This window comes from Cololabis saira, chromosome 9, assembly GCF_033807715.1.
Source record: "Cololabis saira isolate AMF1-May2022 chromosome 9, fColSai1.1, whole genome shotgun sequence".
In the NCBI taxonomy this organism is placed as follows: domain Eukaryota; kingdom Metazoa; phylum Chordata; class Actinopteri; order Beloniformes; family Belonidae; genus Cololabis; species Cololabis saira.
In genome coordinates, this window is record NC_084595.1 from 1,405,719 (window position 1) to 1,549,897 (window position 144,179).

A 144,179-nucleotide genomic window follows, 5' to 3' on the forward strand; every position below is an offset into this window, starting at 1 on the left:
ACATGAAGTTACTGAGTTTGAATAATGCAGATATGTTTTATTTCATATATCTCTTTCACTACCTTGATTAAACCCGGACTTCCACCGTAATATTTATACACTTTTACTATAAAAGAAAAGGATGAAACACCTTTTTCTTTTTTTTTTACTTCAGGTTCAGTGTTGCAGAAACGATAAAAACTAATTCTGCCTTAATTTCACCTGAAACCTCACATACCTCTCTACAGGAATCACTACAAGAAACTGAATTTAAAAGAATTTAACTGTACAAATATTGAAATATTTAGATCTAAACTTCAAGAACGCAACCAGACGGAAACACGAATATTTATTCAATTACTTTATTTATCAAGAACTATGACAAACTCAGATGTAAACACAAGAACATCAGATTGAGAGAACAATCAAACTGAGATTACATAAAGGGAATGGAATAAAATAAATACATGAATATAAAAATAAATACATAAGAAAAGAATGAGGACAAAAATAAATAAAGGAATGAATGAAAAATGAGTACTCTAATAAATACGGAAGAAAAGTAAAAGGGGTTCAGGATAAACTGACTGTTTGCATTAATGGGCGTGGCCTAACGGCTCAACAGCGCCCCCTAGAATACTTTGTGCCTCAAGCCCCACAATACGGTTTGACGTACATGCACAAAAATCAGTACACACCTGTATCATGTCACAACTTAAAGAAAAGTGTCTTGGCGCCATGGCCCAAACCCAACAGGAAGTCGGACATTGGCCACAGGCCTGGCTTTGTGCAAAATTTGGTGACTTTTGGGGCACGTTTAGGGGGAAAAAAGACCCTAAAAAAATAAAATAAAAACCAGAACAATTCCTACAGATACAATAGGGCCCCAACACTGTCAGTGCTCGGGCCCTAATAAGAAGAAAAGGGAAACCTTTTCTGTATACTATTATATCGCCTTCATTTTCATGTTTTTTTCTCGTTTTTCTGGCCCTGTTTTATTTTTTGGGGATTTTTCTTCCTCATCAGATCAGGTCATCCTGTTCACCCGCTGGTCCCAGTGGGACTTGTGCAACTTTAGCTTGTTAGCAAAATGCTAGCAACATTGCCCTTTGGGCCATTCTGGACGATTGAAATATGGACATGCCACTACTTGGTATCCCATAATAATAAAATACTTCCTTTCTTTATTCTTTCTGCTTGAAGGAGGAAAAGGAGGCCAAACCTGGAGACGTGATGTGTTTCTGTTTTTCGTGTAAGTGGATCCGGTGTTGTTGTGTTGGTGATGGAAACGACACTCAAGTCGTGACAGTCGGTGAGTTTCCTCGTTCCTCCAACATGTCAGACTGAAAAAAACCAAACAGCAATTCAGGTTGTTTTCGGCTGCTCAACGGTGTGAATCAGCAACAGAGCAGACATAGAACCATGTCAGCATCTTTAGGTGTCAGCATCATCTCAGTGAGCTGCAGCTGAATAAGAGACCGAAAAATTAGATGCGGACTACTAAATATACGATCATTAAGCTCCAAGTCTCTGTTAGTAAATTATATAATTACAGAGAGCAGGAGTGATATTTTCTGCTTAACAGAAACATGGTTACAGAAGGGAGAGTATGTTAGTTTGAATGAATCAACTCCGCCCGGCTACTTTAATCATCACATTCCTAGAAGCACGGGCCGAGGCGGAGGAGTCGCAGCAATTTATAACTCCAGTCTCCAAACAAAACCTGAACCTAAGTGCAACTATAATACATTTGAAAGCCTCACGCTTGGTCTGAAATTTCCGAGCTGGAAATCAGAGAAGCCAGTTGTGTTAGTGGTAGTGTACCGGCCCCCTGCTGGCGCTTATCTAGAGTTTCTGTCTGAATTTTTAGATTTCCTTTCTGGATTATTGATCAGGACAGATAAATTCATTATAGTGGGTGATTTTAATATTCATATGGATGTTGAAAGCGGTAATCTTAAATTAGCTTTCAATTCTCTTCTAGAATCAATGGGTATCTCACAAAAAGTGGATAAACCGACGCACTATTTTGATCATACTCTCGATCTCATTCTCACCTACGGTGTTGAAACTGATGGTCTGTTGGTGTCACCTGTAAACTCCCTTTTATCCGACCATTATTTAATAACGTTGGAATTGAATGTTGTTGATGTTGAAGTGCAGGGCAGGAGGTATTATTTTAGCAGATGTTTGTCTGATGAAGTTATTGTTAAATTTAGGGAGGCCATTGCTTATCTCACGACAGTGCGAAATAGTGATGTAGTCGAGGCCAGTGACCTGGGTTCTACCTCTGATGTTGATGTTGATTTTCTTGTTAGTAACACTGCTGATCTGTTGCACTCAGCTTTAGATGAAGTTGCTCCTTTGAAAAGGAGGGTTTCTAGCCACAGGAGCTTAACTCCCTGGTATAATTCAGATATCCGCATGTTGAAACAAAGCGTGCGTAAAATGGAAAGGAAGTGGCACTCTTGTAAGTCTGTAGACTCTTATCGTGAATGGAAAGATATTCTAATAGTATATAAAAAAGGATCGATCAGGATTTGTCGTTTAAACCATATGTTAATCAGGTTTGTAAAATAGCGTTTTTCCATCTCCGTAATATTGCAAAGATTAGGAAAATCCTCTCGCAGAGTGATGCAGAAAAACTAGTTCATGCGTTTGTATCTTCTAGACTGGATTACTGTAATGTGTTGTTAGCAGGATGTCCAAGTAATTTGCTGAATAGGCTCCAGCTGATACAGAATGCAGCAGCACGAGTGCTGACAGGAATCAGCAGGAGAGACCACGTCTCTCCAGTGTTAGCGTCGCTCCATTGGTTACCTGTAAAATTCAGAATCCAATTTAAAATTGTATTACTTGCATATAAAGCCCAAAACGGCTTAGCTCCGCAGTATTTACAAGACCTGATAGTGCCTTATGTTCCTGGCAGAGCTCTCTGCTCTCAGAGTGCAGGTTTTTCTTGCCACTGTTTGTCTTAAGGCTTTTCTCCCACTAGGGGAGTTTTTACCTGCCATTGTTTATATAATAACTGCTCGGGGGTTTATGTTTATGTTCTGGATCTCTGGAAAGCGTCTAGAGACAACATCTGTTGTATTGGACGCTATATATATAAAATTGAATTGAAATTGAACTGAAACTCTTTTCTCCATGGTTGGTCCTTTTAGGGTTGGGTTCAGGCTCCACCGGTGTTGGTGTTGGTGGTGGAAACATCTCTCACCTCGGTGAGTTTCCTCGTTCCTCCAACATGTCAGACTGAAACAAACCAAACAGCAATTCAGGTTGTTTTCAGCTGCTCAACGGTGTGAATCAGCAACAGAGCAGACGTAGAACCATGTCAGCATCTTTAGCTGTCAGCATTATCTCAGTGAGCTGCAGCTGAAACACTTTTCTTCATGGTTCATCATTAAGGGCGAGTATCAAGCTCCAACGGTCATGGTGTTATTGGTGTTGGTGGTGGAAACCACACTCACCTCGGTGAGTTTCCTCGTTCCTCCAACCTCCAACGTGTCAGACTGAAACAAACCAAACAAGGTTTCAGGTTGTTCTCAGCTGCTCAACGGTGTGAATCAGCAACAGAGCAGACGTAGAACCATGTCAGCATCTTTAGGTGTCAGCATCATCTCACTGAGCTGTGATCACGGAATCCGCGATTCCGTGATTTTCGCGGAATTTTTCGCGGATTTCACGGCTGTCCGTGGATTTACAGACCTTCCGTGGATTTCAATGTCTGGTGCAGAAAAATCACTTTTACTGGGGTTAATATTGCATTAATATGAATTATGCGGGGCTCGCTTGATTTCACCGCATCATCGCCGCACATTTTCGCATAAAATTTGGAAAAAGGGGGGAGTGTTGTGAGTGACATGTCGGGACGCCCGGTCGCGACGTGCGGGACCCGCCCGGGGACCTCCGCACCGCTCGCAGAAACCGCCACCCCCCAAACAGCAGCTCTCAACCCGGGGGTGAGACGAAAAAGAGAGCCTGCTTGCGCGGTGGGCGCGGCTACCGGTGGACTTAGGATCCGCGCTGACCGCGCACCACTGCGCCTGCGAGGGCCGGCGGAGGCGGAGCTCCCATCCACTTGGGGGATAGTGGCGGCGGACGCGTGGGGTGATGGAGCTCCGGCTCGTCCCCCTCGTCGCGCCGGTGCGCCCGGCAATCACCCGAGCACTGAGCCGCGGGCTGGAGGGAGAGAGACGGCCACCGCCCCTCTCCTCTCCACCCGCGCTCTCCTTTTTTTTTCTCCTACGACCTCAGATCAGACGAGACAACCTGTTGAATTTAAGAGGAAAGAGCTCAGGGCCGAATCCGCAACTTCCTGCATATTTCGCATATTTTGTAACTTTCCGCATATTCCACGACTTCCCGCATATTCCGCAACTTCCAGCATATTCTGCAATTTCACCGCATAAAAGCACATAAAAAACCTGCACATTTAATCGCATAATCAATTATTTTAGACTGCAAAATCAAGGATTTTAGCCCGCAGAATCAAGGATTTTTGCCCGCGTTTTTCTGGAGGGTCTAAACAGAGCAGACGTAGAACCATGTCAGCATCTTTAGGTGTCAGCATCATCTCAGTGAGCTGCAGCTGAAACTCTTTTCTTCATGGTTGGTCCTTTTAGGGAAACAAGCAGGCTGTATCAACAGCACCGGTGGTCATCCTGTTGTCAACAACACCTACTACAACCATGCATGGCAATAACGGCTGGTAAGTCAAAAATCTGCTGGATATTAAATACAGACCTTGTCCAGCTAATGACATTAGCAGACGTGGTTACAGGGCGACTCACATGAAAAGATGATGTGTTGTTATAAATGTTCAGAGTTGTGGATTGTTTCAGAGTTCTGAAGGACAAGAATCATCTCTTCTTTGTGTAAATCATGTTCTTGTTCCTCTTGCAGATGAAGGCTGCAGCAGGATTGGGGTTCGGTTCCTGGGATCTCTGGCAGAAACTGCTATGGTCGTTGTGAAAAACGATCTGGCATACAATCCTACTACTGCTGTAATTTAGCAGACGCTTTATCCAAATCAACATCTGAGCCACTAGACTACCACTCCCCCGTCCATCAGTCTTATTTCATAAAGTTTGGTCAAATCCACATGACCTAACTTCAGAAATGAAGGTTCCAATTCAGACTTATTAGAAACAACTTAATCAATAATGTTTTCTTCTTCAACTGAGGAAGAGCATGATGTTTATGTCAAAGAAATCAAATATTTGATATGATGTAAACACAAATATGATTGAGGCTGATCAGATGAATCAATAATAAAATTCATGCAATAAAAATGATCCTTTGTTTCTTTGTTTTGTTTCATGAAAGTACTTCAACTTAGAGTTTACAGACTTTTAGATGTTCATTGATGCTTTATCAGGTTATTGAATATGTTTCCATGTCTTTCAGTCCTGGTTATCTCTGATTCCTGAATCTGAATATTCAAGATTAAAGATCATTTCTGATCACATACTTAGAGGGATAGACAGACACTAAACCAATGTGTTTTAATCTGCTCCAAATATTGTTCTATCAAGAATAAAGGATTTCTGTGTGAGTAAAACAAACTAGTATCATCAGCAAATAACATTTTAAATAGCTGATCTGATACATTGGGCAAATCATTAATTTATATAAGAAATATCAATGGTAAATTGATCTTTATATTAAAAATAGATGGGAGAATGAACTTCTTTGTAATATTTCTTCTGTTGATTGGGAACAAATGTGTAAAAACATATAAGAAACAACTAATTCAATTATTGGAAGGAGTTTGTGTGGAAGATTTTAATTAGATATTTTAGGACACCCAAAATTCAAAGTAAGTACAAATGTGATCTAACTTCAAATTGTTGGAGAAAATGCAGGGAGCAGATAAAACACCTGGACCTAGATTAATACAACCGGACCTAAAGTACTACAGACAGCGACACACCAGTCATGTATTCCAACCCAGTCTCAAATAAAAACGTACCATGCCTATGTTGGTCCAAAGTGGAAAAACGTAGAGGGGTTACAATATTAGCCCTTGAAATGTATAACTGTTACATTTTTCTAGCCCTTGAAATGTATAACTGTTACATTTTTCTGCCTATTCGTTTTGCGTCCAAGTCACGTGACTTTTAAGATTCTGGCCGTGACACCAACAAACACGGTGGACATTTTTAATTTTTGAGTGAAAAAAATCTATATTTTGAGTTAGTTTCTGCATAGAAATGCATTTTGATTACATTTCTAGCAATATATAAATGTACTTTATCTCTTGCTTGCTCGTGGTTGCAACGTTTTTTTCAGATCTCGTCAGAATAATGTAAAACTGGAACGTTTTAATAATGTGAAATCATTACATTTTTGGTTGCTGGACAGTGCTGTGAAAAAAATCAATATTTTGAGTTAGTTTCTGCATAGAAATGCGTTTTGATTACATTTCTAGCAATACATATTTTACTTTCATAATATTCACTCAGTAAATGTACATAATCTCTTGCTTGCTCGTGGTTGCAACGTTTTTTCAGATCTCGTCAGAATAATGTAAAACTGGAACGTTTTAATAACGTGAAATCGTTACATTTTTGGTTGCTGGACAGTGCTGTGAAAAAAAATCAATATTTTGAGTTAGTTTCTGCATAGAAATGCGTTTTGATTACATTTCTAGCAATATATAAATGTACTTTATCTCTTGCTTGCTCGTGGTTGCAACGTTTTCTTCAGATCTCGTCAGAATAATGTAAAACTGGAACGTTTTAATAACGTGAAATCGTTACATTTTTGGTTGCTGGACAGTGCTGTGAAAAAAAATCTATATTTTGAGTTAGTTTCTGCATAGAAATGCGTTTTGATTACATTTCTAGCAATACATATATACAGGGTGCGATTTGTGAAAAAAACAGAGGGGGGGGGTAATTTTGGGAAACATTTTTTTTTCAGAAAAATTACCACACAACAGCGGTCCAACAGTATAGGCTATATGAAAACTTGTTTCTCAAAATGTATCCCCCCCACCCAAAGTATTTAATTATTAACAAGTAATAACAACCAAAATACACAGAGTCCGTGTTCATTCTGCTTGTGCTTTGATTTTGATACCGGGAGCGAGTCGCGCAGAAAGCATTTTTATTTTGAAAACCATCCGGATTTTCTTGCATTCCAAAAGTCCGACTTCCGGCCCGCCCAAAATAAAAGAGACAGTCAGTCAAATGACAACACATTCTCACTCCCAGCTCGTCAAAAACCGACGCTTGGTCAGGGCCCTTAGGCGTCAGTTTCTGACAGTTTCTGACGCACAAGGTCGCCCTCAGCGTCAAGCACTGACACAGCGGGCTCTCAAAAGATTCTAATGTAACCCGGCAGCGTCGCTGAGAGCATCAGTCCCATTGGATAAGTGAGGACCGGCCGCGTCATTTCAAGCCGCTGAGAGCATCAGTCCCATTGGATAACGGAGGATCGGACACACGGAAGTATTCTAATTACTGTCCGTTTTGACATTAACAGCGATTTTCACAATGATATCTGCAACATTTCTTAAGGCAGAAACACCACTGTATCCTTGTAAATTACACAACATTAGTGGGTTAATTTCCTGCACATCAATTTTCATGTTTTTCCCTTCGATTCTGAGAAAGAAAGAGTTGTTTTATCACTGTAGGTGATACACTACCCATAATCCTCAGCTACCGTTGCTATAGAGACGACGCCAGCCCGCTTTGCTTGACAAAATCGTTTTAACTATGTATTCCAAAATTAAACAGAATGTGAATGTGAGCAAGCGTTAATTAAAAGTGATTGATAATTAAATCGGTGTCTAAAGACATCAACCTTTAGTTTCAGCTAAGCCGCTGAGAGGATCATGCCAGCTAATCAGAATCCTGGAAAAAACATCAACAAATGACACGTGTAACTTCCAGTTAAGGCTGATTTATGGTTCCACGTTACACCAACGCAGAGCCGAAGGCGTAGGGTACGCGGTGACGCACACCGTACGGCGCGCATCGCTGCGTACCCTACGCCGTAGGCTCTGCGTCGATTTAACGCAGGACCATAATTCAGGCTTTACTTCCAAGACGGAACGAGAGTCTTTCGTTTGGAGTGACAGAGAAGTGGGGTTACTTTTAAGTGTGACTTTAGAATATAAAACAGGTAAAATACAAGAAAATATTGACGGTGGCCAAACTAATTGTAAACAGGTCGCACACATGACGCTGGTGACGTTTCTGTTGCATAATGTGACGTTCTGAAGCCTAAATCACTGTATCCTTGTTAATTACACAACATTAGTGGGTTACGCTTTGAGCTAGGAAGCTGAAATTCTAGACTCTGTATCAGGAGGGGACTTTCATTCACTGTGCGGAGTTTCAGATCTGTGTGACCTTCGGAATTGCCAAAGGTCACCGTGTGTGGTGCCTTTTTCGGGCCTTTTTTGTGTTTTTTTTTAATAATTCACTAACGCTTTGAGCTGGGAGGCTGATCTTTGACTATGTTGCAATGCAGAAGGCCCTTTGCTAGGACCATTTGGTCCCGTGGCTGTACGACTTCCACAGAGCTAGTTGGCATTGCAGAGGGTTCACAGAGTTGAGACTTGGCAAGCCCAATCGAGGCCACATATAGAGGCCACAGGTCAAGTTTTACCTGGTTTGGTCAAATATTGTGGCAACGGTGTCCTTTCGAATGTTGGAAAAGGTGACGTTTCAAAGCCCCGCCCATAGAAAAGTACAGGTCCGATCTGCACCAAACTAACGTCTGTCTGATCAGGGGATGCCCCCAAACAACATATAAAAAATTCAGATTTCTATGACTTCTGCAACAGTGTTTCCTCCAAAACGTTCTGGCTGGTTAGGAGAGTGTAGAAACCTTTAGCTCTGAGAGCCTCCTGACTAATGGAACAGGGCCTATTTTGTGTCTTTTTTTGCATAGTTCACTAACGCTTTGAGCTAGGAGGCTGAAATTCTAGATTCAGTATCAGGAGGTGACTTTCATCCACTGTGCGGAGTTTCAGATCTGTGTGACCTTCGGAATTGCCAAAGGTCACCGTGTGTGGTGCTTTTTTCGGGCCTTTTTTGTGTTTTTTTTTAAATAATTCACTAACGCTTTGAGCTGGGAGGCTGATCTTTGACTATGTTGCAAGGCAGAAGGCCCTTCGCTAGGACCATTTGGTCCCGTGGCTGTACGACTTCCACAGAGCTAGTTGGCATTGTAGAGGGTTCACAGAGTTGACACTTGGCAAGCCCAATCGAGGCCTCATATAGAGGCCACAGGTCAAGTTTTACCTGGTTTGCTCAAATATTGTGGCAACGGTGTCCTTTCGAATGTTGGAAAAGGTGACGTTTCAAAGCCCCGCCCATAGAAAAGTACAGGTCCGATCTGCACCAAACTAACGTCTGGCTGATCAGGGGATGCCCCCAAACAACATATAAAAAAATTCAGATTTCTATGACTTCTGCAACAGTGTTTCCTCCAAAACGTTCTGGCTGGTTAGGAGGGTGTAGAAACATTTAGCTCTGAGAGCCTCCTGACTAATGGAACAGGGCCTATTTTGTGTCTTTTTTTGTATAGTTCACTAACGCTTTGAGCTAGGAGGCTGAAATTCTATATTCAGTATCAGGAGGTGACTTTCATCCACTGTGCGGAGTTTCAGATCTGTGTGACTTTCGGAAGTGTCAAAGGTCACCGCGTCTGTTGCTTTTCGGCCTGCGAAGACTATTTTGTGTCTTTTTTTGCAAAGTTCAGTAACGCTTTGAGCTAGGGGGCTGAAATTCTAGACTCTGTATCAGGAGGGGACTTTCATCCACTGTGCCGAGGTTTTGTTTTTATTCTTTTAGGGAGATTGTGGCTGGAGCGTCTTGTTTTTATTCTTCTAGGGAGATTGTGGCTGGAGCAGAGCATCTTGTTTTTATTCTTCTAGGGAGATTGTGGCTGGAGCGTCTTGTTTTTATTCTTCTAGAGCAGTGCTTCTAAATCCTGGTCCTCGAGTACCACTGTCCTGCATGTTTTAGATGTTTCCCTGCACCAACACACCTGATTCTAATTAAAGGTCCTAATTAGCTTGTCACCAAGGTCTGCACAGTTCTGTTGATGACACAGGTACTTGTATCACGGTGTGCTGAAGCAGGGTAGCATCTAAAACATGCAGGACAGTGGTACTCGAGGACCAGGATTGAGAAACACTGTTCTAGAGAGATTGTGGTTGGAGCAGAGCGTCTTGTTTTTATTCTTCTAGAGAGATTGTGGCTGGAGCGTCTTGTTTTTATTCTTCTAGAGAGATTGTAGCTAGAGCGTCTTGTTTTTATTCTTTTAGGGAGATTGTGGCTGGAGCGTCTTGATTTTATTCTTCTAGAGAGATTGTGGCTGGAGCGTCTCGTTTTTATTCTTCTAGGGAGATTGCGGCTGGAGCGTCTTGTTTTGATTCTTTTAGGGAGATTGTGGCTGGAGCGTCTTGTTTTTATTCTTCTAGGGAGATTGTGGCTGGAGTAGAGCATCTTGTTTTCATTCTTCTAGGGAGATTGTGGGTGGAGCGTATTGTTTTTATTCTTATAGAGAGATTGTGGCTGGAGCAGAGCGTCTTGTTTTTGTTCTTCTAGAGAGATTGTGGTTGGAGCAGAGCGTCTTGTTTGTATTCTTCTAGGGAGATTGTGGCTGGAGCAGAGCGTCTTGTTTTTATTCTTCTAGAGAGATTGTGGCTGGAGCGTCTTGTTTTTATTCTTCTAGGGAGATTGTGGCTGGAGCGTCTTGTTTTTATTCTTCTAGAGAGATTGTGGCTGGAGCAGAGCGTCTTGTTTTTATTCTTCTAGAGAGATTGTGGCTGGAGCGTCTTGTTTTTATTCTTCTAGCAAGATTGTGGCTGGAGCAGAGCGTCTTGTTTTTATTCTTCTAGAGAGATTCTGGCTGGAGCAGAGCCTCTTGTTTTTATTCTTCTAGGGAGATAGTGGTTGGAGCAGAGCATATTGTTTTTATTCTTCTAAGGAGAGTGTGGCTGGAGCAGAGCGTCTTCTTTTTATTCTTTTAGAGAGATTGTGGCTGGAGCAGAGCCTCTTGTTTTTATTCTTCTAGGGAGATTGTGGCTGGAGCAGAGCATATTGTTTTTATTCTTCTAAGGAGAGTGTGGCTGGAGCAGAGCGTCTTGTTTTTATTCTTCTAGAGAGATTGTGGCTGGAGCAGAGCGTATTGTTTTTAATTCTTCTAGAGAGATTGTGGCTGGAGCAGACCGTGTTGTTTTTATTCTTCTAGAGAGATTGTGGCTGGAGCAGAGCGTCTTGTTTTTATTCTTCTATGGAGGTTGTGGCTGGAGCAGAGCGTCTTGTTTTTATTCTTCTAGAGAGATTGTGGCTGGAGCAGAACGTATTGTTTTTATTCTTCTATGGAGATTGTGGCTGGAGCAGAGCGTCTTGTTTTCATTCTTCTAGAGAGATTGTGGCTGGAGCAAACCGTGTTGTTTTTATTCTTCTAGGGAGATTGTGGCTGGAGCAGAGCGTCTTTTTTTTATTCTTCTAGGGAGATTGTGGCTGTAGCGTCTTTTGTTTATTCTTCTAGAGAGATTGTGGCTGGAGCAGAGCGTCTTGTTTTTATTCTTCTAGACAGATTGTGGCTGGAGCAGAGCGTCTTGTTTTTATTCTTCTAGGGAGATTTTGGCTGGAGCGTCTTGTTTTTAGTCTTCTAGGGAGATTGTGGCTGGAGCAGAGCATCTTTTTTTATTCTTCTCGGGAGATTGTGGCTGGAGCAGAGCGTCTTGTTTTTATTCTTCTAGGGAGATTGTGGCTGGAGCGTCTTGTTTTTATTTTTCTAGGGAGATTGTGGCTGGAGCAGAGCGTCTTGTTTTTATTCTTCTAGGGAGATTGTGGCTGGAGCAGAGCGTCTTGTTTTTATTCTTCTAAAGAGATTGTGGCTGGAGCAGAGCGTCTTGTTTTTATTCTTCTAGAGAGATTGTGGCTGGAGCAGAGCGTCTTGTTTTTATTCTTCTAGGGAGATTGTGGCTGGAGCAGAGCGTCTTGTTTTTATTCTTCTAGAGAGATTGTGGCTGGAGCGTCTTGTTTTTATTCTTCTAGCGAGATTGTGGCTGGAGCAGAGCGTCTTGTTTTTATTCTTCTAGAGAGATTCTGGCTGGAGCAGAGCGTCTTGTTTTTATTCTTCTAGGGAGATTGTGGCTGGAGCAGAGCATATTGTTTTTATTCTTCTAAGGAGAGTGTGGCTGGAGCAGAGCGTCTTGTTTTTATTCTTCTATGGAGATTGTGGCTGGAGCAGAGCGTCTTGTTTTCATTCTTCTAGAGAGATTGTGGCTGGAGCAGAGCGTATTGTTTGTATTCTTCTAGAGAGATTGTGGCTGGAGCAGAGCATCTTTGTTTTATTCTTTTAGGGAGATTGTGGCTGTAGCGTCTTTTGTTTATTCTTCTAGAGAGATTGTGGCTGGAGCAGAGCGTCTTGTTTTTATTCTTCTAGAGAGATTGTGGCTGGAGCAGAGCGTCTTGTTTTTATTCTTCTAGGGAGATTTTGGCTGGAGCATCTTGTTTTTAGTCTTCTAGGGAGATTGTGGCTGGAGCAGAGCATCTTTTTTTATTCTTCTCAGGAGATTGTGGCTGGAGCAGAGCTACTTGTTTTTATACTTCTAGAGAGATTGTGGCTGGAGCGTCTTGTTTTTATTCTTCCAGAGAGATTGTGGCTGGAGCAGAGCATCTTTTTTTTATTCTTCTAGAGAGATTGTGGCTGGAGCAGAACGTCTTGTTTTTATTCTTCTAGGGAGATTGTGGCTGGAGCAGAGCATCTTGTTTTTATTCTTCTAGGGAGATTGTGGCTGGAGCAGAGCTACTTCTTTTTATACTTCTAGAGAGATTGTGGCTGGAGCGTCTTGTTTTTATACTTCTAGAGAGATTGTGTCTGGAGCAGAGCTACTTGTTTTTATTCTTCTAGGGAGATTGTGGCTGGAGCAGAGCGTCTTGTTTTTATTCTTCTAGGGAGATTGTGGCTGGAGCAGAGTGTCTTGTTTTTATTCTTCTAGAGAGATTGTGGCTGGAGCGTCTTGTTTTTATTCTTCTAGAGAGATTGTGGCTGGAGCAGACCGTGTTGTTTTTATTCTTCTAGAGAGATTATGGCTGGAGCAGAGCGTCTTGTTTTTATTCTTCTAGGGAGATTGTGGCTGGAGCAGAGCGTCTTGTTTTTATTCTTCTAGGGAGATTGTGGCTGGAGCAGAGCTACTTGTTTTTATTCTCCTAGGGAGATTGTGGCTGGAGCAGAGCGTCTTGTTTTTATTCTTCTACGGAGATTGTGGCTGGAGCAGAGCATCTTGTTTTTATTCTTCTAGAGAGATTGCGGCTGGTGCGTCTTGTTTTTATTCTTCTAGAGAGATTGTGGCTGGAGCAGAGCGTCTTGTTTTTATTCTTCTAGAGAGATTGTGGCTGGAGCAGAGCGTCTTGTTTTTATTCTTCTAGAGATATTGTGGCTGGTGCGTCTTGTTTTTATTCTTCTAGAGAGATTGTGGCTGGAGCAGAGCGTCTTGTTTTTATTCTTCTAGGGAGATTGTTGTTGGAGCAGAGCGTCTTGTTTTTATTCTTCTAGGGAGATTGTGGCTGGAGCAGAGCGTCTTGTTTTTATTCTTCTAGAGAGATTGTGGCTGGAGCAGACCGTGTTGTTTTTATTCTTCTAGAGAGATTGTGGCTGGAGCGTCTTGTTTTTCTTTTTTTAGGGAGATTGTGGCTGCAGTGGAGCGTCTTGTTTTTATTCTTCTAGGGAGATTGTGGCTGGAGCAGAGCGTCTTGTTTTTATTCTTCTAGGGAGATTGTGGCTGGAGCGTCTTGTTTTTATTCTTCTAGAGAGATTGTGGCTGGAGCAGAGTGTCTTGTTTTTATTCTTCTAGAGAGATTGTGGCTGGAGCAGAGGGTCTTGTTTTTATTCTTCAAGGGAGATTGTGGCTGGAGCAGAGCATCTTGCTTTTATTCTTCTAGAGAGATTGTGGCTGGAGCGTCTTGTTTTTCTTTTTTTAGGGAGATTGTGGCTGCAGTGGAGCGTCTTGTTTTTATTCTTCTAGGGAGATTGTGGCTGGAGCAGAGCGTCTTGTTTTTATTCTTCTAGGGAGATTGTGGCTGGAGCGTCTTGTTTTTATTCTTCTAGGGAGATTGTGGCTGGAGCAGAGCGTCTTGTTTTTATTCTTCTAGGGAGATTGTGGCTGGAGCAGAGCGTCTTGTTTTTATTCTTCTAGGGAGATTGTGGCTGGAGAAGAGCGTCTTGTTTTTATTCTTCTAGGGAGATTGTGGCTGGAGCAGAGTGTCTTGTTTTTATTCTTCTAGAGAGATTGTGGCTGGAGCAGAGCGTCTTGTTTTTATTCTTCTAGGGAGATTGTGGCTGGAGCAGAGCGTCTTGTTTTTATTCTTCTAGGGAGATTGTGGCTGGAGAAGAGCGTCTTGTTTTTATTCTTCTAGAGAGATTGTGGCTGGAGCAGAGCGTCTTGTTTTTACTCTTCTAGGGAGATTGTGGCTGGAACAGAGCGTCTTGTTTTTATTCTTCTAGAGAGATTGTGGCTGGAGCAGAGTGTCTTGTTTTTATTCTTCTAGAGAGATTGTGGCTGGAGCAGAGCATCTTGTTTTTATTCTTCTAGAGAGATTGTGGCTGGAGCAGAGTGTCTTGTTTTTATTCTTCTAGAGAGATTGTGGCTGGAGCAGAGCATCTTGTTTTTATTCTTCTAGGGAGATTGTGGCTGGAGCGTCTTGTTTTTATTCTTCTAGAGAGATTGTGGCTGGAGCAGAGCATCTTGTTTTTATTCTTCTAGGGAGATTGTGGCTGGAGCAGAGCGTCTTGTTTTTATTCTTCAAGGGAGATTGTGGCTGGAGCAGAGCGTCTTGTTTTTATTCTTCTAGAGAGATTGTGGCTGGAGCAGAGCATCTTGTTTTTATTCTTCTAGGGAGATTGTGGCTGGAGCAGAGCATCTTGCTTTTATTCTTCTAGGGAGATTGTGGCTGGAGCATCTTGTTTTTATTCTTCTAGGGAGATTGTGGCTGGAGCGTCTTGTTTTTATTTTTCTAGAGAGATTGTGGCTGGAGCAGAGCGTATTGTTTTTATTCTTCTAGAGAGACTGTGGCTGGAGCAGAGCGTCTTGTTTTTATTCTTCTAGAGAGATTGTGGCTGGAGCGTCTTGTTTTTATTCTTCGAAACATTAGATGCACTGATACAAACATTGTGCTGGATCTACTTAAAAAAAATAAGTCGGCTTTTCACATGACATTATTATGTAGATCCAGAAAGACTATTCTTTGTATAAAATACTATTTATGTATGTAAATAATACATTTAGCAAGTACAGTCAACTTAATTGTGTTAAGTTTACTTTATTCATCAAAATTAAGTTGACTTTATTTGAAATGAATTTTGCACAAACTAAAATTAAGTAGTTTAAACAAAGACTAGTTTTTCTTGATCGACATAAAAATCTCATGTGAAAAAGTCGCTTTAATGTTTTTAAAGTAGATCAAGATATTTTTACTGTGGTTTTTCTACTTAAACAAATAAAACATGTTTCATCTAAACGTTGGTCAATCTGCCCAATAGATTAAAACTGTTAAAGGAAGTGTTTTTAGTTTTTTTTTTAGTTTTAATAGTTTCTGCACCTAAAAATTATTCACTAAATAATTATTCACTAAAAATGAATTTGTTTTTTATTCTTAAGAATTACACCAAATAATAAATGCATCAACATTAACATGTTGGGTTTATTGTTACGTAGATCTTATTCTTCATTGTTTGTAAACCACAAATCATTTAAATCCACAAACGTGAAACTTTGATGCAGGTTGAAGCTTCACTCGTGGATTCTGCAGGACATTTACACAAATGTGACAGAAACTAATGTTTTGGTCGGAACCGGCTGAATTCCATGTTATAAAAATATAAAAATAATAAATAAAAACGTGTTTGGACTGAACTTCTCCCTCTGACAGTAAAAGTGTTAAACTTTAACTTTTCTAAATTCCTTTCGATTTCAGCAGACGAAGCTGTGGTGCAGTTGCATTTAAAACCAAAAATGTTCAAGTTAATAAACGTGGCTCCGTGACGCGTTCAAGGACCCCTCGTTTAAAGATGAATCCATTCATTAGCGACACAATAAACTTTTGCAGGGACTTTATTAAACCTTGAACTTTTCCTCTGATTGATTTAGAAAATGTTTAACTGTAAATGAATCCTGCAGCAGGAAGGAGCAGACGTCGTTTACAGAAACCTTCACTGATTAAGGTTTATTTATTCCAGTTACAAATCACACTTACATCCGTCTGGAAAACACACATTTATCATAAACAGAACAATGAACTTAATGTGGAGCCTTTTAGTCAGATGTAAATGAAAGAAATAAGAATGAGATTTAAGAAATAATACCATATTTTAAATGTATAAACACAGATTTATGTTTATTCTGACTGAACTGAATTTGTTTAAGATACTTTTGACTCGTCGTTACCTCAGAGTTGCCATATTTGTAGCTTAATAAAACGGTTTAGGAAACTATCTGGACTTTGATTCTTTGAAACAAATATATTTAGGGCCCGAGCACTGACAGTGCTAGGGCCCTATTGTTTCTGTAGGAATTGTTTTTCTCGTTTTTATTTTTCTTCTCTCAAAATGAGGTTCTTTTTTTCCCCTAAACGTGCCCCAAAAGTCACCAAATGTTTCACCAAGCCAGACCTGGGGCCTTATGTACTAAGAGTGCGGCGCACAAAAAACGTGCGTACGCCACTTTCAACGATCACGGTCGGATGTACAAAGAATGACTTGAACGTAGAAAGCTGCGGTCCTTCACTTGTCGCAACAAGGCTGGTGTACGCACTTTTCTGAGGTTTTGTCCGTTGGCGACACTCACTGGTGATGCAGTGAGTGCAGAATATGAGGAAACGTGACGTCAACAATAAGTTCATGAGAACGTGAAGGACACGACAGTCCCGACATCACCAGATAAATTACACAAGAGTGGAGCTGCAACAATCTCACAATCAACCACATGATCTGAACAAACAACTAAAGGAGCTCAACGATGGAACCGTAAATCCTGATGGAGCTTTGGCTCCGTTTGAGGAACCTGCTGATGGCAGGATCAGGGGCGAGTCCTCAGGCACCAGACTGATCTGCTGGTCCAGGACTAAGACTGGACCATCAGCTGGTTCAGGTACCAAGAGGATCCTCCTGGATCTCTGTCCTGAACTGGACCAGCTGCTCCAGTTCAGACCAACATGATGCTTCAGCTGGAGCTGCTGATAGGTCGGACATCTCTGTCACCATGACGACCGTATGGGACGAATACATCGAGATAAAAGGCAGATCTTAAACATCCCATAACTGTGTCTGGACAGAAATACATTAAAATTAATTTTGCAGCAAAAACCGGTTCTTTAAAGTTGTCTTAAAAAAAAAGGTGTCACGGAAAGGTGATGGATGTGCATGTGTGAACTGATGTGATTCAGCAATGATGAAATACGTTTTTATTGAATGTTTAGGCAACTTTCAGAGTCTGACATGAGGTCGGCTGCAGGTTCTGCAGGATCCAGAAAGTGTTTCTCAGGTCTTGTGCCAAAAAGTGATTGCCTGCCAGAATCTGATTTCTTCTGATTTCTGGCCGCGGGAGCGCGCAGAGCAGCCCGTTGAGCGAGAGCGCTAACACGTCAGATTTTCAGATTATGAAACTCAAGAATGAGATCAAGTCATATTTAGGCAGAAACAACTTTTCATTAACTGTATTTGGCCTTCAATCAATATTTGGCAGGTACAAAGACCCATTTTCAGGGGAGAAATCAGATTCTGGGAGGCAATCACTTTTTGGCACGACAGGGATCTAGACCGGTCTCTCCTCCTGCGGATGAAACAGCAACTTTGCTCTTTATTTCTCACGTTTGCACCTCGATAATCCCGTCGGCACAAATTGTCTTTATTTCTGCAGCGGAGGAATCAGATCGTGATGCTTCATGTTTTAAATATAATTGCATGTTGTTCACATTGTTATACTTATGAGAGAGGTGATCGCGGACATCCACAATGTGTAAGACTAAATAAACGTGTACATTGGTCTTAATGCGTCAGCATGACAATAAAGCAGAACGAGGAGCTGTTTTTCATCCACCAAAAATTCTGGTGTCGGTTCTTAAAATACAAACAAGAAAAGCAGAGTGTAATGATGCACTAACGCTAAACATTAACAAACCCGTACGATCATAATAAAACCAAAACTCTTCACCGAACGCAACGCAAAGCAAAGAACACCATGTGTCAAACTGAATCCCAGAAGGGCCGGTGTCCTGCATGTTTTAGATGTTTCACTGCTTTAACACACCTGATTCTCATTAATCATCGTCACCAGCTTGTCATCAAAGTCTGGATAGTTGTGTTGATGACACAGTCACTTGTATCATGGTGCAATGAAGCAGGGAAACATCTAAAACCTGCAGGGACACCGGCCCTCGAGGACTGGAGTCCGACACCAGCTGAAATCGGAAGAAATGCTCCAAAATGAATTATTTATTCCAGCTCAGAGCCGATTTTTTTTTTTATATATGTTTTACCTGTTTTTGCACATTTCTTGTTAGGATGAGCGGTTTTTAATGGATAATTATCTTCATTATCATATTCAAACATATTTGAGGGAGGAGACGGGCGGAGTGTTGTGCTCCCGCATGTGCGCTCAAATCCACGCTGATTGGGATGTACAGAGAAAACTGCGTGGATTTGGGCGAACGCACAGCTTTGTACATATGAATTTTTGCGTTCTTGTTAATTCCACGCACGGATTCAAGTTGAAATCCACGCACTCTTAGTACATGAGGCCCCTGGTGATAAATGTGATATTTCATGGTTTACATTAATGGGCGTGGCCTAACGGCTCAACAGCGCCCCCTAGAAAACTTTGTTCCTCAAGCCCCACAATACGGTTTGACGTACATGCACGAAAATCGCTACACACCTGTATCATGTCACAACTTAAAGAAAAGTCTCTTGGAGCCATGGCCAAAACCCAACAGGAAGTCGGCCATTTTCAATTAATCATGTCATTTTGGCGAAAAATATGCCATTCCTTCGGCAGTTAATTCAGCCCGAACCGTAATGTGCACCCAGGTGTGTTATACATCAAAATGTGCATCTCCATCCTGCGACGACGCGTTTTACTCCCTAAACCACTTCATTTTCTGTGTTTTACTCCTTCAATATAAGTCTCCGTGAACTTTAGTGTCCCGGTGGCTCCACACGTCTCATTCATCCTGACGCCCTAACAGACTGCAGGAGCCGCTGCACATGCTCAGCAGTTCATTCATATGTTCATACAGTCATGAACTACTTTGCATTGTCATTAATGGTATGAGGTGGGCATGTAGAGGGCGGGATATGAGGAGAATTCAGCTGCGCAACCTTCCAGCTGGACTGTGATTTATAAAGAGAACATTGCGTGCAAGTGTGCGTGCACACGGTTTTATAAATCCGGATTTTTTTTTGCGCCCGCCATTTTAGGCTTTTGGGTTTACGTGCCCTTTTAGTTTGAAATCTATGCACTCCTTTATGAATGAGGCCCCTGCTGGTTAAATAAAGGCCAATGACTGAATGAATATCAAATAAAGCCATAGAATTTTTTTTCTCTCTTTATCGTATAATGTTCACAAAGTGTAATCGATTCATGTCATGGGTCGTTTATTTTGAAGGATCAAATACTCAAGTTCCCATATTAACCTGAACCCTCCACACAGAGTTCACATATTTATCATTCTGTCTCCTAAAATGTCTGTTTCTGTGTCATGTTAAGGTTTTTCAGAACAAAGTTATTTATATTCTAGTTTTATTCATTCACTGCTTCTTAATTCAAACAAATTATATTGATCAATGATAAATGCATCAACATTAACATGTTGGGTTTATTGTTACGTAGAGCTTATTCTTAATTGTTTGTAAACCACAAATCATTTAAATCCACAAAGGTGAAACTTTGATGCAGGTTGAAGCTTCACTCGTGGATTCTGCAGGACATTTACACAAATGTGACAGAAACCAGTGTTTTGTTCGGAACCGGCTGAACTCCATGTTATATAAATATAAAAATAATAAATAAAAACTGGTTTGGACTGAACTTCTCCCTCTGACAGTAAAAGTGTTAAACTTTAACTTTTCTAAATTCCTTTCGATTTCAGCAGACGAAGCTGTGGTGCCGTTGCATTTAAAACCATAGCAGTTGGAGCAGTTGGTGAGTAAAACCTCCCTGATTAACTGCAGGAACAAGAAACTGTATTTTTGTTAGAAATTGTTTAAGAACCACTTAATGAAACGTTTTGAAGTTTGTTCTGTCGTCAAAACGTCTTAGTTTAGTTGTGGAAAGTATTTCCTCGTTCCTGGAAACACCAAAGTAGCGAGAGAAACATTAGATGCACTGATACAAACATCGTGCTGGATCTACTTAAAAAAATAAGTCAACTTTTCACATGAGATTATTATGTAGATCAAGAAAGACTAGTCTTTGTATAAAATACTTTATTTATGTATGTAAATAATACATTTAGCAAGTACAGTCAACTTAATTGTGTTAAGTTTACTTTATTTATCAAAATTAAGTTGACTTTACTTGTAAATGAATTTTGTACAAACTAAAACTGAAGTAGTTTATACAAAGACTAGTTTTTCTTGATCTACATAAAAATCTCATGTGAAAAAGTCGCCTTAATGTTTTTAAAGTAGATCAAGATATTTTTACTGTGGTTTCTACTTAAACAAATAAAACATGTTTCATCTAAACGTTGGTCAATCTGCCCAATAGATTAAAACTGTTAAAGGAAGTTTTTTTTAGTTTTTTTTAGTTTTTATAGTTTCTGCACCTAAAAATTATTCACTAAATAATTATTCACTAAAAATTAATTTGTTTTTTATTCTTAAGAATTACACCAAATAATAAATGCATCAACATTAACATGTTGGGTTTATTGTTACGTAAATCTTATTCTTAATTGTTTGTAAACCACAAATCATTTAAATCCACAAACGTGAAACTTTGATGCAGGTTGAAGCTTCACTCGTGGATTCTGCAGGACATTTACACACATGTGACAGAAACTAATGTTTTGGTCGGAACCGGCTGAATTCCATGTTATAAAAATATAAAAATAATAAATAAAAACTGGTTTGGACTGAACTTCTCCCTCTGACAGTAAAAGTGTTAAACTTTAACTTTTCTAAATTCCTTTCGATTTCAGCAGACGAAGCTGTGGTGCAGTTGCATTTAAAACCAAAAATGTTCAAGTTAATAAACGTGGCTCCGTGACGCGTTCAAGGACCCCTCGTTTAAAGATTAATCCATTCATTAGCGACACAATAAACTTTTGCAGGGACTTTATTAAACCTTGAACTTTTCCTCTGATTGATTTAGAAAATGTTTAACTGTAAATGAATCCTGCAGCAGGAAGGAGCAGACGTCATTTACAGAAACCTTCACTGATTAAGGTTTATTTATTCCAGTTACAAATCACACTTACATCCGTCTGGAAAACACACATTTATCATAAACAGAACAATGAACTTAATGTGGAGCCTTTTAGTCAGATGTAAATGAAAGAATAAAGAATGAGATTTAAGAAATAATACCATATTTTAAATGTATAAACACAGATTTATGTTTATTCTGGCTGAACTTAATTTGTTTAAGATACTTTTGACTCGTCGTTACCTCAGAGTTGCCATATTTGTAGCTTAATAAAACGGTTTAGGAAATTATCTGGACTTTGATTCTTTGAAACAAATATATTGTATCTGTAGGAGATGTTCTCGTTCTCGTTTTTATTTTTATTTTTCCGACGAAATGAGGGTCTTTTTTTCCCCTAAACGTGTCCCAAAAGTCACCAAATTTTGCACCAAGCCAGGCCTGGCGATAAATTTGATATTTAATGGTTTGCATTAATGGGCGTGGTAAAATGGCTCAACAGCGCCCCCTAGAAAACTTTGTGCCTCAAGCCCCACAATACGGTTTGACGTACATGCACGAAAATCGGTACACACCTGTATCATGTCACAACTTAAAGAAAAGTCTCTTGGAGCCATGGCCCAAACCCAACAGGAAGTCGGACATTTTGAATGAATCGTGTAATTTTGGAGCAATTTATGCCATTCCTTCGGCAGTTAATACGGCCCGAACCGTAACGTGCACCCAGGTGTGTTATACATCAAAATGTGCGTCTCCATCCTGCGACAACACACATTACTTTTCTCAGTCAAAAGCGTTACCGTGGCGACGCTAGACGCCAAAAAGCGCAACCATTAGTTAAGTTACGAATGTGGAAATGAACTTTAAAGATGGGGGAAGAGTCCCCTCCGTCCCCGTCCGGGCTTTTTGGCGTCTAGCGTCGCCACGGTAACACTTTTGAAAGAGAAAAGTAATGCGCGTTGTCACAGGATGGAGACGCACATTTTGATGTATAACACACCTGGGTGCACGTTACGGTTCCGGCCGTATTAACTGCTGAAGGAATGGCATAAATTGCGCCAAAATTACACGATTAATTCAAAATGTTCAAAATGGCCGACTTCCTGTTGGGTTTGGGCCATGGCTCCAAGAGACTTTTCCTTAAGTTGTGACATGATACAAGTGTGTAGCGATTTTCCTGCATGTACGTCAAACCGTATTGTGGGGCTTGAGGAACAAAGTTTTCTGTTTAGGGGGGCAAAAAGGCCCTCATTTCGGAAAAATAAAAATAAAAACGAGAACAATTCCTACAGATACATTAGGGCCTTTGCACTGTCAGTGCTCGGGCCCTAATAAGAAGAAAAGGGAAACCTTTTCTGTATACTATTATATTGCCTTCATTTTCAAGTTTTTTTCTCGTTTTTCCGGCCATGTTTTATTTTTTGGGAATTTTTCTTCCTCATCAGATCAGGTCATCCTGTTCACCCGCTGGTCCCAGTGGGACTTGTGTGTATGTGTATATGTATATGTATTATGTATATGTATGTATAAAAAATTGTTAAGAAAAAAAAAAATATGATAATAGGATAATATTTTTTTCTGCCACTTTCTGCTCGGCACCCAGACTCTGGAACTCCCTCCCCCCACACATAAAACAAATAGACTCCATCACCACATTCAAAACTCACCTGTTCAAACTTGCCCACTCACTCTGACCGGACATCACGCACTACTTCTCACCAGTTTATTTGTTTATTGTTGTGTTATTTGTATACTGTCTATTGCTGCTTTTACAGATGTTTTATTGTATTTTTAATTGTATTTCCTGTTTTTATCCTGTAAGGTGACCTTGGGTGACGTGAAAGGCGCCTCGAAATAAAAATGAATTACTTTGTTGAGGTTTTTGTAGTGAAATGAGGAGGAATCATAGAGATAACTTCTCATTTCAACTAACTGGATCAGCCGTTCTTCATCCATGACTGTTTCCTACAGCGCTTTCAACCGGCTTTAAACCGGTGTTCTGAGATTTCTTCCTACCTAAAATTCTTTCCTACTGTAGCCAAAGATTATAATAAATAAAATCAATCAAACCTTCTTGCTGGATGCTGCAGTTAACCTTTGGTGGTCTGTCCATTTCCTGCTCTACCTGTTGATTTCCATCACTGCTTTTGGCACAAAACTGAATAACTTTTCCAGCTGTTTAATACAGCTGGAAAAGCACATTCACTCACACACAGGCATAAAGACATGCATTTGATTTGTCCCTCAAACGTATATGCATTAAATACTGTCCATACAAAGTATTAAAATACAAGAAACTAACCTTTTCTCTTCCGCGGCGATCAGGTAGCAGGATATTATGGCCTTCTGAAGTCTGAAGTTGCTGCTATACGCATGCGCAGTCAACTCGAGTAGGAAAAAATTATGGGTAGGAAGAAATCTCAGAACACCGGCTTTCAACCAGCTTTCAATGCGAGCGGCAGGAAGAAAATAGAACATTTAAATATCACAATATCAAGCTTGTTTTCTGTTTAGAAAGTACAAACGTAGGAAGATTACAAGTACTCACCCATCTTTTACTTGTCTCTTTACTCTTTTAGGAGTTATTTTAGGAGTTTCTTTCAGGAGCACGGCCGGTGAATAAAGGCTGATTTATGGTTCCGCGTAAAATCGACGGCGTAAGTTACGCGGCGACGCGCAGAGTTCGGTGCGTGTTTCCGCGTACCCTACGCCGAAGGGTCTGCGTTGGTGTAACGCGGAACCATAAATCAGCCTACAAAGCGAGTTTCAGCTGTCAATCAAAAGAACGTGGGTGGGCCATAACGCTTTCAGTGTGGACAGAGAGCGTCCGATGTAACGCAGACGCGATAGTCGGACGCAGTTAGGACAGGCTGTTACATAGGGACAGTGGGTGGGAGGGACCGATGGGGGACCACTATAAATCTGGGGGGGACGTGTCCCCCCCCGTCCCCAGTGCCATCTGCGCCCTTGTATCCCATAATAATAAAATACTTCCTTTCTTTATTCTTTCTGCTTGAAGGAGGAAAAGGAGGCCAAACATGGGAGACCTGATGGAGATCGTCCGTCGTGTCCTTAAGTTGTTCAAGAAATCTGATGATGATGATGATGATGATGATGGTGATGGAAACGACGGTAAACTCGTACCATACGGTGAGTTTCCTCGTTCCTCCAACGTGTCAGACTGAAACAAACCTAACAAGGTTTCAGGTTGTTCTCTCTGCTCAACGGTGTGAATCAGCAACAGAGCAGACGTAGAACCATGTCAGCATCTTTAGGTGTCAGCATCATCTCAGTGATCTGCAGCTCAAAACACTTTTCTCCATGGTTGGTCCTTTTAGGGAGAGGATCAGGCTCCAACGGTGGTGGTGATTTTAATGTTGGTGTTGGAAAAAAAGTTAAACTTGGTGAGTTTCCTCGTTCCTCCAACGTGTCAGACTGAAACAAAACTAAACAAGGTTTCAGGTTGTTCTCAGCTGCTCAACGGTGTGAATCAGCAACAGACAGGCCCGGTTCTACGAGGGTGCATGAGCATCGCACCCTCAGTTTATGTGTTTGCTCAGTTGAAAAGACGAAAAGAAAACTGACAAATGTGCGCGCGTTAAGCCTGATTTATGGTTCTGCGTTAAATCGACGGCGTAGCCTACGGCGTAGGGCACGCGGCGATGCGCAGCGTACGTTCGCGTCCCCGCGTATCCTACGCCGTATGCTTTGCGTTGGTGCAACGCGGAACCATAAACCAGCCAGAGTCCGTCACTCATCTGCTTCCAGCAGTTTCCTGCAGCAGCAAGACGCTGCTCTCTGCTGCTCCGTTACCACAAAGTAACGATGGATATTCAGAAGTGGTTCAAGCACAACCACGCCAGCAAGATTACAGGACTGTCTCAGAAAATTGGAATATTGTGATAAAGTTCTTTATTTTCTGTAATGCATTTAAAAAAACAAAAATGTCATACATTCTGGATTCATTACAAATCAACTGAAATATTACAAGCCTTTTATTATTTTAATATTGCTGATTATGGTTTACAATTTAAGATTAAGATTCCCAGAATATTCTAATTTTTTGAGATAGGATATTTGAGTTTTATTAAACTGTAAACCATGATCAGCAATATTAAAATAATAAAAGGCTTGCAATATTTCAGTTAATTTGTAATGAATCCAGAATGTATGACATTTTTGTATTACAGAAAATAAAGAACTCTTTTCTAATTTTCTGAGACAGTCCTGTATATTTATGGATATATTTATTTTTGTTGCTATGTTTTATTTTCTGTTGCTAGATTGTCTGGTGGGTGAGGTAGCCCAGACTAAATGTAGCATTTTCTTTGTTCTGCAGCAATGTTGTTGCAATAAAGCACTTGAAATAGACTTTAAATATTCTTGTTTTGCTAGTATCATTCCGCTTGAAATTATGGGAAAATGCATAATAAAATGCATAATGCATAAATAACGTGCCAGGCATGTGCACCCCCTCTGATCTGAGATGCAGCCTAGTCATCATGTTCTAGAACCGACCGTGGCAACAGAGCAGACGTAGAACCATGTCAGCATCTTTAGCTGTCAGCATCATCTCAGCTCAACTCTTTTCTTCATGGTTCATCCTTTTAGGCAGAGAAAACAACATCAACATCAACGGTGGTAATAATGTTTTCAATGTCTACCTCTGCAACCATGACAAGAAGGACTTGGTGCGATATAACGACTGGTAAGTGAAAAATCTCCTGGATAATAAATACAGACCTTGTCCAGCTAATGAGATTAGCAGACGTGGTAACAGGGCGACTCACATGAAAAGATGTGTTGTTATAAATGTTCAGAGTTGTGGATTGTTTCAGAGTTCTGAAGGACAAGAATCATCTCTTCTTTGTGTAAATCATGTTCTTGTTCCTCTTGCAGATGAAGGCTGCAGCAGGATTGGGGTTCGGTTCCTGGGATCTCTGGCAGAAACTGCTATGGTCGTTGTGAAAAACGATCTGGCATACAATCCTACTACTGCTGTAATTTAGCAGACGCTTTATCCAAATCAACATCTGAGCCACTAGACTACCACTCCCCCGTCCATCAGTCTTATTTCATAAAGTTTGGTCAAATCCACATGATCTAACTTCAGAAATGAAGGTTCCAGTTCAGACTTATTAGAAACAACTTAATCAATAATGTTTTCTTCTTCAACTGAGGAGGAGCATGACGTTTATGTCAAAGAAATTAAATATTTCTTCTGATGTAAACACAAATATTACTGAGGCTGATCAGATGAATCAATAATAAAATCCATGCATTAAAAATTATCCTTTGTTTCTTTGTTTTGTTTCATGAAAGTACTTCAACTTAGTGTTTACAGACTTTTAGATGTTTATTTATGCTGGAATTATTTATCATGTTATTGAATATGTTTCCATGTATTTCAGTCCTGGTTATCTCTGATTCCTGAATCTGAATATTCAAGATTAAAGATCATTTCTGATCACGGACGGACGGACGGACGGACGGACGGACGGACGGACGGACGGATGTCCGTTGGAGGGCCACTTTGGAGGGCCACTTTCTGGACCTAGATTAATACAACTGGACCTAGATTAATACAGACAGCGACACCACAGTCATGTATTCTGGTCATGTCTAGTCAAAAGTGAACTTGGGAAAACTCTGTCAGAGAATTGGAAAATATTTTTGGTGTTTCTTTTGATAAAATCCACTGGTGTGATTACTTGGAAAAACACCAGAATAGATTAAGAGCAAACATACTCACTTGTTTTTAGTTTTAAGAGTAGCATTAATTAAACAAATGACAAGAAATTGGTTAAATTATGATAATTTAATTAATTCTAAATGGAAGGATCTTGTAAATGACATATATGGAATGGAAAAAATAACAATGAGATGAGGTGAGTGGTCTTTCATATGCTCTAGCACTGGACTCCATATCTTGGAGAACTTCAGGGGATTACCAGAGAGTTCGTTTCTCCTTGTCTTTCCACATGCGAATGCTTATGAGTTCCCTCTGCCAAGTCTCAAACTTGGGAGCTAAATCGGACTTCCACAGTTTCAGGATACACCTCTTAGCAATCATCATACCATGAGTCAAAGCAGTACGTATGTTACAATCCAGGTTTTTCAAAGTATTGGAGTGTCCTAACAAAGCAGTTACAGGGTCAGGTGTTACAATTATGTTAAAGGCAAAGGAAAACCACTGGAAAATGAGAGACCAAACGTTGTGTAATTTCGGGCAGGTCCAGAAAAGATGTGCAAGGGAACCTTCTGCTGCATTACATCTATTACACAGTGGAGAGAGATTAGGGAAAATTTTGTTTAATCTGGTTTTAGAGTAATGTAATCTATGGACTATCTTGTACTGGATCAGTTGGAGCCTGGCATTAATCGAGCAAGATTTAATGTTAGTTAATACTTCCTCCCATGATTCATCCTCGATCTCAATACCAAGCTCACCTTCCCAGGCTTGTTTTATTTTGAGAGTAGACGAGTCCAGAGTACTTGAGAAGTAACCAACTAACCCTGAAATCAGGTGTTTTGCTTCGGGGGGGCCTAGGAGAGATTTGAACAGTGCATTTCTTTCAGGTGGTAATTCAGATGATTTAGTAGCCTGTTGAACATAGTGTCTCAGTTGTAAATACCTGGAAAAAAATTTGGACTGCAATTGTTCAAAAGAGCCAAGGTGACCACCAACGTAATGGTCTTTTAAACTAACAATACCCTTACAGCTCCACTCTCTAAAGGCTGTGTCTGTAAGAGACGGTAAAAAGCCATGGTTCTGCCAGATTGGAGCATTTACAGAGGTGTCTGGAAGCACACAACATTTTCTAATTTGATTCCAGATCTTCTGAGCATTTAACATAACAAAATGATCTTTCCTGTAGACTGCGGAGGACCTTGGGGAAGAAAAAAGGAGAGCAGGGAGAGAAGTCTTGCTAGTCAGGCTTTTTTCAATGGCTAACCAAGGAGGTGGGATGAACCCGTCCACTTTCTCAAAGCCACACTGCCAGTACACCATAACTCTGACATTGGCCGCCCAGTAGTAATGCAGAAAACACGGCAGACCCAGGCCCCCACATTTCCTTGATTTTTGAAGGTGGATTTTGGAAATCCTATGTGCCTTGTACCCCAAAACAAACGGCATGATAATGGAGTCGGGAAGCTTAAAAAAAGATTTGGGAATAAAAACAGGGACGTTCTGAAATAAATACAAAAATCTCGGCAGCGAGACCATCTTGATAACGTTTACACGGCCAATCATTGATAAAGGCAGTCTCCATTTTTCTATGTTCTCCTTAAGATTGTCCAATTTTTCCGTGAAATTCAGTTTAAAAAAGACGCTTGGTTTTTTTGATATTTTAATGCCCAGGTATTTCACATAGTCAGAGGAGATTTTAAAATGTGTGGATGACAGGAATAGTGGGTCCAGGTCTTTGGCTACTGATATGAGCTTGCTCTTCTGCCAGTTAATAGTATAACCGAAGACCTCTCCAAAGGAGTTGATAAGTTGGAGTAGATCTGGTATTGATTGTTCAGGGTCGGATGCAAAAAGGGCTAAGTCATCTGCGTAAAGAGAAATCTTATGATCAACTCCACCTAGTGTTATAGGTTTATTGAGGACATGTTCCCTCACACTAATTGCCAGGGGTTCGATAGCCAATGCGAAGAGGAGCGTCGAGAGGGGACACCCATGCTGTGTCCCCCTCTGCAGAGGGAAGGAGGGTGACCTGCCCAGGTTAGTGGGAACGGACGCCGTAGGTTGTGTATATATCATGCGCACCCAGGAAATAAAGGATGGACCGAGACCAAACCTCTCCAGAACCCCCGTGAGATACGGCCATTTCACCTTGTCGAAGGCTTTCTCCACATCTAGACACAGGATGGCTTGCTTAGAAAATTTGTCGAAAGAATAATACATAATGTCCATAACACGTTTAACATTAAAGAAGGAGTATCGATTTGGGATGAAACCCGTCTGATCAGTGTGAATGATGGATCCTATACACTTATTTAACCTATTTACAAGTATTTTAGTGAATATCTTAAAATCTAGGTTGAGCATGGATACTGGACGATATGATGAAGGTTCGGTTTCATCCCTGTCCTGCTTCAACAAGAGTGAAATGTTAGCGTCATACAAGGTTGGAGGAAGGCTTTCAGATTCCATTGAATGGGAAAACATCCTGTGTAAAATTGGAGTTATCTGATTTGCAAATGTCTTATGAAATTCAACGCCAAGGGGCACGGTGGAGCAGCAGGTAGTGCAGCCGTCTCACAGCAAGAAGGTCCTGGGTTCGATTCCCGCCGGGGACGCTGTGGGCGCTGAAGTGCGTGTTAGTTCCCCCATGACTTCAGCACCCTGGGTGGGGTTGGAGAAAGGATCTTTCTGTGTGGAGTTTGCATGTTCTCCCCGTGTTCCCCTGGGTAGCTAATGGGAGCTACCCTCACAAAAACATGCAACAGTCCTGGCTCTACTGCCCCCTCTGGCCAACCGGGGAACAGATGGGGTGGGAGGATCTGGCCAGAATAACGTGATCCTTCCACGCACCACGTCCGGCCAGAGAAACCCCACCCTGTCTGGTGAAAAGATGCTGCTCATCCTCAGGTTAAGGAGGAGACCTGAGCTCAGTGCAGGAACTCCCGGGGTTGGTAGATGGAGCAATACCCAGGACTGTTAGGTAGGAGCACTGGGTGATAAAATGGGGGAAAAAACCGGGATAAAAACATTTAAAAAAAAAAAAAAAAAAAAAAGAAATTCAACGCGAAAACCATCTGGTCCCGAGCGTTTCCCATTTTGCATTGATCTGATAGAATCTAGTATTTCCTCCGGAGATAGTTCTGCATTAAGGGCCTCACGAGAGGTGTCGTCTAGATTTGGTATGTTTAGGTCCTTTAACCAATTATCCACATCACCTGTAGCTTTGGATCTATAAAGCTCCTCTTAATATTCTCTGAAGTGAGAGTTTATCAGCTTAGGGTCTGTTAAGATTACTCCAGAGCGAGATTTTATTTTGTGGATAGCCCTATTGGCCTGTTGCCCTCTGAGCTGGCGAGCTAAAAGTATGTGAGGTTTTTCCCCAAGCTCGAAATATTGTCTCCTAAGTCGCAGGAGCTGGTCACAAACCTGACGCGATAAGATCGAATTATATTCATATTTAAGATTGAGAATGTTATTCAATGTTTGAGAGTCGCCTGTGCTTCTATATAAAGGTTCTAATTGTGTGATCTCGGAGTCAATTTTGTCCAACAGCGTCTTGTTTGACTTCTTCAAAGCCATATGCTCATGACAGCTTTGAATGTTTCCCACAGGGTGGAATCAGAAATGTCTGAGGTGTCATTATTTCTAAGTATTCTAAGAGTAACCAGAGTAACCAAACACGTGCAAAAAAATAAATAAATCATCTAGCACCCTCTTTAATAATCTTGTCTGCCTCACTCTGCTGCACCTCTCACTTTCTACTCACTACCTCAAACTGCTGCACCTTTAAAATGTTTATACTGTACATAGAAATACCACATTTGTTGTTTATTTGTTTATTTTTTAATACCAAAGAGCGAAATTACCGGAGTCAAATTCCTTGTTGGACAATGTTCGAACCTGGCTGATAAAGCTGATTCTGATTCTGATTCTGATTCTCAAGGTATTCTGTGATTTTTACTGACATTTGTTTACAAAAATGTTCGTCTGCTAACAAGGATGGGCGGAAACACCACGAGGAGCGCTGTCCATTTTTTTTTTTTAAATTGAGAGTAATGGAGGCGTGGTCCGAAATCAAAATGTTATGGTATTTGGAATTTGTAACATTTGGTATGAGTTTCGCATCCAGTAAAAAAAAATCAACACGGGAATATGATTTGTGTTTATTAGAAAAAAAAGAGTATTCTCTGTCTGTCGGGTGTTGAAGCCGCCATATATCGACCAGATTAGTGGAGGCGATAAGATTGTTCAGGACCATGGATGCATTAGAGGGGTTACATATTTTGCTAGCTGACCTGTCAAGATGGAGGTCAAGTATTACGTTGTGGTCCCCAGCAAATACTAAATTTGTGTTTGAAAGGTCAGGTAACTTCTCAAACGTTTTTCTGAAAAAAGCTGCGTCATCAATGTTTGGCCCGTAGATGTTCAACAGCGTTACGTGAATAGAATGAAGACGGCCTGTTACAATAATGTATCGACCATTCGGGTCACATAGTGTTGAAATGTGTTTAAAAGGTATGTTTTTACGAATAATGATTGCAACGCCTCAAGCTTTGCTTGAGAATGTGGATTGAAATATTTGGTCTGCCCAGCTGCAGCGCAGACGCTTCTGTTCAGATGGTCTAATATGAGTCTCTTGAAGGAATGACACGTCGGCAGCGAAAGAGTTAAGGTGTGCAAAAACCTTAGCACACTTAATTGAATGACCTAGGCCACGAACATTCCAGCTGACCAAGTTGATACCCTCATCTTTACCTCTACGAATCATGGATAAGTGAAAATTAGGTTATATTTACAGTAACAATTGCCCCAAATAAAAAAACAGCAAAAACACTGAGGAAAACACATAAAGTGAACTTACATTTACCCACCCCAAGCTCCCACTTTCCAAAACAAAGCGAGAGGAAATACCTTAACATGCCCTACAGTGGTCCTATACTAGTTAACACTTAACCAGTAATATTGCTAGTCAGCTGACTTAAAAGCAGCGGTCCCATCCGATATCAGGTAAAAAACCTTGAAACATTTCCGTGACAAAAATTAGAAAAAACCCAGGTGTTGTTGTAAGAAGATATGAAGCAAATTAAGTGCATAAAATAACCAAAACAGAGCACATCTGGCACTTAGTGTTACTAAATATAAAAAAATAAAACAGCCATGCACTTAGCAAAATGAACTGGTGAGAATAAGGCACACTGGGAATAAACAAATATATATATATATATATATATATATATATATATATATATATATATATATATATATATATATATATATATATATATATATATATATATATATATATATATTTTTTTTTTTTTTAAGCATAGTCCAGTGTTTTAACATTACCCTACAACTGCGGGTTTGTGCCGCATCTGGATACAGCAGGATACAGCAGCCGGATCAAATCCGAAAGACAGCGCAGGGACATCACCCCTCCTCAGAAGCCCGGTAGTCGAGCAGGAAGCGATCAGCATCTTTTGGGGTGTTGAAGATCCTGTCGACGTCGGTACCTTTGGTGACTCGGAGCCGTGCAGGATAGAGGAATCCGGTGCGCATCCCAGCGCTGTTGAATTTTCTCCTCACCTCCTCGAATGGCTGGCGCCGCTTCATTATCTCCGCCGGATAATCGGGATATTTGTGGATCTGTGTCCCGTTGTAGGTCAGAGGGGAGTTCTCCCGCACCAGCCGCAGTACCTTCTCCTTTACCCGAAAGCTGTGGATCCTGGCTATCATGACACGGGGACGTGCCGCGGCGTCAGGTGGCTGTCCCAGTCTGTGCGCTCTGTCCACCTCTATCGGGGAGGGGAAGTGAGCAGCGCCCAGCAAATTGCGCAGAAAAGTGGCAAAAAAGTGGGGTTGGGTTTTTACCCTCAGCTCGTTCTGGCAGGCCCACCACTTTTATATTCTGGCGTCTGGAGCGCGCTTCGAGGTCAATAATCTTTTCTTGGAGCGATTTGTGACGGGCCTCTAGCTGCAGCCATTGCTGTTCCAGCCCGGTCAGCCAGGTGTCATGGTCACTGCTAACCGCCTCCACAGTAGAAATCCGAGCATCGTGTTTGGTCAAGGTGGCCTGGGTAGCTTGCAAAGACACCTCTGAGTTATTGAATCGGTCCTCCATCCTTTTACTCATGTCATTTATAGCCGCGAGGATGACGGATGCCTTGGTGTTTGCCGTAGCCGCTAGCGGAGCTAGCTCTGGAGCGTTGTCATTACTCACGATGCTAGCATTAGCATTAGCCACAATGGCTGGGGTTGCAGAGGGTGTTTCCATGGCATTAAGCTGCTGTTTTTGTTTCTTCTTGATAGGCATAAGTCCACAGACGTTAAACAAGTGTGATGCTTGATATTCTAGCGGGTATAAGCAGCACAGAAATGTGATATTGCTTGAATCTTGGAGTGTGAGCTGGAGACACTGTTGACAGAGGTGGAGGCCAGGAAGACATCCTCTTTGGTTCCCTGTCCTCTGGGATAAACACCAAAGGGAGCTTGTGGCTGCGTCGGTAAACGCTGTGGGCTCGGAACACCAGCACCAGGACCAGGACCAGGACCTGGTCCAGCTCTGAACACCGTCCTCACAGAAATACTTTTGGTGAGGGGGACACCGTCCTCACAGTGATGGAAACTCATTCATTCTTGCATTGAAATAATAGACTGGAGTGACTGATATTGTGACAATTTTATTCATTAATCAGATGATGCCAAACCGGGAACCTCGGGGGTCACAGCTTCCTCCCTCCCATCCGGGGAACGCTCCGGAGGCACCGGTGTCCAGGTCCAGGTCCAGGGACAGGTCGTAGGTCTGGACCAGGTCCAGGGACAGGCCGGAGGTCTGGACCAGGTCCAGGGACAGGCCGGAGGTCTGGACCAGGTCCAGGGACAGGCCGGAGGTCTGGACCAGGTCCAGGGTGTGACCTCTGCTCTGGGTCTGAGATGTTTCTATGTGCAGGTTAAAATCACCAGTTATTAAGATCCTGTTGTAGGAGGTGTGAATAATGTGAATAATTGATTATTAGATTATTAATGTGTGAATAACTGATAAAGGTTCAGAGAATTGGCTGATAAAACAGGTGGAATACTGGGGGATCTGTAGACCGTTAAGCAGAGAATTGGGGGGTTGCTAAAAACAAAAGCATGATATTAATGATGTGTAGCTGTTAAAAGGAACTGCATTGATGACATAGTGGTTATTGTTATTGATGCAGTTCCGCCCCCTCTCTTGCCCCCCCTGGTAGAAAATAGAAGGTTAATATCTGGTGGGGAGGCCTCAGTGAGAACAACAGCTGCATCTGTGCCAAGCCATGTCTCTGTAAGGAGAATACAGTCCAGTTTCCTGTCATTTATAATAAAAGATTTGTTTAAAAGAGAGCGCACATTCAGCACAGCCATCTTGATGTCTGTGCTGAACGTGCGCTCATCATGGTGATTCAATGGAACGTTAAAAAAATAGCTGGGTCTAAAAACATTCCTGGGCTTTATTTTTCTGCGTTAAATTATGGTTTTGATGGTGTGGGTGTCCAGAGATTCTGGTGACAGGGGTGGGGGTGGTGCTGTAAAGGTGTGTGTGGTGTTGGTGCAGTATGTGGTGGGTGGGGGTGGTGTAAAGGTGTGTGGGGTGTTGGTGCAGTATGTGGTGGGTGGGGGTGGTGTAAAGGTGTGTGTGGTGTTGGTGCAGTATGTGGTGGGTGGGGGTGCTGTAAAGGTGTGTATGGTGTTGGTGCAGTATGTGGTGGGTGGGGGTGGTGTAAAGGTGTGTGTGGTGTTGGTGCAGTATGTGGTGGGTGGGGGTGGTGTAAAGGTGTGTGGGGTGTTGGTGCAGTATGTGGTGGGTGGGGGTGGTGTAAAGGTGTGTGTGGTGTTGGTGCAGTATGTGGTGGGTGGGGGTGGTGCTGTAAAGGTGTGTATGGTGTTGGTGCAGTATGTGGTGGGTGGGGTGCTGTAAAGGTGTGTATGGTGTTGGTGTAGTATGTGGTGGGTGGGGGTGCTTTAAAGGTGTGTGTGGTGTTGGTGCGGTATGTGGTGGGTGGGCGTGAGTGAGAGGTGGTAATTCTATGTGTCTGTGTGCTAACGGTGAGCACACAGGTGAACTATTTTAAAGGGACAGTTTTTATATTAAAAGGGTATCATTATAGATCCTGGGCTACACTGGTATTGCATTGTTATTTCACTGGTATTGCACTGGTGTTGAACTGGTGTTCCCTAAACTTGTAATGCACTGGTCTTGTACAAGTACTGCACTGACATTACAAGTGTAATGCACTGGTACTGAACTGCTATTGCACTAGTGTTGAACTGGTATTTCACTGGTACTGCTCCAGTACCGACCTGATACTGAAATGGTACTGAACTGTTACTAAACTGGTATTTCACTGGTATTTCACTGGTTTTGCACTAGTGTTTAACTGGTATTTCACTGGTATTTCACTGGTATTTAACTGGTATTTCACTGGTATTCCACTGGTACTGCTCTGGTACCACCCTGATACTGAAATGGTACTGAACTGTTACTACACTGGTTTTTCACTGGTATTACACAACTACTGCACTTGCACTGACCTGGTATTGGATTTGTATTGCACTGGAACTACACTGGTATTAAACTGGTATTAAACTTGTACTGGTATTAAACTGTACCAGTGAAATACCAGCACAAACATCATGAAATACACAAGTTCATCTTTTAATAAATAATAATAAAACAGGACAAACATGAACAAAGTACATGTTTGTTTCCCAGGTCAACGATGACGTCTCAGAAACAACAATAACATCTTTTAAGTTGAAGTTTAACAAACAAAAGACAAAAACTGAATGTTCAGTTTAATACAATTTAACTTAAAAACAAGGATCTTTCAAATGCTGCTTTTGCAGACATTTCATTTCCGTTGGTGTTTTTCTGAAGACAGGTCTAGACTTTAGTCATGCACATAAAGGAAATAACATCGTCACAGACCTGCGGCTGAGAAAACCACCAGAACATGTGGTTGTTTTTAAAACTTCATCTCTGTATAAGTCCAGGATGGAAACTTGTTATTTTATTGGAAACCAAATCTATCACTCTTTTAAATCAAATCCACCTCAAGGGTCAACTGAAATGTAACAAAAGTAAATCTTCAACAGAAAAACCCTTTTGCGTGTTCACTTTTAAACATTCAGGGTTTTTTCCTGTAACTTTGACCTGTTTTTATGTATTTCAGGAAACAAAGACACACTTACTTACTCTGAAGATGGTTTTAGTGGTTAAGTTCCCCAGAAACAGGAAGGTCCACCATCAGAAACAGGAAGTTCCACCATCAGAAACAGGAAGTTCCAGCATCTCAATCAGACCTGCAGCAGAGAAGCATCATTTCATCCAGCAGAGACAGAATGACACCACGACTGCAGCTCTTCATCACTTTACTGCTTCACTTTGAAGGTAAAGATCAACTCTGACTCGTGTTTTAGGGTTTAATTTGATATCAAATGTGTTTTCTTTAATAAAACTCACCTCTGTTACAATCAGACCACTTAAAAACAACGTTACATAACTCTGAATGATTCACCAGAGATTGTGTGTGTTGAATTATCTTCTCTGTGTTGACAAACATAAATATGTAGTTTAAATATGTTTCTAGGGTCAGGTTGATGTGTGAAGTGTAAAACTTTTCTCAGAGTGTTTTTCTCTGCAGCAGGAATCAGTGGTAGATTGATCTATCTCCATCACAGAGCTGGAGATGACGTCGTTTTACCGGTTGACGTTGATTCTTCACATTACCAATGTTCTGGTGTTGAATGGATTCATTACAAATATCGATATAAAAAAGACATTGTTCTTAATGGAACTATTGTGAAGAGGTCACCTGGAGCTGACAGGATGAGTTTGAGCAGTAACTGCTCTCTGATCATCAACAACATCACCGCTGAAGATGCTGGTCGTTACACCTGTACGACTAGATATACCTACACACATGTGTATCTGAATGTTTTAACAGGTGAGTGTTTTGACTTAATAACTTCCAGACTGTCAGTTTGAATCCTCCTCATCAACTCTGAGTGAAACGCTGTTAAAAGCTTGTGTGGATTTGTCAGCGTGTTTGGGATCGTCCTCAACATGATGGATCCTCTCAGAGGAACTGGAACACAAACACCTGACGTTTATTCACACGTTGAAATATTTGATTTTCCATCAGAAAATCACTCAGTAAAACTGGATCAGTAAAATGAGTTTCTCATATTCAAGTGGCGTAAACTACAGTTATTTGTTTTCTTCCAGTCTCTCCATCTCCACCAGATGTGGATCCAGGAAGGGATGGAGATGTGACATTACGCTGTTCTCTGATGAAAGACTATTATTTGGATCCCTGTGAGCAGAACAGCATGATCTGGGTGGATGAGACAGGAAGTGTGCTGCTTGGTGAAGGTGATGGGTTTGTGTCTGGAGGACAGAACAACTGTGTTTCTGATCTGATGGTGAAACATCAGAGACGCTCCAAGAGAAGATTCACCTGCCGGGTTGTTGAAGGAGACAGAGTGGAGATAGATGCTGAATACACGCTGGACTTTACAGGTAAGACCCTGAAATCATGGAGACCAGGAAACTAGGTGAACTGGAATAGTTAATGGAAATGAAATAAGGGCTTGTTCAAGTCCAATGTTGCTTTTCTGTGTTGATAAAACTAAATATCTGAGTGAAACATCTTATTTGGTGTGTTGAGTTCAAGACGTTGTGTTTTTCTCTGCAGCGGAAACCGGCGTGAGAACAATCATTCTCTACCACAGGGTTGGAGATGACGTAGCTTTGCAGAATAACGTTGACTTATCGTCTTCCACCTGCTCCAATGTTGAGTGGATTTACAGCAGAGACACAAGTTCAGTGTCTCATGTGTTTGGTTCTGGAGGAGCTGAGAAGACGTGGCCTGGAGCTGGCAGGATGGACAGGAAGTGCTCCCTGATCATCAGCAACATCACCGCTGGAGACGCTGGTCTCTACGAGAGCCGGCTGAGGGACAAGTACAACACCGTTGTGTATCTCGGTGTTTTAACAAGTGAGTATTTGGACTGTGTGGGAAACAGTGCAACCAGAAACACCCAACCCTTGCTGGGTTTGTCCGTCCCAGGAAGGGTTTCCCAACCCTTGCTGGGTTTGTCTGTCCCAGGAAGGGTTTCCCAACCCTTGCTGGGTCTGTCCGTCCCAGGAAGGGTTTCCCAACCCTTGCTGGGTTTGTCCGTCCCAGGAAGGGTTTCCCAACCCTTGCTGGGTTTGTCCGTCCCAGGAAGGGTTTCCCAACCCTTGCTGGGTAACTCCATCCTAGGAAGGGTTTCACAACCCTTGCTGGGTTTGTCCGTCCCAGGAAGGGTTTCACAACCCTTGCTGGGTTTGTCCGTCCCAGGAAGGGTTTCCCAACCCTTGCTGGGTTTGTCCATCCCAGGAAGGGTTTCCCAACCCTTGCTGGGTTTGTCCGTCCCAGGAAGGGTTCCCTCTTTGGATCCTGCCGTTGAACGGGACGGAGGAAAAAACACTCATCATTACTTTCTGTAGAACATCATTTTTTCCTTCTGTCTTCACTTCGACTTCGTAATCAATCATAGCACAGGTTTTTGGTGTTTCTATCAGACAGTAACTCAGCAAAGCTGAAACAGTAAGGTGAAGAATAGTTCCTCACATGTTAGAAAGACGTTCAAGGTTTTTGAGTGAAACTACAGTTTTCTGTCTCCTTCCAGTCTCTCCATCTCCACCAGATGTGGATCCAGGAAGGGATGGAGATGTGACATTACGCTGTTCTCTAATGAGATACAGTGGTTTGGGTCTCTGTGAGCAGAACAGCATCATCTGGGTGGATGAGACAGGAAGTGTGCTGCTTGGTGAAGGGGATGGGTTTTTGTCTGGAGGACAGAACAACTGTGTTTCTGATCTGATGGTGAAACATCAGAGACGCTCCAAGAGAAGATTCACCTGCCGGGTTGTTGAAGGAGACAGAGTGGAGATAGATGCTGAATACACGCTGGACTTTACAGGTAAGACCCTGAAATCAAGGACACCAGGAAACTAGGTGAACTGGAATAGTTAATGGAAATGAAATAAGGGCTTATTAAAGTCCAATGTTGCTTTTCTTTTTTTTTTTTTTTTTCCAACTCTGTTTATTGAATTTTCATTTTTCAACACATAAATGACAGTAACAATGAAGCAAGTATCAAGGTTTACATTATCACGTAACTCAAATAAGGACAGTGTACAATATATATAAACAAACAAAAAGAATAATAAAACAACAAAAAAAGAATAGGACAAAAATACACATACATACAAACACACTCATTTACTCGGGGAAGGGGGAGGAGGGGTGGGTGGGGGGGTTTATTCTGCTCACAGCTTTTCTAGTTAGTCCTCAGGTTCTTCATCAATGCTGAGTGAGTGAATGTGGTCAACAAAAGGTTGCCAAGTTTTGTTAAAGGCTTCCAAGGAACCCCGACGGGAGAACCTAATCTTCTCCAGCTTAATGCAGTATAGGATTTCATGTATCCATCTATTGTGTGTGGGCGGAAGCGTATGTGTCCATTTGAGGAGGATGAGCCTTCTAGCGAGTAAAGTTGTGAAGGCTATAACTCGTTTCGCAGTGTTAGGCATCCCAGTGTGTCGTGGTACTCCAAAGAAGGCAGAGGGGGTCGGGGTCAATTGTGCTACCCAAAACCCTCCCCAGCGTATCAAACAACCCCAACCAAAATAAAGACAATTTCGGACATGACCAAAACATATGCATGTAATCTGCCAGTGATAATTTACATCTGTTACATGAGTCAGCCCTATCTGGGTAAATCTTTTCTAATCTTGCATTGGTGTAGTGGCTCCTGTGTAGGATTTTGGATTGAAGTAGACAGTGTCTTGCACATATAGAAGATGTGTGTACCAGATCTAACATATGATCCCACTGATCATCAGTGATATCAGTCCCAAAGTCCTGACTCCACACAGCTCGAAGTGAGTCCAGTCTGGTTGGATTAACCGCAAAAATGTTTCTATAAATGATAGAAATCAACCTCTTAGAGTCTGTCTTCAGAGATAGAAACGGGTCTAAACTAGAGTTTGGGGGCTGACTAGGGAATTGCGGGTATTGATTCTGAACAAAATGTATAACCTGAAAATAACGAAACCGATGGGAGTTTGGGAGAGTGAATTTAGCAGCCAGATCAGAAAATTGAGGGAAAATCCCATCAATGTATAGGCTACTGACAGAATGTAGACCTTTCTCATGCCAATCCCGAAATGTTGGATCTGAGTAAGAAGGGACAAAACAATGATTGTGGTAAATGGGAGCCAGACCTGATGATACATGTAAACCAAAGTGCTTTCTGAATTGGCTCCAGATTTTTAAGGTGTTAGTCACAATCGGGTTAATGGAGACCTTGAGCGGCAGAGGTAATTGTGCACAAACCACTGACCACAGTGAGTGCCTGGATGAGGATATCTCCATTTGAGCCCATTGGGGTAAGCCAGCTTGTGCAATTTTGGAGTTCCAAAAGAGGAGTTTATTAATATTACACGCCCAGTAATAATGACGGAAGCTTGGCAGCGCCAGGCCACCCTCTGCCTTGGGGAGTTGGAGAATCTCCTTCCTAATACGAGCCTTTTTATCACACCATAGAAATGAATTAATTATTTTATCAAGAGAGAGAAAAAATGAGTTGCGTAAGAAAATCGGAATTTGCTGAAAGAGATATAAAAATCGCGGTAGAGTAATCATCTTGATCAGGTTAGCACGTCCCATTAAAGAGAAAGGCAGGGAGGAGGGCCGCTCGGTGGCGCAGTGGGTTAAGTGGCGGCTCATATACTGAGGCTACAGTCCTTCTCCTGCAGCGGTCGTGGGTTCGAATCCAGCCCGCACACCTTTGCTGCGTGTCTTCCCCGTTCTCTCTCTACCCCTTTCCAGTCTGCATCTCAATAAAGGGCCACTAGAGCCCAAAAAAGAAAAAAAAAGAAAGTCAGGGAGGACCACCTGGCTAAGTCTTCTTTGCAGCGCTCAACTGAGGGATCAAAGTTCTTGGCAGCTAGTTCTGTAAAGGATTTACTCACAAAGATACCCAAATATTTGAACCCTTCCGAGGCTTTCCTAAAGGGAAAAATATTTTGAGGAAGAGCATTAGCCAGATCGTTAACTGGAAAATATTCACTTTTATGAAGATTGAGTTTATAACCGGAGATTTTCTTAAATACCTCTAATATGTTCAAAATTCCAGGAAGGGAATTAGGGGGGTCCGAGATATATAGCAGGAGGTCGTCCGCGTACCACGACAACTTGTGAGTTAACCCTTGGCGCATGATACCGTCAAAACGACCCTCATTACGGAGCCAGATAGCCAACGGCTCAACGGCGAGCACAAACAGAGAAGGGGATAAAGGACAGCCCTGTCTGTTACCTCGCGAGAGCGGAAACGAGTTGGAGCGGATACCATTGATATTGACTGAAGCAACCGGGGATGTGTAGAGTAACTGAATCCAGGAAATAAAATTAGCACTGAAACCAAACCTGTTGAGAGCATAGAACATGTACCTCCACTCCACCCAGTCAAATGCCTTTTCGGCATCTAAAAAAAGAACGATTTCGGGAGAGTCCGCGGTGGGGGTGTAAATAATGTCGAATAACCGTCTGGTGTTAAAGAAAGAATGTCTACCAGGGATAAAACCAGATTGGTCTGGATGAATAAGAGCAGGCAATACTCTCTGGATGGCTTTTCTGTGTTGATAAACCTAAATATCTGAGTGAAACATCTTATTTGGTGTGTTGAGTTTAAAACGTTGTGTTTTTCTCTGCAGCAGGAACCGGCGTGAGAACAATCATTCTCTACCACAGGGTTGGAGATGACGTAGCTTTGCAGAATAACGTTGACTTATCGTCTTCCACCTGCTCCAATGTTGAGTGGATTTACAGCAGAGACACAAGTTCAGTGTCTCATGTGTTTGGTTCTGGAGGAGCTGAGAAGACGTGGCCTGGAGCTGGCAGGATGGACAGGAAGTGCTCCCTGATCATCAGCAACATCACCGCTGGAGACGCTGGTCTCTACGAGAGCCGGCTGAGGGACAAGTACAACACCGTTGTGTATCTCAGTGTTTTAACAAGTGAGTATTTGGACTGTGTGGGAAACAGTGCAACCAGAAACACCCAACCCTTGCTGGGTTTGTCCGTCCGAGGAAGGGTTTCCCAACCCTTGCTGGGTTTGTCCGTCCCAGGAAGGGTTTCCCAACCCTTGCTGGATAACTCCGTCCCAGGAAGGGTTTCCCAACACTTGCTGGGTTTGTCCGTCCCAGGAAGGGTTTCCCAACCCTTGCTGGGTTTGTCTGTCCCAGGAAGGGCTTCCCAACCCTGGCTGGGTTTGTCCGTCCCAGGAAGGGTTTCCCAACACTTGCTGGGTTTGTCCATCCCAAGGAAGGGTTTCCCAACCCTTGCTGGGTTTGTCCGTCCCAGGAAAGGTTTCCCAACCCTTGCTGGGTTTGTCCGTCCCAGGAAGGGTTTCCCAACCCTTGCTGGGTTTGTCCGTCCCAGGAAGGGTTTCCCAACCCTTGCTGGGTTTGTCCGTCCCAGGAAGGGTTTCCCAACCCTTGCTGGGTTTGTCCGTCCCAGGAAGGGTTTCCCAACCCTTGCTGGGTTTGTCCGTCCCAGGAAGGGTTTCCCTCTTTGGATCCTGCCGTTGAACGGGACGGAGGAAAAAACAGTCATCATTACTTTCTGTAGAACATCATTTTTTCCTTCTGTCTTCACTTCGACTTCGTAATCAATCATAGCACAAGTTTTTGGTGTTTTTATCAGACAGTAACTCAGCAAAGCTGAAACAGTAAGGTGAAGAATAGTTCCTCACATGTTAGAAAGACGATAAAGGTTTTTGAGTGAAACTACAGTTTTCTGTCTTTTTCCAGTCTCTCCATCTCCACCAGATGTGGATCCAGGAAGGGATGGAAACGTGACATTACGCTGTTCTCTGGTGAGAGACCGTTACTTTGGTCCCTGTGAGCAGAACAGCATCATCTGGGTGGATGAGACAGGAAGTGTGCTGCTCGGTGAAGGTGATGGGTTTGTGTCTGGAGGACAGAACAACTGTGTTTCTGATCTGATGGTGAAACATCAGAGACGCTCCAAGAGAAGATTCACCTGCCAGGTTGTTGAAGGAGACAGAGTTGAGATAGATGCTGAATACACGCTGGACTTTACAGGTAAGACCCTGAAATCATGGAGACAATAAAAACTGGATGTCATCATTCAGACTTCACACTTTTAATCAGTTAAGGTGGTAAGATTGACTTTCTGACCATTTTGTTGAATCCATTGATTCCAGATTATACCGGATTGATTATTGGATGGGTGGTCCGGGGGCTGATGGTGGTTCTGGTCATCATCGCTACGTTTCTCATCATTTACTGGATGAAAGTTAAAAGGAACAATCCCAGAAATCAAACAGGTGTGTTTGACCTGCCTGTCAGGTTGTTATTTAGTTTCTGAAGTTAGATTGAGTTAAACTCTGAAACAAAATCAACAAACAGCATTTTCTCAAACTGGAATAAAGCAGTTAAAGATGTGATTGCTTGTGAAAATGTCGTGGAGACTTGTGGACGACTGGTGAGAGTCTGAGATGGTGGATTTCATCTGCCGCTTTTCAAAGAACGACTGCAGGATAAAATGATCTAAACTAGACTTGAAGAGAAGACGTCAACTGCACATGCAGAGAAAAGAGGAAGTAGAAACTATTAGAAAGAAGTAGAAAAATGAGAAGTAGAAGTAGAAGTACAAGTAGAAGTAAAAGTAGAAACTAGTAGAAACTATTTCTTCCCTCCAGCATCACTGGAAATGTAACATACGTGACTTATTAATGAACATGTTAATCAGAAGTTATATTATTAGGCCCGAGCACTTGTGTAGGACATCTGTAGGAATTCTTCTTCTTCTTCTTCTTCTTCTTCTTCTTCTTCTTCTTCTTCTTCTTCTTCTTCTTCTTCTTCTTCTTCTTCTTCTTCTTCTTCTTCTTCTTCTTCTTCTTCTTCTTCTTCTTCTTTTTCTTCTTCTTCTTCTTCTTCTTCTTCTTCTTCTTCTTCTTCTTTTTCTTCTGACAAAAGGAAGTCCTTTTTTCCCCCTAAACGTGCCCAAAAAGTCACCAAATTTTGCATGCAAGCCAGGCCTGGTGAAAAATGTGATATTTAATGGTTTGCATTAATGGGCGTGGCCTAACGGCTCAACAGCGCCCCCTTGAAAACTTTGTGCCTCAAGCCCCACAATACGTATTGACGTACATGCACGAAAATCGGTAAACACCTGTATCATGGCACAACTTAAAGAAAAGTCTCTTGGAGTCATGCCCGAAACCCAACAGGAAGTCTGCTATTTTGAATGAATTGTGTCAATTTGGCACCCAGGTGTGTTATACATCAAAATATTCGTCTCCATCCTGTGACTACGTGGCGACACTAGACGCCAAAACGCGTGCCCCCCCCCCTTCATCTGATTGTTCCATATTTGATAGTTCCCCAAAAGTCACCAAATTTTGCATGCAAGCCAGGTCTAGCGATAAATTTGATATTTAATGGTTTGCATTAATGGGCGTGGCCTAATGGCTCAACAGCGCCCCCCGGAAAACTTTGTGCCTCAAGCCACACAATACGGTTTGACGTACATGCACGAAAATCGGTACACACCTGTATCAGTACACAACTTAAAGAAAAGTCACTTCGCGCCATGGCCGAAACCGAACAGGATGTCTGCTATTTTGAATGCATTGTGTAATTTTGGCACAATTTATGCCATTCCTTCGGCAATTAATACGGCCCGAACCGTAACGTGCACCCAGATGTGTTATACCTCAAAATGTGCGTCTCCATCGTGCGACTACACGCGTTACTTTTCTCTTTCAAAAGTGTTACCGTGGCGACGCTAGACGCCAAAAAGCGCGCCCACCCTTCATCTGGTTAGTCCATATTTGATAGTTCCCCAAAAGTCACCAAATTTTGCATGCAAGCCAGGCCGGGCGATAATTTTCATATTTCATGGTTTGCATTAATGGTCGTGGCCTAACGGCTCAACAGCGCCCCCTAGAATACTTTTCTCTGCCATAACTTTTGAATGGTTTGACATAAAGAGTCGTGGCTGGTGTCATCGGACTCGGTATTGAGTCCTTGACCATAATTGGTGAAACTTAGCCCTGCCCCTTCTTCTGATTGGTTGTTCCTTTTTTCTGCTATAACTTTTGAATGGTTTGACATAGGAAGTCGTGGGTGGTGTCATGTCTGATATGCTTATGGGGGGCGGTGGCCGTGAGTGCGAGGGCCCGTTCATCGCTGCTTGCAGCTTTAATTATTAATAATAATGATAGAATAAAGATAATAAATGTGTTATCTTGTCAACTAACTCTAAGAATGTAACATTTTTTGTTCCAGATGTTCAGTTGCCAATGCAGCAGTATGTGAGTATCTTCACTAATATTTAATATTTTATATATACCGATATGTAGCTTTAAAATATAAATATGTATGGAATATCCATATGGAGCTGGAACAGTCTCATAATTCGCAAATGCACACACCGTTTCACAAATGCACAGAACAAAATTCACAAATGCACAGAACAATTCACACGTGCGTAGGACAAGATACACAAATGTATTTTTGATGCTACACACAAATATAACCTGATTTACAAAAGTTTTTTTGTCTGTGAGCTGCGCTGGATTTGTGTGGGACTTTTGAGACTCCCCTGATGTGACTCGATCCACAAATACGTTTTGTTTTTTTTTTAACACAGAAGGATCTGCAACCAATCAGATGTCTTCCTTTGTTTCAGCCAATTATAAGAGCACACCACACGTGGGGGACGATTTACTCTAAACCAATCAGATTAAAGGGGCGGAGACTCCTGCTGTTTGAACTGCGTTAGCGTCGTTCGCTTAGAAAAGTGATTAATTGTTGGAGTTGGTGGAGTAAAGATAAATAAACAAGACAGCAACACAGGATGGAGAGGAGATCACTGCTCTGATTTTCTTGTGATCTCGGTGAAGAAAACAGCGCGATCAGAGATGGTTTGTGGGGCCGTTCAACCAGAGCCGTCAGGAGATATTTCTGTATTTGAACTATAGGTGTCTTTCAGGAGAACAAGCCTGTCGACGCATCAAATGACGGGGGTGAATATACTTGCTGTTCAAAACGCGACCTGCAGTTCTGGATAAGGCCACGAGTGGCGCTGGTCCCGGTCAGACACCAGCTGACCACAAGTGACCAGACGTGGAGGTCGGAAACAAGCAGCTGTTATCCTCACATTTATGATGTGACATCACCACCACACAGAGACAAACATGTGTCAAAACAGCGGTGGCAGATCAACACATTCCCGGTGCAGAGTCATGCATGGGAAGATGCAGCGGTGATGATGCTGGTCGGGGGTTTACCCACCGATCATCAAACGTCTGAGCTGGATACAAAGGTTCTTCGATTATCAGTCGACAGCCACCGACTTTGCTCCCGATATTTCGGTAAATTAATCTCCTGAAGACATGCGCTGCTGCTCCACCTGGCCGCTGCTCGTCCCCGTCAGGTAGAAGGATGACGGCCAGCTCTCTGCTGTGGTCCGTCTGGTTCTGAGCTGAATCAGCGGGACAATCCCATGTAACACGTCGTCCAACCAAACGGAGCAAATACATAAATATCTCTGCTGTTTCTCATCATCAGTTGCTGCATCGGCAGGACTAAGAGCTCTCCTGACGGCTCTGGTTGAACGGCCTGACAAACCATCTCAGATCGCGCTGTTTTCTTCACCGAGATCACCAGAAAATCAGAGCAGTGATCTCCTCTCCATCCCGTGTTGCTGTCTGGTCTATCTTATCTTATCTTTACTCCACCAACTCCAACTATTAATCACTTTTCCAAGCAGACGGCGCTAACGCAGTTCAAACAGCAGGAGTCTCCGCCCCTTTAATCTGATTGGTTTAGAGTAAATCGTCCCCCACGTGGGGTGCACTCTTATGATTGGCTGAAACAAAGGAAGATATCTGATTGGTTGCAGATCCTTCCGTGTTAAAAAAAAACATATTTGTGGATCGAGTCACGTCAGGGGAGTCTCAAAAGTCTCAAAAGTCACATACAAATCCAGCGCAGCTCACAGACAAAAAAACGTTTGTAAATCAGGTTATATTTGTGTGTGCATCAAAAATACATTTGTATATCTTGTCCTACGCATTTGTGAATTGTTCTGTGCATTTGTGAAACAGTGTGTGCATTTGCGAATCATGAGACTGTTCTAGCTCCATATATCCAGGTTAATCTAATATTTCCTGTTTGTTCATTTCCATCAACATTTGCTGCTGATTATTCTTGGTTTTCTGGTAATAAACCTAAACACCAGAGAGTCAATCATTAATGAGGTCTTAGTTTACTAACAAGACGTTAAATAAACATTTATAGCTGCTAACTTCCATAAATTTTATTAATAGATTTTATTCTGATATTGATATAAAATAGTATAATTGCAGATCAATTTCACAGGAACCATTAAGAACAGTCCATTATCATGTAAATATCATCTTTATCTCCCTCTGGTGGTGAAAACGGGAATTACAAGGACATTGTCTGTTTCCACAGGTGAACAGGGATGAAGATGGTGATGATGATGATGATGTGGTGAACTATGAAAACGATGAAGGCCTGCCTGCTTCTGTACGATCCACTGATCAATAAATCAGCTGTGTGATGGAAATGTTAGCGTTAGCCTGATTACAGAGCAGCAGACGGATGTTTGGTCTGTTAGAGGGAAAATGGCTGGTCTGAAAGGCTTATTTAGCTACTTATTCAGTACTTATTTATTACTTATTCAGAGCTAATAACTGAACTCACTCCACTGACTCTCTCCAATGGAAACCTGGAGCTGCAGCAGGCGGATGTTGAAAAGGTCTTTAGAAAGATTAAGACAAATAAAGCACCAGGACCTGATCAGATCAGTGGACGCTTGCTGAAAGTCTGCTGCAGTCAGCTGTCTGGTGTTTTCTGCTCTCTCTTTAACCGCTCCCTGGCCGAACACTCTGTCCCATCACTCTGGAAATCTGCCATTGTCTGTCCAGTAGCCAAAAAGACCAATCCAACTTGTAATAATGATTATCGACCTGTGGCATTAACATCACTGGTTATGAAGAGCTTGGAGAAGCTTGTTCTTTCTCAGCTTCAGGAAGAGCTCAGTATGCGTGCTGACCCTCTTCAGTTTGCCTACAAGCGGCACAGGGGTGTGGATGATGCTGTTCTCACCTTGCTGCATGAAACTTTCACTCATCTGGAGAAGCCCAAGTCCTTAATCAGACTGGTCTTTGTGGATTTTTCTAGTGCATTCAATACCGTGCAACCCCACTTGATGGGCAGGAAACTGTTGCAACTGGACACCAATCCACATCTGATCCTCTGGGTCCTCTCATTTTTAACAGACAGACATCAAAGGGTTCGGGTCAATGGTCACCTCAGCTCATCAAAGTTACTTTCCACAGGAGCCCCCCAGGGTTCTGTTATCTCACCGGTACTTTACACTCTATACACAAATGACTGTAGGAGTACGAGCCCTGGCATAACATACATGAAATACTCTGATGATACTGTTATTGTGGACACTACCAACTCAGAGGGTCAGCTGCAGGCTGAGATGAACATTTTTACAGAGTGGTGCAGGCAGAACTGTCTGGACCTCAACATTACTAAAACTAAGGAACTGGTTGTTGACTTTCGGAGAGGTCCATCCAGCATCCCCACTCTGTCTGTCAACAATCAGCCTATAGAGAGGGTTGACTCATATAGGTATTTGGGGACAGTAATCGACCACAAGCTGAACTTCCAACCTAACACTCAATCCATTTTTTCAAAGTGCCAGCAACGCCTCTTTTTTCTTAGGAAACTCCGTAAACTTCAAGTCCACCAATCAGTTCTGACAGCATTTTACAAGTGTTTTATTGAATCAGTTTTAACCTTCAACATAACAGCTTGGTTCGGATCCTTATCTAACATTCACCGTAATCCATTAAATAAAATTATTACATTGAGCAGCAAAATCATTGGACAGAATCAGGAATCACTGATCAGCATCTATAACAGAAGGACTAAACGAAAGGGACAACAAATAGCCTCAGACATCACACACTCACTCTACAGTCAGTATAAGCTCCTCCCTTCAGGTCACAGATACAGATCACTACAATTCAGGACAAACAGAGCCATGTCAAGCTTCGTGCCCTCATCAATCAGACTCATAAACAGCTGATCTTACCTATTCACTTTTTTACCCGCTTTTATACATATTTTTTAAAAATCATTGTATTTATCACGCACTTAACGGGGGACTTATATTTTTTTATCTCTCTCTCTCTCGTATTTTATCTATGCTATGGTTTACAGCATCTAAGTCCAGCAGTATTTGTGATTGCCCAATGTATGTTGCTTTATTGATTGTTTGGTTTGTTTCTGTACTGTCCTGTTGCATATGTTATCTGTACACGCAATGATGCTGATGCTTTTCCACAAATGAAGTTCCTAACGGATAAATAAAGTTATTTATTATTATTATTATTATTATTATTATTATGCCCGTTGGAAGTGTTCTATTATTGTGTTCATATTATTCTGTGTTCGTTAGCTGCATCATACCCTGTGTCCGCTGTATGATGTCACGTATGATGGACGTCTCCATGATTCAATGTACTGCTATGGTCCAGTATGTCCCGTATGATGGACGTCTCCATGATTCAATATACTGCTATGGTCCAGTATGTCCCGTATGATGGACGTCTCCATGATTCAATATACTGCTATGGTCCAGTATGACCTGTATGATGGACGTCTCCATGATTCAATATACTGCTATGGTCCAGTATGCTGCGTCCACTGCTGGAGATTCGGACCTCGCCCTGCTGGAGGTGAAATTCCAACAGGCGATGCAAGATGATGACGTGTAATTAATGATGATCTGGTAGAAAATGCTTGTCAAGTTACCACGATTTGATATACTGCATGTGCATTATCCTAAAATGATAACCAGGGGGGAATGTTAGAGGGAAAATATATACTCATGATGTGGCCTTCGTTTATATTCATTATAATCTCACTTATAAAGGCCTGTTTGATTCCTTTTGTACCTTTACTCCATTTAGTTTTGTCATGTGAACCTCTCTTCTTCTGTTGTCGGATGAGCCGGTACACTCCGTACCATCTCTGCAGATATCCTGAGATTGAAGGGGAGGGCTAGTTGGAGCGAACTGTCTTGTTTTCTTCTTCTTCTAGGGCAGGGATTGTCAACCGGTGGTCCACGGACCTCTGGTGGTCCGCGGTGGTATTGCAGGTAGTCCGTGAAATTGTAAATGGAAAACAATAATAATTTAAAAAATATATATTTCTTCTTTAGACTCAATTTATTTTCCATTTATTAATCATTTTTGTGAATAATTTACCCATCCAAATTATGTCAAATGAGTGAGAGTGAACTTTGTAATATTATAAGCCTCTTGGCTTCCTATTGTTCATTTTTCATTGACTGTTTTTTGTTTTTTTTGTTTTTTTATAGCAATAGGTGCAAATAAAAATAGACACTTATGTAAATAAATAACCTATATAGGCCCATACTTTTATTTAAAAGCAAGGTGTGAAATAAAACAAACCTCCCCAAAAGCAGTTGGTCCCTGAGTTGCTTGTTGGTTATAATGGTGGTTCCTGGGACAAAACCAGTGGAAAACATCTGGTCTAGGGAGATTGTGGCTGGAGCAGAGCGTATTGTTTTTATTCTTCTAGGGAGATTGTGGCTGGAGCGTCTTGTTTTTATTCTTCTAGTGAGATTGTTGCTGGAGCAGAGCGTCTTGTTTTTATTCTTCTAGGGATATTGTGGCTGGAGCAGAGCATCTTGGTTTTATTCTTCTAGAGAGATTGTGGCTGGAGCGTCTTGTTTTTATTCTTCTAGTGAAATTGTTGCTGGAGCAGAGCGTCTTGTTTTTATTCTTCTAGTGAGATTGTTGCTGGAGCAGAGCGTCTTGTTTTTAGTCTTCTAGAGAGATTGTGTCTGGAGCAGAGCGTCTTGGTTTTATTCTTCTAGGGAGATTGTGGCTGGAGCAGAGCGTCTTGTTTTTATTCTTCTAGTGAGATTGTTGCTGGAGCAGAACGTCTTGTTTTTATTCTTCTATGGAGATTGTGGCTGGAGCAGAGCGTCTTGTTTTTATTCTTCTAGAGAGATTGTGGCTGGAGCAGAACGTCTTGTTTTTATTCTTCTACGGAGATTGTGGCTGGAGCGGAGCGTATTGTTTTTATTCTTCTAGGGATATTGTGACTGGAGCAGAGCGTCTTGGTTTTATTCTTCTAGAGAGATTGTGGCTGGAGCAGAACGTCTTGTTTTTATTCTTCTACGGAGATTGTGGCTGGAGCGGAGCGTATTGTTTTTATTCTTCTAGAGAGATTGTGGCTGGAGCAGAACGTCTTGTTTTTATTCTTCTACGGAGATTGTGGCTGGAGCAGAGCGTCTTGTTTTTATTCTTCTACGGAGATTGTGGCTGGAGCGTCTTGTTTTTATTCTTCTAAAGAGATAGTGGCTGGAGCGGAGCGTATTGTTTTTATTCTTTGTAATGGAAAGTTTTAGTATAACATCTCATATGCTTTAAGACTAAATCACAAATCCTGTTTTCAAGTGAACATTGCTATGCTGCCTGAGGTCAAGCTCCTCTCTGACACAGTGCCTGTGGAATTTCTCACTATCAGGCGGTGGAGCAGGTTGAGTGTCAGGGACATATTTTGTCTCATTGTTTTAAGCTTGCTTTAGGGTGGAGGATGTACGTCGGCAGCTGGGCCGATGTAAACCTGGCAAGGCCCCAGGGCCAGACAGTATCCAGGGGCGGGTGCTGAAGGAGTGTGCCACGGAGCTCGCCCCCATCATGCACTCCCTCTTCTCTTCTCTCTCTTCTCTTCTCTTTCCTGTGGAAAACATCCATCATCATCCCAGTGCCCAAGAAACCCCGCCCCTCAGAGCCCAACCACTACCGTCCAGTTGCACTAACCTCAATTCCGATGAAATGCCTGGAGAAACTGGTTCTTGACATCATCCTCCCATCTGTTGAACAACACTTGGATCCATGCCAGTTTGCATACAAAGTGAGGAGGGGAACAGAGGATGCTGTGGCATGCCTCCTTCATTCACTCCTCCAACACCTTGAAACCCCCGGTAATTTCGCCAGACTTCTCTTCATCGACTTCAGCTCCGCCTTCAACACCGTCCAGCGCCACCTGATGATCAGGAAACTCCATCACCTGAACATCCCATCACTCCTCATCCACTGGGTTCACAGTTTTCTCAGCAACAGACCACAATCCACCAGAGTGGGCAGCGTGACATCATCATACGCCATCACCAACACCGGTTCCCCACAGGGCTGTGTGCTGAGCCCGTTCCTGTTTACCCTCTACACTAATGACTGCATCAGCCCCTCACCCACAAACACATATCTCAAATACTCAGATGACACTGTCGTAGTTGGACTTTTAGACACTTCACTCACAGAATACCAGAACTCCATTTCTCACCTCACACAGTGGTGCTCTGACAACCATCTGCACCTCAATGTGTCCAAAACCAAAGAACTGGTCATCACCTCCCCAAGCACAAGCAAGTCAACCCCCCTCCCCACCCACAACCCCATCAGCATCAACGGAGAAGCCGTAGAGGTGATAGATACTTTCAGATACCTGGGACTCATTATAGACAATAAACTCACCTTTGAATCACACATCCACGACATCCATAAACGCAGCCAACAAAGACTTTCTGCCATCAGAAAACTGAGAGCCCTCTCAGTGGCCCCCCACCTCCTACTGTTACTGTACAAGAGCATAATTCAGCCCATCCTCCTCTACTGCTCCTCCTGTTTCTTCAACATGTTGTCATCCTGTGAGGAACCAGAGCGGCCTCCCCACGTACAAGGGGACAAGGCAAAACTGGAGCTTTGGTGATGAGGTGTAAAAAGAACCTTGCAGAGCGTAGAATGCCAAAAAATAAGGCTTTTTATTGTGTGCAGAAAAAAGCACAAAGACATAAAGGTGGAGGCAAAACAGTAGTCTTAAAAATGGCACAATGAGGATAGCCTCTCCACAAGCTTCCTCCATTCACCAGCCTCCCTTCCGGTATGCAGCTGCTGTTTATAAACCCTGGTTGGGAGGAGAGGTTGATTGGACACAGGTGGGCTCCAATTAGCAGAAGCAGGCACACCTGTGTGCTGCTCCCCCGCAGACCACGCCCAATCCTCCACTCTGACACACACATTAAAAAAGAATGTCCGGTGATGGTGAGAAGGGGAGGGGTTGCTCACTTTCTCACACTTCCCTCCCCCTCTGGAGTCTCGCCAACCCCGTTGCGAGACAGGAAAACGGCCATTTCCTCCGGTTGCCGGCCGCTTCCTCCCAGTTGCCGAGGACGCTTCCTCCCGGTATCCGAGGACGCTTCCTCCCGGTATCCGAGGACGCTTCCTCCCGGTATCCGAGGACGCTTCCTCCCGGTATCCGAGGACGCTTCCTCCCGGTATCCGAGGACGCTTCCTCCCGGTATCCGAGGACGCTTCCTCCCGGTATCCGAGGACGCTTCCTCCCGGTTGCAGAGGACGCATCCTGCCGGTTACAGACCTCCTCCTGGTCACCGGGTTTCCCAGACTCCTGCTGGTCACCGGGTCTCCCAGACTCCTGCTGGTCACCGGGTCTCCCAGACTCCTGCTGGTCACCGGGTCTCCCAGACTCCTGCTGGTCACCGGGTCTCCCAGACTCCGCCAAACCCACGGCGTCGCTTCCCACCTCTTCTCTCCAGTTTTCAGGTGGCGCCAAAGATCCCACTCCTGACACCAAATGTGAGGAACCAGAGCGGCCTCCCCACGTACAAGGGGACAAGGCAAAACTGGAGCTTTGGTGATGAGGTGTAAAAAGAACCTTGCAGAGCGTAGAATGCCAAAAAATAAGGCTTTTTATTGTGTGCAGAAAAAAGCACAAAGACATAAAGGTGGAGGCAAAACAGTAGTCTTAAAAATGGCACAATGAGGATAGCCTCTCCACAAGCTTCCTCCATTCACCAGCCTCCCTTCCGGTATGCAGCTGCTGTTTATAAACCCTGGTTGGGAGGAGAGGTTGATTGGACACAGGTGGGCTCCAATTAGCAGAAGCAGGCACACCTGTGTGCTGCTCCCCCGCAGACCACGCCCAATCCTCCACTCTGACACACACATTAAAAAAGAATGTCCGGTGATGGTGAGAAGGGGAGGGGTTGCTCACTTTCTCACACATCCCCCAACACAAAAAGACTGACACAAATCACTCACAGAGCTGCCAAAATCATTGGCCTCCCCACCCCCATCCTCTCTGACCTCAACACCATAGCCATAACACGCAGAGCACTCACCATCACCCAGGACCCCAGTCACCCCCTAAACCCGTACTTTGTGCTGCTTCCATCTGGCCGCCGGTACAGGTCCCTGACCTGGAAGAGGGTCAAGTTCAGCCGAAGCTTCGTCCCCTCTGCTATAACAGAACTAAATAGATTGCGTCGCTAAATGTGTGTTCCTGTTTAATGTGTATGGGTGGGTGATGTAATGTATGTATTTATGTATCTTGAGGTTGTGTGTGGCGTACGGGGGTGAAAACAAGTTTCCTTGCAAAGGACAAATAAAGCTGAATCTGAATCTGAACTATAAGATAGAGTGTCTCTAAATATCTTTAGCTCACTCAGGCTGACTGCTCGTCTGATCAGACTGCTCTGTGTGATCTCCATTCATGAATGCTTTTATTAAAACTCCAGAAAGACAGCTGATTATGTCCTGACATTCTTTTTGAACACTTTATTGAACGAACAACAATTTGGCGACCACGAAGGGACCCCGTCTGTGAGCGGATTTTTTTCTTATGGACCAAAGGTGACTAAAGTGCAGCAACAACCTCGTACTCCCCCATCAAGTGAAGGTGGAGAAGAGGGCCTGACGTCCGGAGGACTGAGAGAGTCCCCTCACCGGTTGGGATCTAGCGAACTCGGTGGCTACAGAAACACCTCGCTGTTCTTTCGGGTGAGTTTTGAGGAAAGGAACGGCCGAAAAAAATTGCGCGGAAGTCTCCTCCTACCTACTGAATTGACAGTAGAGTCGGCAGATGTGCTGGACCCTGAGCTTCCCTACGGGCAGAGGTTTGTGTCAGGGAGTGGTAGACTTACTACAAGTGGCTCTAGTGGAACTTGGGGCTTTAGGTTCCGGGAATCTAAAGTAAACCAGACCGGGTCTGAGGGCACTTAGGGCCTATGAATACTAAGAAGTTTGTGTTTTGTCTGTTAATGTCTGGCATAACCATTTTAACCATCTGGAGAACGAAAAAATAATTTTGAAAAAATTATTAAAGTTGGAATCCGATTAAAGTTAAAGGGTAAATTAAAGTTAAGATTTAGCAGTGCTACTCTTTTATTTTCTGTTTTAAAGATAATATAAATTGCAGTTATTCTAAAATTAAATCTAAATTTATTGTGCTTGAAGATTTTAAGAAATCTCTAAGAAAACCTTAAGTAGCCCACTGTTTTCCTTTCGTGAAAATTAAACTTGCAAACGTCTGAGAGAATCAACCTTGGGAACAAGATTAAACAAACCCTCTGACAGTAATCTTTCCGAGGGACCAGATTTGGAAGCCCCAAATGTGAGATACATGATAGTTAACTATGGAAAAGAATCCATATCTCAGTTGGATATGTGGGTCAGACAACTTAAATTTCCAAGAACCTGGAAAGCCTGAGCGTTAAACAGCTGGAGGCTTCGCAGGTGAGACTTCAGATGACTGAGGACCAGTTAGCACTCACTTAAAAGAAAAATAAAAAACGAATTGAGATAGATTGGAAAGCCTTTGAAATGTGGCTGAGTGAGGCGAAGCGAAGGCAGGCTCCCAAACAGACCGCGCCCCAGTGTGTGAAGCTGGACCCGGACTTGGACTCTGCCCCACCCTCCCCACCCGCCCCTCAACCAGCACCAGCGCCCGGACCTCAACCAGTGGCGCCCCTTTACCCCCCACTGCCCACAACCCCTCCTCCATCTTCACTCATACTCAAATCTGAACCTCAGCCTTCACCCATTTCTCTAGCGTCTCAGGAGATGCTGCAAGTGGAGATCGAAACGTTGAGGAGAGTGCTGGAAAGACTGACCATCAATCCCCCGCCTACACTGAGCCCCTCCCGACTCCGGAGCCGCAGCAGCAGGGCGCGGGAGACGCTGCTTCTGCGTCCTGTTGTGCTGCCAGCCCACCACAGGTTGCTGAATAAAGAGGACTGGCACAAAGTTTACAGAGTGCGGGAAGAAGGAAAGGGAGAAAGCCGTCGCCAGGGGCGGGAGAGAGGCCGGGGACGCAGAAAGGGGGGCCGGAATGGAGGACTAACTAGGGGGGAGAGAGCCGACGGGGGGTCCAGTGGGGACGCGGGGCCTTTGAGGGCGGCTGCAGACACGTGAGAGCACCCAAATACACATACACACAAGAACCTTGTTTTTCATTTATTGTGATAATTAATCTGATCATCGACCAGTATTTTGGGCAACTGTGCCGTAGTTTCGTGGGAGCTGATAATTTTTACTTTTTGTTGCCTAGAAACGCCATTTTTTTCCACAAAGGAAACGTTAATCAAGCAGACAATCCTAAGTACCCCCTGACCGCCGCAAAGATTTAACAGGGCAACTTGCAGGTCTGGATTGTTTAGGTCTGTGTACACACAATGTCCAAAGGGAAGGAAATCAGCACCGTCGTCTGTATAAGATTATAAAGTAATGTATTAAAAAACTTGGAATTGAGTATTGTGTGGTAGGAAAGATTATTCATGATGTGTGGGTACACACACCGCTGCTGTTGTAGCTGCTTGCCCGTAATCAGTATCCTCTCAGACGTGAAGCAGTTGAAGGCATCAGGCCTGTGTTTGACGCTTTGTTGAAAGCTGGTCTATGAAAAAGATTTGACATGAATCCGAATACTATTCTGTCTCAGCAGAATAGTATCCAGCAGAGAGTAAGTGGTTTTCGGTTGTTGATCTTTCCAACGCTTTTTTCAGCCTTCCAGTGCATCCTGACACATCAATTTTGGTTTGCCTTTTGTTTTGATGGTAAAACGTACACGTTCACTCGTGTGGGGTCGGCACGACGTAGGATCAAGCAGCCGTGCTGATTTCAATTCAATTCAATTCAATTCAATTTTATTTATATAGCGTCTAATACAACAGATGTTGTCTCTAGACGCTTTCCAGAGATCCAGAACATGAAGATAAACATAAACCCCTGAGCAGTTATTACATAAACAATGGCAGGTAAAAACTCCCCTAGTGGGAGAAAAACCTTAAGCCAAACAGTGGCAAGGAAAACTCCCCTTTAGGAGGGAAGAAACCTTGAGCAGGACCTGGACCTGGACCAGGACCTGGACCAGGGGGGGAGCGCAGGCAGGCGGAAGCAGCAACGGGATGACCGGGGATGGGGGGGGGGGCGGGACCGCAGGCCAGAACGCAGCTCCCGAGGCTCCGGCCTGCAAACATGCACAGAAGAAAAAAAAGGGGGGCCGGCACAAGAAACTACAGGAACGATGGACAAAAACAATAGCTATGAGATATTTATAATAAATAAAAATGGAAATGGAGAAGAGAGGAAGGGAAGAGGAGAGGAGAAGAAGGGTGAGAGGCACCGCCCAGCGGATCATGTCCCCCCTGCAGCATAGGCCTATAGCAGCATATCTACCACCAAGCTATATTTGAGACTAACTATTATAGTCTTGTTCTATAGCTGCAACTATGACTACTGACTCTAACACACTAGAGTTTACACTACCTAGAGATTTACCAACACCAGCTAGAGGTTTACTAAACACTAACTATAGGCTTTACTAAAAAGAAAAGGTTTTAAGTTTCAGTTTTAAAGGTGGAGGTGGTGTCAGCCTCCTTAACCCAGATTGGAAGTTTTTAAATTTTTAGGTAGTCTAAGCTTTAGATGTTTGTAGGTCCATGAGGCCCAGGGCCCCCAGGAGGTTCAGCCCTGGTTAGGCTTAGCCTGGCCCTGGTTAGAGTTTTTACTGGTTAGAGTTTTTACAGCCTGGTCCTGGTTCAGGTTTTTACAGCCGGGTCCTGGTTCAGGTTTTTACAGCCTGGTCCTGGTTAGAGTTAGCCTGGCCCAGGTTAGAGTTTTTACAGCCTGGTCCTGGTCCAGATTTTTACAGCCTGGTCCTGGTCCAGATTTTTACAGCCTGGTCCTGGTTCAGGTTCAGGTTCAGGTTTTTACAGCCTGGTTAGAGTTATCCTGGTCCTGGTCCAGAGTGATGGCGTCATGTGACACCATGCAGCTAAATTTAGCAGTCCAGTCATTTCCACACAGACAATCGGTCACAGCTGAGTTTCTGTCCCAGTAAACAAGCAGGAGACGACGGCAGGTAGGAGCTGAAATACTTAAATACCTAGTAATAGTAGTCCTTAAATACTTAAATACCTAATACTAGTCCTTAAATACTTAAATACCTAGTAATAGTAGTCCTTAAATACTTTATCTGGTTTCTAACTCAGTAAACTAACAGGAGACGACGGCAGGTAGGAGCTTAAATACTTAAATACCTAGTAATAGTAGTCCTTAAATACTTAAATACCTAATACTAGTCCTTAAATACTTAAATACCTAGTAATAGTAGTCCTTAAATACTTTATCTGGTTTCTAACTCAGTAAACTAACAGGAGACGACGGCAGGTAGGAGCTTAAATACTTAAATACCTAGTAATAGTAGTCCTTAAATACTTTAATACCTAGTAATAGTAGTCCTTAAATACTTAAATACTTTATCTGGTTAGTGTTTTAGTAAACTAGCAGGAGACGACGGCAGGTAGGAGCTGAAATACTTAAATACCTAGTAATGGTAATACTTAAACACTTTATCTGGTTAGTGTTTTAGACTCATTTGTTGCAGATTTCCTGGCAGCTACAGCTGTGTGAAGTATGAACACTAATCAGAATATTGAATTCTGCAGCTTTTAAAAACCTTGAGATGGTTATTCTCACTTCAACACTTAAACTGTCACCCAATGACAAACGCCGTCAGCAATAAAACCTGTTAGTTTAATATTTTTATGTAAATGAGTTAGTGGTTGTGTTTGGAATTGTTTTTCTATGTTAGTTTCTAATGTTAGTATTAGATTAATGTTAGTATTAGGTTATTGTTAGTATTAGATTAATGTTAGTATTAGATTAATGTTAGTATTAGGTTATTGTTAGTATTAGATTAATGTTAGTATTAGGTTAATGTTAGTATTAGGTTATTGTTAGTATTAGATTAATGTTAGTATTAGATTAATGTTAGTATTAGATTAATGTTAGTATTAGATTAATGTTAGTATTAGATTAATGTTAGTATTAGATTAATGTTAGCATTAGGTTATTGTTAGTATTAGATTAATGTTAGTATTAGGTTAATGTTAGTATTAGGTTATTGTTAGTATTAGATTAATGTTAGTATTAGATTAATGTTAGTATTAGATTAATGTTAGTATTAGATTAATGTTAGTATTAGATTAATGTTAGTATTAGATTAATGTTAGTATTAGATTAATGTTAGTATTAGATTAATGTTAGCATTAGGTTATTGTTAGTATTAGATTAATGTTAGTATTAGGTTAATGTTAGTATTAGGTTAATGTTAGTATTAGGTTAATGTTAGTATTAGATTAATGTTAGTATTAGATTCATGTTAGTATTAGGTTAATGTTAGTATTAGATTATTGTTAGTATTAGATTAATGTTAGTATTAGATTATTGTTAGTATTAGGTTAATTTCTGCATTAGGTTTATTTATGTGTTCGGTCTGTTTACGTCGGTTTCACTGTGTGGTTTGTTTTAGCTTTGCGTTTGTTTCTGTATTTGGTCCGTTTAGCGTTAGATTTAGTTTTTCTGTTAGGTTTGTTTCTTTGTTTGTTCCGTTTAGGTTCCATCCACACGAACACAAGCTCTTACACCCAGAAGTATTTTATAAAACTAGTGTCGCCTCCGTCCGAATCGTTCTGAAATGTTGCTTTTCCCGGAACTCGTACTCGTAAATGTTCACATTTCTAACTGCACATGCCCAATGTTTTACCTGTTTTGCTTATTTCCTATTTCTTGACGTGTGTTTTACAGCGTTTTCAGGCCTATTGAGTAAATTCATGTGGACGAACACATTTACCGGCACGTCGACATCTTTACAAAGAATGTTTTTAGTTTGGGGTTTTATGTATTTATTTATTTATTCTTTCTTTTTTCTTTTTTTTATGTTGGAAATTGGTCCTAAATGAGCAGTTCAAAGTGTGGTGTTAATAAGCTCCAGATATGTTCAGATGGTGAGGTTTTATTTATTTATTTCCAGCAGCAGAGATGAGTCCAGAGAGGAGGATGGAGGTTGATATTTTATTTCTTTATTTCCAGCAGCAGAGATGAGTCCAGAGAGGAGGATGGAGGTTGATATTTTATTTCTTTATTTCCTGCAGCAGAGATGAGTCCAGACAGGAGGCTGGAGGTTCCCGTCTACGATCTGTCCCTGATCCGAGGACTTTGGGAAGTTCGGGTGAAGAAACACCAGCAGAGACAGAAGAAGGACAAGGAGAGGATGGAGAAGAGCGCGCTGGCCAAGTAAAACCATTAATTAAATAATATTTAAATTATCACAATTAAAGTTTCACCAAACCAGAATAGTCCTGGCCAAGTAAAACCAGTCACAATTATGTCCCGTCTGGGGGTAAGGTGTGGACCCAGGCGCAGGAGAGCAGGAGGCAGGAGTTCAATGAAAAACGGGTTTAATAACAAAAAAAAAAAAAACTAAAGTGCTGCAGAGCAGGATCACAGGCTGAACAAAAACAGGAATCCAAAAAACCAGGGGAAACATGGAGGGAACAAACAGTACGGTCCGACAGGGAACAAGGGAATGACAAGACCAGATATAGTCAGGGGATAACGAGACATGACGAGACACAGGTGCAGACAATCAGGGAAGATGGGACACAGGCGGGGGAAAACAGAAACTGAAAAGCTGGGGGGAATGTCAAACCTTGACAAATTAAAGTTACACAAAACCAGAATAGTCCTGGCCAAGTAAAACCAGTCACAATTAAAGTTACACAAAACCAGAATAGTCCTGGCCAAGTAAAACCAGTCACAATTAAAGTTACACAAAACCAGAATAGTCCTGGCCAAGTAAAACCAGTCACAATTAAAGTTACACAAAACCAGAATAGTCCTGGCCAAGTAAAACCATAAATTAAATAATATTTAAATTATCACAATTAAAGTTATAATAAACCAGAATAGTCCTGGCCAAGTAAAACCAGTCACAATTAAAGTTTTACAAAACGAGAATAGTCGTGGTCGGTCGGTCATTGTCTGCATGTCCTGCAGGATCGACCAGCAGTGGCAGTATAATCAATCAATCAATCCCATTGATTGATTGATTGATTGATTGATTGATTGATGGATTGATGGATTGATTGATTGATTGATTGATTGATTGATTGATTGATTGATTGATTGATTGATTGATTGATTGATTGATTGATTGATTGATTGATTGATCGATCATGTCCTGCAGGATCGACCAGCAGTGGCAGTACCGCATCTACTGCAAGACCATGAAGACCCCGGAGCTGAATCTGCTGCACCAATACCTGGAGAGATCCCCCCTGACACACCTGAGTACAGGTAACACACACACCTGAGTACAGGTAACACACACACCTGAGTACAGGTAACACACACACCTGAGTACAGGTAATACCAACACACACCTGAGTACAGGTAACACACACACCTGAGTACAGGTAACACACACCTGAGTACAGGTAACACACACACCTGAGTACAGGTAACACCAACACACCTGAGTACAGGTAACACCAACACACACCTGAGTACAGGTAACACCAACACACACCTGAGTACAGGTAACACACACACCTGAGTACAGGTAACACACACACCTGAGTACAGGTAACACACACACCTGAGTACAGGTAACACACACACCTGAGTACAGGTAACACACACACACCTGAGTACAGGTAACACACACACCTGAGTACAGGTAACACACACACCTGAGTACAGGTAACACACACACACCTGAGTACAGGTAACACCAACACACACCTGAGTACAGGTAACACCAACACACACCTGAGTACAGGTAACATCAACACACACCTGAGTACAGGTAACACCAATACACCTGACTACAGGTAACACACACACCTGTGTCAGCAGTTTGTCTGAACAGACAATCCCAGCCTCATTTTGTGTTGAAAAACTGCTTTTTCAATTATTTTACTTAAACATGGGAGATTTGAGATCCTGTAGTTGCTCATTGGTGTCAGGATTGTCCTTTTCCAGCAGAGATTCTAGATTCCAGCTGTTTTCAGTGTCTCTGGAAACTTTAAAGTTCACCATCAGGACCTGGACCAGGACCAGGACCTGGACCAGGACCTGGACCTGGACCTGGACCTGGACCTGGACCTGGACCTGGACCAGGACCAGGACCAGGACCTGGACCTGGACCAGGACCAGGACCAGGACCAGGACCAGGACCAGGACCAGGACCAGGACCAGGGGCCTCGTGTACAAAGAGTGCCTGGATTTCAATGTGAATCCGTGCCTGGAATTCTTGCACGCAAAAAGAAATTCAGATGTTCAAAACTGTGCGTTTGCCCAAATCCATGCAGGTTTCTTTAAATATCACAATCAGCGTGGAATAGGACACATGCGGGAGCGCAACACCCCGCCCTCCCTCCTCCCTCAAATACATATGTTTGAATATGATAATGAAGATAATTATCCATTAAAAACTGCCTGACAAGGAACTTTCAAAAACAAGTAAAACAAATTAAAAAAAAACATCGGCTGTGAGCTGGAGACAGTCCTGTCAAAAGTTGAGGCTGTAAAAATAATTTATTTGGAGGCCTTTCTTCCGATTTACGCTGCATTGCATTATGGGTATTGCTGTTCTTTGCTTTGTGTTGCGTTCCGTGAAGAGTTGTGGTTTTATTATGATCGTACGGGTTTGTGAATGTTTATGGGCAGCGTTAGTGCATCATTACAGGAGGAGAGACCGGTCTAGATCCCGGTCGAGGTCCAGGTCCTGGGAGGAGAGACCAGTGTAGATCCCGGTCCATCACCGGAGAAACACTTTCTGGATCATGCAGCACCTTCTGATTCTGATCAGACTCTGAAAGTTGCCTAAACATTTAATAAAAACTTTATTGGGATTTGCGGGTTCCTTCGTGGAGCTCCTGCCTTTAGTTGTTTGTTCAGATCATGTGGTTGATTGTGAGATTGTTGCAGCTACACTGGTGTGTAACTTATCTGGTGATGTCGGGACTGTCGTGTCCTTCACATGTGGTCCAGAAGTTATTGTTGACGATAGCCTATAGGCACCAATGTGCCGTGGATGGGAACCACAGGTCTGGGAACCACAGGTCTGGGAACCACAGGTCTGGGAACCACAGGTCTGGGAACCACAGGTCTGGGAACCACAGGTCTGGGAACCACAGGTCTGGGATAGACACAGCTCACCTACAGGGGTGTTTTAGACCTCTTATCATCTCATAGCTCAGCTGAGTCATAGCTCAACCAGAGTGTTGCCGTCTTTAGTGTGAGAGATCGAGAGTTCGAGCCCCGCTGTATGCAGAGATTATTGTCAGCAATTTTATGGCGTCCGTATTAATGGTGCCATCGGTGTAAACCGGAGTCAAGTTATGTCGTCTTTATGTCTGACCTGGCAATAAAGCTTTTTCTGATTCTGATTCTGATTCTGATATTTTCTGTTTATATCAGGAGACCAGCAGCAGAACCAGACAGTCCAGCAGGATCAGATGGTCCAGCAGGACCAGAGAGTCCAGCAGGACCAGAGAGTCCAGCAGGACCAGAGAGTCCAGCAGGAACAGAGAGTCCAGCAGGACCAGAGAGTCCAGCAGGAACAGAGAGTCCAGCAGGACCAGAAGGAGCCACATCAGGAGAAACTCATCTTCCAGCTGGATGGAGATCAGTGGATGGTGAGTGATGGACCCTGAGAATAACGTGTTACTAAACCCTGGTGTGTAACATGTTCCTAAACCCTGGTGTGTAACATGTTCCTACACCCTGGTGTGTAACATGTTCCTAAACCCTGGTGTGTAACATGTTCCTAAACCCTGGTGTGTAACATGTTCCTAAACCCTGGTGTGTAACATGTTCCTACACCCTGGTGTGTAACATGTTCATACACCCTGGTGTGTAACATGTTCCTACACCCTGGTGTGTAACATGTTCATACACCCTGGTGTATAACATGTTCCTAAACCCTGGTGTGTAACATGTTCCTACACCCTGGTGTGTAACATGTTCCTGAAATCTGGTGTGTAACATGTTCCTACACTCTGGTGTGTAACATGTTCCTACACCCTGGTGAGTAACATGTTCCTACACCCTGGTGTGTAACATGTTCCTGAAATCTGGTGTGTAACATGTTCCTACACTCTGGTGTGTAACATGTTCCTACACCCTGGTGAGTAACATGTTCCTACACCCTGGTGTGTAACATGTTCCTAAACCCTGGTGTGTAACATGTTCCTGCACCCTGGTGTGTAACATGTTCCTACACCCTGGTGTGTAACATGTTCCTACACCCTGGTGTGTAACATGTTTATACACCCTGGTGTGTAACATGTTCCTGAATTCTGGTGTGTAACATGTTCCTAAACCCTGGTGTGTAACATGTTCCTAAACCCTGGTGTGTAACATGTTACACTCTGGTGTGTAACATGTTCTTAAACCCTGGTGTGTAACATGTTCCTACACCCTGGTGTGTAACATGTTCCTACACCCTGGTGTGTAACATGTTCCTACACCCTGGTGTGTAACATGTTCCTACACCATGGTGTGTAACATGTTCCTACACCCTGGTGTGTAACATGTTCATACACCATGGTGTGTAACATGTTCCTACACCCTGGTGTGTAACATGTTCCTACACCCTGGTGAGTAACATGTTCCTACACCCTGGTGTGTAACATGTTCATACACCCTGGTGTGTAACATGTTCCTACACCCTGGTGTGTAACATGTTCCTACACCCTGGTGTGTAACATGTTCCTACACCCTGGTGTGTAACATGTTCCTACACCATGGTGTGTAACATGTTCCTACACCCTGGTGTGTAACATGTTCATACACCATGGTGTGTAACATGTTCCTACACTCTGGTGTGTAACATGTTCCTACACCCTGGTGAGTAACATGTTCCTACACCCTGGTGTGTAACATGTTCCTAAACCCTGGTGTGTAACATGTTCCTGCACCCTGGTGTGTAACATGTTCCTACACCCTGGTGTGTAACATGTTCCTACACCCTGGTGTGTAACATGTTTATACACCCTGGTGTGTAACATGTTCCTGAATTCTGGTGTGTAACATGTTCCTAAACCCTGGTGTGTAACATGTTCCTAAACCCTGGTGTGTAACATGTTACACTCTGGTGTGTAACATGTTCTTAAACCCTGGTGTGTAACATGTTCCTACACCCTGGTGTGTAACATGTTCCTACACCCTGGTGTGTAACATGTTCCTACACCCTGGTGTGTAACATGTTCCTACACCCTGGTGTGTAACATGTTCCTACACCATGGTGTGTAACATGTTCCTACACCCTGGTGTGTAACATGTTCATACACCATGGTGTGTAACATGTTCCTACACCCTGGTGTGTAACATGTTCCTACACCCTGGTGAGTAACATGTTCCTACACCCTGGTGTGTAACATGTTCATACACCCTGGTGTGTAACATGTTCCTACACCATGGTGTGTAACATGTTCCTACACCCTGGTGTGTAACATGTTCATACACCCTGGTGTGTAACATGTTCCTGAATTCTGGTGAGTAACAGTAAACTTCTCTGCAGGACTAACAGTAAACTTCTATGCAGGACTAACAGTAACTAACAGTAAACTTCTCTGCAGGACTAACAGTAAACTTCTCTGCAGGACTAACAGTAACTAACAGTAACCTTCTCTGCAGGACTAACAGTAACTAACAGTAACCTTCTCTGCAGGACTAACAGTAACTAACAGTAAACTTCTCTGCAGGACTAACAGTAACTAACAGTAAACTTCTCTGCAGGACTAACAGTAACTAACAGTAAACTTCTCTGCAGGACTAACAGTAACTAACAGTAAACTTCTCTGCAGGACTAACAGTAACTAACAGTAAACTTCTCTGCAGGGCTAACAGTAACTGACAGTAAACTTCTCTGCAGGGCTAACAGTAACTAACAGTAACCTTCTCTGCAGGACTAACAGTAAACTTCTCTGCAGGGCTAACAGTAACTAACAGTAACCTTCTCTGCAGGACTAACAGTAAACTTCTCTGCAGGGCTAACAGTAACTAACAGTAACCTTCTCTGCAGGTCTAACAGTAACTAACAGTAAACTTCTCTGCAGGACTAACAGTAAACTTCTCTGCAGGACTAACAGTAAACTTCTCTGCAGGGCTAACAGTAACTAACAGTAAACTTCTCTGCAGGACTAACAGTAAACTTCTCTGCAGGACTAACAGTAAACTTCTCTGCAGGACTAACAGTAAACCTCTCTGCAGGACTAACAGTAAACTTCTCTGCAGGACTAACAGTAACTAACAGTAAACGTCTCTGCAGGACTAACAGTAAACTTCTCTGCAGGACTAACAGTAACTAACAGTAAACTTCTCTGCAGGACTAACAGTAACTAACAGTAAACTTCTCTGCAGGACTAACAGTAAACTTCTCTGCAGGACTAACAGTAACTAACAGTAAACGTCTCTGCAGGACTAACAGTAACTAACAGTAAACTTCTCTGCAGGACTAACAGTAACTAACAGTAAACTTCTCTGCAGGACTAACAGTAAACTTCTCTGCAGGACTAACAGTAACTAACAGTAAACTTCTCTGCAGGACTAACAGTAAACTTCTCTGCAGGACTAACAGTAACTAACAGTAAACTTCTCTGCAGGGCTAACAGTAACTAACAGTAAACTTCTCTGCAGGACTAACAGTAACTAACAGTAAACGTCTCTGCAGGACTAACAGTAAACTTCTCTGCAGGACTAACAGTAACTAACAGTAAACGTCTCTGCAGGACTAACAGTAAACTTCTCTGCAGGACTAACAGTAACCTTCTCTGCAGGACTAACAGTAACCTTCTCTGCAGGACTAACAGTAACCTTCTCTGCAGGACTAACAGTAACCTTCTCTGCAGGACTAACAGTAACTAACAGTAAACTTCTCTGCAGGGCTAACAGTAACTAACAGTAAACTTCTCTGCAGGACTAACAGTAACTAACAGTAAACTTCTCTGCAGGACTAACAGTAACTAACAGTAAACTTCTCTGCAGGACTAACAGTAAACTTCTCTGCAGGACTAACAGTAACTAACAGTAAACTTCTCTGCAGGGCTAACAGTAACTAACAGTAAACTTCTCTGCAGGACTAACAGTAACTAACAGTAAACGTCTCTGCAGGACTAACAGTAAACTTCTCTGCAGGACTAACAGTAACTAACAGTAAACGTCTCTGCAGGACTAACAGTAAACTTCTCTGCAGGACTAACAGTAACTAACAGTAACCTTCTCTGCAGGACTAACAGTAACTAACAGTAACCTTCTCTGCAGGACTAACAGTAAACTTCTCTGCAGGACTAACAGTAACCTTCTCTGCAGGACTAACAGTAACCTTCTCTGCAGGACTAACAGTAAACTTCTCTGCAGGACTAACAGTAACCTTCTCTGCAGGACTTTCCCAAGGATCTGCAGTGGAAGACCTACCTGCAGGAGTGGCACATCCGGGGGACCCGGATCCGCCAGCTGCCCGACTACCTGGCTCTGTTCACCCAGCTCACCGTCCTGGAGATCCCCAAGAACAGCATCAGCGAGCTGCCGGCAGAGATCGGTGAGACGGATCAAACGCGCAGCTTTAGCCTCAGCAGAAGAGGATTCTGAACCCAGGATCAGTTCCTCTGTCACTGCTTCCTGTTTGTGTGTGTTTGTGTCCATGGTGGAAACATCTAACCATCTCCTCCTCCTGGTTAAACATCTAAACTTCTCCTCCTCCAGGTCGGCTGACGGAGCTCCGGACGCTGAACGCCGGCTACAACCATCTCTGCAGAATCCCGGAGGAACTGGGCGACTGCAGCAACCTGGAGAGACTGGAACTGGCGGGAAACAACCTGTCAGAGCTGCCGTTTGAGGTGAGATTAGATAAATTTAGATTAAATCAGATTAGATTAGATTACATTAGATTAGATTAGATTAGATTAGATTATCTAGCTTCACTAATGTATCAGTCATGATCCGAGCTGCCATTTGAGGTCAGACAGACGTAGTTTTTGATTTGATTTTGATTTTATTTCAAATATGCATGTTAAAAAACAGTACAAAAAAGTAAAAAAACGGAATACAAATATATATATATATATATATATATATATATATATATATATATATATATATATATATATATATATATATATATATATATATTTAATTGGATATAAATTTCATTATTTCATTACATATTTAATTATTTCATGGTTCCTGCATTGGCTGAAGCACATCATGAATTTATTTAAACTGTCACTTCGACTAATGTATATCCAATGAAATATATTCATCATTAATGATACATTTGATTATTTAATTGTATATTAAATAAATTATATATTTATGTATTTCCAATTTGATTTATTTCATTGTACATTCATTCAATGATTTAATTCATTATTTATTTATTTAATTAGGGCCCGAGCACTGAAAGTGCGAGGACCCTATTGTATCTGTGATGTTTATTATTATTATTATTATTATTATTATTCTCGCCGTAAATAAATTGCCTTTTTGGAGGCCTTAAAATGCTCGAAAACTCACCAAATTTTGCACACGCTTCCAGAGTCGCGTAAAATTACGTATTTTATGGGCGACAGGCATGGGTCCACAAGAATGGGCTCTATAGCGCCACCTATTTTATGTTTTTTGACGAGCCCCACAATATGGTTTGACTTACAGCAATGACGTTTATGTGAGTATTATATTAGACAAAGAGCTACAAAAAAGTCTTTTGGACCCATGGTCTAAGTTACACAGGAAGTCCGGCATTTTGAACAGAAAATGTCATTTTTCATGAATTCTGATCATTTCTAGGCCTCGTACTTTAACGAACTCCTCCTAGAGATTTTATCGAATTGGCTCACAACTTGGTTTGTACAATCTAGACACATGGCCGACGCTAAATTGCGAAGCTTTTAAGTTTTCAGCAGAGGGCTTGACCGTAGTGATTCGGCGAAGTTTGAGGTCATTTTTAAGCTTCGCCATCAAACATCAATTGGCTGTAATTCAGCAATACATGATTTGATGTGGATGAAAACGTATGTGCATGATTGTAGGCTGAGCCTGAACCCATCTATGGTGGAATATTCAGGATCGGTTGTAGCGCCACCTGTTGGCACCAGGAATTGTCATGTCTTGTAGTATGCATCTGTGCTCCAAGCGAGATGAGTGTATTGATCTCAAAGTTGGTCAGATAATAGGTAAGACATTGACGATGACTGACAGAGAAAACTGTAAGTTCTTATCAAAGGGCGTCGCCGTAAGAGGGTGTCAAATTTCAGTGTCTCGCCATGAACATAAAAGTTGTTGTAACTTAAACATAATTGGTCAGAATTAACCCAAAATCAATACATGTAATCAGGCTTCCATTCTGAACAAGTGGATATGACAATCTTGGATGAACTCCATAGCGCCACCTTTTGGTCAGGTATACATTTTTCATCAAATTATGTGCTGCAATTGCTGTTTCGTTCATCCAATGTTAAAGCAATCGACACATATGATTGTCAGTATGTTCCTTATTGACCGTGTCGCGTATCGTGGTCAGAACTTGAAAGGAATTGGCATTTTTCGTCACTCTGAATTTTTTGGTAAAATAATAATTTAAAATCAGAGGTTTTGTTAAATGTCAATTAAATGTCAGATTTATATACATTTCAACATGACTAAAAAATCATACACTGGTACCTATAGGTTTTTTTAAAGTTTGTAACTCTATTTTTTTCAAAATATGAACTTATTTTAAAATAAATCACATTTTTTTTTCTTATGTCCTTTCACCTCCGTAACGCCCTAAATATATTGTTTAATGTGTTGTTTAAAGCTACAGTTAATTCTATGAAATTGTGTCGAACATTATTATTTTTAAATAATATTTATGTTTGATCAGTCTGTCTGACAGGCTGGTCTGATCCTTCTCTGTCAGCAGAGTAGAGGAGAGGGGAGGGGAGGGGCTGCAGCTCCCGCAGGAGGACGGGGGGAGCGGTGTGGGGGGGGGGGGGGGGTGGCTTGGGGGGGGGGGGGGGGGGGGGGGGGGGGCGTTGCACGCGCAGCTCCCGCGGGGGGGAGGGGCTGATGTTCAGCGCGGCCGCCATCTTGGTCGAGGCGCCGCATTGACTGCCTGAGAACGTCGGGCGTGGCCGCCATCTTGGATCGGTATCGCTAGGAGGCGTCTGCATAAGTAAAATAACTATAACTTGCTTAATTTTCAACCGATTTTCACGCGGTTTGCTTTGTTACAAACGGCAGACATGTAGCTATGATACAGGATGCTTGATGTACGTTAAATATGAAAGCTTTCATGCTAAAATACGTTCTGCAGGTAGTCACACTTCAGGTATACACACATAAGCAAGCCTTTTATTATTTTAATATTGCTGATTATTGTTTACAGTTTAAGATTCACAGAATATTCAAATTTTTTGAGATAGGATATTTGAGTTTTCTTAAGCTGTAAACCAGTGGTCGGCAACTGGCGGCCTGCAGGCCAAAATTGTCCCGTCTCCAATAATATCTGGCCCGTCAGATGACAATTGAAAATCTGATACATATATATATATATATTTTTTTTTAATTATTTACTATCACAAACACGACAATTTCATAGAGAATTCGAAGCCTTTATTTAGAAAAGATAAAATAAAATAAAAGTAGAATCTTCATGATTCCGGACGCACACAATGTGTATAGTTCCCTGTCACCTGTAGCATAGGGGGGCCTTAATTAGAGGTGCACACAAATATTCAGGAGTAACGTAGGCACAGACTCCCGACAAAACTCCTGGAGCTGTTCAAATGGTAAGACGTACTTGCTTGCTTTAAAGTGATTTGTTGTGGTTTAAACTGTGAAAAATACAACTGATAACTTACCTTGAGTTTTGCTGTTGGTCTTTTAAATGGTAAAACGTCCATTATATGTGTAAAAATACTAGGAAAATCCGCCTCATTTGCATATCCTCTCACTCGCTTCAGCAGACAGAGAGCTGCTGCTCCGTGTGCACGTATGACTGTCCTGTACTACTGTTCATATCATGGGTTTTTCATGTGTTTAATGTCGTTCTGTGTATTTTAAAGAAGGACTGCATTTGTTAGTAGCTTGGCAGAAAATAATATTATTATCACCAAGTTACTTAAGCGGTTTCATAACGGAGCCACAGAGTAGCGCTAAAGCTGTAATAACACACTAATAACAGTCTGTAGCAAATTCAAGTTACTTTATTTAAAGCCCGAACCGTAACGTGCACCCAGGTGTGTTATACATCAAAATGTGCGTCTCCATTTTCCGACACCACGCATTACTTTTCTCTTTCAAAAGCGTTACCGTGGCGACGCTAGACGGCAAAAAGCGCGCACACCCTTCATCTGATTGGTTCAGACAGAAAAAACTTTGCGGCTCAAGCCCCACAATACAGTTTGACGTACATGCACGAAAATCGGTACACACCTGTATCATGTCGCAACTTAAAGAAAAGTCTATTTGCGCCATGGCCAAAACCAAACAGGAAGTCGGCCATTTTTAATTAATTGTGTAATTTTGGCGCAATTTATGCCATTCCTTCCGCAATTAATACGGCCCGAACCTTAACGTGTACCCAGATGTGTTATACATCAAACTTTGCGTCTCCATCCTGCGACTACGCGCATTACTTTTCTCTTTCAAAAGTGTAACCGTGACAACGCAAGATGCCAAAAAGCGCACCCCCCCTTCATGTGATTGGTCCATATTTGATTGTTCTCCAAAAGCCACCAAATTTTGCATGCAAGCCAGGCCTAGCGATAAATTTGATATTTCATGGTTTGCATTAATGGGCGTGGCCTAATGGCTCAACAGCGCCCCCTAGAAAACTTTTCTCTGCCATAACTTTTGAAAGGTTTGACATAAAGAGTTGTGGGTGGTGTCATGGGACTCAACATTGAGTCCTTGACCAAAATTGGTGACAATTAGCCCAGTCCCTTTTTCTGAGTGGTTGTCCCTATTTCATGCTATAACTTTTGAATGGTTTGACATAGGAAGTTGTGGGTGGTGTCATGGGGCTCTGTAATGACTCCTTGAGCTTCTTTGGCCTTAATTAGCCCCGCCCCTTCTTCTGACTGGTCGTCCCTTTTTTCTGCTATAACTTTTGAATGGTTTGACATAGGAAGTCGTAAGTGTCATTTCTGATATGCTTATGGGGGGCGGTGGCCGTGAGTGCGAGGGCCCGTTCATCGCTGCTTGCAGCTTTAATTTTGACTGTTTCAGCGTTCCATAGATGATTGCCATGCCCAGGTAAAATACATTTCAAAAGTGGTTCAATCGATCAATCAGTGATTGACTTATCCAGCCGTTTAGTTACTAGCATGAATGAATCATGAAGGTTCTCCGTGTTTCATGAAGGTTCTCCGTGTTTCATGAAGGTTCTCCGTGTTTCATGAAGGTTCTCCGTGTTTCATGAAGGTTCTCCGTGTTTCATGAAGGTTCTCCGTGTTTCATGAAGGTTCTCCGTGTTTAGAAGGTTCTCCGTGTTTCATGAAGGTTCTCCGTGTTTAGAAGGTTCTCCGTGTTTCATGAAGGTTCTCCGTGTTTCATGAAGGTTCTCCGTGTTTAGAAGGTTCTCCGTGTTTCATGAAGGTTCTCCGTGTTCATGAAGGTTCTCCGTGTTTCATGAAGGTTCTCCGTGTTCATGAAGGTTCTCCGTGTTCATGAAGGTTCTCCGTGTTCATGAAGGTTCTCCGTGTTTCATGAAGGTTCTCCGTGTTTAGAAGGTTCTCCGTGTTTCATGAAGGTTCTCCGTGTTTAGAAGGTTCTCCGTGTTTAGAAGGTTCTCCGTGTTTCTGCAGCTCAGCGCTCTGAAGCAGCTGCTTCTCCTGGACATTTATGAATAAATCATGAAGGTTCTCCGTGTTTCTGCAGCTCAGCAGTCTGAAGCAGCTGCTTCTCCTAACATTTATGAATAAATCATGAAGGTTCTCCGTGTTTCATGAAGGTTCTCCGTGTTTCTGCAGCTCAGCAGTCTGAAGCAGCTGCTTCTCCTGGACATTTCTGAGAACAGGTTTGTTTCCATCCCCATCTGCTCTCTGAGGATGTCGAGTGTTCAAGTTCTGGATCTGAACAACAACCAGCTCAACGACCTGCCGCAGGACATGGACAGGTTTATTCTTTATTATTATCACACTACAGGCATTATCAACACAAACATGAACGACCTGCCGCAGGACATGGACAGGTTTTTAAATTCTTTATTACCATCACACTACAGGCATTACCAACACAAACATTACCAACACAAACATGAACGACCTGCCGCAGGACATGGACAGGTAGATTATTATCTTCTACAAACATTACCAACACAATAGACATGGACAGGTAGATGATGATGTCACTGAAACTGATGATGTCACTGAAACTGATGATGTCACTGAAACTGATGATGTCACTGAAACTGATGATGTCACTGAAACTCCAGCTGTTGGAGAACACAACTATTTATTTAACAATTAATTATTTATTATTGTTGATGACTAGCGCTGCAGCTATCGAATATTTTCGTAATCGAGTATTCTACTGAAAATTCCATCCATTAATCGAGTAATCAGATAAAACATATTTTCATTTAGTTAAAGAGCAATTATAAATATACATAAGATGTTAGATGTTAATTGACATTACTAAGACTAAATGATATAATAATTATATAATCCAGTAGGTTCATGTGCATTTAAAAACCCTGAACTTACACCAGTCGACCAAATTCACTGAATCACTCAAAAACTCAGGATCTTACCAAGAAATGTTCTTATTTCTAACCTAAAAATGCCATTACACCTGATAACACACATAACATAAAAGGTTAGCTGTTTTCCCTCGTGTTTCAATTGAACTTCCATTTGTGTCAAGCTAATTTTAAGTTTTAAGTTAAAGTCTTGATAAGATTTTGAGTTTTGGCAGCTGGCAAAATTAAACGATTCCTCGAGGCAGAGAACATTCCTCCATCATTTTTTGTATCTAAATTACTGGAATTATTGGAGGAATGGTTTCAGCTCTAAACATGAGCACTTGTGTCGTCTGCAGGTTGGAGCATCTGGTCTCTCTGTTCCTGCACAAGAACAACCTCACCTATCTCCCTCACTGCCTCACCAACATCTCCTCCCTCAAGATGATTGTTGCCAGCGGCGACGAGCTCACCTGCATCCCCACCCGGCTCTGCCAGAACCCCAGCATCAAGTAGGAGAAAAAAAACCAACAATTATCACTATTCACTACTGTAACTAATCACCTGCATCCCCACCCGGCTCTGCCAGAACCCCAGCATCAAGTAGGAGAAAAAAAACCAACAATTATCACTATTCACTACTGTAACTAATCACCTGCATCCCCACCCGGCTCTGCCAAAACCCCAGCATCAAGTAGGAGCTCAGAATTATCACATTCACCACTGTAACTAATCACAACCCCAACAATGATCACATTCACCACTGTAACTAATCACAACCCCAACAATGATCACATTCACCACTGTAACCACAACCTCAGTAATGATCACATTCACTGTAACCACAACCCCAACAATGATCACATTCACCACTGTAACTAATCACAACCCCAACAATGATCACATTCACCACTGTAACTAATCACAACCCCAACAATGATCACATTCACCACTGTAACTAACCACAACCCCAACAATGATCACATTCACCACTGTAACTAATCACAACCCCAGCAATTATTCAATTCAATTCAATTCAATTCAATTTTATTTATATAGCGTCTAATACAACAGAGTTGTCTCTAGACGCTTTACAGAGACCCATACCCAGAACATGACCCCCGAGCAGTTATTACATAAACAATGGCAGGTAAAAACTCCCCTGGTGGGAGAAAAACCTTAAGCCAAACAGTGGCAAGGAAAAACTCCCCTTTAGGAGGAAGAAACCTTGAGCAGGACCAGGCTCATCAGGGGGGACCCTCCTGCCGAGGGCCAGACTGGGGGTCGGGGATGCAGCAGCACAGCAGGCAGGTGGAAGCAGCAACGGGATGACCGGGGGTGGGGACAGCAGGCAGGTGGAAGCAGCAACGGGATGACCGGGGGTGGGGACCGCAGGCCAGCACACAGCTCCCGAAGCTCCGGCCCAATCAGCAAGTCCCAGGTTGGGGTGCAGGGTCAGGAAAAGACTTGTGCTCCGTAATGCAAGCTACAAGCCACCCACGGCCACCTGCAGGACAAAAGAGAGAAAAGGGAGGAGAAGGGGGGGCCAGCAACGGGATGACCAGGGGTGGGGACCGCAGGCCAGCACGCAGCTCCCGAAGCTCCGGCCCAATCGGCAAGTCCCAGGTTGGGGTGCAGGGTCGGGGAAAGACTTGTGCTCCGTAATGCAAGCTACAAGCCACCCACGACCACCTGCAGGTTCCGGTGTCCGGCAAAGGATGCTGCAACATGGACAAAAGAGAGAAAAGGGAGGAGAAGGGGGGGCCAGCAACGGGATGACCAGGGGTGGGGACCGCAGGCCAGCACGCAGCTCCCGAAGCTCCGGCCCAATCATCAAGTCCCAGGTTGGGGTGCAGGGTCGGGGAAAGGTTGAGAAGGGGCAGGGCCAGGGAGAGGAGTCTTGAGGGACGAACATTCTCCCCCGCCCAAAAGGGGCCGTTACCCTGCCCCCCTCACTCCCACACTGCAGGTTCCGGTGTCCGGCAAAAGATGCTGCAACATGGACAAAAGAGAGAAAAGGGAGGAGAAGGGGGGGCCAGCACAAGAAACCACAGGAGCGACTCTGACACACTAAAAGTTTACACTACCTAGAGATTTACCAACACCAGCTAGAGGTTTACTAAACACTAACTATAGGCTTTACTAAACAGAAATGTTTTAAGTTTAGTTTTAAAGGTGGAGGTGGTGTCAGCCCCCTTAACCCAGATTGGAAGTTGGTTCCATAGTAGTGGCGCCTGATAGCAGAACGCCCGCCCTCCAAATCTACATTTAGATACTCTAGGAACTACGAGTAAACCTGCACTCTGAGAACGGAGAGCTCTGACAGGAACATAAGGCACTATCAGGTCTTGCAAATAATGCGGAGCTAAGCCGTTTTGGGCTTTATACGCAAGTAATAAAATTTTAAATTGGATTCTGAATTTTACGGGTAACCAATGGAGCGACGCTAACACTGGAGAGACGTGGTCTCTCCTGCTAATTCCTGTCAGTACTCGTGCTGCTGCATTCTGGATCAGCTGGAGCCTATTCAGCAAATTACTTGGACATCCTGCTAACAACACATTACAGTAATCTAGTCTAGAAGATACAAACGCATGAACTAGTTCATGCGTTTGTATCTTTATTATCACATTCACCACTGTAACTAATCACAACCCCAGTAATTATCACATTCACCACTGTAACCACAACCCCAGCAATGATCACATTCACCACTGTAATCACAACCCCAACAATTATCACATTCACCACTGTAACCACAACCCCAACAATGATCACATTCACCACTGTAACCACAACCCCAACAATGATCACATTAACCACTGTAACCACAACCCCAGTAATGATCACATTCACCACTGTAACCACAACCCCAGTAATTATCACATTCACCACTGTAACCACAACCCCAGCAATTATCACATTCACCACTGTAACCACAACAATTATCACATTCACCACTGTAACCACAACCCCAGCAATGATCACATTCACCACTGTAACTAATCACAACCCCAACAATGATCACATTCACCACTGTAACCACAACCCCAACAATGATCACATTCACCACTGTAACCACAACCCCAGCAATGATCACATTCACCACTGTAACTAACCACAACCCCAACAATGATCACATTCACCACTGTAACTAATCACAACCCCAGCAATTATCACATTCACCACTGTAACCACAACCCCAACAATGATCACATTCACCACTGTAACTAATCACAACCCCAGCAATTATCACATTCACCACTGTAACCACAACCCCAGCAATGATCACATTCACCACTGTAACTAACCACAACCCCAGCAATTATCACATTCGCCACTGTAACCACAACCCCAACAATGATCACATTCACCACTGTAACCACAACCCCAACAATGATCACATTCACCACTGTAACCACAACCCCAGCAATGATCACATTCACCACTGTAACCACAACCCCGAAATGATCACATTCACCACTGTAACCACAACCACAGCATCAAGTACACCAGAGTAGAACACAGAACGCTGCTGGTCTTCTGGACCCGAGCGTTCGTGACCTTCTGATCTCCTCTCAGGTTCATCCGACTCTACGACAACAACCCGGCCGGCGAGGAGAAGAGGAAGAAACAGGAGGAAGAAGAGAAGCAGAAGAAAGACGAGGAGAAGAGGAGGAGGTGGAGGGAACAGAAGGAGGAGATGAAGGACAGCAGGGAGAAGGAGTTTCTGGAGGCTTATATCAGCTCCCTGAAGGACCGAGGTGAGACCTGGACCTGGACCTGCTGTAGACCTGTAGACCTGTAGACCTGTAGACCAGGAACTGGACCTGTAGACCTGTAGACCTGTAGACCAGGAACTGGACCTGCAGACCTGTAGACCTGTAGACCAGGAACTGGACCTGCAGACCTGTAGACCTGTAGACCTGTAGACCTGTAGACCAGGAACTGGACCTGCAGACCTGTAGACCAGAGAGAAGGAGTTTCTGGAGGCTTATATCAGCTCCCTGAAGGACCGAGGTGAGACCTGGACCTGGACCTGGACCTGTAGACCAGGAAACTGGACCTGGACCTGGACCTGGACCTGGACCTGTAGACCAGGAACTGGACCTGTAGACCTGTAGACCTGTAGACCTGTAGACCTGTAGACCTGTGGACCTGTAGACCTGTGGACCTGTAGACCTGTAGACCTGTAGACCAGGAACTGGACCTGCAGACCTGTAGACCAGAGAGAAGGAGTTTCTGGAGGCTTATATCAGCTCCCTGAAGGACCGAGGTGAGACCTGGACCTGGACCTGGACCTGTAGACCAGGAAACTGGACCTGGACCTGGACCTGGACCTGTAGACCAGGAACTGGACCTGTAGACCTGTAGACCTGTAGACCTGTAGACCTGTAGACCTGTGGACCTGTAGACCAGGAACTGGACCTGTAGACCAGTAGACCAGAGAGAAGGAGTTTCTGGAGGCTTAGGTATACAAATGTGTTGGGATTCATAAAATGTGACTTTGGCAGGCGGGGTATGAAAAAAATTTAAACGGGGGGGCTAGAGCGGCGCCAATACCTGTCTCAGTCTCCATTCACTGTAATGTAATCAAAAGTTTTCCTCAAAAGATACTCACTCTGTCTTCGCACTGACATTACTCACTCATTTTAAGGAATATCTGAATAAAATTAAGATTGTCAGAATCTGCCGGGTTCTGTGTCTCTCACAATGTCTTTATTTTTCTGCTACGAGCTACGGTTTTATCACAAATCAGAGTTATTTTAGACCTTGTCAGAAGCCAAAATCTGGGTTTTTCTCACAGCCAACCTGGAAGGATCTAAGTCGAGGTTCTTGTTGCCTGGGCAACCAGAAGTCACTGCTGACTCATTCATTCACCCAGAACTGGTCACATGACTCAGTCACTAAAGACTTCATATACCCTAACCTGGAAAATGGAGACGCCTCAAAGAATTCTGGGAAATCTGACCCCTGACCTTTGACCTTAGCCGATCCCCAGTCCTGCAGCCACACGGCCACCCCAGTAAATGCTATAACTTTTCAATGGTTTGACATTGAGAGTCGTGGGTGGAGTCATCGGACTGAGTATTGAGTACTCGACCCTCATTGGCATGAATTAGCCCCGCCGCTTTTTCTGATTGGTTGATATGTGATAGTCCGATAACTTTTGAATGGTTTGATATAGAGACTCGTGGGTGGTGTCATCGGACTTAGTTTTGAATCCTTCACCTTTATTGCTGAAAAATGCAGTAATGTACACAAATGGGCAGCAGCCCCCCATGGCACTCTCGAAATTTCTGCAAGGAGATTTTCTAGTTATTATTATTTTTATTATTATTATTTTTATTATTATCATTATTATCATTATTATTAATTATTATTATTATTATTATTATTGTCACAATAGTATCTGACTTGTTGTCCCACAGAAACCGTCCCCAGCTCCACCACCAAGGTCTCCATCTCCTGCCTGCTCTGAGGAAGATGATGATGAAGAGGAGGAAGTCCAGGATGATGAAGAGGAGGAAGATCAGGATAACGATGATGAAGAGGAGGAAGACCAGGATAACGATGATGAAGAGGAGGAAGACCAGGATGGTCTGAGTTGGAACTGAGTAGACTGAGCACTTTATGAAGTAGCACAACAAACACAAACTAACAGATCCAGAACAAGCTGCAGTTTCTTCAGTGGAAATGCTAACATGCTAACATGCTAACAGCATAGCGTTATTAGCTCCTGAGTGCCGTGTTGTTAAACGTGTTTGGTGCTAGTTGGAAACTGATGATATTCTCGATCATAATTACAAATGACACAATTAGCAGAAGCTACGAAGAGTCGAGCAACGCGAGTTTAAGGGCGGTTTGTTTGTTACTTATTTTAACTCAAGTGTAGATTCATTTGTTGTTTCAAATGCGACCGAGTCGGTTAGAGTTTGGGATAAATCTGGAAGACGTCGCTTTGATGGATCACACCGTAAAACCGAGTCCCAATTCGCCACCGGGTGGAGCTAAATATTTTTTATACGTTTATGTTGTTTTTCTGGTGGCCAAAAAAATATTCTACCATATGCAAATATACCTAAATATATATTAGTATGTACTTTATATACCTAAACACAAACAAATAACCTTGAACGAATTGAAAAGGGACTATTTAATTGTAGAGTGACCTCAATGAGGACGTTATGAAGTTGAGCGGCTCGTTAGCAAAGAGAAAGGAGGGAAAAAGGTTAGCTTCTAGCCGCTAGCTCTAGTTAGCTGCTAGCCGCTGGCTCTAGTTAGCTGCTAGCCGCTGGCTCTGGTTAGCTGCTAGCCGCTGGCTCTAGTTAGCTGCTAGCCGCTGGCTCTGGTTAGCTGCTAGCTCTAGTTAGCTGCTAGCCGCTAGCTCTTCACTCGTCTCTTCTCTCTCTTTTATTTCTACTCTCTTTTCTCTTGGATACTTCACCGATCCAGACACCAGCGGAAATCGAGATTATTCCAGTAACGGGGAAAGAGTCGTATCAGTCCGTAGCTGACAACAAGCAGCCGTTAGCGGCTAGCGCTAATTGGCTAGGTCAGTTCCTGAACAGGAACACATTCAGTTCCGAAGTCGCACAATAAGATTTGGGATGAATAGAGACACAACTAATAAACGCAGGTCCCAAATAAACGCTTGTTGATTTGAGCGATTTAGGCTAATTTGGTAATTTGTCTTATTTGGTATTTTACATGCTGGAATAACTCGGATTAGGACCCGTTTTCTGGCACTAAAAGCCCAAGAGCTTGAGTTCAGGTCGACTGAGGTGTTTACGGCTGTTGAAACCTAAATATTGGTCGGATTAAAGGCAACAATCAGACTTTAGTGCAGGTAAACTTCCAGGGAGAAAACGATGCAGATCTGCGTCAGATTCCTCCGCTTCAGTTACATTTCCCTGTTTTCAGCTTTTACATTTCCCTGTTTTGAGTTTTTACATTTCCCTGTTTTCAGCTGTAGTGATTGTAAAGTCCTTTCATTCCTACGAAGAGCATCGACCTCCAGAACCGAGCCCATCAGAACTTCGTCCTGGTCTGGATCTTCAGGGACGACCAGAGTTCTGGTCTCTGTTGAGCTGATTTCTAGTGAATTAAGACACTTTAGAATAAAGTTTAACATCTCAGATAAAATGATCTGGCTGTGACCAAAGAGGGAATCAGAACCGTGATGGAGTTCTGGTTCTGGTTCTGGTTCAGGTCCAGCTCTCAGACATGGAACGGGTTTTTTACCTTTTATTTCTGATATAATTGAAAAAAAGTTTGTAATGTTTTTGTGAGAGTGACCCAACGTTTGCTGCTGAAACCTGTTTCTGCGCTTTCCATTTTTTTGAATAAATGTTTGTGGAAATGTCTTGGTGGTTCTTTCTTCAGGCGCTGGTTTGTGCCGACCCCACACGAGTGAACGTGTACATTTTACCATCAAAACAAAAGCAAACCAAAATTGACTGTCAGGATGCACTGGAACGCTGAAAAAAGCGGAACCTGAGACAGAATAGTCTGTGGATTCAGGTCGAATCTTTTCACAGGTACAATCACACCAGCTTTCAACAAAGAGAGGATACTGATTACGGGCAAGCAGCTACAACAGCAGCGGGGTGTGTACCCACACATCATGAATAATCTTTCCTACCACACAATACTCAATTCCAAGTTTTTTAATAAATTACTTTATAATCTTATACAGACGAGTGTGCTGATTTCCTTCCCTTTGGAAATTGTGTGTACACACACCTAAACAATCCAGACCTGCAAGTTGCCCTGTTAAATGTTTGAGGCGGTCAGGGGGTACTTAGGATTGTCTGCTTGATTAACGTTTCCTTTGTGGAAAAAAAAGGCGTTTCTAGGCAACAAAAAGTAAAAAATTATTAGCTCCCACGAAACTACGGTATACTGTAGTTGCCCAAAATACTGGTCGATGATCAGATTAAATATTAAAATAAATGAAAAAGAAGGTTCTTGTGTGTATGTGTATTTGTGTATTTGGGTGCTCTCACGTGTCAGCATGCCCTCAGCCGGCCCTGCGTCTCCACCGGACACCCCCATCGGCTCTCTCCCCCACCCCTAGTAGGTTCTCTTTCAACACAAACCGAGAATTCCGAGCCCAGTGTCCGAATTTTCTGCACCGAAAACAACAGTCGGCAGCTCCTCCATTCTGGAACCCCCGCGGCCGCCGTGAGTGACCAGAGTCTCTTTCAGCCTTTGCAGCAACAGTCTCACCCTTTTCCTGGTGAACGCAGGCTTTCTGCCAGTCAACAACAACGGGAAAAGCAGCTTGTATCGCCGTTGACAAAGCTGATGTTATTGGCGTCATCCGACAAAGTGATAACGCTGTCCGGAGGGAGGGGTTGTGGGCAGTGGGGGGTAAAGGGGCGTAACTGGTTGATGTCCGGGCGCTGTTTGGGGGGGCGGGTGGGGCAGAGTCCAAGGCCGGTCCAGCTTCACACACTGGGGCGCGGTCTGTTTGGGTGTCTGCCTTCACTTCGCCTCAGTCAGCCACATTCCAAAGGCTTTCCAATCTATCTCAATTTGTTTGTTTTTTTTTATTTTAAGTGAGTGCTAACTGGTCCTCAGTCATCTGAAGTCTCACCTGCGAAGCCTCCAGCTGTTTAACGCTCAGGCTTCCTGTTTTTGGAAATTTAAGTTGTCTGACCCACAGATCCAACTGAGATATGATTCTTTTCCATAGTTAATTATCATATATCTCACATTTGGGGCTGACAACTCTGGTCCCTCGGAAGGATTACTATCAGAGGGTTCTGTTTAATCTTGCTCCCATAGTTGATTCTCTCAGACGTTTTCAAGTTTAATTTTCACGAAAGGAAAACAGTGGGCTACTCAAGGTTTTCTTAACTTTAATTTACCCTTTAACTTTAACCGGATTCCAACTTTAATTATTTTTTCAAAATTATTTTTTTTGTTCTCCAGACAGTCAAAATGGTTATGCCAGACATTAACAGACAAAACACAAACTTCTTAGTATTCATAGGCCCTAAGTGCCCCAGACCCGGTCTGTTTACTTTAGATTCCCGGAACCTAAAGCCCCAAGTTCCCATAGAGCAACTTGGAGTAAGTCTACCACTCCCTGACACAAAGCTTCCATCCGTAGGGAAGCCGAGTATCCGGCACGTCTGCCGACTCTACTGTCGATTCAGTCGGTAGTGAGGAGACTTCCGCACAATTTTCGGCCGTTTCTTTCCTCAAAACTCACCCGAAAGAACAGCGAGGTGTTTCTGTAGCCACCGAGTTCGCTAGACCCCAACCGGTGAGGGGACTCTCTCAGTCCTCCGGACGTCAGGCCCTCTCTCTACCTTCCTTGATGGGGGAGTACGAGGTTGTTGCTGCACTTTAGTCACCTTCGGTCCAGAGGAAAAAAGAAAATCCGCTCCCAGATGGGGTCCGTTCGTGGTCGCCAAATTGTGGTGGCAAAAATTGTTGTTCGTTCAATAAAGTGTTCAAAAAGAATGTCAGGACATAATCAGCTGTCTGTCTGGAGTTTTAATAAAAGAAAACATTCATGAATGGAGGATCACACAGAGCAGCTGATCAGACGAGCAGTCAGCCTGTAATGACCTGGGGCCTCATCTATAAAGCTTTGCTTGCGCACAAAGAGGGCCTGAAAGATGCGCAAGCACCTTCTACGCAAAGGGTGGGATCTAAAAAGAAAAAACTAACCGAAAAATCTGCGTATCTCTACGGCAACCCCTACCCTCCCGTAGGAACTTACTTAAGACATGGGGAACTGGCGACGCAGGCGGTGAGGTGGTGAAATGAAGCCAGCGGGGCTGCCGGGCTGTTCTCGCATCGCTTTCGCACAGGCCAGGGTGTCTTGGTGATTTGCAATTACAGGCTGAGCCTACCGTTAGTTTTTAAACTGTAAAAAGTGGGGGGGACAAAAACATGATTTTGAAAAGACGGGGGGGACATGTCCCCCCTGTCCCCAGTGCGTCTACTTTTACTGACCACCAAATAATGTGGTTTTCCTGCCTCCACCTCATCAACAACATATCGTTCTCAGTCTCCGTGAAAGTCAGTGGCACGGTGGCTCGACACGTCTCATTCATCCTGACGCAGCAGAAACAGACTGCAAGAAGCCGCTGCGCATCCTCAGTAGGCTCATCCATATGCATTTTTGGTATGAAGTGGGCGTGTAGAGGGCGGGATATGAGGAGAATTCAGCTGCGCAACCTTCCAGCTGGACTGTGATTTATAAAGAGAACATTGCGTGCAAGTGTGCGTGCACGCAGTTTTATAAATCCAGATTTTTTTTTGCGCCCGCCATTTTAGGCTTTTGGGTGTACGCGCACTTTTAGTTTGAATCCTACAGACTCCTTTATAAATGAGGCCCCAGGAAATGTTTAGAGACACGCTATCTTATAGTTTCAGCCAGGCTGGGAAGAAAAGACAAAATATATATATGTCACCCTGACAACCATGCCAGGCTCTGTGTCAAAAGGAGCCTGACCTCGGCATAGGAATGTTCACTTGAAAACAGGATTTGTGCTTTAGTCTTAAAGCAACAAAATGTATGTTATACTAAGCTTTCCCATTACTGGATGAAGTTCAGCTTCAGCTCCCGGACCAGGAGAACGTCTGTAGGAACTTTTATCTGGATTTATATCAAAGTTGTTGTTAAAAGTTGGTTAGAAATGGGCAGCTAATTATATGTGTATGTATGTATATATATATATATATATATATATATATGTGTATGTATAAATGTAAATGTATAAATATATATGTGTGTGTGTGTGTGTGTGTGTGTGTGTGTGTGTATATATATATATGTGTATGTGTGTGTGTATGTGTGTGTGTGTGTGTGTGAATACATGTGTAAGCAGATATATATATAGATATAGAGCAGATGGAGTTAATATAGAGATATTTACACCATACTAGGTATATTTATATAAATATTTATGTGGGCATGTGTGTACAAATATATAGAAATACTCAACTATGTGTATGTATAGGTAAGTGTGTGAGTATAATTATAGTATAGTTAATTATAAATACGTGTTAATAAATGATTAGTGAATGGGGGTAGGATTAAACAAGTTACACTTCTTCCTACTACTTTTTGCAAATGTAATTAAGATATTAAGTGTTAAAATATTAAATTCTTCTTTTGCTTTGTTTTTTCTTATGTTCTCTTTAATTGTTGTCTTTTACATGTACAAAATAAAAATCAATGAAGGTGAATAAAACCTTGAATTAAAGATAAAAAACTAGAACCTTTAAGTAAATATGAAGTAAAGACCAAACATCTCATTTACATTTATACTTTATTATTATAATAATCGTCTTCAGAAATATTAAACTAAATGATCTTCAGATAAAAGAGCAGCCGCTCAGCTGGATATCAGTTCATCAGTTCATCCTTTCACCAGTTCATCTGTTCATCAGTTCATCTCTGGAAAAGATGAATGTGTGAATCATCAGTTCATCTCTGGAAAAGATGAATGTGTGAATCATCAGTTCATCTCTGGAAAAGATGAACGTGTGAATCATCAGTTCATCTCTGGAAAAGATGAACATGTGAATCATCAGTTCATCTCTGGAAAAGATGAACGAGTGAATCATCAGTTCATCAGTTCATCTCTGGAAAAGATGAACGTGTGAATCATCAGAGGCACGAGAGCAGAGAAGATACAGAGAATAAAAACCTCCTGTATAAGTGGGGGAGGAAGAGGAGGATGAAGAGGAGGAGGATGAAGAGGAGGAGGAGGATGAAGAGGATCATCATCATCAATCATTGATCAGTGATCAATAATCAGGTGAAAACAGACACAAAGCAAGAGCAGGTTTAGAAGCTTCTGTTCAGTAACAGCAAGTTTAAGTTCGGTGCAGCAGGAAGTTCAGGTCGCCATGGTAACGGGGTTGTTTCCACGGTAACGGGGTTGTTTCCACGGTAACGGGGTTGTTTCAGTCTGAACTTCAGGTCGCCATGGTAACAGGGTTGTTTCCATGGTAACGGGGTTGTTTCCATGGTAACGGGATTGTTTTCATGGTAACAGGGTTGTAGGAATGTCTCGGTGTGGCTGAAAAAAAACTGTTAAAAAACACGTAAAAAAAACAAAATGGCACCAAAATCAACTTCAGAGTTTCGGAATCTCCAGGGGAGGAGCTTCTCCTGGGGGCGGGGCTTCTCCAGGGGGAGGGGCTTCTCCTGGGGGCGGGGCTTCTCCAGGGGGAGGGGCTTCTCCTGGGGGCGAGGCTTCCTGTGGGAGGGGCTTCTCCTGGGGGAACAGAGAGAAATGAACAGGTTAATAACAATAACTAGACAATTTCCTCGCAGAAATTTCGAGAGTGCCACGGCGGGCTGCTGCACATTTGAGTACATTACTTGATTTTGCAAGCAATAAAAGGTGAAGGACTCACATATCGGCCAATCAGAAGAATGGGCGGGGCTAATTTGCACCAATGAAGGTCAAGGAGTCAATACCGAGTCCTATGACACCACCCATGACTCTCTATGTCAAACCATTCAAAAGTTATTGGACTATAACATATCAGCCAATCAGAAGAAAGGGCGGGGCCAATTTGTATATATAATATACACATTTATATATACAATAATAATAATAATAATAATAAATATGTATAAGTATATATATATATATATATATATATATATATATATATATATATATATATATATACATACAGTACATATCCCATGAACTGGTTCCCAGCTGGACTGGGGGTCGTCCAAGGTCAAAGGTCAGGGTTCAGATTTCTCCATTTTCCAGGTTAAAGTATATCAAAGATCTTCTATATAGAAGAGAGCGCATTACCGTTACTGCCAATGGTATGAAATGGTATCCACTTCCTGTCTCCTAAGTGGGCGTGGCCGCCCCTCTGACCTCACTTCCTGTCTCCTAAGTGGGCGTGGTCGCCCCTCTCACCTCACTTCCTGTCTTCTAAGTGGGCGTGGCCGCCCCTCTGACCTCACTTCCTGTCTCCTAAGTGGGCGTGGCCGCCCCTCTGACCTCACTTCCTGTCTCCTAAGTGGGCGTGGCCGCCCCCCTGACCTCACTTCCTGTCTCCTAAGTGGGCGTAGTCGCCCCTCTGACCTCACTTCCTGTCTCCTAAGTGGGCGTGGCCGCCCCTCTGACCTCACTTCCTGTCTCCTAAGTGGGCGTGGCCGCCCCTCTGACCTCACTTCCTGTCTCCTAAGTGGGCGTGGCCGCCCCTCTGACCTCACTTCCGGTCTCCTAAGTGGGCGTGGCCACCCATCTGACCTCACTTCCTGTCTCCTAAGTGGGCGTGGCCGCCCCTCTGACCTCACTTCCTGTCTCCTAAGTGGGCGTGGCCGCCCCTCTGACCTCACTTCCGGTCTCCTAAGTGGGCGTGGCCGCCCCTCTCCCTACATCGTTTTGGAACATACAACACTAGATACAGTACAACTTTCTTCCAAAAATACTTAAATAATAAAAATAACAGTATTATTAAGCAAAGAAGCAAGTTTTATTTTAGTTTTAAACTTCATTTTATCCGATGGGAAAACAATGTTAAATCTGGCGAGAGTGTGTTGCTCAGACAGAGACAGGTCTCAAACAAAGTTCATTTTCTCCTAATCTGTCGGTCTGAAAATGTCCATTTTGGTGTCAGAATGTTCAGAAGGTTTGTGGCTTTTGAGAAATGGGTCCCATATTTACTTAGGTTACTATGGGGCGAAGGAATTGGTAATAATCTGTGCTCACGTTCACTTTTCCCATAGGACTCAATAGACTCAGGACCTACTTCCTGTCTCCTAAAGGGGCGTGGCAGTCACGTGACACAGATACAGGAAACACAACCGTAGTGGGCTGTCTCGTTTATTGAACGTCTCTGAGTATATGAAGTCTGTACTGACTGGGTCATGTGACCAGTTCTGGCTCAGGCAATGCCTCAGCAGCTGAGCTCTGGTTGCTAGGGGCGACAAGAACCTCGACTCTAGGAACATTCCGGTTTGGCTGTGAGAAAACCCCAGATTTTGCCTTGTGACAAGTTCTCAAATAACTCCGATTTGTGAGAAAACCGTAGCTCCTAGCAGAAAAAAAAAAGACATCGTGAGAGACACAGAACCCGGCAGATTCTGACAATCTTAATTTTATTCAGATATTCCTTAAAATGTGTTAGTAACGGCAGTGCGAAAACAAAGTGAGATTTTTTTGAAGAAAACTTTTGATTACATTACAGTGAATGGGGACTGAGACAGGTATTCGCGCCACTTTAACACCCCCGTTTAAATTTTGTGCATACCCCGCCTGTCAAAGTCACATTTTATGAATCCCAACACCTATGTCTACATTCTGACCAAAAATTATTTGTCTCCTTTTTACGGTTTGGCCGTGAGCTCGAGTTACAAATACAAATTAAGGTTATTTTTTTACTGTCTCTCGCACTCTAAAAAATGAAAGCTACACTCTGGATTTGACAAAAAAGTGATTTCCAGTCCTCGCTTGAGCGCTCATATCTTGAAAAGTGTACATTTTAGGTGTCCCCAGCGAGGTTCCTGATTGGTTCTCACCTGTCCCCAGCGAGGTTCCTGATTGGTTCTCACCTGTCCCCAGTGAGGTTCCTGATTGGTTCTCACCTGTAACTCAGCGAGGGCTCTGATTGGTTCTCACCTGTCCCCAGTGAGGTTCCTGATTGGTCCCCGGGGGTCACATGCTGCTGTCCTGCAGAAGCGGCTCGATGTCCTCGGCGTCGCTGGTGGGCGTGGCCTGGGCGGGGCTCTGGGCCGTCGCCATGGCACCGGGCTTGTGGGCGGAGCCTGCAGCGGCGGTGTCGGGTGACGGGCGGCGGTCCGGGATAAAGATGGCGACGAGAAGAGCGAGCAGAACCGCACACGCTCCGAACAGGAAGGGGGGGCCGGGAACCACGGCCTTCTGTAGGGGGGGGGACGACACGTTAGGGGGACGGAATGTAAACCAGTGTGTACTAGTGTGTACTAGTATGTACTAGTGTGTACTAGTGTGTACTAGTGTGTACTGGTATGTACTAGTGTGTACTAGTGTGTAGTACTAGTATGTACTAGTGTGTACTAGTGTGTACTAGTATGTACTAGTGTGTACTAGTGTGTACTTGTACCTCGGGGCGGGGCCTCTCCAGCGGCTGCAGCTCGATCAGTAGGTATTAGTGTAATACTAGTATGTTCTAGTGTGTGGGGGGGTAGTGTGTGTAGTAGTGTGTGGTACTGGTGTGTACTAGTGTGTGTGTGGTACTAGTGTAATACTAGTATGTTCTAGTGTGTGGGGGGGTAGTGTGTGTAGTAGTATGTACTAGTGTGTGTGTGTAGTACTAGTGTGTACTTGTACCTCGGGGCGGGGCCTCTCCAGCGGCTGTAACTCGATCAGCAGGTATTAGTGTGTAGTACTAGTGTGTGGGGGGGTAGTGTGTGTGTAGTAGTGTGTGGTACTGGTGTGTACTAGTGTGTGTGTGGTACTAGTGTAGTACTAGTATGTACTTGTACCTCGGGCCGGGGCCTCTCCAGCGGCTGCAGCTCTATCAGCTCCACGTTGAACAGGAAGAAGATGAAACCGTAAAGAGCCGGACCGAGTCCGTTACAGAGACCCCTGATCCCGGTCACCATGCCCTGGGCCACGCCTAGTACAAGTACACACAGAAATACACACATGAATACACACTACACACCCGTATACCGGTCACCATGCCCTGGGCCACACCTAGTACACACATATATACAAGTACACACTTAAATACACACATATACACACCCCTATACCGGTCACCATGTTCTGGGACACACCTAGTACAAGTACACACAGAAATACATACATAAATACACACTACACACCCCTGATCCCGGTCACCATGCCCTGGGCCACACCTAGTACACACATGTATACAAGTACACACTTAAATACACACATACACACACCCCTATAACGGTCACCATGCCCTGGGCCACACCTAACACACATATATACAAGTACACACTTAAATACACACATATACACCGTTAACCCTAGAGAGACTAACTCTAGAGAGACTAACACTAACCCTTGAGAGACTAACCCTAGAGAGACTAACCCTAGAGAGACTAACTCTAACCCTAGAGACTAACTCTAACCCTAGAGAGACCAACTCTAACCCTAGAGAGACCAACACTAACCCTAGAGAGACTAACTCTAACCCTAGAGAGACTAACCCTAACCCTAGAGAGACTAACCCTAGAGAGACTAACCCTAGAGAGACTAACCCTAGAGAGACTAACTCTAACCCTAGAGAGACTAACCCTAGAGAGACTAACTCTAACCCTAGAGAGACTAACCCTAGAGAGACTAACCCTAACCCTAGAGAGACTAACTCTAACCCTAGAGAGACTAACTCTAACCCTAGAGAGACTAACCCTAGAGAGACTAACCCTAACCCTAGAGAGACTAACTCTAACTCTAGAGAGACTAAAACTAACCCTTGAGAGACTAACCCTAACCCTAGAGAGACTAACCCTAGAGAGACTAACTCTAGAGAGACTAACTCTAACCCTAGAGAGACTAACTCTAACCCTAGAGAGACTAACTCTAACCCTAGAGAGACTAACCCTAGAGAGACTAACTCTAACCCTAGAGAGACTAACTCTAACCCTAGAGAGACTAACTCTAACCCTAGAGAGACTAACCCTAACCCTAGAGAGACTAACCCTAGAGAGACCAACTCTAACCCTAGAGAGACCAACTCTAACCCTAGAGAGACTAACTCTAACCCTAGAGAGACTAACCCTAACCCTAGAGAGACTAACTCTAACCCTAGAGAGACCAACTCTAACCCTAGAGAGACTAACTCTAACCCTAGAGAGACTAACCCTAACCCTAGAGAGACTAACTCTAACCCTAGAGAGACTAACTCTAACCCTAGAGAGACTAACTCTAACCATAGAGAGACTAACCCTAGAGAGACTAACTCTAACCCTAGAGACTAACTCTAACCCTAGAGAGACTAACTCTAGAGAGACTAACACTAACCCTAGAGAGACCAACTCTAACCCTAGAGAGACTAACTCTAACCATAGAGAGACTAACTCTAACCCTAGAGAGACTAACTCTAACCCTAGAGAGACTAACTCTAACCCTAGAGAGACTAACTCTAACCCTAGAGAGACTAACCCTAGAGAGACTAACCCTAACCCTAGAGAGACTAACTCTAACCCTAGAGAGACTAACCCTAGAGAGACTAACCCTAACCCTAGAGAGACTAACTCTAACCCTAGAGAGACTAACCCTAACCCTAGAGAGACTAACCCTAACCCTAGAGAGACTAACCCTAGAGAGACTAACTCTAACCCTAGAGAGACTAACTCTAACCCTAGAGAGACTAACTCTAACCCTAGAGAGACTAACTCTAACCCTAGAGAGACTAACCCTAGAGAGACCAACTCTAACCCTAGAGAGACCAACTCTAACCCTAGAGAGACTAACTCTAACCCTAGAGAGACTAACCCTAACCCTAGAGAGACTAACTCTAACCCTAGAGAGACCAACTCTAACCCTAGAGAGACTAACCCTAACCCTAGAGAGACTAACTCTAACCCTAGAGAGACTAACTCTAACCCTAGAGAGACTAACTCTAACCCTAGAGACTAACTCTAACCCTAGAGAGACTAACTCTAGAGAGACTAACACTAACCCTAGAGAGACCAACTCTAACCATAGAGAGACTAACTCTAACCCTAGAGAGACTAACTCTAACCCTAGAGAGACTAACTCTAACCCTAGAGAGACTAACTCTAACCCTAGAGAGACTAACCCTAGAGAGACTAACCCTAACCCTAGAGAGACTAACTCTAACCCTAGAGAGACTAACCCTAGAGAGACTAACCCTAACCCTAGAGAGACTAACTCTAACCCTAGAGAGACTAACCCTAACCCTAGAGAGACTAACCCTAACCCTAGAGAGACTAACCCTAGAGAGACTAACTCTAACCCTAGAGAGACTAACTCTAACCCTAGAGAGACTAACTCTAACCCTAGAGAGACTAACTCTAACCCTAGAGAGACTAACCCTAGAGAGACTAACTCTAACCCTAGAGAGACTAACTCTAACCCTAGAGAGACTAACCCTAGAGAGACTAACTCTAACCCTAGAGAGACTAACTCTAACCCTAGAGAGACTAACTCTAACCCTAGAGAGACTAACTCTAACCCTAGAGAGACTAACTCTAACCCTAGAGAGACTAACTCTAACCCTAGAGAGACTAACTCTAACCCTAGAGAGACTAACTCTAGAGAGACTAACCCTAACCCTAGAGAGACTAACCCTAACCCTAGAGAGACTAACCCTAACCCTAGAGAGACTAACTCTAACCCTAGAGAGACCAACACTAACCCTAGAGAGACTAACTCTAACCCTAGAGAGACTAACTCTAACCCTAGAGAGACCAACCCTAGAGAGACTAACTCTAACCCTAGAGAGACCAACCCTAACCCTAGAGAGACTAACCCTAACCCTAGAGAGACTAACCCTAACCCTAGAGAGACCAACTCTAACCCTAGAGAGACCAACTCTAACCCTAGAGAGACCAACTCTAACCCTAGAGAGACTAACTCTAACCCTAGAGAGACTAACTCTAACCCTAGAGAGACTAACTCTAACCCTAGAGAGACTAACTCTAACCCTAGAGAGACTAACACTAACCCTAGAGAGACCAACCCTAGAGAGACCAACTCTAACCCTAGAGACTAACTCTAACCCTAGAGAGACCAACCCTAGAGAGACCAACTCTAACCCTAGAGAGACTAACTCTAACCCTAGAGAGACTAACTCTAACCCTAGAGACTAACTCTAACCCTAGAGAGACTAACTCTAGAGAGACTAACACTAACCCTAGAGAGACCAACTCTAACCCTAGAGAGACTAACTCTAACCATAGAGAGACTAACTCTAACCCTAGAGAGACTAACTCTAACCCTAGAGAGACTAACTCTAACCCTAGAGAGACTAACTCTAACCCTAGAGAGACTAACCCTAGAGAGACTAACCCTAACCCTAGAGAGACTAACTCTAACCCTAGAGAGACTAACCCTAGAGAGACTAACCCTAACCCTAGAGAGACTAACTCTAACCCTAGAGAGACTAACCCTAACCCTAGAGAGACTAACCCTAACCCTAGAGAGACTAACCCTAGAGAGACTAACTCTAACCCTAGAGAGACTAACTCTAACCCTAGAGAGACTAACTCTAACCCTAGAGAGACTAACTCTAACCCTAGAGAGACTAACCCTAGAGAGACCAACTCTAACCCTAGAGAGACCAACTCTAACCCTAGAGAGACTAACTCTAACCCTAGAGAGACTAACCCTAACCCTAGAGAGACTAACTCTAACCCTAGAGAGACCAACTCTAACCCTAGAGAGACTAACCCTAACCCTAGAGAGACTAACTCTAACCCTAGAGAGACTAACTCTAACCCTAGAGAGACTAACTCTAACCCTAGAGACTAACTCTAACCCTAGAGAGACTAACTCTAGAGAGACTAACACTAACCCTAGAGAGACCAACTCTAACCATAGAGAGACTAACTCTAACCCTAGAGAGACTAACTCTAACCCTAGAGAGACTAACTCTAACCCTAGAGAGACTAACTCTAACCCTAGAGAGACTAACCCTAGAGAGACTAACCCTAACCCTAGAGAGACTAACTCTAACCCTAGAGAGACTAACCCTAGAGAGACTAACCCTAACCCTAGAGAGACTAACTCTAACCCTAGAGAGACTAACCCTAACCCTAGAGAGACTAACCCTAACCCTAGAGAGACTAACCCTAGAGAGACTAACTCTAACCCTAGAGAGACTAACTCTAACCCTAGAGAGACTAACTCTAACCCTAGAGAGACTAACTCTAACCCTAGAGAGACTAACCCTAGAGAGACTAACTCTAACCCTAGAGAGACTAACTCTAACCCTAGAGAGACTAACCCTAGAGAGACTAACTCTAACCCTAGAGAGACTAACTCTAACCCTAGAGAGACTAACTCTAACCCTAGAGAGACTAACTCTAACCCTAGAGAGACTAACTCTAACCCTAGAGAGACTAACTCTAACCCTAGAGAGACTAACTCTAGAGAGACTAACCCTAACCCTAGAGAGACTAACCCTAACCCTAGAGAGACTAACCCTAACCCTAGAGAGACTAACTCTAACCCTAGAGAGACCAACACTAACCCTAGAGAGACTAACTCTAACCCTAGAGAGACTAACTCTAACCCTAGAGAGACCAACCCTAGAGAGACTAACTCTAACCCTAGAGAGACCAACCCTAACCCTAGAGAGACTAACCCTAACCCTAGAGAGACTAACCCTAACCCTAGAGAGACCAACTCTAACCCTAGAGAGACCAACTCTAACCCTAGAGAGACCAACTCTAACCCTAGAGAGACTAACTCTAACCCTAGAGAGACTAACTCTAACCCTAGAGAGACTAACTCTAACCCTAGAGAGACTAACTCTAACCCTAGAGAGACTAACACTAACCCTAGAGAGACCAACCCTAGAGAGACCAACTCTAACCCTAGAGACTAACTCTAACCCTAGAGAGACCAACCCTAGAGAGACCAACTCTAACCCTAGAGAGACTAACTCTAACCCTAGAGAGACTAACTCTAACCCTAGAGACACTAACTCTAACCCTAGAGAGACTAACACTAACCCTAGAGAGACTAACTCTAACCCTAGAGAGACTAACACTAACCCTAGAGAGACTAACCCTAACCCTAGAGAGACTAACCCTAGAGAGACTAACTCTAACCCTACAGAGACTAACTCTAACCCTAGAGAGACTAACCCTAGAGAGACTAACTCTAACCCTACAGAGACTAACTCTAACCCTAGAGAGACTAACTCTAACCCTAGAGACTAACCCTAACCCTAGAGAGACCAACTCTAACCCTAGAGAGACTAACTCTGAAACTAGAGAGACTAACTCTAACCCTAGAGAGACTAACCCTAGAGAGACCAACTCTAACTCTAGAGAGACTAACACTAACCCTAGAGAGACTAACTCGAACCCTAGAGAGACTAACCCTAGAGAGACTAACTCTAACCCTAGAGAGACTAACCCTAGAGAGACTAACTCTAACCCTAGAGAGACTAACTCTAACCCTAGAGAGACTAACTCTAACCCTAGAGAGACTAACTCTAACCCTAGAGAGACTAACTCTAACCCTAGAGAGACTAACTCTAACCCTAGAGAGACTAACCCTAACCCTAGAGAGACTAACTCTAACCCTAGAGAGACTAACTCTAACCCTAGAGAGACTAACTCTAACCCTAGAGAGACTAACTCTAACCCTAGAGAGACTAACTCTAACCCTAGAGAGACCAACTCTAACCCTAGAGAGACTAACTCTAACCCTAGAGAGACTAACTCTAACCCTAGAGAGACCAACTCTAACCCTAGAGAGACTAACTCTGAAACTAGAGAGACTAACTCTAACCCTAGAGAGACTAACCCTAGAGAGACCAACTCTAACTCTAGAGAGACTAACACTAACCCTAGAGAGACTAACTCGAACCCTAGAGAGACTAACCCTAACCCTAGAGAGACTAACACTAACCCTAGAGAGACTAACCCCAACCCTAGAGAGACTAACTCTAACCCTAGAGAGACTAACTCTAACCCTAGAGAGACTAACTCTAACCCTAGAGAGACTAACTCTAACCCTAGAGAGACTAACTCTAACCCTAGAGAGACCAACTCTAACCCTAGAGAGACTAACTCTAACCCTAGAGAGACTAACTCTAACCCTAGAGAGACCAACTCTAACCCTAGAGAGACTAACTCTGAAACTAGAGAGACTAACTCTAACCCTAGAGAGACTAACCCTAGAGAGACCAACTCTAACTCTAGAGAGACTAACACTAACCCTAGAGAGACTAACTCGAACCCTAGAGAGACTAACCCTAACCCTAGAGAGACTAACACTAACCCTAGAGAGACTAACCCCAACCCTAGAGAGACTAACTCTAACCCTAGAGAGACTAACCCTAGAGAGACTAACTCTAACCCTAGAGAGACTAACCCTAGAGAGACTAACTCTAACCCTAGAGAGACTAACTCTAACCCTAGAGAGACTAACTCTAACCCTAGAGAGACTAACACTAACCCTAGAGAGACTAACTCTAACCCTAGAGAGACTAACTCTAACCCTAGAGAGACCAACTCTAACCCTAGAGAGACTAACTCTAACCCTAGAGAGACTAACTCTAACCATAGAGAGACTAACCCTAACCCTAGAGAGACCAACCCTAACCCTAGAGAGACCAACCCTAACCCTAGAGAGACCAACCCTAACCCTAGAGAGACTAACGCTAACCCTAGAGAGACTAACCCTAACCCTAGAGAGACCAACGCTAACCCTAGAGAGACCAACCCTAACCCTAGAGAGACCAACCCTAACCCTAGAGAGACCAACCCTAACCCTAGAGAGACCAACTCTAACCCTAGAGAGACCAACCCTAGAGAGACTAACCCTAGAGAGACTAACCCTAGAGAGACTAACCCTAGAGAGACCAACTCTAACCCTAGAGAGACTAACTCTAACCCTAGAGAGACCAACCCTAGAGAGACTAACTCTAACCCTAGAGAGACTAACTCTAACCCTAGAGAGACTAACTCTAACCCTAGAGAGACTAACTCTAACCCTAGAGAGACCAACTCTAACCCTAGAGAGACCAACTCTAACCCTAGAGAGACCAACTCTAACCCTAGAGAGACTAACTCTAACCCTAGAGAGACTAACTCTAACCCTAGAGAGACCAACTCTAACCCTAGAGAGACCAACTCTAACCCTAGAGAGACTAACCCTAACCCTAGAGAGACCAACTCTAACCCTAGAGAGACCAACTCTAACCCTAGAGAGACTAACCCTAGATAGACTAACTCTAACCCTAGAGAGACTAACTCTAGCCCTAGAGAGACTAACTCTAACTCTAGAGAGACCAACTCTAACCCTAGAGAGACAAACTCTAACCCTAGAGAGACCAACTCTAACCCTAGAGAGACCAACCCTAGAGAGACTAACCCTAGAGAGACTAACTCTAACCCTAGAGAGACTAACCCTAGAGAGATCAACTCTAACCCTAGAGACTAACTCTAACCCTAGAGAGACCAACTCTAACCCTAGAGAGACTAACCCTAACCCTAGAGACTAACTCTAACCCTAGAGACTAACTCTAACCCTAGAGAGACCAACCCTAGAGAGACTAACCCTAGAGAGACCAACTCTAACCCTAGAGAGACTAACCCTAACCCTAGAGAGACCAACCCTAGAGAGACTAACCCTGGAGAGACTAACTCTAACCCTAGAGAGACCAACCCTAGAGAGACCAACTCTAACCCTAGAGAGACCAACCCTAACCCTAGAGAGACTAAGGCTACGTTCACACTGCAGTCCTTAATGCTCAATTCCGATTTTTTCCCATATCCGATTTTTTTGTGTGGCTGTTCACATTATCTTTTAAAATGTGTCCTATATCCGACTCGAGTGTGAACGCATCGCGGCCCTGAACTGACCCGCATGCGCAGAGGCGTGTGATGATGACAATGATGGATTTGCATCCAACAGGTGCCTGTGAACTGCCAATTATCCATCAAGCTCCACAATTATCATGTTAACATTAAATCAGATAGATTTGTCAAGGACGTTTCTCTTGCATCTTTATCATTGTGCGGGCATGAATTCTCAGAGTTTTGCGGGAGCGGGCGGGAGTGGATGTAAACACTGCGGGCGCAAATGCAGCGGGATGAAGAAAACAGTCCCGCTATAGCAGGGCTCTAGCTCCGCTCCCCGGAGTGTCAGCTCTGCTCTCCGGCGTTCAGCTGGGTTTATCACCTAACACACGGCCCAGCTCGCTGTAAAACGGGCAGGTTATGCGACCACGACCGCTTCCTGATTTGAATCCTTAGCTTCTTTATTTAGTAATGCTTAAATTCAGCGGGTTGTCTCGTCTGATCTGAGGTCGTAGTTGAAAAAGGTGAGCGCGGAGGAGAGGAGGAGGAGAGGAGGAGGTGAGGAGGAGAGGAGGAGGAGAGGCGGAGGCGGAGGCGGAGGCGGAGGCGGAGGCGGAGGCGGCCCGGAGGGACCCCAGCCGTCTCCCGTGTCTCCCCTGCGGCTCGGGGCTCTGCGTGTGACGTCAAAGTCGCATTAATTCCGACCTGCCTGTTCACACTGCGGTCGCATTGCAAAACATCAGACCTGTATCCGATTTAGAACCACATATGGAAGCGACCTGAATCTGATTTGAAAAGATCAGATTCCATGTGACTTGTGCTGTTCACACTGTCATAAACAAATCGGATCTGAGTCACATATGAGCAAAAAATCGGATTTGGGTCACTTGGGAGCTGCAGTGTGAACGTAGCCTAACTCTAACCCTAGAGACTAACTCTAACCCTAGAGACTAACTCTAACCCTAGAGAGACTAACTCTAACCCTAGAGAGACTAACTCTAACCCTAGAGAGACTAACTCTAACCCTAGAGAGACTAACCCTAACCCTAGAGAGACTAACTCTAACCCTAGAGAGACTAACTCTAACCCTAGAGAGACTAACTCTAACCCTAGAGAGACTAACTCTAACCCTAGAGAGACTAACCCTAACCCTAGAGAGACCAACCCTAACCCTAGAGAGACTAACCCTAACCCTAGAGAGACTAACCCTAACCCTAGAGAGACTAACTCTAACCCTAGAGAGACTAACTCTAACCCTAGAGAGACTAACCCTAGAGAGACTAACCCTAACCCTAGAGAGACTAACCCTAACCCTAGAGAGACTAACTCTAACCCTAGAGAGACTAACTCTAACCCTAGAGAGACTAACCCTAGAGAGACCAACTCTAACCCTAGAGAGACTAACTCTAACCCTAGAGAGACTAACTCTAACCCAACACCAGTTCAGAGCCAGTTTTACAGGTGGGACCATCACAATTCTGCATTTTACAGAGTAAATACTGCTTTTTATAACAAAAAGACATAAGGAACACAGAATAAACCAAAATAAAACAAAAAACAAAGCTGCCAGCAGCGATGAACGGCCCTCCACCCTGGTGCACGTTCAGGCTGCAGTGGAAGCTTGTAGCACTTCATGTAGATTCTTCAGACTTGGACATTTAGCGGATGAAACCACCCACTACTCTATATCAAACCATTCAAAAGTTATGGCAGAAAGTAGGAACTATCAGATATGGACCAATCAGAAGAAGGGTGGGCGGGGCTTTTTGGCGTCTATCGTTGCCATGGTAACACTTTTGACTGAGAAAAGTAATGCTTGTTGTTGCAGGATGGAGACGCACATTTTGATGTATAACACACCTGGGGGCACGATACGGTTCGGGCCGTATTAACTGCCGAAGGAATGGCATAAATTGCGCCAAAATGACACGATTAATTCAAAATAGCAGACTTCCTGTTGGGTTTGGGCCATGGCGCCAAGACTTTTCTTTAAGTTGCGACATGATACAGGTGTGTACCGATTTACCTGCATGTACGTCAAACCGTATTGTGGGGCTTGAGGCACAAAGTTTTCTAGGGGGCGCTGTTGAGCTGTTAGGCCACGCCCATTAATGCAAACCATTAAATATCACATTTTTCACCAGGCCTGGCTTGGTGAAAAATTTGGTGACTTTTGGGGCACGTTTAGGGGAAAAAAGACCTCATTTCATCAGAAGGAAAATAAAAACAAAGAAAAACGTGTAAAAAAAACCAAACATCTCCTACAGATACAATAAGGCCTTCGCTCTGTCAGTGCTAGGGCCCTAATAAAACAAAATAACAGAAATAAATCAGTTCCTGTTCTCACCTTGCTGGTCCGGTGACGCGCTGTGGGAAACCAGAGCAGAGACTGCTGGGAAAGTGATGGAGGACATGGCAGCGATGGTCCCGGCGGCCCACATCATCCTGGAGGAACATTAGACCAGGTTAGGGTTTACATCTACCTCTGACCCCTAACCCCTAACCCCCAAACCTAACCCCTAACCCTAACCCTAACCCTGACCCCTAACCTAACCCCTATCCCTACCCCTGACCCCTAACCCTGACCCCTAACCCTAACCCTAACCCCTCACCCTAACCCTGACCCCTAACCTAACCCCTATCCCTGACCCAGACCAGAGCAGAGACTGCTGGGAAAGTGATGGAGGACATGGCAGCGATGGTCCCGGCGGCCCACATCATCCTGGAGGAACCAGAGTAGGTTAGGGTTTATATCTGCCCCTGACCCTAACCCTGACCTCTGACCCCTAATCCTGACCCCTAATCCTGACCCCTAACCCTGACCTCTAACTCCTAACCCTGACCCCTAACCTGACCCCAACCCAGACCAGAGTTAGGGTTTATATCTACCCCTAACCCTGACCTCTAACCCTGACCTCTAACCCTGACCTCTAACCCTGACCCCTAACCCTGACCCCTAACCCAACCCCAACCCAGATCCAAACCCGGACTCACCAGGGCTCCGACCCGAAGCCGTACCAGGCCAGCTGCAGGATCTGGAACCCCAGACCCAACAGAACCGTGTTCTTCTTCCCAATGGTCCTCATCAGCAGACTGAACAGGAGAGTCTGGAACCAGAACCACAACAGGATCAGACCAGAACCAGAACCAGAACCATCATCAGCAGACTGAACAGGAGAGTCTGGAACCAGAACCACAACAGGATCAGAACCAGAACCAGAACCAGAATCAGAACCAGATCAGGATCAGAACCAGAACCAGAACCATCATCAGCAGACTGAACAGGAGAGTCTGGAACCAGAACCAGAATCAGAACCAGATCAGGATCAGAACCAGAACCAGAACAGGATCAGACCAGACCAGGAACCAGATCAGACCAGGTTAACAGGAGAGTCTGGAAGGAACATCTGATTCCCACCATGGTGATGAATTATTATTATTATTAGTATTATTATTATTATCATTATCATTATTATTATTAATAGTTATTAATACCTGGGCGATGATGGACAGGATTATTATTACCGTATCGGCCTGAAAATACATTTTTTACATTGAAATAAGACTGAAAAAGTGGGTCGTCTTACATTCGGGGTCTAGACGTTATACCCATTCACACCACTAGATGGCGCCAGATATCTTTAAAGCGAATGCTGAACTAAACTCCCCAGGACAAAGTGAACCCGTCACGAAGAAGAAAAATAAAAATAGTATAAGAAAGAAAAGAGAAGAAAATAAGAGAAGAGATAACAGAAAATGGAGAAACGTAGCGACAATCTGGAGAAAAGTGGGTGAAGTTCGGCAGGTGAACCGGCAGCTGAGGAGAAGTTATGATGCAAACTTCAACATGATGGTTTCAATGAGGCAAAATAACAGGCTTTTTCTCTCAAATATATTGTTATAATCATTTGTTTCAGATGTACTGTCATTATTTTCTGTATAAAAATTTAATTTGGTGTTCAAAAAGTCTTTCTTCAAACTTGAGTCTTGAAAAAGAGGGTCGTCTTATAATCAGGGTCGTCTTATAATCAGGGTCGTCTTATAATCGGGACAATACGGTATTGTTAATCATTAATACCTGAGCGATGATGGACAGGATTATTAGTATTATTAATTATTAATACCTGAGCGATGATGGACAGGATTATTAGTATTATTAATTATTATTAATCATTAATACCTGAGCGATGATGGACAGGATTATTAGTATTATTAATCATTAATACCTGAGTGATGGACAGGATGATTAGTATTATTAATTATTATTATTAATAATTAATAATACCTGAGCGATGATGGACAGGATTATTAGTATTATTAATTATTATTAATAGTTATTAGTTAGTTAGTTATTAATAGTTTGGAGCTTTGGAACAACCTGCCTCAGCAAATAAAACAGGCCTCCTCTCTGTCTGTTTTTAAATCTCTTCTTAAAACCTTTCACCTTTTCTCCTTGGCTTTTAACACCTAGCAAGACAGTTGTGCTTATTTTATCCTTTTATTAGTATTTTATTCTTCTGTGTTGTCTTTCATTTGCCTGTCCAGCACTTTGGACCATGTTGGTGTTTTTAAAGTGCTTTAGAAATAAAGTTGTATTGTATTGTATAGTTAATAATACCTGAGCGATGATGGACAGGATTATTAGTATTATTATTATTATTAATATTAATAGTTATTAATACCTGGGCGATGATGGACAGGATTATTAGTATTATTAATTATTAATAGTTATTAATACCTGGGCGATGATGGACAGGATTATTAGGGCCCGAGCACCTTCAGTGCGAAGGCCCTATTGTATCTGTAGGAATTATTTGTATTTTTTTTATTATTATTCTTATTATTTTTCTGACGAAAGGAGGGCCTTTTTGCCCCCCTTAACGTGCCCAAAAAGTCACCAAATTTTGCATGCAAGTCAGGCCTGGCGAAAAATTTGATATTTAATGGATTGCATTAATGGGCGTGGCAAAATGGCTCAACAGCGCCCCCCGGAAAACTTTGTGCCTCAAGCCCCACAATACGGTTTGACGTACATGCACGAAAATCGGTACACACCTGTATCATGACGCAACTTAAAGAAAAGTCTCTTGGCGTCATGCCCGAAACCGAACAGGATGTCGGCCATTTTGAATTAATTGTGTCATTTTGGCGAAATTTATGCCATTCCTTCGGCAGTTAATACGGCCCGAACCGTAACGAGCACCTAGGTGTGTTATACATCAAAATGTGCGTCTCCATCCTCCGACACCACGCATTACTTTTCTCTCTCAAAAGCGTTACCGTGGCGACGCTAGACGCCAAAAAGCGCGCCCACCCTTCATCTGATTGGTTCAGACAGAAAAAACTTTGCGCCTCAAGCCCCATAATACGGTTTGACGTACATGAACGAAAGTCGGTACACACCTGTATCATGTTGCAACTTACAGAAAAGTCTCTTGGCACCATGGTCGAAACCGAACAGGAAGTCGGCCATTTTGAACATTCTGAATGAATCACGTAATTTTGGAGCAATATATGCCATTCCTTCGAGAATTAATACGGCCCGAACCGTAACATGAACCCAGATGTGTTATACATCAAAATGTGCGTCTCTATCCTGCGACTACTCGCATTACTTTTCTCTTTCAAAAGTGTTACCGTGGCGACGCTAGACGCCAAAAAGCGCGCCACCCTTCATTTGATTGGTCCATATTTGATAGTTCCCCAAAAGTCACCAAATTTTGCATGCAAGGCAGGCCTGGCGATAAATTTATATTTCATGGTTTGTATTAATGGGCGTGGCAAAATGGCTCAACAGCGCCCCCTAGAATACTTTTCTCTGCCATAACTTTTGAATGGTTTGACATAGGAAGTTGTGGGTGGTGTCATGGGATTCTGTAATGAGTCCTTAAGCTTCGTTGGCCTTAATTAGCCCCGCCCCTTCTTCTGATTGGTTGTCCCGATTTTCTGCTATAACTTTGGAATGGTTTGACATAGAGAGTCGTGGGTGGTGTCATCAGATTCTTTATGGAGTCCTTGACCTTCATTGGCCTGAATTAGCCCCGCCCCTTCTTCTGATTGGTTGTCCCTTTTTTCTGCTATAACTTTTGAATGGTTTGACATAGGAAGTCGTGGGTGGTGTCGTTTCTGATATGCTTATGGGGGGCGGTGGCCGTGAGTGCGAGGGCCCGTTCATCGCTGCTTGCAGCTTTAATTAGTATTATTATTATTAATATTAATAGTTATTAATACCTGGGCGATGATGGACAGGATTATTAATTATTATTAACAGTTATTAATCATTAATACCTGGGCGATGATGGACAGGATTATTAGTATTATTATTATTAATATTAATAGTTATTAATACCTGGGCGATGATGGACAGGATTCCCACCATGGCGATAAAGGCAGCGATGGCTTCAGGAGAAAACTCAATCACCTGGAACAGAAACAGAAAAACTGAAGAAAACACGGAAGACACGGAAACATGTTTCTATATCTGCCACGAAATTTTGCGATACAAAAACGTCACAATAGTTGTCGTGGAGGTGACAAGATGTATCTGATATTGGGTTATTAACATTAATCTATTGTGTTGACGAGTAACGACTAGTAACGACCGCGCCTCGACCCGCGGACCAAAATCTTCCTCCGCTCAGAAGAAACTAGTTCCGTTTTGGCAGGTTTAAGCTCTGAACTTTTACTGATGTAAAAAGAAACCAAACATTTATATCACGGTATTTTTCAAAATTATATCGGTTTCACGGTATATCACTGTATTTTTTTTTCATGCACAACTGGGTGTAAACCACATTTTCTAATGATTTGGAAAGGAATTGCTGCAGTAAATTGGCTTAGAATGGACTATTTTACTGTCATGAGGAGGAAATATTGTAGAAAAACATTAATGTCCACACTAGTATAAATACAGGTTTGCATGGCCTCACAACATGATGCCGTTTACAAGGAGGTGGCGGCACTTATGACTCGTGTTCTGGAACAGTTGTGGGACTTTCGTTTTCACCCACATGTGTCCACTGTAAACAGTGCAACTGCCAAACAGTCCCTTCACAAGCAGTGTCCAGCGGCGCTACGCTACATTAGTGTATCGTTATACCCCTAATATATATATATATATATATATATATATATATATATATATATATATATATATATATATATATATATATATATATATATATATATATATATATGTGTGTGTGTGTGTATGTACAGGTGTGTATATCTCACCTGTCTCAGGTACAGGAAGAAGCTGGAGTACTGTCCAGCTTCAGGCAGGTGTGTGTGTGTGTGTGTGTGTGTGTGTGTGTGTGTGTACAGGTGTAGGTGTGTGTGTACAGGTGTGTGTGTGTGTGTGTGTGTGTGTGCAGGTGTGTGTGTGTGTGTGTGTGTGTGTGTGTGTGTGTACAGGTGTAGGTGTGTGTGTGTGTGTGTGTGTGTGTGTACAGGTGTAGGTGTGTGTGTGTGTGTGTGTGTGTGTGTACAGGTGTAGGTGTGTGTGTGTGTGTGTGTGTGTGTGTGTACAGGTGTGTGTGTGTGTGTGTGTGTGTGTGTGTGTGTGTGTACACACACACACACACAGGTACAGGTGTGCATACCTGTCTCAGGTAGAGGAAGAAGGAAGAATACTGTCCAGCTTCAGGCAGGTAGGACAGGAACACGGTGACACAGATCAGCAGAACCGTGGAGTCTTTACCCACCCGTCTGAGGGACTGAAACAGAACCAGAACCGGGTCAGAACCAGGACCAGAACCGGGTCAGAACCAGAACCAGAACCACCCGTCTGAGGGACTGAAACAGAACCAGAACCGGGTCAGAACCAGAACCGGGTCAGAACCAGAACCAGGACCAGAACCAGGACCAGAACCAGAACCACCCGTCTTAGGGACTGAAACAGAACCAGAACCGGGTCAGAACCAGAACCAGGACCAGAACCAGAACCAGAACCACCCGTCTTAGGGACTGAAACAGAACCAGAACCAGAACCAGAACCAGGACCAGAACCAGGACCAGAACCAGGTGGGGGAAGACCCCATAGACATCTATCCACGCTGAAGGGGTCGGCCTGCTCCCAGGCTAAGCTAGGATGCTAATAGGGCTGGGCGATATATCAAGATTTTAATATATATCGATATATTTTCAAACGTGATATGGTACGAGACAATATCGTTTATATTGATTTAAAAAAAAAAGAAGAAAATGAATATTTTTTTTTATGATTTATCATCTAACTCACGCTGAAGGGGTCGGCCTGCTCCCAGGCTAAGCTACGATGCTAACTCACGCTGAAGGGGTGGGCCTGCTCCCAGGCTAAGCTAGGATGCTAAGCTAGGATGCTAAGCTACGATGCTAACTCACGCTGAAGGGGTCGGCCTGCTCCCAGGCTAAGCTACGATGCTAACTCACGCTGAAGGGGTGGGCCTGCTCCCAGGCTAAGCTAGGATGCTAAGCTACGGTGCTAACTCACGCTGAAGGGGTGGGCCTGCTCCCAGGCTAAGCTAGGATGCTAAGCTACGGTGCTAACTCACGCTGAAGGGGTCGGCCTGCTCCCAGGCTAAGCTAGGATGCTAAGTTACGGTGCTAACTCACGCTGAAGGGGTCGGCCTGCTCCCAGGCTAAGCTAGGATGCTAAGCTACGGTGCTAACTCACGCTGAAGGGGTCGGCCTGCTCCCAGGCTAAGCTAGGATGCTAAGCTACGGTGCTAACTCACGCTGAAGGGGTCGGCCTGCTCCCAGGTGAGGGGGAGGCCCCAGGACGTCAGCCGGGTCTTGTTGGGCAGCGACTCGGGGACCAGGAAGAACACGAAGGCGATGTCCAGCACGGCGATCACCGTGGCAACCAGCACCACCAGGCTGTCGCCGTAGCGCGCCGACAGGAAGGCGCCGATGGCCGGACTGGTCACCAGGCTGGCGGCGAAGGTGGCCGACACCTGCGGAGGGAATAAACATTTACTCAGATCAGATCAGGTTATTGATCAAACTAAGGATCAGATCAGATTAAATCGGACAACGGTTGGTCGGAGCAGCGAAACTGCGGTCAGGTGAAGAGTCAGTCCGTGAACTTCGCTCAGAGCTGCTCTCAGCCAATGTCCTTGATGTTATCAGACGGCCCGGTCAGTTCTGAAACAGGTCCACAGATGTTCCTGAGAGGGGAGGGTTAGTGGGGGCAGAGTCACCTTGTTTACATTCCACCAGGGAGATTGTGACCAGAGCGATCGGCCAAACCGCTCTGTCAAGGCCAGATTATGGAATCAACAATTATATTAAAGAACAGACAGACTCAGTAATTTTACGTCTGCCTTCAGTCTCTGGTTCATCAATGGCGACTCCAATCAGACGAATTTGTGATCAATTTCCGCCAAGCCGAGCTTCCAACTTCTCCAAGGTCTTCTCCATCTTCCCAATGAGCTCAAAGACGCCGCCAGCCTGCGATTCTGTTCAAGAATCACATCCAGCTTACAGCTTTGCTCCCCCAGCGTTAAAGTCTGAGTGTTGATCACCTTGCTTGATCCTTCAGCCACGTCCAGCAGCTCTGAAAGAGCCAGAACAGCTGTCGACGACTTACGCGTTTGTCGGTAGACCAGGAATCCCCCTCCTCCTATCAGGAGAAATCCTGCTATCATAAATCCAATTATGAAGCATCTTCAACGTCCTCGACAGACAGAATCACCAAACACAACGGTTTCCAATGTTTCCAGGAATCCATTGTGTATCCAGCAAAAAATGTCCCATGGGGGCAGGAGGGTATAGCCTCCCTATAAGATATGAATAAATGTATTCATATCTTATAGCAGAAGCGAGGTGTGTGTGTGTGATTCATTTTGGTACAGCCGACCACTCCTAGAACCTAATTGAGATTTCTCCCAAAACAGGCGTGGTTTGGGGGCGTGGTTCGGTCTGTGGGCATGGTTTAGTTTGTGGGCGTGGTTAGGGGGCGTGGTTCGGTCTGTGGGCGTGGTTAGGGGCGTGGTTTGTTTAGGGGGCGTGGTTACCAGGCCGTAGGCGGTGCTCCTCTCGTGCTCCTCTGTGATGTCAGCGACGTAGGCGAAGATCACGGAGAAGGTGACGGCGAAAATCCCCGAGACGGAGATCAGAGCGAAGTACCACCTGGAAACAGGACAGGAAGTTGTTAGAGCAGGAAGTGACGGAGCAGGAAGTAACGGAGCAGGAAGTGACGGACGGAGCAGGAAGTGACGGAGCAGGAAGTGACGGACGGAGCAGGAAGTGACGGACGGAGCAGGAAGTGACGGACGGAGAAGGAAGTGACGGAGCAGGAATTGACGGAGCAGGAAGTGACAGAGCAGGAAGTGACGGAGCAGGAAGTGACGGAGCAGGAAGTGACGGAGCAGGAAGTGACAGAGCAGGAAGTGACGGAGCAGGAAGTGACGGAGCAGGAAGTGACGGACGGAGCAGGAAGTGACGGACGGAGCAGGAAGTGACGGACGGAGCAGGAAGTGACGGACGGAGCAGGAAGTGACGGACGGAGCAGGAAGTGACGGAGCAGGAAGTGACGGAGCAGGAAGTGACGGAGCAGGAAGTGACGGAGCAGGAAGTGACGGAGCAGGAAGTGACGGAGCTGGAAGTGACGGAGCTGGAAGTGACGGAGCAGGAAGTGACGGAGCAGGAAGTGACGGAGCAGGAAGTGACGGAGCAGGAAGTGACGGAGCAGGAAGTGATGGAGCAGGAAGTGTCAGACGGAGCATTTAGCTCCCTAACAGATATTATAAGGTGAAATGATGAAACATGACGGAGCAGTGGGGGCGTGGTTTAGGGGGCGTGGTTATTGTTTGGGGCGTGGTTTGGGGCGGGGTTTAGGGGTTTGGGGTGTGGTTTGTGGGTTTGGGGGCGGGGTTAACTCACCAGGGGCTGATCCTCATGAAGGGGATGGGGGCGTGTAGGGTTTGGGGGCGTGGTTTAGGGGTTTGGGGGCGTGGTTAGGGTTTGGGGGCGGGGTTTATGGGTTTGGGGGCGGGGTTAACTCACCAGGGGCTGATCCTCATGAAGGGGATGGGCGCGCAGGTGAAGAAGACGGTCAGGAGGAGGAAGGACTTCCTCCCCCAGATGTCTGACAGAGCACCAATCAGAGGAGCCGACAGGAAGGACAGGAAGCCCTGAGGAGACCAAAACATCAACCAATCAGAGGACAGGAAGGACAGGAAGTCCTGAGGAGACCAAAACATCAACCAATCAGAGGACAGGAAGGACAGGAAGCCCTGAGGAGACCAACACATCAACCAATCAGAGGACAGGAAGGACAGGAAGTCCTGAGGAGACCAACACATCAACCAATCAGAGGAGCCGACAGGAAGGACAGGAAGTCCTGAGGACATAGACATATATAAAGGCTAGATGACTCGGCGGCCATCTTGCCACAGGAGAGCTCGCTCACTCATAACATTGTGTTTAATGGTGCCTGTACTGCTTAAACAACCGTAACTTGCTCAATTCTCGACAGATTTTCAAACAGTTTGGTTTGTTATGAACGTCAGAGATGTAGTTATGACACTGCATACTTGTGAATAGAAGAAAATAACAAGAAACAGATAGCTATGACATGGTATTTATATTAAATGAATATTTCTATAGTATTCTTAGTAATATTTATATTTACATTATAACATATATTATTACCTTATAACATATATATATATATATATATATATATATATATATATATATATATATATATATATATATATATATATATATATATGGCTGCACATAATTATTTTGGTCTGGTGCTCAGAGGAGCCCCTGGATAAGTGACTTGGGGCTCCAAAAACGCGGTGACCCGTCTCACCGGATCGATGAGGGATGCAGGAATAAGTTATAGGCAAAATGATATTTATTCACTTATAAAGATTAATTAACAAATGATGGTGCGTGTTAGTCTGTAGAGTCAGTATAAAAGTTACAGTTTTTATCGGCCAGATTGGGATGCTCATGGAATATTTTGCACCTAGGGTTGCCAACTTTCAGAAATAGAAATAAAGGACGCCCCGATTTCAGCAGTGCAGGAGCCAAAAAAAAGCCCCAAAACTTCTAAACTGCATAAAAATGTGTTTATTTTATATGAAAAAACGTGTTCTTTAATAGCATTGAACTTGCATGACTGTACAGACAGCCACCCATATAGCAGCTGAAATATCCTCCTACATGTATGTCCACATCAGCCAAGGTGTAGAATATACATACAGGTGAAGAATATGGTGTAAAAGTTAACTTATTTCAATAATTCAACTAGAATTTGGTGTAAAAATTAACGTATTTCAATAATTCAACTAGAATATGGTGTAAAAGTTAATTTATTTCAATAATTCAACTAGAATTTGGTGTAAAAGTTCATTTATTTCAATAATTCAACTGGAATATGGTGTAAAAGTTAATCTATTTCAATAATTCAACTTAAAAGGTGAAACTAATATATTACCTAGTCTTATTACATGCAAAGCAAGATATGTTGAACCTTTTATTTGTTATAATTTTGATGATGGAATTGTTTATTGATTTCATAAAATATTCTCTAATTTATTTTTTATTTGGGGTTTTCATAAACTGTGAGCCATAATCAGAGAGCAGCGTCTTGCTGGTGCAGGAAACTGCTGCACGCAGTGACGGACACTGGCTGATTTATGGTTCCGCGTTGCATCAACGCAGAGCTTACGGGGTCGGATACGCGGGAGCGCGAACGTACGGTGCGCGTCGCTGCGTAACATCATGCAGCCACTTCTCGGCGGAACACATGTTTTCTGTTGGATTCGGGTAGTGGTTCAGTTTGGCGTCTCTTTGTAGTTGGTGGTGGTGGAACGCCAAAATAATTACTTAATGGCGCTTGCTTCTTGGACATTTTGACGAGACGTGTCGGGGTTTGTTCAGTAAAGCTGATCCTTACCTCTCTTCCTGCCCAACGAGCATGAAGGGGGAGTAAGGACGCGCTGTGATTGGCCAGTACCAACTTTGAGTGGCAGTTCTGGGGAAAAGCTCTCCCAATAGATTTTTTAATATTAGTATTCTGGTCTGGCCACACCCAATAATATGAGCCCCAGCTGTTGGTACGCAAAAGCGCTTCGCAGCACAAGATTGACAGCGCACTGAGGATTTTGACGGCGCATGCGCTCTGGCGGCCCACTTATGTGCAGCCCTGGGTATATATATATATATATATATATATATATATATATATATATATATATACATACATACATACACACACACACACACACACACACACCAGGACCGTTAGGGCACCAGGAACTGGTTCTAACCGGTCAGAACCAGAACTCACCTTGACTCCCTGCACCAGGCCGTTCATCAGGAACGTGTGCTGCGGGAACGTCTCATGGAGAACCTGCAACAGAACCAGAACCAACAATATCAATAATTAATAATCAATAACTCCAGTAAACTGTGTTGAGGGGGAGCGATCGTGTTAGGGACGCCCCGATACCGATGGGATGTTTTTTACTGGATACACAATGGATTCCTGGAAACATTGGAAACCGTTGTGTTTGGTGATTCTGTCTGTCGAGGACGTTGAAGATGCTTCATAATTGGATTTATGATAGCAGGATTTCTCCTGATAGGAGGAGGGGGATTCCTGGTCTACCGACAAACGCGTAAGTGGTCGACAGCTGTTCTGGCTCTTTCAGAGCTGCCGGACGTGGCTGAAGGATCAAGCAAGGTGATCAACACTCAGACTTTAACGCTGGGGGAGCAAAGCTGTAAGCTGGATGTGATTCTTGAACAGAATCGCAGGCTGGCGGCGTCTTTGAGCTCATTGGCAAGATGGAGAAGACCTTGGAGAAGTTGGAAGCTCGGCTTGGCGGGAAATGATCACAAATTCGTCTGATTGGAGTCGCCATTGATGAACCAGAGACTGAAGGCAGACGGAAAATTACTGAGTCTGTCTGTTTGCAATATAATTGTTGATTCTATAATCTGACCTTGACAGGGCGGTTTGGCCGATCGCTCTGGTCACAATCTCCCTGGTGGAATGTAAACAAGGTGACTCTGTCCCCACTAACCCTCCCCTCTCAGGAACATCTGTGGACCTGTTTCAGAACTGACCGGGCCGTCTGATAACATCAAGGACATTGGCTGAGGAGCAGCTCTGAGTGAAGTTCACGGACTTATCGCTTCACACACACTTACTGATAACCACCTCCCTCAACTCAACGCCTTCCTCGCCCCCCCCTTCTTATCAGCCCCCCCAACAGTCTCCGGGTTTCGAGCGCCACGAAGCCGCGGCTATCACTTGGATGCACCGTGCCGGGTGAAGATGTCCCCCCCGCCGGTGTATCCGAAGTCAAAAACATGTTTTTCTAAACTGCCAATAATAAACCTGATTCTGATTCTGATCGGTATCGGGGCTTCCCTAGTTCGTGTTGCATCACTTCCTGTTGACTGAGGGACGGGTCTTCTTCCTGGGGGGTTCCTGGGTGACCCGGAGACCAGAACCAGAACCAGAACCAGAACCAGAACCGGTCCATCAGAACCAACATGTGTTCAGGTGAGTAAAGGGGGCGGGGTCAGTAAAGGGGGCGGGGCCAGTAAAGAGGGAGGGGCTAGTAAAAGGGGCGGGGCCCCACCGCCAGCATGGGCGTGGTTTAGTAAAAGGGGCGGGGCCTCGCCGTCAGCATGGACGTGGTTTAGTAAAAGGGGAGGGGCCTCGCCGTCAGCATGGGCGTGGTTTAGTAAAAGGGGCGGGGCCTTGCCGTCAGCATGGGCGTGGTTTAGTAAAAGGGGCGGGGCCTCGCCGTCAGCATGGGCGTGGTTTAGTAAAAGGGGCGGGGCCTCGTCGTCAGCATGGGCGTGGTTTAGTGAAAGGGGCGGGGCCTCGCCGTCAGCATGGGCGTGGTTTAGTAAAAGGGGCAGGGCCTCACCGTCAGCATGGGCGTGGTTTAGTAAAAGGGGCGGGGCCTCACCGTCAGCATGGGCGTGGTTTAGTAAAAGGGGCGGGGCCTCGCGTCAGCATGGGCGTGGTTTAGTAAAAGGGGCGGGGCCTCACCGTCAGCATGGGCGTGGTCAGCAGCCCCCAGGCGAAGAACTCCAGGAAGATGACGACGACGGCGTGGAACACTCGGGGCCGGCCGCGGCCGGGCTGGACCGGAACCACAAACAACAACAAGTTAGGAATCAGACACATCAGAACAACAACAACAACAACAGACGTTAGGGGGAAATCAACCTCCTCAACACTAACTACTAGAGGTGGCTGCAATTCATCCATGTGTCGATGCGTCACGTGACGATTTGGAATCGATTAATTAAATTTTTTTTTTTTTTTAAGTTATCCTATCCAGATTCCAGACTGAATAAGCTGCTGAATCATTTCATTTCTCATTGTTACTTGAAATATGTCAGATATGTTTACACTAAGTACATATCTGGTTTACTTGAATTAATGAAATCATTAAATCCAGGGCGTGAGCGTTTTCAGTGTTTCCACCAATAGAGGGCGCTCTCATGCAAGTGCAGCTTTCCCTGGTCAAAGTTAAGTAAGTCAAAGAGACAATGTTTACATAGTCATACAATAAAAAATACATGTCAAATGTTCAAAAAACCTTGTTATTTACTTAATGAGTGTTGTTAGAGGAACTGAGTTCATTGATTGGATATTTATTTACAAATGTAGCCACAGATGAAGACAGAATCAATCTTGTATGGAAAAAAACATTAAAAATCACAATAATCCAAGAATCGAATCGAATCGTGAGGTATCCTTGTTTGCACACCCGTACTAACTAGTGTCGTCCTGATCGATCGGCCACCGGATCGATCGGCCACCATGATCGATCGGCCACCATGATCGATCGGCCACCGTGATCGATCGGCCACCGTGATCGATCGGCCACCGTGATCGATCGGCCACCATGATCGATCGGCCACCGTGATCGATCGACCACCGGATCGATCGGCCACCGGATCGATCGGCCACCATGATCGATCGGCCACCATGATCGATCGGCCACCGTGATCGATCGGCCACCATGATCGATCGGCCACCGTGATCGATCGGCCACCATGATCGATCGGCCACCATGATCGATCGGCCACCATGATCGATCGGCCACCATGATCGATCGGCCACCATGATCGATCGGCCACCGTGATCGATCGGCCACCATGATCGATCGGCCACCGTGATCGATCGGCCACCATGATCGATCGGCCACCATGATCGATCGGCCACCATGATCGATCGGCCACCATGATCGATCGGCCACCGTGATCGATCGGCCACCATGATCGATCGGCCACCGGATCGATCGGCCCGACCACGTCATTTTCAAAACATCAGTATCGGCCAGAAAAATTCTGACTCGGCCGGCTGGTGTTACGGTCTAAACCGTCCCTCGCTGAATAACCACACTTGGTTCCTACGCTGGTGTTACGGTCTAAAGGGTCCCTCTCTGAACAACACTTGGTTCCTAGGCTGGTGTTACGGTCTAAACCGTCCCTCTCTGAACAACACTTGGTTCCTAGGCTGGTGTTACGGTCTAAACCGTCCCTCTCTGAACAACACTTGGTTCCTAGGCTGGTGTTACGGTCTAAACCGTCCCTCTCTGAACAACACTTGGTTCCTAGGCCGGTGTTACGGTCTAAAGGGTCCCTCTCTGAACAACACTTGGTTCCTAGGCTGGTGTTACGGTCTAAAGGGTCCCTCTCTGAACAACACTTGGTTCCTAGGCTGGTGTTACGGTCTAAAGGGTCCCTCTCTGAACAACACTTGGTTCCTACGCTGGTGTTACGGTCTAAAGGGTCCCTCTCTGAACAACACTTGGTTCCTACGCTGGTGTTACGGTCTAAAGGGTCCCTCTCTGAACAACACTTGGTTCCTACGCTGGTGTTACGGTCTAAAGGGTCCCTCGCTGAACAACACTTGGTTCCTAGGCTGGTGTTACGGTCTAAACCGTCCCTCTCTGAACAACACTTGGTTCCTACGCCGGTGTTACGGTCTAAACCGTCCCTCTCTGAACAACCACACTTGGTTCCTAGGCTGGTGTTACGGTCTAAAGGGTCCCTCTCTGAACAACACTTGGTTCCTAGGCTGGTGTTACGGTCTAAACCGTCCCTCTCTGAACAAACACACTTGGTTCCTACGCTGGTGTTACGGTCTAAACCGTCCCTCTCTGAACAACACTTGGTTCCTAGGCTGGTGTTACGGTCTAAACCGTCCCTCGCTGAACAACACTTGGTTCCTAGGCTGGTGTTACGGTCTAAACCGTCCCTCTCTGAACAACACTTGGTTCCTAGGCTGGTGTTACGGTCTAAAGGGTCCCTCGCTGAACAACACTTGGTTCCTAGGCTGGTGTTACGGTCTAAACCGTCCCTCTCTGAACAAACACACTTGGTTCCTAGGCTGGTGTTACGGTCTAAACCGTCCCTCTCTGAACAACACTTGGTTCCTAGGCTGGTGTTACGGTCTAAAGGGTCCCTCGCTGAACAACACTTGGTTCCTAGGCTGGTGTTACGGTCTAAACCGTCCCTCTCTGAACAACACTTGGTTCCTACGCTGGTGTTACGGTCTAAACCGTCCCTCTCTGAATTCTGCACTAAGGTTCAGCCAAAATGTATTTAAATGTTTTTATTGATTGTGAGTTTGACTGGATGTCGTTAACTTTTGAACAGAGTAGGTAAATTACCTCTTTTGAAGTTAAATGTATTTTTTTATTGCTTTAGTTTACAGTTTCATGTTTCTACATGTTGTGGCTCCAGAGCTGATAAACTTTGATAAACTTTGTTTTGATCCAATGATGCGTCAGTGGAAACAAATAAATGTCCATGTTGGAGAGAACGGACAAGAAAAAGTATCGGAAACGTATCTGGAGCCAGAAAAAGGTGATCGGATCAGGAGAAACTGGGATCAGTAGAAACTCAAACTCAAGTGATCGGGAGATAAAACATCCTGATGGGGACAAACCTGCTCCTAAACACTAGGAAAAACTAGGAAAAACTAGGAAAAACTCATCAAAACACCTAGAAACTCCTCTGAACTCTCTGAACTTGAACCTGTGAAGTTTCCCCGACAGACAGAGTGAGTTTTATCAGGAAGTTTCTTCCACAAAGCTGCTTTTATCCTCACACATGTGACAGTCAGCTGATGATGTCACAGGGAGACCAGAGAGGTGCATTCTGGGAGATCCAGTCCTGCAGCGTTAGAGGGTTTAAAGGTGGAGGCCGTTTCCAGGGTAACGGTCCCGGTACCAGAACAGTCGTTTCCATGGTAACGGTACCAGAACCTCCAGATCTGGATCTTGTAGGAACTAGAAAACTATTTTTTTATTTTATTTTCTCATTCATTTTACAGAAAAACAAGGAACATTATTGATTCCAGAAGAAGATTTGCATCAGAGAAAACTGAGACCAACGAGTAAAACTAAACTCAGATACAGAGAGAAAAAGAAAAGGAATACACTATAAAATAAAATGTAAAAAATTAAAAAAATTAAATAATAAATAAAAACGCCAGTGCTCAGTCAGGAATTAGGAACAAAGATTCTTCTGAAGATTCTGGGATTTTTCAATCATGCAAGATTTTAAATGTTTTTGTACAGAATTATTTCGTTTAGATACGTAATAAAGATTGGATTAATTTAAAAAAAACATTTATGCATGAAACATTTAGCCAATATAATTAAATTATTGATTCCAAAGTTTTTTTTGTCCTCCACTTGTAAACCAACTTTAATGAAAATAGGCGAATAATAAACTTTGCTTCAGCCCTTTATCGGTCTAGATGTTATTGGTTTATTGGAAACTTTTTGTAACGTTTTCTTTGAACAATGTTTTCGTTTTCTTGTTGTCATTTTTATTCTTTGTTTTTTTTTGTGTCATGACCGAAAATAAATTAAACTAAAACATAAAAAAATGCTTTAAATGTAAGAATAGGAATGATCATTATAGTTAATAATAATAATAATAATAATAATAATAATCATAATATTATTATTATCATCATCATCAGATTCAGATTCAGAAAACTGTATTCATCCCGAGGGGCAATTGCAGGAAAACTGAGCAGCAAGACGTTGAAAATCTCAAATAGAACAAGAATAAAGTAGAATAAAAATGAACAGGGCATGTCTCCTTATGTACAAAAAATATATAAATATATGAATGTCAGAAAAATCTACAGTAGAGTGACTGTAGTGGTATGAATAAAAATATAAAGTAAGAATATAAAGAAAAAAAAATCCTCATCATCATTATTATTATGGGCATGCAATCGTCCAGAATGGCCCAAAACATCGTTGGATGCGTCTCCATCGTGCCTCGATGGGCATTACTTTTCTCAGTCAAAAGTGTTACCGTGGCAACGCTAGATGCCAAAAAGCAAAAAAAAAAAAGGCGAAAGTTTGGACCCTTATTGCTCGGCCGGACTTTATCGTAGAGACATCGTTCAAACTTTCAAACACTCGGCCCGATCGGCACTAACGGACCGTCCAAGCTCATTATGCCAATTATTACACTTTTTGCGATATTGACCTTTCATTTTTTTCTTTATTTCCGTTTGACTTTGGACGCTTGTTGCTAGGCAACAGGTTATCGTAGAGACATCTTACAAATGTTCCCTAACTCGGCACGCTGTGGACTTCAACATACTCAAATTTCATGAAGCTGGGATTTAAGGAAATTTTATGTCAAAATCCAGGCCAAGTGGCCCCATTCATTCGGATGGGTTTTTTTTACCACGGTGAAAAAAAAACCTATCCGTTAACATAGTCTGAACCGGAACATGCACCCATGCACGGCATACATCGTTAGATGCGTCTCCATCGTTCCTCGATGGGCATTACTATTCTCAGTCAAAAGCGTTGCCGTGGGGACGCTGGATGCCAAAAAGCGCACCCCATTAATAGCTATTGGGAGCACAGGAATGAATGAAATACAAGCGTAAACACCTCAAACTGACATAGAACCACCCCGAACACAACCACTACAGCCCCAAACCAAAGCAGTGAGAGGGGACGAATGGGCAGTAGGGCATGCCCATGTCAAAATTTCCAGAAATTTTCTAGTTATTATTATTATTATTATTATTATTATTATTATTATTATTATTATTATTATTATTATTATTATTATAGGTTATCCAGTATTGATCTGCCAGGAACCAGAACCAAGACCAGGTCAGAAACATGAGGAACCATCAGGTCTGGGAGGAACCAGGTCCAGGTTCTGGTTCTGGTCCTGATCTATCACTGGAAAAAACAACAATTTTCACCTGTTTCAAGTAGATTTTCACTTAAAACAAGTAGAAAAATCTGCCAGTGCAACAAGATTTGTTTGCTTGTAATGAGAAGATAAATCTTGTTCCACTGGCAGATTTTTGTACTTATTTCAAGTTAAAATTCACTTAAAACAGGTGAAAATTGTTGTTGTTTTCTGTATTAAATTATTAATCCCAAAATCTTTTTGTTTTGTCCTCCACTTGTAAACCAACTTTAATGCTTTAAATGTAAGAATGATCATTATAGTTATTATTATCATTATTATTATTATTATTATTATTATTATTATTATTATTATTATTATTCTAGGTTATCCAGTAGTGATCTGGAACTAGGAGGAAACCAGAACCAGAACCAGAACTGAGGAACCATCAGGTTCTGGTTCTGGTTTCCTTTCCTTTACTTTCTTTAAGTTTACTTTATTTATCAAAATTAATTTAACTTTAAAAAGAAAAGAAAAAAGAAAAAAAGGGGGAAAAATTTTAAAAAAGTAAATAAATAAATACAAGATTAAGTTACTTTACTTGCAAATATTTTTTTTTCTATTTATTTCAAGTGAAAATTTACTGGAAACAGGTGAAAATTGTCAAATAAGTTGTTTTTCCAGTGATGAGTTTTAAGTGTAATGAGATTTTTTGACTAAAATGAGAACACTGCTAAAACTCTAAATCTTACCAGGAATATTTGTCTTATTTCTAGTTAAAATGTCTCATTTTAGTAAAAACATCTCATTAAACTTAAAACAAGACTCATCACCAGAAAAATAGCTTATTTGACCATTTTCACCTGTTTCCAGTAAATTTTCACTTGAAATAAATAGAAAAAAAATATTTGCAAGTAAAATAACTTAATCTTTTATTTATTTTGAATTTTTTCCTCCCTTTTTTTCTTTTTTGTTTTCTTTTTTAAAGTTAAATTAATGTTGATAAATAAAGTAAACTTACTCTGAGAACCAGAACCGGGACCAGGTCCGGTTCTGGTCCGGTTCTGGTCCCGGTTCCGCAGGTGAGTCAGGCCCCGCCCCCTTCCCCTCCAGCCAATCAGAACCAGTATCGACCCAAACAGGTAGAACCAGGAATCACGTGGTTCTGGTTCTGGTTCCGGGTCTGGTTCTGGTTCTGGTTCTAAACCTGCAGTTTAATCCCGGTACCGGGTCCAGGTACCGGTACTGGTCCCGGGTCAGCTGGTCCCGGTCCCAGCTGACCCGGTCCGGAACTCACCATGGTGACGTCGTCGGCCTCGGGTTCGGTTCCGGCCCGGTTCGGCTCACATGGTTCCGGTTCCGGGCGGGTCCAGGTCGGTTCTGGTTCCAGGGTCCGGGTCGGTCCGGGTCGGTCCGGTTCGGCAGCTCCTCCGAACTTCTGGGTCAGAACCAGAACTGAAGCTGCAACATCCGGGTATTTCACCCTCGTGACGCGGCGGGGGCGGGGCTTAGACCGTGACGCGGCGGGGGCGGGGCTTAAGCTGTGACGCGAGGGGCGGGGGCGGGGCTTAGACTCGGGGAGAAGACCCGCCCTCCCCCCGCTCCGCCCCCGGCAACGAAACAAACGAGCCTTTAATCAGCGATAGTTTAACTATTTATTTATGACATACACATTTATTACATAAATACGTTCAATGACATAAATAAATACATTTAATAACATAAATAAATACATTTACTGTCATAAATAAATACATTCAATAACATAAATAAATACATTCAATGACATATATACATACATTTAATTACATAAATAAATACATTTACTGTCATAAATAAATACATTTACTGTCATAAATAAATACATTGAATGGCATAAATAATTTAATAACATAAATACATAAATTTAATAACATTGTTCGTGATCAATTAAAACTATTAGTTTAAAAACAACCGCAGTTTATACGTTTTTTTTTTTTATTTTATTTTATTTTTTTCAGGTGTTTCTTTGCCGTTGTTTTATTTTTATAATCTTTTTTAATTGAAAAATATCTATATACAAACAACAAGGTTATCCGTATCTTTTTTTGCTTTATACTAAACTACTCACTGACTGTATAAAGATAAATCCACATAACGGAATCTCAACTACAGACAATGAAGTTATTATTATTATTATTATTATTATTATTATTATTATTATTATTATTATTATTATTATTATTATTATTATCATTATTATTATTATTATTATTATTATTATTATTATTATTATTATTATTATTATTATTATTATTATTATTATTATTATTATTATTATATGACATTATTTAAAAAAAACCTTTCTCAGATTCCTTTGTCTATTGATTTGATTAAAACCTTCTCTAATCGTCCGGTCTTTGTTTGAATATAAAGAGATGTGAACTTTTTGCTCTCAAACATTGTGACATCCCTGCTGTGTGTAATATATATATATATATATATATATATATATATATATATATATATATATATATATATATATATATATATATATATATATATATATATATAATGTATGTAATACATACAGTACATACAATAATAATGAACTCATATGATTAAGGGTGGCCTTAACTTTTTAGACTTTTCTACTTTGAATAACACTTTCAAAATTAATTGGCTTAAACAATTCTTAAAGAACCCACTTTTAATTTGGAACTTTATACCAAATCTTATTTTTTCTAGATTGGGAGGCCGAAACTTCCTTTTATTTTGTAACTATAATATCGAAAAACTCCAAATTATCCGACTTTCATGAACAGAAGCTTCTCTCGTGGTCATTAATTTATAAACATCATTTTTCTCCACATAGATACGACTTATGGAACAATAAAGACGTTATTTTAACTATTTTATTTTATTAAATTGTAATTCTTTTATTAATGATTTTAAAAAAAAATTCACATGAATGAATTCCACAAAGAATAGAAAATAAAAATGCAAGTAAAATAAGTCTAGACATTGTTCGTTATTTGTTATTCTAATTTAATAATTCCTCTCCTTTTCTTAACTCCATTATGTGAATTTAAATGCTTCATTTGTTTTACTATTCATTTGCACCTTTTAATTCTTAGAGCGGCTTGTTTTTAGTTTTTTTGTATTCCTTACAAGAATCCCCATTTTTTATTTGTGTTTTCTTTTCTTTTCATGTTGCATTTAAATTGATATTTGTCCATTATCCTCTTTGACAGTTTGTATATTTTCAATAAAGTTTTGTTTAAAAAAAAAAGAAGGAACAAGCCCCGCCCCCCTGCTCCGCCTCGGTCAATGAAACGAACGCGCCTTTAATCCCACACTGAAACAAATATAAATACTGATATAAATATAAATACTGATACAAATATAAATACTGATACAAATATAAATACTGATACAAATATAAATACTGATACAAATATAAATACTGATACAAATATAATGATACAAATATAAATACTGATATAAATATAAATATAAATACTGATACAAATATAAATACTGATACAAATATAAATACTGATATAAATATAAATATAAATACTGAAACAAATATAAATACTGATATAAATATAAATATGAACACTGAAACAAATATAAATATAAATACTGGTACAAATATAAATACTGATACAAATATAAATACTGATACAAATATAAATACTGATATAAATATAAATACTGATACAAATATAAATATAAATACTGATACAAATATAAATACTGATATAAATATAAATACTGAAACAAATATAAATGCAGATATAAATATAAATATAAACACTGAAACAAATATAAATATAAATACTAATACAAATATAAATACTGAAATAAATACAAATATAAATACTGGTAAAAATATAAATACTGAAATAAATACAAATATAAATACTGGTAAAAATATAAATATAAATACTGAAACAAATATAAATATAAATACTGAAACAAATATAAATACTGATATAAATATAAATATGAACACTGAAACAAATATAAATATAAATACTGGTACAAATATAAATACTGATACAAATATAAATACTGAAATAAATACAAATATAAATACTGGTAAAAATATAAATATAAATACTGAAACAAATATAAATATAAATACTGAAACAAATATAAATACTGATATAAATATAAATATGAACACTGAAACAAATATAAATATAAATACTGATACAAATATAAATACTGAAATAAATACAAATATAAATACTGGTAAAAATATAAATATAAATACTGAAACAAATATAAATATAAATACTGGTAAAAATATAAATATAAATACTGAAACAAATACAAATATAAATACTGGTAAAAATATAAATATAAATACTGAAACAAATATAAATATAAATACTGAAACAAATATAAATATAAATACTGAAACAAATATAAATATAAATACTGAAACAAATATAAATATAAATACTGGTACAAATATTGTGTTTGATCTTAATCTGATTATTATTTAGATCAAGAAAGACTAGTCTTTGTAGAAACTAACAAATTAATACTGTTAAATTCACTTTATTTATCAAAATTAAGTTGAGTTTAAAAAGAAAAAAAGGAAAAAAGAGAAAATAAATTGACTTTACTTGCAAATTAATTTTGTACATAATAAAAATCTTGGTTCTGGATCAGAAGGCTGATCAGATCAATAATATATATTGATTATCGGTTCGGGATCAGAAGGCTGATCAGATCAATAACAGATATTGATTATGGGTTCTGGATCAGAAGGCTGATCAGATCAATAATATATCAGTTATTGATTATGGGTTCGGGATCAGAAGGCTGATCAGATCAATAACAGATATCGATTATCGGTTCTGGATCAGATCAATAACAGATATTGATTATCGGTTCTGGATCAGATCAATAACAGATATTGATTATCGGTTCTGGATCAGATCAATAACATATATTGATTATCGGTTCTGGATCAGATCAATAACAGATATTGATTATCGGTTCAGGATCAGAAGGCTGATCAGATCAATAACAGTTATTGATTATCGGTTCTGGATCAGATCAATAACAGATTATGGGTTCTGGACCAGATCAATAACAGATATTGATTATCGGTTCTGGACCAGATCAATAACAGATATTGATTATGGGTTCGGGATCAGAAGGCTGATCAGATCAATAACATCTTTATTTTTCTCATTATATATCGATTATCGGTTCGGGATCAGATCAATAACAGATATTGATTATCGGTTCTGGATCAGATCAATAACAGATATTGATTATCGGTTCTGGATCAGATCAATAACAGATATCGATTATCGGTTCTGGATCAGATCAATAACATATATTGATTATCGGTTGGGGATCAGATCAATAACAGATATCGATTATCGGTTCTGGATCAGATCAATAACAGATATCGATTATCGGTTCTGGATCAGATCAATAACAGATATCGATTATCGGTTGGGGATCAGATCAATAACAGATATCGATTATCGGTTCTGGATCAGATCAATAACAGATATCGATTATCGGTTGGGGATCAGATCAATAACAGATATTGATTATGGGTTCTGGATCAGATCAATAACAGTTATTGATTATCGGTTCTGGACCAGATCAATAACAGTTATTGATTATCGGTTCAGGACCAGATCAATAACAGATATCGATTATGGGTTCGGGATCAGAAGGCTGATCAGATCAATAACAGATATTGATTATCGGTTCAGGATCAGATCAATAACAGATATTGATTATCGGTTCGGGATCAGAAGGCGTCGGTGCGACAGCGTAACAAGGTTCGGTTCGCACCTTTCACGGAGACCCGTGACGTCACCAATCATCACTTTCATGAACCGAAAGGATCGATGTTTGAGCGGGAGCGGGTTGGTGTTGTATCCCGGCTCCGTCCCAGGAACTCACGGTTCCGCTCCGGTTCCTCCAGTTCTCTCTGGTTCCTCCGGTTCTCTCTGGTTCTCTCTGGTTCCGCCGGAAACACATCCAGGTTTATCTGTCAAACACTAAACTTACTGTTTTATCTTCCATTAACTCTGAATTAACACGTTTTAGCGCTAGAGGTGAAGTCGTAGGAGAGGTGCATTCTGGGAGAGGTGCATTCTGGGAGAGGTGCATTCTGGGAGAGGTGCATTCTGGGAGAGGAAAGGTTTAAACAGGAAACCTGCAACAGCGACATCTGGTGGTTGAGAGGGGAAGTGCAGCCTCTTCACCCTCAGAAAAACTATAGCCTCTTTACACACGTGGACAAAATAGTTGGTACCCTCAGTTAAAGAAGGAAAAACCCACAACTCACTGAAATCACTTGAAACTTACAAAAGTAACAATAAATAAAAATGTATTGAAAATTAAATAATCAAAATCAGCCATTACTTTTGAATTGTTGATTAACATAATTATTAAAAAAAAACAAACTAATGAAATAGGGCTGGACAGAAATGATGGTACCCATAACTTTATATTTTGTTGCACAACCTTTTCATCAATCAATGCAATTAAAGGATTTCTGTATTTGTCAATGAGCGTTCTGCAGCTCAACAGGTGTTTTGGCCCAGTCCTCATGAGCAAACTGCTCCAGTTGTCTCAGGTTTGATGGGTGCATGTTTCAGCTCCTTCCACAGATGTTCAATGGGACTCAGATCTGAATCATGGAAGGAACTTTAGAAAAGTCCAACGCTTTTCTCTCAGCCACTCTTGGCTGTTTTTGGCTGTGTGTTTTGGATCGTTGTCCTGTTGGAAGATCCATGACCTGCGACTGAGACCAAGCTTTCTGACACTAGGCAGCACATTTCTCTCCAGAATGCCTTGACAGTCTTCACATTTCATTTTACCTTGCACACATTTAAGACACCCTGTGCCAGATGCAGCAAAGCAGTCCCAGAACATTACCGAGCCTCCTCCACGTTTCACCGTAGGGACAGTGTTCTTTTCTTCCTGTGCTTGGTTTTTGAGTCTATGAACATAGAGTTGATGTGCCATAAAAAAGCAAGACTGGAATTTGCAAAAATGCATGTTGACAAGCCACAAAGCTTCTGGGAGAATGTCCTTTGGACAGATGAGACCAAACTGGAGCTTTTAGGCACAACTCTCACTTCAAGTGATTTCAGTGAGTTGTGGGTTTTTCCTTCTTTAACTGAGGGGTACCAACAATTAATATACACATATGTACATACACATACTCTTTCTTAAAACATGATGCAGTGATTAAAACAATCCAATCTTTATAATGATTTATAATGTATAATAATTATTGGCTTAAATCTTTATCAGAAAAAAAAAATTCAGTTGTAATTGGGAACTTTTTAAATTCGAATTGTCCACATTTTTGAGAACGTTTGGGAGTTCGTTAACCAAAGCTAAAAAAGCTGAAGAAGAAAATATAATTTCAGAAATAACTTGAATATCACAGAAAGCTCCTGATAATTTATCAGAAAAGGATTTACAACAATTGATGCTTCTACTAAATAAACTGGATGGTATTTACAGATTGAAAGGTGATGATCTTTGTTAGAAGTATTAGGAGATTAATGCTAAACATAACACGAAACACTAAATATCAGTGGAGTCGTTACAGACGACCCTCAGAAAATAGACTTTTATACCAATGATATGAATGGAAATGTGACGAGGAATCTTTAGATCTCTGACAGAAACTAAATCAATTTACATCTAAAAGATTTATGTGACAAGCCCATATCATTACAGGAAATGAACTATAGAACACCTTACACTTCATAAATGTGCAGGTACTGATGGAATCACCTCAGATTCTAGAAAGCTTTCTCTAAACTCTAATCTCTAAACAGATAATGAATCTCTTCCTCCACCCGAACCCGAGGCCTCACAACTTTAATCCCCAAACCAAAAAAACATACTTCTTATTGACAATTGGCGTCCAATCTGTTTACTAAATAATGATTACAAAATATTTGCACTAACATTTGCCAAAAGAATAAAAACGGCCTTAGATTTCATAATCGATGAAACGCAATCATGAAAAACAGACTTGTCCCCAACAATATTAGATTAGTTTTTATATATATATATATATATATATATATATATATATATATATATATATATATATATATATATATATATAAATATAAATATATATATATATATATATATATATTTATATATATATATATATATATATATATATATATATATATATATATATATATATATATATATATATATATATATATATATATATATATATATAAATAATATATTAGATTAGTTGTGGATTTAATTGACTACTCAGATTTGTTCCCTGATGAAAGTTTTATTCTTTTTGTAGATTTCTACAAGGCCTTTCGACACAATAGAACAGATTCATTTATCACGCACTGGAAAAGTTTGGTTTTGGGTCATATTTTAACACTTTTATCAGAACAATGTGGGTCATATTTTAACAGTTTTATCAGAACAATGTGGGTCATATTTTAACACTTTTATCAGAACAATGTGGGTCATATTTTAACAGTTTTATCAGAACAATGTGGGTCATATTTTAACACTTTTATCAGAACAATGTGGGTCATATTTTAACAGTTTTATCAGAACAATGTGGGTCATATTTTAACAGTTTTATCAGAACAATGTGGGTCATATTTTAACAGTTTTATCAGAACAATGTGGGTCATATTTTAACACTTTTATCAGAACAATGTGGGTCATATTTTAACAGTTTTATCAGAACAATGTGGGTCATATTTTAACAGTTTTATCAGAACAATGTGGGTCATATTTTAACACTTTTATCAGAACAATGTGGGTCATATTTTAACAGTTTTATCAGAACAATGTGGGTCATATTTTAACACTTTTATCAGAACAATGTGGGTCATATTTTAACAGTTTTATCAGAACAATGTGGGTCATATTTTAACAGTTTTATCAGAACAATGTGGGTCATATTTTAACAGTTTTATCAGAACAATGTGGGTCATATTTTAACAGTTTTATCAGAACAATGTACTAATGGAAACTGTTCACTCAGGTTTCACAGGAACTTCTCCTCGTCTCTTAAACGTGGGGTTGGCAGGGATGTCCGTTATCTCCGGATCTGTTTCTGCTTTGTAACTACCGTATTTTCTGGACTATAAGCTGCACCTGTATTAATAATAATGATTAATGATTAAGCTGCACCTGCATATAAGCCGCATCCGCTCTATTTAAAAAAAAAGATATTTAGCCACAAATATTTATGTTGTTAGATTAGATATTTATGTTGTTAGATTAGATATTTATGTTGTTAGATTAGATATTTATGTTGTTAGATTAGATATTTATGTTGTTAGATTAGATATTTATGTTGTTAGATTAGATATTTATGTTGTTAGATCAGATATTTATGTTGTTAGATTAGATATTTATGTTGTTAGATTAGATATTTATGTTGTTAGATTAGATATTTAGATATTTATGTTGTTAGATCAGATATTTCTGTTGTTAGATCAGATATTTATGTTGTTAGATCAGATATTTATGTTGTTAGATTAGATATTTAGATATTTATGTTGTTACATCAGATATTTCTGTTGTTAGATTAGATATTTAGATATTTATGTTATTAGATCAGATATTTATGTTGTTAGATTAGATATTTATGTTGTTAGATTAGATATTTATGTTGTTAGATCAGATATTTATGTTGTTAGATCAGATATTTATGTTGTTAGATTAGATATTTAGATATTTATGTTGTTAGATCAGATATTTATGTTGTTAGATTAGATATTTATGTTGTTAGATATTTATGTTGTTAGATTAGATATTTATGTTGTTAGATATTTATGTTGTTAGATTAGATATTTATGTTGTTAGATTAGATATTTATGTTGTTAGATATTTATGTTGTTAGATCAGATATTTATGTTGTTAGATTAGATATTTATGTTGTTAGATCAGATATTTATGTTGTTAGATTAGATATTTATGTTGTTAGATCAGATATTTAGATATTTATGTTGTTAGATCAGATATTTATGTTGTTAGATCAGATATTTAGATATTTATGTTGTTAGATATTTATGTTGTTAGATCAGATATTTATGTTGTTAGATTAGATATTTATGTTGTTAGATCAGATATTTATGTTGTTAGATTAGATATTTATGTTGTTAGATCAGATATTTAGATATTTATGTTGTTAGATTAGATATTTCTGTTAGATCAGATATTTATGTTGTTAGATCAGATATTTATGTTGTTAGATTAGATATTTCTGTTAGATCAGATATTTATGTTGTTAGATCAGATATTTATGTTGTTAGATTAGATATTTCTGTTAGATTAGATATTTATGTTGTTAGATCAGATATTTAGATATTTATGTTGTTAGATCAGATATTTCTGTTGTTAGATCAGATATTTAGATATTTATGTTGTTAGATCAGATATTTAGATATTTATGTTGTTAGATCAGATATTTATGTTGTTAGATCAGATATTTAGATATTTATGTTGTTAGATCAGATATTTATGTTGTTAGATCAGATATTTAGATATTTATGTTGTTAGATCAGATATTTAGATATTTATGTTGTTAGATCAGATATTTATGTTGTTAGATATTTATGTTGTTAGATCAGATATTTATGTTGTTAGATCAGATATTTAGATATTTATGTTGTTAGATCAGATATTTATGTTGTTAGATTAGATATTTATGTTGTTAGATCAGATATTTATGTTGTTAGATTAGATATTTATGTTGTTAGATCAGATATTTAGATATTTATGTTGTTAGATCAGATATTTATGTTGTTAGATCAGATATTTAGATATTTATGTTGTTAGATCAGATATTTAGATATTTATGTTGTTAGATCAGATATTTATGTTGTTAGATCAGATATTTATGTTGTTAGATATTTATGTTGTTAGATTAGATATTTATGTTGTTAGATATTTATGTTGTTAGATCAGATATTTATGTTGTTAGATCAGATATTTAGATATTTATGTTGTTAGATCAGATATTTATGTTGTTAGATCAGATATTTATGTTGTTAGATATTTATGTTGTTAGATTAGATATTTATGTTGTTAGATATTTATGTTGTTAGATCAGATATTTATGTTGTTAGATCAGATATTTAGATATTTATGTTGTTAGATCAGATATTTATGTTGTTAGATCAGATATTTAGATATTTATGATGTTAGATTAGATATTTCTGTTGTTAGAATAGATATTTACTACATGTACAGAAGGATTCTGAACTGTAAATGATGTACATGTTTGTACCTAAATAGATCTTTCCTAACAGTCTTTTAACACGGCAGCAACTTTGCTGATTAAAACGGGACAGAACCAAGAGAAAATAACCAGTATTTATTTATCTATTTATCTGTTTGAAATCTGCTTCTACTTCTATCTGCTAAAGAACAAGTAGCGTATTCTTCTTTGCATTTATTTTGTCTTAGTTTTGATTGTAATTCCGGTTAGAGCGCCCCCTAGTGGTGGAAGAAAAATCCACAGAAAAGCTGCACCTTTGTATAAACTGCTGGTTGAAAACCTGTGGAAAAGTAGCGGCTTATAGTCCAGAAAATACGGTACTTACTGACTTTATAAACCTTAGTCCAGTGGTCCCGGTACCGGGTCATCTGGTACCGGTGGGTCATCTGGTACCGGGTCATCCGGTACCGGGTCGTCCGGTACCGGGTCGTCCGGTACCGGGTCGTCCGGTACCGGGTCGTCCGGTACCGGGTCGTCCGGTACCGGGTCGTCTGGTACCGGGCCTGAATGATGATGGTTGAGTCTCAAACTGATGGTTCATGATGTTTTTATTCCTTGCATGTACGGTAAATACAGTAAATAAACTGCAAACACACCGTAAGAGTTATAAAGTAATAACATAAAATAAAATAGTTAGTCTTTCTACATTCATATAAGTTTCATTTAACTTAAATACAGACCGACAGCTGCTGCTCGGCAACAACAGCTACTGTTAACAACAATACATGAGTAACCATGGCAACCAGACTCCAGCTGGACATACATCCTCATCAGCAGGAGTTTTTGTGTCAGTTAGGCTCAGCTTTAACACTTTAGCACTTTAGCACTTTAGCACATTAGCACTTTAGCACTTTAGCACTTTAGCATTCCTGACACTGGTTTAGTCTTTCAGACACACTTTCTACTGCCGTTAAACTTTTACCATTAAAGTCCGAAGCGCCGGATGTTTACGAGGTCTCGCCTTCAAAATAACGGTCTCCTTAATATATAACAAAATAAAAGCCTGGCTTTAAATAACGTTAATGAGAAAACAAACATAAAAACACATTTATAGAAATACTCATATTAAAGGTAATTTACAATTTCCATTATTTTATTTTTTCGAAAATGATGTTTTATTATTATTATTCATTCATAATTATAATTATAATTATTATTATTATTATAATTATAATTATAATTATTATTATTATTATTATTATTATTATTATTATTATTATTATTATTATAGAAAAATACCACAGTTTTTAAGCCGATCTTGTCATTTTATGTAGTTTTTATCAACTACACCTTTAGATTGGGCCGTGAAAATATTGTCAGACATTGAACCGGTCCTGGTTCAGAAAACACTGCCTTAGTCACTAAAAGGAATCTCAACTGCAGACGATGAAGTTATAATATATATATTATATGAAGTTATAATCAGCCAGCTGGCTGAGGATACGACATTATTTTTAAAAAACCTTCTCAGAAACCGTTGTCTATTGATTTGATTAAAACCTTCTCTAATCCTCCCGTCTTTGCTTGAATATAAAAACATGTGAACTTTTTGCTCTCAAACATATATATATATATATATATATATATATATATATATATATATATATATATATATATATATATATATATATATATATATATAATATATAGTGAGCACTCCTGTTTTTGATCCATCTTCTTCCCACTGATCAGTTCAGATTGACAGGTCCCGCCTCCTGCCGCGCCATTGACGAGATGACACCGAGCTGCTGGTCCACCTCAAAAGCAGCACACCTCAGTCAGCATGAGAGGGCTGCTACTGTTCAGTGTGGCAATCCTCCTCGCTGTGTTCTGTGCTCTTTGTGATCTGTGATCTGCGTTAGTCTGCGTTAGTCTGCGTTAGTCTGCGTTAGTCTGCGTTAGTCTGCGTTAGTCTGCGTTAGTCTGCGTTAGTCTGCGTTAGTCTGCGTTAGTCTGCGTTAGTCTGCGTTAGTCTGCTTGTGAGCAGTTCTGGTTTGAGTTAGCTGTATTAGCTGTGTGGTTTTGTAACTGGCTGTAGCCTGTATTTTATTTTATACCGAAGCAGTAAGGGTAAACCGCCATTTAATTTGATCCCCTTTTTCTCCTGTTTTTGTTAAGTTAGGAAGTTAGGCTCAGATTTTGTAATTTAGTTTGATCTTTTGTTTCCTCCCAGGGCTTAGCTAGTCTGGTTGAGAAGATAGTTTCTTTTGTTTGTTGTTTTGGCCTAGGTTTACCCCGAAGAGAAGCTTCATTTTCATTTTTGTCATTTTGTTTCTTTTGTGCTAACCCGGTTAGCACTGATTTGAATGTTGGATGTTGAACCTTGAGCTGTAAAACAATAAATACAGCCTTTTTGTTGTGAACCATCTCTCGCTGCCTCATTCTTATGTTGCGCCTCTGTTCCCCTAGCCTGGGACGTAACATAAAGTGGGGGCTCGTCCTCGTCCGTCTGTCGCCTCTTCTACGTTCGCCCGCGTTGTGGGGTTTGGTAGTTTGTGTGTTTGGTTGGCAGTTTTTTCTGTGTGGAGGCAGTGTGATGTTTGAGATGGATGAGATTGCACAGGCTCCTGCTCTTGAGAAGTTGGACAGGTGTACTAGGGAGGATTTGTTGGTGATTGCTGCTGTTTTTGATTTTCCTGTCCCTTTGAACGCGCTTAAAGCAGAAGTTAAACGTGTGGTATCAGAGCAGCTAGTGGAGAGAGGTATAATCGCAGTGAAGGCGCAGCCTCAGACACATGGAAACCTGTAAAGGACTGTATTACTTACCTTGGAATTTCAATCACTAAAGATGGAAGGGCTGCAGATGCAACTCCAACTTTGATTTAATTATTGACAAAACAGGAATAAAACTGACCCAGTGTTTGCAGCATATTATAATATATATATTATATTATGTTATATTATATTATTATAACCAGTGTTTGCAGCGAGACCTGACACTAAGAGGAATAATTCTACTCTCTAAATCTGAGGGAATATCTGCCTCATACGCTGATTTATCCCTGGATTAAACACAAAGACCTTAAACAATATTGACAAATTGCTTTTTAATTTTATTTGGAGGAACAAAACTCACTATATCAAAAAATCTGTAATAATTAACTCCTATGAAAAAGGGTGGCCTTAACTTTTTAGACTTTTCTACTTTGAATAACACTTTCAAAATTAATTGGCAAAAACAATTCTTAAAGAACCCACTTTTAATTTGGAACTTTATACCAAATCTTATTTTTTCTACATTGGGAGGCTGAAATTTCCATTTATTTTGTAACTATAACATCGAAAAAACTCCCCACAAAATTATCTGACTTTCATAAACAGAAGTTTCTCTCATAGTTATTCATTTATAAACATCATTTTCTCCACAAAGATAAAACTTATGGAACAATAAAGACGTTATTACAGAAACAAATCCATGTTTTAACTCACTGGTTTCTAATAACATTCTTCTGGTTGGTTTAACTGTTTAATTCCAATGTTTTACTCTTCACATATCAAGAATTTATGTTGAAATTAAATATTATTGTCCCCGTTAAGGAATTTAATATAATTATAAACGCAATCCCTACTGGAGTCGTTATGTTATTTAAAAATACAACGGGACAGAACTTGCATTTAAATTTGTCTTTTGATCCAGCTAAACTGGAAATTGGTGAGATTAGTTTCTCCTCAAGACGTAACAATAATAATAATAATAATAATCGTCATTTACGTGCGTCGTTTCAGAAGGATGTCGTATCAATTCCTTATGTGCTTTCTTATTGGAATAACTTTGTTAACTATCTTGATTGGAAAAAGATTTGGTCGTTCCTGCAAAATACTTAATTACAAATAAAATGAAAGAAGTATCTTTTAAAATAATCCACAGAGTCGACCCATGTAAAGTTTTTCTTCAACGCTTCAAAAAAGACACTGTTGTTTCTGTGACGGATCAATGAAGATGTTTCTAATTTATTTTGCTGTTTCACTACAACATTATGGTCCAAATCTCTTATTAGATTAGTGTTTGAACCACATTTCTCTCTTTGTTTTGAACATTTATTGTTTGGCTTCATTTTTTTTTTTTTTTTTTTTTTTTTTTTTTTTTTCCTACCTTGTCTGCACATATATTATTGATTGATACCATGACGGTAGAAACCAAAAGTGTATATATGTGCATTATTATTATATGTAATATATACATATATATACGCACACATATGCGTACACATACATAAATATACACATACAAACCCAGTGTTTTTTTTTTTTTTTTTTTTTTTTTTTTTTTTTTTTTTTTGGGGGGGGGGGGGGTGACGACATCCACTGCCAATCCAGGAAGCAGGAACACACGGAGACACACGTCAAGCACTGGAAATCTGCAACAAAAAAACCACAAACAAAGCACGAAACCGGCACGGAGCCATCCAAAACACGAACAGCAATCGACCTAAATCTTGAGATCTGATCGCAGTCTGAGCTAAGCTATCGCTACCGCTACCTAAACCCAAAAACTAGAGAGCCAGCATGCAGGTGAACAAGCCAGTGTGTATGTCTATGTGTGTGTGTGTGTATGTATATGATCATGCATGTGTGTGTGTGTGTGTGTATGCATGTGACTAAATGACTATATGTGTGTGTGTGTGTGTGTGTGTGTGTGTGTGTGTGTGTGTGTGTGTGTGTGTGTGTGTGTGTGTGTGTGTGTGTGTGTAATAAACCAAACAAAGCTCCACCTGAAGTGTATCTATAGTGGGGGAGGGGGGGGAGCAACCCCGCCACCCGCGAGACCAGAGGCCGACAAGGAAGAGCCCGGAACCCAGGCCACCGGCAACCCCACAGAGGGGAGAAGTAGGAGGGAGGCAACCCACCGCCTGCGAGGCCCCCCCCCCCACCCGGCGGCGGCCGAGGGGGCCCGCGGGCGGGGCCCCCACGGCGCGGAAAGAAGCAGCCAGGGATCCCGCGGCGGCGGACCGCGACCCAGGCAATCCCCGGCCACCCGGTCCGGGCCGGACACGCGGCCAGGAGGCCCTCACCCTTCAGGCCAACGACCCCCACCCGGCAGGGGGCCAGCCTGCCCGGAGAGACAGAGGCGCACCCGTCCCCCACGAAAGTGGCCCTCCAAGACCAGAGGGGCGCCCCGCCGTAGAGGCAGCGGGGGGGACCGGAGACGGGCCCGGAGAGAGGGAACCCCCCAACAAGGCGACACCCGCGCAGGCCCGACAACGGAGGGCCCCAGACCCAGGCATCCCATTCATTCATCCATTCACCTATCCGATACCTATACTAATAATAATATAATATACTATACATAATAATAATAATAATACTAATAATAATACTAATAATAATAATAATAATAACCATCTTTGTATAAAATAATATTGATAAATTATTAAGTTTTTGATGTCCTGCCAATGGAGGCTCAAATCCTCCATGGCAGGACCCTTCCATACCGCATTCTCACCGACACAGACACACAATCACGCACCGTTTCCCCCTCCCCGGGGGGGTCCAGCACCGCCAGAAGGCACCCCAGGCTGCACGGCGGGCCCCGCCAGGCCCGGGTAACCCGACCCACCCGTCCCAGGCCCAGGCCGGTGAGGGAACGCGGGTGATGTGGGACCCCCTCCCGCCCCTTGTGTTGAGTGCATGTGATTAATGCCATAAAAACAGGGAGGAGGGAGGGCCAAGTATCGATTGACACAGACCCCCCCCCCTCCCGAACTACGTGTCCTTGTCAAATGTATTTATTAAGTGTTGAATGTGCAGTGTCTATTTTGCTGTTAAAACCGTGAGGCGGGGAGTGCCAGGCCCCGCGGGACAGTGCCCCCCACGACCCGGACCCCCCGCCTTTCGCCTATGTGCGTATGAATCGTGTAGGGGGGGCAAGAGGGGGAGCGGAGGCCGAAGCCAGGAAGCAGGACCAGCAAAGCCGGCCCTGATAAGACACCCGCGTCCCCCCACCGGCCGTCCAGTAGACGGGGGCCGGCCCCCCGAGCCGGGCAAGGGCCCCACCGTACCTCCAAGGGCGCCCCCGGCGCCGCCGGAGCCCCCAGACGGAGGGGGAAACGGTCCAACATCCTCCCATTCATACTGACAACATAAGACATAGATACCTGGGAATTGTTTGGCTTCATTAACTATCCTTCTGTTAAAAAAAAAAACTATTTTATATTTTTAATCTTATTATACTTTTGACAAAATGGTTTATTCATAAATCCCGGTATACTAATCAAAATCCTCTCTTTTGTATTTTTGAAAATGAAGTCAAACAATATATTAGAACATTAGTCTCTCCACCAATCAAAGGCCGTTAAGACTTAAGTTTGTGTCTGTTTTCAATGTATTTTGTATTTCATTGTTTCATCGTGTCCTGATTTTCCACCGATGAGTGTTTGTCTCCCCCTGGTGGAGGATTGTATGTTTGCATTTTGTCTTTCAATTAAAAAACTGTATATACACATATGTATGTACATGTGTATGTATATATATATATATATATATGTACATACATATGTGTATATAACTGATGATAATTTAATAATTAATTTTATTTAGAGGTGTCTTTCAGGTCACCAAAGTTCACCTTACAAGTGAAACAAACACATTATATAAAATACAGTTACAAAATACAAAATCAAAAATACAATAAAAAAGCAGCAACAGATGCATAAATAAATACCAATAAATACCTGGAACTTATTTACTGGAGCCGTGTCCTCTGAACAATATTAAAAAATGAACTTAACCTCCCGCCGTTTGTGTGTACGGCACCATAATATAGAATATTAAGATATAGAATAATAATATAGAATATTATAATATAGAACATTATAATATAGAATAATTATATAGAATATTATAATATAGAATAATTATATCGAATATTATAATATAGAACATTATAATATAGAATAATTATATAGAATATTATAATATAGAATAATTATATAGAATATTATAATATAGAATATTATAATAAAGAACATTATAATATAGAATAATTATATAGAATATTATAATATAGAACATTATAATATAGAATAATTATATAGAATATTAATATAGAATATTATAATAAAGAACATTATAATATAGAATATTATAATATAGAATATTATAATAAAGAACATTATAATATAGAATATTATAATATAGAACATTATAATATAGAATAATTATATAGAATATTATAATATAGAACATTATAATATAGAATAATTATATAGAATATTATAATATAGAGTAATTATATAGAATATTATAATATAGAATAATTATATAGAATATTATAATATAGAATATTATAAAAAAGAACATTATAATATAGAATAATTATATAGAATATTATAAAAAAGAACATTATAATATAGAATAATTATATAGAATATTATAATATAGAGTAATTATATAGAATATTATAATAAAGAACATTATAATATAGAATAATTATATAGAATATTATAATATAGAATATTACAATATAGAACATTATAATATAGAATAATTATATAGAATATTATAATATAGAATAATTATATAGAATATTATAATAAAGAACATTATAAGATAGAATAATTATATAGAATATTATAATATAGAACATTATAAGATAGAATAATTATATAGAATATTATAATATAGAATAATCATATAGAATATTAATATAGAATATTATAATATAGAACATTATAATATAGAATAATCATATAGAATATTATAATATAGAATCATTATATAGAATATTATAATATAGAACATAATATAGAATAATCATTTAGAATATTATAAGTATAGTGGCCCTGCATTGTCTCCCCCTCTACCCCCCCTTTTTGTGCAGATGTAATGCAGGTTTAGTTGGGGTTTTGTGCAGCTGTAATGCAGGTTTAGTTGGGGTTTTTGTGCAGATGTAATGCAGGTTTAGTTGGGTTTTTGTGCAGATATAATGCAGGTTTAGTTGGGTTTTTGTGCAGATATAATGCAGGTTTAGTTGGGTTTTTGTGCAGATGTAATGCAGGTTTAGTTGGGTTTTTATGCGGATGTAATGCAGGTTTAGTTGGGTTTTTATGCGGATGTAATGAAGGTTTAGTTGGGTTTTTGTGCAGATGTAATGCAGGTTTAGTTGGGGTTTTGTGCAGATGTAATGCAGGTTTAGTTGGGTTTTTATGCGGATGTAATGCAGGTTTAGTTGGGTTTTTGTGCAGATATAATGCAGGTTTAGTTGGGTTTTTGTGCAGATCTAATGCAGGTTTAGTTGGGTTTTTGTGCAGATGTAATGCAGGTTTAGTTGGGTTTTTGTGCAGATGTAATGCAGGTTTAGTTGGGTTTTTGTGCAGATGTAATGCAGGTTTAGTTGGTTTTTTATGCGGATGTAATGCAGGTTTAGTTGGGTTTTTGTGCAGATATAATGCAGGTTTAGTTGGGTTTTTGTGCAGATCTAATGCAGGTTTAGTTGGGTTTTTGTGCAGATGTAATGCAGGTTTAGTTGGGTTTTTGTGCAGATATAATGCAGGTTTAGTTGGGGTTTTTGTGCAGATATAATGCAGGTTTAGTTGGGTTTTTGTGCAGATCTAATGCAGGTTTAGTTGGGTTTTTGTGCAGATATAATGCAGGTTTAGTTGGGTTTTTGTGCAGATATAATGCAGGTTTAGTTGGGTTTTTGTGCAGATATAATGCAGGTTTAGTTGGGTTTTTGTGCAGATCTAATGCAGGTTTAGTTGGGTTTTTGTGCAGATGTAATGCAGGTTTAGTTGGGTTTTTGTGCAGATATAATGCAGGTTTAGTTGGGGTTTTTGTGCAGATGTAATGCAGGTTTAGTTGGGGTTTTTGTGCATATGTAATGCAGGTTTAGTTGGGCTTTTGTGCAGATATAATGCAGGTTTAGTTGGGTTTTTGTGCAGATGTAATGCAGGTTTAGTTGGGTTTTTGTGCAGATGTAATGCAGGTTTAGTTGGGTTTTTGTGCAGATGTAATGCAGGTTTAGTTGGGGTTTTTGTGCAGATGTAATGCAGGTTTAGTTGGGTTTTTGTGCAGATCTAATGCAGGTTTAGTTGGGTTTTTGTGCAGATGTAATGCAGGTTTAGTTGGGTTTTTGTGCAGATATAATGCAGGTTTAGTTGGGGTTTTTGTGCAGATGTAATGCAGGTTTAGTTGGGGTTTTTGTGCATATGTAATGCAGGTTTAGTTGGGCTTTTGTGCAGATATAATGCAGGTTTAGTTGGGTTTTTGTGCAGATGTAATGCAGGTTTAGTTGGGTTTTTGTGCAGATGTAATGCAGGTTTAGTTGGGTTTTTGTGCAGATGTAATGCAGGTTTAGTTGGGGTTTTTGTGCAGATGTAATGCAGGTTTAGTTGGGGTTTTGTGCAGATATAATGCAGGTTTAGTTGGGGTTTTTGTGCAGATGTAATGCAGGTTTAGTTGGGGTTTTGTGCAGATGTAATGCAGGTTTAGTTGGGGTTTTGTGCAGATATAATGCAGGTTTAGTTGGGTTTTTGTGCAGATCTAATGCAGGTTTAGTTGGGTTTTTGTGCAGATGTAATGCAGGTTTAGTTGGGGTTTTGTGCAGATGTAATGCAGGTTTAGTTGGGTTTTTGTGCAGATGTAATGCAGGTTTAGTTGGGGTTTTGTGCAGATGTAATGCAGGTTTAGTTGGGTTTTTGTGCAGATGTAATGCAGGTTTAGTTGGGTTTTTGTGCAGATGTAATGCAGGTTTAGTTGGGTTTTTGTGCAGATGTAATGCAGGTTTAGTTGGGTTTTTGTGCAGATGTAATGCAGGTTTAGTTGGGGTTTTGTGCAGATGTAATGCAGGTTTAGTTGGGTTTTTGTGCAGATGTAATGCAGGTTTAGTTGGGTTTGTGTGCAGATGTAATGCAGGTTTAGTTGGGTTTTTGTGCAGATGTAATGCAGGTTTAGTTGGGTTTTTGTGCAGATGTTATGCAGGTTTAGTTGGGTTTTTGTGCAGATGTAATGCAGGTTTAGTTGGGGTTTTGTGCAGATATAATGCAGGTTTAGTTGGGTTTTTATGCGGATGTAATGCAGGTTTAGTTGGGTTTTTGTGCAGATGTAATGCAGGTTTAGTTGGGGTTTTGTGCAGATATAATGCAGGTTTAGTTGGGTTTTTATGCGGATGTAATGCAGGTTTAGTTGGGTTTTTGTGCAGATGTAATGCAGGTTTAGTTGGGTTTTGTGCAGATGTAATGCAGGTTTAGTGGGGTTTTTGTGCAGATATAATGCAGGTTTAGTTGGGTTTTTGTGCAGATATAATGCAGGTTTAGTTGGGTTTTTGTGCAGATGTAATGCAGGTTTAGTTGGGTTTTTGTGCAGATGTAATGCAGGTTTAGTTGGGTTTTTGTGCAGATGTAATGCAGGTTTAGTTGGGTTTTTGTGCAGATGTAATGCAGGTTTAGTTGGGTTTTTGTGCAGATATAATGCAGAGGGATTTGATCGTGGATTTAAACGCGCCGTTTATTCTCACAATCTCACAGAAGCTGATGCTGGCGGCCTCACTCCTTCCAAATACAAGAGAAATATTAAAACAAAAGGGCGCTTATGTAGCTGATTACCTTCACATACGGTTGCATACTTGTGATTATTTTAAATATCCACGTCTGTAGATGATATTCTGGTATAAAACCTTCCTGAGTGGCAGCTGGACCTGGACCAGGACCAGGACCAGATCCATGACTATAGATGATATTCTGGTATAAAACCTTCCTGAGCGGCAGCTGGATCAGAGTTATCAGAATTATCAGCTCATGAAGTTAAAATCCTTCAGAAAATGACATTTCAGCTGCTGCATTTCCTGGTTTAGACTCATGTTCAGGAAATCTGTTAATGTTTCACTAGATTGTCTTTGGTATCATTTTAATCTTTCATTCAAGCTAAGATGTGAATCTTTCTGACCAACATAGAGGAAACTGCAGCTCTTTAAACTAGAAACACACATTTTTACACCATTTTCACCTAAATGATAAACTATCTTTTATCCCTGTGTCGTCGAGGAACAACAGACACAAAATACAGAAACTGGAAAACTCACAGGACCATCAGGATTCAGGAAATGTATAATATACCAATACTATATCATTTGTTTGAGTTTGAGTTTGTTTATTTCAGCAAAAAAATAAAAAAAAAATCCTTCCAACAAAACAAAAAAAAAAGGGTTTATAAGTCTGTCTGAAAGGGTTAGCGCTGAAGCTAACGAGCTAATGCCCTAACCTTTATACCATCAAATCATATCATATATAGCATCCGTATATATACAATACGCAATATGAATGAATGAATGAATGAATGAATGAATGAATGAATGAATGAATGAATGAATGAATGAATGAATGAATGAATGAATGAATGAATGAATGAAAATATATTTATTTGGGTCAGGTCATTCAGAATGTAGACACCAACAGAAAGCATTAGTTCACATAATAAAGAGACTAAACTAAAGGAATAGGCTGAAGTTATTCCTTATTTACGCCGACCCTTCTCACATGATCAACTTATTCAGATCAAACAAACAAAACATCATAAAATAAATCCTATTGTTTACACAATCCCCAACATAATTCAGTAATAGTTTCATCTACTGGATCCTCATATTTTACACATTAAACTTAAACAAACGTTTGAATAAATGAATCGACTGGCACATCTTCAATTTTTCATCAAGTGCATTCCATATATTTACTCCCCTTACAGTAATTTTTACAGTAATACATTGATCTTTAATTTCCATATATTTACAGCCCTGACAGTAATATTTACAGTAAAACATTGATCTTTAATTTCCATATATTTACAGCCCTTACAGTAATATTTACAGTAAAACATTGATCTTTAATTTCCATATATTTACAGCCCTTACAGTAATATTTACAGTAAAACATTGATCTTTAATTTCCATATATTTACACTTTACAGTAATATTTACAGTAATACATTGATCTTTAATTTCCATATATTTACAGCCCTGACAGTAATATTTACAGTAATACATTGATCTTTAATTTTAGTCCTAGACTTTGGTTTTTCAATCATACGTTTCCCTCGAAGCTCATATTATATTATTATATATATTATATATATCTACTTATCCTTATTTTAAACATGCTTACAATTTTACCAGGTATCAATCTGTTGAACATTTTGTACATTATCAATGCTATTTTGTATTCCACTAAATCCATGAATTTAAATGCCCTTAATTTAATAAATAATTCATTTGATGGTTCTCTATAACTAGATTTTGTGATAATCCTTACCGCTCTTTTTTGAAGAATAAAGATGGGTTTAGTTTGGGTCAAATATGCACTCCAGTATGTAATGTAGGGAATAAACATAGTGCAATACAAGATATATAAAGCACGCTGGTTCAACATATCTTTTACCTTGTATAATATGTAATATATAATATGGCTATCGATGTAGCTAGTTTAGATTTGACATGATTAATATGATTAATATGCATCTTCCAATTTAATTTATGCTCCATGATGACACCTAAAAAATTATTCTCAATTTAACTACCGTATCTATTTTGCAGTTCCCAAAAATCATAAACTTTGTTTTACTTATATTTAAAGATAACTTATTTACATCAAACCATTTCTTTACAAGTTTCATCTCATTTTCAACAGTAGCTATAATTTACAATTTATATTACACATCGATACATTCCTGCATCTATTCTACACCATAAACAGTAACAAACTCATACACATATACATATATATATATATACACACGTACACACAAACCTACCACCTATACATATAAATACATATAAATACCTATAAATACACATAAATACACGTACACACAAACCTTCCACCTATACATATAAATACATATAAATACACACACACATTGATACATTCATGCATCTACACCATAAACAGTAACAAACTCATACACACATAGATGTTCACACGTACACACAAACATGTACAGTAACATATATATATATATATATATATATATATATATATATATATATATACTCACACACACAAACCTTCCACCTATACATATAAATACATATAAATACATATAAATACATATAAATACACATACACACATTCCTACCACCTATACATATAAATACATATAAATACACGTACACACATTCCTACCACCTATACATATAAATACACAGCTAATACCAAACATAATACTGTAATAATTATTCGTTTATTTAGATTAAATATATTTTCACTGATAATATAAAGCTGCCACCACCTTTATTAAACCGGTATGGTCCGGTATGAGAGGCAAGAGGATGTTTATCAACCACACAAATACACAGGGATAGGATACAAAATAATCTTTATTAGAAAATATAGCTTTGTTTAAAAATGGCAATATGACCCCTGCAACAGGCTGAGAACTAGAGGCTAACAGCTATGGCACACCAATGGCCACCCTACAACCCTGCCACACGAAATGCAAGTCCACAAACCCAGACTAGGCCGGCACACGGTAAAAGAGTCACTGCACACTGTAAAACCCAATAGCTGACACAGCAAACTAATAAAACTCAGTGCTAAAACTGCACAGCAAACCACAGGGACCACTCCAAACTATAAGCAGGTCAGAACCACTCCACACCACTAGGGGGAGGCAGGGGGCCCGGGGGCCTTCAGCGTCGCCTCTGAATGAGCCCCTGTCAAAGGATCAATTACCCTGGAATATGCGTTAAAACATTATGCTCCAGTTCATATAGGGAAATGAACGGGCATCAAATCACTCAAATACATAGACATGAAAGGAAAAAATATGAAGGACACAACAAATAACGGACAACGTATACAGTATTTGAGTTTGACTTATCTCGCCCGGTCTGGCGACGACACCCCCCCACGGGGTGTCAGCATAGAGTTGCCCGTGAAGCGTCACAGACCAAACTCACTGCAGCCGGGTTAGTGACAACCGGCAGCAGTTTGTGGCAGGGAAGCCTCAGTAAGGAGAAGGCATGGGCACCTACTACACCCGGTCCCTCGCTATCTAAAGGAGGCGTCCAGCCTCCCCTCCTCACTCAGAAAAGGCTCTCTCCCCTATCCAGCTGTCTTCGCGGCCGGCAACAATAAAAGCTGCGATCCGCACCCTCCCAGCCCGGTGCCGCAGCTTCGGACAGAAACTGAAGTATTCCCCACTCCCCGTCCAGTCATTCACAGACCTCTTTTATTCCTCTCCTAGCTGACACAGGTGCAAGTGATTCACAATCAGGTAATGGAACTCCTCCCCGCAGCATCCACACCGGCAGGCACAGAGACCCTCCTGACATTTCATTACACTCCTCCCTCCCCTAACGGAGAGAACTCGCCCTCGAGTTAACACGCCACATCGTAGTCTTTTAACCACCCAGGTGCCTTCCGTTCACGCACCGGGCGTCCCCCCGTGCGCATCCAGGCGAACAGCTCCCCCCCTCTGGCGGGAGCAAGTGCTGACTGCACTGTTCCTCCGGGGTCACACTGGCATCCCGTGGTGCAGCAGGTGTCGCACAATCAGATGGCAATAGCCACCACTGACGAACATCAGCAGGGCCCCTCTTTGCAGAATCAGGTGGTGATGATGGCCGCTGCAGGCGAGCGTCAGAAGGACCCCTCCCAGCAGGATCAGGCGATGATGGCGGCCGCTGCAGGCGAGCATCAGCAGGACTCCCTTCCGCCAGACCACTCTCCATCTGAACCGGGCCTGATTCCCCATCATCCTGGGTTGATGGCAGCCCTACAGAGGAAGCCAGATAAGGTTTAAGACGGTTAAAATGTACTACAGTCTCTGGCCCTCCCCCTACTGGTGCCACTCGGTACAACACTTCTGTGACCCTCTCTATTATTTTGTAAGGGCCTTTAAACCGTCTCTGAAGCTTGGGGCACAATCCTCTCTTCCTTGCTTTGTTTAGAACCCACACAAGTTCCCCGTCAGAGTAATACTGAAAGTTCACTCTGACATCAAAATTGGTCTTTTGTTGGCTAGAAGCTTTGGCCTGATGCTTCTTCACTGCCTCCACTACAGTGGATAATGTCTCCACTAATTTGCCAACATACTCGCTAACTGAAGGGAACCCCTCTCCAGCCCCCACATCAAGCATTATGTCCACTGGGAGAACCATCTCTCGTCCGAACAACACCTTATAGGGGGTGAAACCTATACTGGCATGCACACTGCTGC

General features: G+C 41.8%; 3 protein-coding genes, 1 long non-coding RNA gene and 1 other non-coding gene across 8 annotated transcripts in view; 3 read left to right on the forward strand and 2 right to left on the reverse strand.

The window, feature by feature from the left end:
* Positions 1-5,276, forward strand: part of LOC133450876 (uncharacterized) — a 17,780-nt gene extending 12,504 nt beyond the window's left edge. For both annotated transcript variants that reach the window (XR_009783127.1, XR_009783128.1), the window contains exons 3-6: positions 1,183-1,291; positions 3,144-3,200; positions 4,605-4,690; positions 4,885-5,276. This is a non-coding gene — a long non-coding RNA (uncharacterized LOC133450876). The remainder of the gene's footprint in view (positions 1-1,182; positions 1,292-3,143; positions 3,201-4,604; positions 4,691-4,884) is intronic.
* Positions 5,277-36,434: 31,158 nt separating this feature from the next.
* On the forward strand, positions 36,435-49,626 carry LOC133450877 (uncharacterized). Its single transcript, XM_061729779.1, has 10 exons — positions 36,435-36,489; positions 36,743-37,045; positions 37,327-37,620; positions 37,796-38,098; positions 38,775-39,068; positions 41,863-42,165; positions 42,961-43,254; positions 43,377-43,499; positions 45,466-45,491; positions 47,659-49,626. The coding sequence occupies exons 1-10, from the start codon at positions 36,441-36,443 to the stop codon at positions 47,752-47,754; spliced, it is 2,085 nt and encodes a 694-aa protein (XP_061585763.1). The 5' UTR covers positions 36,435-36,440; the 3' UTR covers positions 47,755-49,626.
* Positions 49,627-58,413: 8,787 nt separating this feature from the next.
* On the forward strand, positions 58,414-81,486 carry lrrc2 (leucine rich repeat containing 2). Of its 2 annotated transcripts, none has more exons than XM_061729780.1 (10): positions 58,414-58,479; positions 60,554-60,695; positions 61,648-61,757; positions 63,885-64,102; positions 67,851-68,007; positions 68,172-68,305; positions 73,421-73,566; positions 74,490-74,642; positions 77,713-77,894; positions 79,563-81,486. In XM_061729780.1, exons 2-10 carry the CDS (start codon positions 60,559-60,561, stop codon positions 79,610-79,612), a joined length of 1,287 nt encoding a protein of 428 aa, XP_061585764.1. In that variant the 5' UTR covers positions 58,414-58,479; positions 60,554-60,558; the 3' UTR covers positions 79,613-81,486. The 2 variants fall into 2 exon arrangements, with proteins under 2 accessions (XP_061585764.1, XP_061585765.1); XM_061729781.1 differs by having other exon boundaries at positions 58,459-58,479; positions 60,557-60,695.
* A 3,924-nt stretch (positions 81,487-85,410) lies between these two features.
* On the reverse strand, positions 85,411-119,249 carry mfsd14bb (major facilitator superfamily domain containing 14Bb). 2 transcript variants are annotated; one of them, XM_061730322.1, is made up of 13 exons: positions 119,055-119,249; positions 112,608-112,700; positions 110,886-110,948; positions 108,584-108,711; positions 107,593-107,707; positions 106,312-106,530; positions 105,199-105,312; positions 103,947-104,018; positions 100,592-100,704; positions 99,945-100,042; positions 89,603-89,736; positions 88,758-89,018; positions 85,411-86,381 (listed from the first exon to the last, which is right to left on the reverse strand). In XM_061730322.1, exons 1-12 carry the CDS (start codon positions 119,055-119,057, stop codon positions 88,794-88,796), a joined length of 1,377 nt encoding a protein of 458 aa, XP_061586306.1. In that variant the 5' UTR covers positions 119,058-119,249; the 3' UTR covers positions 85,411-86,381; positions 88,758-88,793. The 2 variants fall into 2 exon arrangements, with proteins under 2 accessions (XP_061586306.1, XP_061586307.1); XM_061730323.1 differs by lacking the exons at positions 108,584-108,711; positions 110,886-110,948; positions 112,608-112,700; positions 119,055-119,249 and adding an exon at positions 108,461-108,487.
* A 4,279-nt stretch (positions 119,250-123,528) lies between these two features.
* LOC133451664 (small nucleolar RNA U13) lies at positions 123,529-123,628 on the reverse strand. The gene has a single exon (XR_009783207.1). It is a non-coding gene; the product is annotated as a small nucleolar RNA U13 (small nucleolar RNA).
* Positions 123,629-144,179: the final 20,551 nt, after the last annotated feature.

Bases quoted from the DNA above. Each gene is read 5' to 3' on its own strand.
- LOC133450877 (XM_061729779.1), top strand. From the start codon at position 36,441: ATGACACCACGACTGCAGCTCTTCATCACTTTACTGCTTCACTTTGAA. The intron at 37,621-37,795 runs GTAAGACCCTGA...TTTTCTCTGCAG, and splicing joins ATACACGCTGGACTTTACAG to CGGAAACCGGCGTGAGAACA. The intron at 45,492-47,658 runs GTGAGTATCTTC...CTGTTTCCACAG, and splicing joins AGTTGCCAATGCAGCAGTAT to GTGAACAGGGATGAAGATGG.
- lrrc2 (XM_061729780.1), top strand. From the start codon at position 60,559: ATGAGTCCAGACAGGAGGCTGGAGGTTCCCGTCTACGATCTGTCCCTG. The intron at 61,758-63,884 runs GTAACACACACA...TGTTTATATCAG, and splicing joins CCTGACACACCTGAGTACAG to GAGACCAGCAGCAGAACCAG. The intron at 74,643-77,712 runs GTAGGAGAAAAA...ATCTCCTCTCAG, and splicing joins TGCCAGAACCCCAGCATCAA to GTTCATCCGACTCTACGACA.
- mfsd14bb (XM_061730322.1), bottom strand. The intron at 108,712-110,885 runs GTGAGTTCTGGT...TGGTCTCCTCAG, and splicing joins GCCTGGTGCAGGGAGTCAAG to GGCTTCCTGTCCTTCCTGTC. The intron at 104,019-105,198 runs GTATGCACACCT...TTTCTGTTCCAG, and splicing joins TCTTCCTCTACCTGAGACAG to GTGATTGAGTTTTCTCCTGA.